Raw genomic sequence first — 139,239 nt, 5'->3', positions numbered from 1 at the left:
AGGTTGCCGATCCCTGGGCTAGTGGATGGGAGACTGGGTTCACTTTCTAGCTCAGACAGGCTTCCTGTGTGACCTTGGCCAAATTACTTAAAGCACCTTATGATTCCATTCCTCGTCTGTGCAATGGAGATTACATTGCTACCACTCAGGGGTGTTGAAGATGCAAATACATTGATTGAGGCACTCTGGTGTTGAAGGCCATCTAAGTACCTAGATGGAGCTGTAGGTGCCATATGACCCATTAACTCCTTGGAAGCTGCAGGCTCTGCTAACTCCTGATGCACTGAGTCACTAAATCTCACTTCTCCCAGGCACTACAAAAACTGGCAAGAAATCAGTGCTGGAGCTAGTCTTGGGAGCGTCCTCAGCTTCTGAGCTCGGGGCCATAAGGGACAGTTTCCGTCTCCTAGACTTGCTTGGAGCAGAAACTGTCCTCCTTGGGGGCGGTGGGGGAGGAAAAGATGCTGATGTAGTGTGTCAGGTAGTTTGGAGGAGAGAGAGAGAGAGGGGTGGAGAAGGGGTCTTCTCCAGCCAAACCACTAGCTATGCTGCAGCCCCACCCACTGTCCTAGTATAGTTGATTTGGGATGGGGCAACGTACAGCTCAAGGGCAAGATTTGGTTTCAATCTCTGCCTTTCCTCAATACTTACTATTGGCTGGGGAAGGTAATAATACTGGGCTCTAAGAATTCTGCCATTGCTCTTCTCCCCTCTTCAGGTGCTCTCTACAGAGGTTCCTTGTTTCTCTTCCTCTCTGCTTAAGCTTATCTCCCCCTGTCCCCTAGGCCTAGCATTAAGATCTTTCTCTCAGCTGAGGATGCCTGGATGGGGACCTTCTGCTTTGAGGTCCATCAAAGCTATTCATAGTTTAACCAGTGGGGCACTGGAGGAGTGATGCCCTCCCAGGGGCTCAGCATGCTGCCTCTGGCCTGGGCCATGGGGCTGTTTGGCAATCCCTGCTCTCATGCTGGTGCAGGAGGCTGGTCCTTAGAGGGGGAGGTTCTCTTAGGTGGCAGCCTTATTGTCCTCAAGTGACATTCAATTCCTTCATGTCAAAAGTGACAGCTGCAATCCCAATGTCTCAGGAGTGCCACAAATTTTGGCTGGATTAGTACTGGGTTCCTTCTGGTGGTCCAGGAGCAAACAGCCATGCTGTGTGTGCTGCAGTGATGGGAAGGCTTTCTTCCCATCCTGCAGGTAGAGTGACACAGCCAGCCACTTCCTGTCTGAGGCACTGCAGGGAGTAAGGTATTCTAGGTTGGAGATGGTAGTCCAGAACAGAGGGCAAGACATTGCTATGGATCCTGGCCTGAGCGGGACAGGCATAACAGGGAATATTTCAAAGTGAGAGTCTTCACTTGGGCAGCTAGCAGATCCCCCAAAGGCTCTGTTCAGACAGTGCAGGGTGCGGTACTGCCCAATGGGAAGAGTGGCTACTGTTCCGCTTGGCTTGGCTAGGATTAACAGACTTCACTCCTTAACCTCAGCAGTTGCAGCCTGGTAGCTCAACTGATACAAGAAGCAGCATCCTTTCCCTCTGTCAAGGATGTAATAGGATAATAAGCAGCTCTAGTCACAGTGTGAGCATGAGGTTGCTTATTATGGAAGATTTTGCTTCAAATCCCTGAAGGATTTTTGTCTGGTTCCTTGCCAGGCAACCACAATCAAGATCATTTTTCAGCAGAGGTTAAAGGTCAGAAGGAGAGGTCAGGAGGCATGGTCCACTCACAAAACACTGATTTGGGATGCTGCTATTGCATAGATAAGTGAAGTACTGAATTGTCGAATACTGGCAAAGGGGAAGCTCCTGCAGCAGTTAAAGGGTGAAGGGAGCAGGGTTATAGGAAATAAAACCCAGCCTTCCTTACGTGCATGGAAGCTGGGTCAGTTAGTGTTTTCAGAATGCCTCTTAACTTGCCTGCCTTCAAGTGGAAGTAGAAATGACACAAGGTCCACAGGAGCAGCTTGTCCCCAGAGATGTTCAGCCTCGACAAATCCAAGAAAGGTCAGTGATCTCCAGCGTGCTGGTTCTTGAGAGACTGCTAAGACCAAAGCATCTGCTAAGCTCTCACTAAATATCTGCCTCTTTTGATGCATAACCCAACTTTCTGGGATTCACATGGCACTAGTATTAATGCACTTAACCCTGGGGCACTGGGGACTGCAGGGCAGAAGACACTCCTGGGGATGCTGTGACTCCCAGACCTGCTTTTCCTAACTTTGTGTACTGATATTCCAGATGTGGAACTTGGCAGGGCTGTTGTGACATTGTAATATAAACATCTCCCAGTGCAGTCTGGTGCATGCAGCTGCTTAAAGGGCCAGGAGCATAAGCGATGAATTTCTCTACTAGAGACCTGATGTCTGAAGCTGGCAGCTGAGTTTCTGGGGTTCATGTTGTTGACAGGAGAGCGCCCCTGCCGACGACAAGCCGTTTACACTGACATTTGCCATGGCAAAACTTTAGTCATTCGCAGATGTTTAACTCCACACCCCCCTTGCCCTCCCAAAAAGAGGCAAAAGTTGTGCCATGGCAAGTGGCAGTGTAAATGGCTTGTTGTTGGCAGGAGTGCTCTCCTGTCAACAACACGAATCCCGCTCATATGGAGTGGAAGTATTTTGTTGGCAAAAGTGCCAACAAACAGCATTTACACTGTGACTTTTAGCGACACAGCTGTGTCGCTAAAAACTGTAGTGTAGACAAAACCTCAGCAAAGCAACTCTAGCTCAAGCCGGGAGGAGTCTCATGCGAGTTAGTCAGTGGCCCTTGTTTTCTGAAGGCAGGGGTTTGTCTGCTGCTTGAGGGAACGATGGAGATCTTGGATCCTACATCAAGAGGTTCAGATATGCAGGAGAAGCTGTTCCTCTCCTGTGTTAGCTATGACATTGAAAGAGGCCCAAGTTCATGCCCCAGCTTAGAAATCCTGTCTGGGTGTGAATTTGTGTTGCGAGCTGTGATGGGTTGGATCACAGAAACCCCCTGGGAGCTGCCAGTTGAGGTGCCAAGACTATGTCTGCCCCCTGCTTTCCCTGCCAGCTTGGGACCCCAGCACCCTGTCTTGCTGAGCCAGACACTCCCGTCTGCTCCGACAAAGACCCAGGGTCTGAATTACTTGCCTCAAAGCTGCAGGTTTACCTGAAAGCAGCTCACAGAAGTGTTCCTGTCTTTAACACTCAGCTGCCCAACTCCCAGTGGGGTCTAAACCCAAACAAATCAGTTTTACTCTGTATAAAGCTTATACAGGGTAAACTCATAAATTGTTCGCCCTCCATAACACTGATAGAGAGAGATGCACAGTTGTTTGCTCCCCTAGGTATTAATACATACTGAGTTAATTAAAAAGTAAAAAGTGATTTTATTAAATACAGAAAGTAGGATCTAAGTGGTTCCAAGTAGTAACAGACAGAACAAAGTAAGTCACCAAGCAAAATAAAATAAAATGCGCAAATCTATGTCTAATCTAATCTAATCAAACTGAATACAGATAAGATCCTCACCCATTCCAGAATGCTCCCTTATACGGACTAATCTCCTTTTACCTGGGTCCAGCAATCGCTCACACCCTCTGTAGTTACCGTCCTTTGTTCCAGTTTTTTTCAAGTATCCTGTGGGGGTGGAGAGGTTCCCTCTTTAGCCGGGTAAAGACAAAATGGAGGGGTCTCCCAGGGGTTTAAATAGACCCTCTCTTGTGGGTGGAGACCCCCTCACTCCTATGCAAAGTCCAGCTCCAAGTTGGAGTTCTGGAGTCACCTGGGCAAGTCACATGTCCATGCATGACAGTCTTTACAGGCAGAAGTCACTGTCTACACGGTATCTTGTATGTCTCCAGGAAGACTTCTTATGTGGACTGGAGCATTCCAAGATGCATTGTTCCCCAAGTGCTTCCTGATCGGGTATTTAACCTTGCGAATTCTTTCTAAAGAAGAACAGGAATACTTGTGGCACCTTAGAGACTAACAACATTATTTGAGCATAAGCTTTCGTGGGCTACAGCCCACTTCATTGGACACGTAGAATGGAACATATAGTGAGGATATATATATATATACATACAGAGAACATGAAAAGGTGGGAGTTGCCCAACCAACTCTAAGAGGCTAATTAATTAAGATGAACTGATGTCAGCAGGAGAAAAAAAACTTTTGTAGTGATAATCAAGACAGCCCATTTAAGACAGTTTGACAAGATGCTGTGAGGATACTTAACATGGGGGAAATAGATTCAATGTGTGTAATGGCTCAGCCATTCCCAGTCTCCACTTAAGCCCAAGTTGAAAGCATCTAGTTTGCATATCAATTCAAGTTCAGCAGTTTCTCTTTGGAGTCTCTTTTTGAAGCTTTTCTGTTGCAAAATTGCCACCTTTAAATCTGTTACTGAATCGCCAGAGAGGTTGAAGTGTTCTCCTACTGGTTTTTGAATGTTATGTTTCCTGATGTGAGATTTGTGTCCATTTATTCTTTTGTGTAGAGACTGTCTGGTTTGGCCAATGTACATGGCAGAGGGGCATTGCTGGCACATGATGGCATATATCACATTGGTAGATGTGCAGGTGAATGAGCCCCTGATGTTGTGGCTGATGTGATTAGGTCCTATGATGGTGTCACTTGAATAGATATGTTGACAGAGTTGGCATCGGGCTTTGTTGCAAGGATAGGTTCCTGGGTTAGTGTTTTTGTTCTGTGGTGAGTGGTTACTGGTGAGTATTTGCTTCAGGTTGCAGGACTGTCTGTAAGCGAGGACAAGTCTGTCTTCCAAGATCTGTGAGAGTGAGGGATCATCTTTCAGGATAGGTTGTCAATCTTTGATGATGTGCTGGAGAGGTTTTAATTGGCAGCTGAAGGTAATGGCTAGTGGCGTTCTGTTATTTTCATTGTTGGGCCTGTCTTGTAGTAGGTGACTTCTGGGTACTCTTCTGGCTCTGTCAATCTGTTTCTTCACTTCAGCAGGTGGGTATTGTAGTTTTAAGAATGCTTAATAGAGATCTTGTAGGTGTTTGTCTCTGTCTGAGGGATTGGAGCAAATGCGCTTGTATCTTAGAGCTCGGCTGTAGACAATGGATTGTGTGGTGTGTCCTGGATGGAAGCTGGAGGCATGTAGGTAAGTATAGCAGTCAGTAGGTTCCTAAAAAAGCTGACCAAATGCCTCACAAAGCTACTTAGAAATCAAGCAAGAATACAGCCAATATTCTTAACCTCAAGTACAAAATGATATATGTGTACAAATGGAGTGACTAGATATAGGAGATCATAACCTTTACAGAGATATGTTACGTGGCACAAGCAGCACAAAACATATTCCAGTTATGTCATATTCCCATAAAGCATTATGGGGGACAGCATCACACCGTAACACAAGCCATGTAGCCACCATTCAGCATTACCTTCGGCCAAGGAAGGCAGTGCTGGGCTGGTCTGACTGTATGGTGCTAGGATGTGGTCTAGCACCCCGTGCTGTTCCAGCTGTCTTATGGCTGTTAGAATGAAGGACTCACTCAAGATCCTCCGCTGAGCGGAAGTAAGCAGGGGCCAAAAATTGTGCTAGCCAAAGTGGATGCCATGGTGCTTGATTTGCCAGCCACTTCCCAAAAGCAGAAAAACAACTCTCCAAAGCCCCACACCCCAGCCAGGCACTCAGATATGCTGCTGGAAAAACAGTTGAGTGGGGTGATGCACTCTGTCTGTTTTGTGGTGGTATGAGGTCATCTTGGACTGAGATGTATATGGGAGGGGTTTCCATGGTGATAGGCAGACAGAGATTCACCCTGGTGGGGCAAGGCGGGTGTTTATTTTGTCCTTTCTTCTTGCATGGGCACCCCTCCAAAAAGCTGAAGGATCAACAGAAGAACCAGCCTCCGAAGGCAGAACACTTGGGGCATGCCTTGTCATGCCAACTTCATAAATCCCCTTAAACACCACCTGGATCCCATCACTACAGTACTATGGGTGGCTGTGCTTGCTGCTACGTACTCGTGTCTCATTTGGTGGGAGCAAGAGACACAGACTTCCCTGGGAAATTGAGGGGTTGGTTCCCTGCCACCTTTGCCCAGTACTGCAGCTGCTTTGATTGCATAATGACCATAAAAGCTTTATCTTGGGTTCTGGTGAGGGGTTATATAAGTTGCTGATATATGAAATGACTACTGCTGTAACGAAAACCAGCTGGATTAATGGGTGGGGATCCTGCTATTTCCCAATATCATGTGTTGATAGGCAAGTTAGTGATGTGAAAATGCAGGACTCTATTTATGGATGGAAAAGCAGCTTTGCTGCAAAGAAGCATGCACTATCGATGTGCCTTCTCTGTCCCATCTACAAAATGGCTGCAGCAAATCTCTGGCAGAGACCTCATTGTTCTACCATCAGAGCATCCTTCTTCTGGGTTTGATCTTTGAACAGTTTGCTAGTCGTCCTCTCCCTGGGACTTTTAAAAATACCCTCTTCCCTGAAGGTTCCTACTGGGTACGCTGCATTCTGGGGGTGTATGCTAACATTGGCTGTGGCCCTGCCCATCTCAGATCAAGTGCCCTATTGTTAAAATGTTGCACAATGGCTATCCTGTTCAGATCCATGTGAGTGCGTGCTCCTCATGCTCACCATTAAGCTACTTTCTAAAGTGCCTGTCATCATAGTCTCTGGTTAATGTATGTAAATTATGACTTGCAATGACATTAGTACCTGGGAGCTCTCAATTCTCTGTACTAACAGGTGCCTAGTGCTGAAGAACACATTCTAAGCTTTTGGGGTTAAACTAGAATCTACCTTTGTTAAAAATGGGGCTTTCCCCATAAACTGCAATGTGTCCTGAGGTGATTTTATTGGATTGCTGGATCCACAATGTGTATCATGAAATATGTTTGCAGGAGTAGCAGGTACATCATTGAGCAGTTACAATGTGATAACACTGAACTGTTCAACACAGCTCTGTAAATCAGTAACATAAGGGAGGGTGGGGGCGTGGCTGATCTTGGAATGAGATATATGGTACTTTTCACCCTAGTAGGCCAGTGCTAATCCAGCCCAAGCTGGTAGTGGTCCAGAGCCAGAACCATCTCATAGCAGTTTTGCTAGCCTGTGAGATAAGTTGGTGGTTTGGAGGCTTCCTCATCACAAAGCCAACACTGCTGGTAGTAACTGGCCATCACCTTGGCAGACTGTGCGGAAGTGCCTGACTTCGATGAGTTGTGGAGAGTGAATGCCCTTCCTGGTCCCCAGAGGTCAGGATTGTGACAATTGGAGAGTGGGGGCTAATAGTGGAGGTAGTGTCTATGGATGTTTAAGTGCGTGAATTGTGTGAATTTTTCATGTCACACAGATCTGTCAACTCTTCTGGAAAGCTGTTGCTGACTGGGGGTTTGTAGACTAGCAGGAGGCACCAGTGCCTCTGGTCTCTGGGTTTACAGAGTCTAGGTTACCCAGAATTCCCTAGGAGGCTAAACAAAAGAAGGCAGCTCGCCCCTCTAACACACGGCCTGCCATCAGCATGTGTGACGAAATCCTAGGTGCTGCATGCTAGTTACCAGTGAGGGCATGACCCATCCCACCTTGGGGCACCTAGCCGGAGAACTTCTGTAGGGGAGCAGACCTACCTTCATTTACCCCTTCCCCCTCTCTTCCTGTTTGTGTGGGAGTACAGGGCTGCTCTGGCTACTGGGCTCCAGGCTCTGCACCAGAAAGGTTGGAAGGGTTTGTTTGTAAATTATGACAAACTTTGTTATTTCAATCCCTCATCAAATGCTGTGAACATCCCCAAAGGGCAGGTGCTACAGAAATGAGGTCATGGGATTGCTCTCCTTCCCACCCCCTGGCATTCTGCTGCCAGAGGAGGCTGGCAATGGGCAGCCAGTGCCACCACCTCTGTAACTTGGCAAGTATGGAGTTAGTGCAGGAGCAGCAGAGGTGGCACTGGCTCCTTAAAGCTATAAATATGAATGGTAGTAACTGGCCTCCCGTTCCAACATGGGAATGCACCAGGCGTGTGTTCTGGCATCTGGAAAGCTGCCTGGTGCCATGGTCCTGGGGGAAAATACCCAGGTCCTGAATAAGATCATCATAAATCACAGTCGGAATCATTACTGCCCCAGCAAGCCAAGCAGCTAGTAAAGCACAGCCACTAGCAGCATGGGCCATGGCTCCAGATTCCCAGGCTCAGCACTCTGCTCTCCTTTCCTTCTCGGTGCAGAATGAATGGCTGCTGAGCCAGTTTAAACCTAGGAGGGCAGCTTCCCCCTTCATTCAATTCCATCCATTCATTAACACCTCTCCACCACTCCCTCACTTCCTTTCCTTGTTGCTGTGTTACTCTTCCCGCAAGATCCAGGGGGTGGAGCAGGAGTCCTGGAGCACCTTCCCCTCCCCCCATGCCTGCCAGCAGGGCTTAGAGCGAGCTCTGCTTGTTGCTTGTCTGTTCAAAGCACACCACCGCTCAGCACCTCGTGGTCCATGGCAGCTCCTAGTACTCTCCCTCCCCAGACCGGGCTGGAGAATGAATTGTGAAGCAGAACGGGGAACAGCTCTTTCCAGCCCTGTTCAGTGGGGCTCGGTGAGAGCTGCCTAGTGAGGAGCCCCTTTGCTTTCCCACCGGTGCCGGCTGCTTCTAAAGGCCACTTCAGTTTTTACCCAACAGCTCGGGTATTGGCAAAGGGCACAGTGTGATGCCCATGGGCCCTGCCTCAGAACTGCCCTAACTAGCGTTTCTCCACCCCCCTAAGTCATGCTCAAGCTCCCATGCTCTGGCGCTGTGGTGATTCCTTGGAGCTGTGAGCAGCGTGGGGGGCGGGGGGTGCTGCAGGGCTGTGTGGGCAGGCAGGAATCTTAAACCTAGCCAGAGCAGCCTTCAAGGCATGGGCGTGCAATTCTGCAATCTCACTCAGAGGATAACCAGATGGGCCAGGGCCCCGTGCGGCATCCTGGAGGTAGTGAGAGGCGGACGTTACTCTTTAGACTTAGCTTAGGCCATGAAAACTAAGCAAGGAGCTGACCTGCCGCTTGCAGCTTTCAAAGGCAGGGAAATCCAGATCTGGCACTGGAGTTAACCCAGATGCAGAGTCCTCTCCTCCCCCCTGCACACATGTTCAAAGAGATCCTCACAGCTCCACTGCCAAGCACTTAGACCATCAATCTCCTGGGCCAGATCCTCAGCACCAAGGGGAAGAGCTGCTCCTCCCCAGCTCCCATGGGCTGCCTGCTTTCTCAATCAACTATATTTGCTTGCTTTGTATTTCAGCCCCCTCTCCCTGCAACTGGTGGGTGTAAGACCTGCCTCCAGCACCCTGGGGCTGGGCTGAGCTCAGCTACTGGCTCAGCTGGGGGGAGACTTCCTTTTGGCTGGCTTGCTAGAGCTGTTGCCTGTGGCCCCCACAGAAAGCCTGGGGCAAGGTGGAACTGCAGCGATGCACACACGGTGAGTCATCTAAAGGGGTGTCTCGCTACATCTTGGTGCACACGCAAAAGGAAAGGCTTGAGTGTCTCAAGGCCATCCCATCCATCGGCAACCCGACCTCCCCATGCAGTGCTGAGCCAGACCCCGACACTCCTGTGTAACTGCTCTACCAGGTGACAGCAGCTCTGGCCACCTCCCTCCTCTGGGCTGCTCTGGAGCATGAGAGGTTGATGCCTCCCTGCGGCTCTGGGGATGGGGTAGGACCCAATGCACCAGCCCAGGCCTCACTGCAAAGTCCATTATTGACTCTCGAGGGCTTTCCTTACCCCGCCCTTCCCCCCATGGCCAACATTCTGGGATAAGCGCAGTCAACCCGAGAGGAAGGGCAAGCTGGCATCACCCCCTGTACTCCCAGGCTCCCGAGGGGGCCTTAACCCACTGCCTTCAGGCCTGAGCCCCACCTGAGCCTGTGTGACAGAAATGGATTCCTGGGACACTGACCCGGGCTGTCAGGTCCTGGTAGTGTGTATCTCCTTCGTGTGTGTGTGTTGATGGGAGCAATCTGGAACAGCTCTGGGATCCTTTGAGACATAAGCCACTAATGGAAGGTAAGGTGGTGGTTGTCACTTCCCTGCCAGGCCCTGCCTGAGATAGCCAGGAGGGAGTAGGCCTTCTTCTGGCTATTGACCTAAACAGCTGCCCTTATTCCTGCCTACAGCTGAGCCGTGGCCTGGGGAGGGGCCAGTGTGTCTCACCCACACCCACCATGCTCATTGCTCAGGGTCCTGCAGAGGTGCACCAGGTGGCCGTGTCCTGAGGTTTGCTATCAGTGGGCTGGGCTGGGTTGTACAGCGTGAGTGGTCATCAGGCTACACAGGGCTGGAAGGAACGCAGTTCTTGGGAAGGCATTGTCAGATCCAGCTCCCTGGCCCAGCTGCTGAATCGGACACCGGCCCCTGCCTCAGCCAGGAGGCATGTTGAGTCACGCTCTGCAGATACTAAGCTGCAGCCTACACAAGTCTGAATGAATGAGCACTTTGGTGCTTGTCTGCGGTCACATCTGGATTCATTCATGTTTTCCTGGCTTCAGGGGCCGCAGAGAACTCCTCTCCCTTTTGCTCCTCCAGCCTGTTTCCTTGCAGCCCCTCTGTGCTGTCCTTGGTGGGAGAGCTCTTGCGTGAGAGCCACACAGGTTGAGTCTTTGAACGAGATGACACACCAGATATGCAGTGCTGTTGCTGAGAGGCTAGTGGGTTAATCCTGAGCACAGCTGCCTCCAGATGAGATGGGTGCTTACAAGACATGTCCCATATGTAAAAGGCTCACCACAAAGGCCAGAAACCTCATTTCCAGTCTGCATTTCACCTTGTGTACAATGAGTTTGGCGGGTGGGGGCTCAGCCTAACCCTTGAGGCTGTTCGCATCCATAAAGCATGGCCCGATTGCAGAGTGTTGCAGGTCTGTGCACAAGGAGAGTTCTGGGAGTGGAACAGCAGCAGGACCGAGGGACATCAGCCGAGGTATGCGGGACCTAGAATGGTGGTGGTGCATCAGCCCAGGAGCAAGGGGCGCCAGCAGAGCCGTGTGCTGTGCCTGACTCCAGCTAGCACTGTCACACCCTCATTTTTATAAGCACTAACATTCGCCCAAGAACTTAATCTCCTTGCTGCCCCCTAAGTCCCTGAACAAACCCCACAGCAGTTCAGCTGACTTAATGGCCATGAGACCTGTCCCACCCTGCTCACCCCACTCACAGTCAGTTCCCAAGCTCTTGGTTTCCTGCAGTTCATTTCCCTGCATGGCAGCCAGTGAGATACAAGGACTAGCACAGAGCCGTTCAGCCTGCACTAGACATGCCTGTGCCATGGGACAGCAGCCAGCAACTTGGCACCCTCTGCTGCCTATAAAACAGGTCTGCAGAGCATGCTTGCCTCGAGAGACAGGGTTTGTCTGTTCAGCTTTAATTCAAGCAGTGCCAAAGTGCCCTCAAGGCTGCTAATTAAGCTGCCTTTTAGAGGCAAGAGTTTCCCTTTTATGGTCTGATAAGTATGGTTAGTCATATTATCTGGGCCAGCCGAGCCCGCTGCACCTTCCCTGCAGAGCTGCCGTGGGTCTGATCCACCTGGTGAGCCGCCCCTGTCTGGTACAGAACGTATCCCTCTCGCAGCACATCGGTAATTAGAGGCGGAGCTGTGCAGTTTCTAACCTGTGTCTCTCTGGACAGGGCCTGAGTGTGCGGATCCAGCAGCAACAGAGGCTAGTTAGGAACCTGCTGCTAAGCAAAGGGGATCAGTCGCTCTTCTGCCCAATGGCTTGTGAGGCAGGATTGCCAGTGGACGCTCGATAGCTGGGGCAGCTGTTCAAACAGCCTCTTGATGTACACTTACTCCCTCCACTTGCAGATGGGGGCATTAGCATTGCTGGTGCCGGCCTGGACGCCCCGGCGAAACACTGGCCCTTCCAGTCCTGGGGTATGGATCCCTCTCAGTGCACAGCAGCCCCCTACCGCTCCCTAGGGCGGACAGTCTTCTCTAGCCTGTCTTGGGGTAGCAACAGGAGGTGCTGTCTGACCTCATCATGGCCACTTTGCCTGGGTGCCTTGTTGAGGGAGCTGAATGGCTCAGAGGAATCCCCTCATGTTTCTGTTCCCCGTCTGCAGTGCCCCGCCAGTGAGGCTGTCTGGCAACTTGTGTGAAAGGGGTGGGTGGATCAGTCCAGAATGGGCATTGGGCAGGTGTCCATATCCCAGTGCTGGCACCAATGGGCCCCATTGTAGGCAGTCTCAGCTGAGCAACAAAGGATTGAAAGAGGCATGGAGATGACTGCTGCTTCCCCTGGGGCGGGGCCTCTCCAGGACAGGGCTGAGCCCATCTTGGCATGGTGCATCATGGAGTGGAGCCTGCCTTGCTGCCACCCATGCTGTATCTGTTCCGACGCCAGCTGCAGTGCTATCAGCCCCGCCTCTTTCGCAGCACTGCTGCCCTCCAGCCCCACTCAGAGAGTGCTGTGCTTTGGGGTCCTCAGCCTGATAGAAAGCAGACAAAGGCTGTGCTTGTTATGCTGTGAGTGTCCCTTCTCCTGCCACCAGCCTTCCTCTAGCTGCTTTGTTGAGCAAGACGCTTTCCACAGGAACACCTGCTGAAAACAAAACAGAGTGTGCACCGTGGTGCTTGTCCTGCTGAGGTGCCGCAGGGGCAGGGGAGCAGGCTGGGGGAGGAGAGTTTCCCTGAACGCTTTGTTGATACGGCAGATTCCTCTGGGATGAGCCTCCCGGTGCTCAGCTGCGTGGGTGGTCCCTCCCTGTCTAGTTGGAAGACGGACTGAGGGGAGGCCTGACACGACTGCAGCATGGCCCACTGTCCCCAGGGGAGTTACAGCCTGCACTGGCACTACCCATGTCCCTGACTCTTGGGCTGCCTTTCATCGCTGCCTGCTGCAGGAACCCACCGAACCTGCCTGTCCTCGCTGCCTGCATTCTCATACTGTGCTGGTCCCTCCTCTCAGGCCAGGGGAGCGAGGGAGCTGGTTGCCCAGGGAGCCTCTCCTCAGGAGCTGGTGTGTCGGGCAGTTCCTGGCAGGGAGCCTAGAGTATGAACCCAAACTGGTTACAACAGCACCAGTGACCTCTGCTTGTCCTGGCTCCTTGAATGAAAGCCCTGGCCTCTCCAGCTGGCTTCTGAGATGCCTGCACCTTGCTCTTCTGCCCTGAATCAGGGTCCATGCTATGCCTGAGCTCAGCAGAGGGTAGAAAGGCAGAGCTCTTCTCGGAGCGCGGGGAGTCCACCCTGAGCAGCAAACAGGCCCCTCCCAGCAGCCCCCCACAACAACCTGCCTCGTGCGCACAGTCACATACGTGCACACACACACACTGTTCAGTGCATGTGCACTGGGCACAGCCCCACATACTAACCCCCTGCCCCCCCGCGGGTGGGGGGGGGGGTTGTGCGCTAATCCATGCTCGCATCCACAAACAAACAAGCACGAGAACCAAAGACACGTGCATTTGCACGGAAGAGCACGGCCGCCCCACGTGTGCGCTCCAACCCATCTGTGCTCTGAATCCAGGTTGAGGAGGGGCCAGTCTGCAGACCCTGCTGTTGCAGTGGAAGGGCACAGCTTGCTTGGCAGAAACAGCGCGGTGCCAGGCCTGGATGTTTCCAGTAAAGATGGCTTGTTACCTAGGAGACCCAAACATCTGCCCAAACAGCCCCCAACTCCCTGTGCTGTGCTGGCTGCAGTCAGGCCAGGACGGAGGAAGGAGATTTCCAGGCTCAAGGGAAGGAGAAGGGAGGCTCCTGACAAGTGAGAGGGAGGTCTGGCAGCACCCAGCACAGGTATGTGAGTCCACCCTCCGTTCCCTCTCCCCACATGCTCTGAGGGGCTGGCAAGCTCTGACCACAGGACTGGATTGAGGTTCGCAGCCAGGGCAGGAGAGGATACTGGCTGCTGGAGCCTGCTAAATGGGAGGTGCCCAGAGTCAGGCACAAACCCTGCCTAGCACAGGCTGTTAGTGGGGTTCTCACTGCTGGATTCTTTGGAATGGAGATTTGGGAAGCACCTGCCCAAACAATCCCTGTTTCTATTCTTGCTCTGCCAGGCCTTTGCCAAGCGCTGGCTCCTCTCCCCCTTGCTGGCTGGCAGAGCTTCTGAGAGATCCGAACAACGGCGGAGAGCAACCCAGCTGTTCTGAGCTGGGACCCCAGCCTCAAGCACTTGCCAGGTCCTTGATGCAGACCCCCAACTGACTCACTCAAGCAGGGGTGGCTCTATAGATTTTGCCGCCCCAAGCACGGCAGTCAGGCAGCTTTCACCGGTGCTGCGCCTTTGGTGTCCCCGCTGCCAAATTGCCGCCGAAGCTGCGGGACCAGCAGACCTCCTGCAGGCACGCTGCTGAAAGCCGCCTGACTGCCGCCCTCACAGCGGCCCCAAGGCCGTTCCCCATGGCTTGCCGCCCCAGGCATGCGCTTGGGGCACTGGTGCCTGGAGCCGCCCCTGTACTCTAGATCTGTTACCTGGCACGGGGAGAATGTGTGCTCTGCTTGGGGGTAGGGGGGAACCCTCATTTACATGCCCCCTCCCTGTCTCCCATGATTCAGCAGCAGCGGTCAGTGATGGATTGTGTCTGCCCACCCAGCTGGCAAAGGGTCAGTATTTCCCAGGAACCCGCTGGCAGCACCTTGTGGCACCCCTGCGGTGCTGTCGCCTGAGTTCATTCCCCTGCATGCTGATTCCTGGCAGTGGATAGGGCTCGGAAGACTCTCTTATTATTGTTCCTTTCAAGTGCCCGCACAGTGTAAGCACTTGCAACGGGAATCTAGTAGCTAATGCTTAAATGGGCCTGTGCTCCTGGCAGCCCCAGGTTTGCTGACCTCCAACAGCAGCTGATGTGATCTGGGAAATGTCGACTCCCAAAGAGTTGGGTTTTCACTTTGCTTCTCCATCTGACCTGTAGCTACCCCACATCACTGTTAGTGCAGCCCAGAGGGTTGTAGGCCTGCTTAGCCCTGCCTGGCACCCGGTTTAGGCAGAGTGGGTGTAAAACATGCCCAGATCAGCACGGCAGCATCCAGCCCTCACTCAGCACAGGTGGGAAAGACTCCAGCAGCTGCACAGCAGTGGAACCAGGCCCACGATTCCTGGTCATGGCTCCCATTTCCATCATTACGGATGGAGGCCTGAAGCACCCTCCGACACACAGAAGCAGCCCCCTAACTATTGCCATCAGTACTGTCCCTCCTGCTAGTCTTTCCTCCCCAGAGAGCAGAGTGGGGGCCCTGTGTCTTTGGCCAATCCAGGCCAACACTGAACTTGAGCTGGTTGGGCTAGGCTCCTTGTTTTATAGCTCTCAGTGCTGAGCACAGTAAACATCTTCCGGGGGAGAGGAGGGCCTGGGCAGTGAGGCCTGGAGGAGGTTCTTTAGGTGTTCAGGGAGAAGCTGGCCTGGAGCCACAGGCCAATGTTTTGCCTATCTGGGATGTCAGTTTGGCTGCCTTTGGAACTCCAGACTCAACAGTTTATGACAGGAAAAGCTGCTTTGCAGCAGCTTCCAGCCCCCCTGGGAAGTGTGGGCTGGTGAGGGAATGGCCAAGGGCCCCATGGGGGCTGAGCCTGCCAGGAAATGCCCCAGTGGGCTTAATACTCCCCCAGCCCTGAATGGTGCACAGAGCCCTCTTACCCAGCATGGGCCCCAGGCACAGAAATGCATCAGCAGAGCGCTGGCCTTGATTCTCAGCGGGAGAAAGCAGCTCCTAGCATGTTGCATTGACTTGGTTAGTAGCTGAAATAGACCAGACAGGCTTCTTGGGAGAAGGTGAGAGGGAAAATGCCGGTTCAGACCCCCAGATTCTTGGCAACAGGCTACTGACAGTGCCAGGTGCATCACTTCCAAGGGGCGGTGTGTCATGCGCTAGAATGCACCCTCTGTGGCTGCTTCCTGGCAGTAGCCTCTATTACATTATGGGATGTCTCTTTCCTTGGCTTAGATCAGGGGTAGGCAAATTATGGCATGTGTGCTGAAGGCGGCACACAAGCAGATTTTCAGTGGCACTCACACTGTCCAGGTCCTGGCCACCGGTCCGGGGGGCTCTGCATTTTAATTTAATTTTAAATGAAGCTTTTTAAACATTTTGAAAACCTTATTTACTTTACATACAACGATAGTTTAGTTATATATTATAGACATAAAAAGAGACCTTCTGAAAACGTTAAAATGTATTACTGGCACGCGACACCTTAAATTACAGTGAATAAATGAAGACTCGGCACCCCACTTCTGAAAGGTTGCCGACCCCTGGCTTAGATCATGATGCACTCATGGCTGGAGAGGAGCGTGCCTGTGCTCCAGCTGGGCTGAGGCACACTGCTGGGGAGTGACACACAGCAGCCATGCAGTCTCCCCACCATGCTTCAGGGATAGGAGAGTGTTCTTCATGCGGGGCACTTGGCTTAGCTGGCAGTTCTTAGCGTGAGAGCTTTACCAATGGAGCAGGGAAGAGCTATGATCGTGAGGCTAATTGCAGGCCCTTTGCTTTGTCCTGCAGTGCAGTGCAAGGAGCGACCCTTACGGATGTCTAGGGGATTCTTCCCTTCCCACTGGGCGCAGCTCTGAGCCCTTGGGCCCACAGCCTGTGCCCTCACTGCCAGGCCCTGGGCACATGACTTGCATTCTCTCGCTCTCCCCCAGCGTACGGCAGGCTGCCTTGGGGAGCAGCCGGTTTGTGAATCTAGGGTCTTTTCTGGAGTGGCTCTCCCCCCATTCTAAGCTGGCTCCAGCTGGAGTGAATCCTTCATTCTGGGAGGGTGTGACTCTCCTGCGGGGCCTGCTTTCAGCAGAGCAAGCGGGTGAGGTAGCCCTGCTGGGGGAGCTCCAGGGGCTGGGAAGTGCTCTGGAGACATTCCTGGAGCATGTCCCAACGAGCCCCTGAGGCAAAGCAGAGATTCCGCAACTCCCTTCTCGGCCATCTCTGTCCTGGCCTTGTGGCTCTCCCCGCTTCCTCTGCTCACTGACCTATGACGAGGTCACTCTGGGTATGGCTACACTTGCAGCTGTACAGTGCTTCCACGACAGCGCTTTGAAGTGTGAGTGTGGTTGCGGCGCCAGTGCTGGGAGAGAGCTCTCCCAGCGCTGCAGGTGCTCCACTTCCCCATGGGGATTAGCTTACAGCTCTGGGAGCTGTGCTCCCAGCGCTGGGGCACTGTTTACATTGGCGCTTTACAGCGCTGTAACTTGCTGAGCTCAGGGGGGTGTTTTTTCACACCCGTGAGCGAGAAAGTTGCAGGGCTGTAAAGCCCTAGTGTAGCCAAGGCCTTTGTTTCCCCTCTGATAGACTCTGCTGCCAAGTGACATCTAAGCCCAGCTCGGAAGATGTGAGGTGCTGTATCAGAGCAGGTCACTGTCCCATCAGCCCGGTCTCCTGTCGGAGCCAATACCATCTGCTTCAGAGCATCGCAGAGAGCAGGGAATAGCCTCCCTATTGAATTTGCCCACCTGCCCCAGGGTCTTTAACATCCTGCTGGAGCACTGAGACACTTCCCCTTTCATTCACAGCCTCCCCATTGTGGTCACCATCCTTCTGGAACAGGCAGATGAGACCAGGTTCAGGGGCTGCCCACCCCCTGCTCTGGAGAAGCTGCATTGCTGGGAGGTTCTGCCGTGCCCTGCCCTGCCCTGCCCTGCCGTGCCCTGTACCAGGCAATGCTGGAGCTGCCCCACCTGGGAGCTCAAGGAGTCCAAGACCCTCCTGTGCTAGGGCTGGGGTTCCTGGATCGCTGACTCTGCCTCACTGCCCCCACACCTGCAAACCTGGCATGCAGGGTAGCTCCAGGCCTCTTTGTCTCAGGTGTGTGGCCTCACAGTGTGCTGGGGACTGCCTGAAGGATGGGCAGGCAGGGAGAGCACCAGGGGCTCCCTGCTTTGTTCTGTCCCATAGCATTACTGCCATCAGGGGCACCCTAGTGATGGGGGGGGGGAAGGAGGCACCGCCCCCTGCACTCCCACTCCCCACAGCCCTGACAGCTGGTCTCTATCCTCACTGCAGCTGGCCAGCAGGGGGACGGGATCTCAAGGTAATAGAGCATATGGCACTAGGAGCTGGGTAAGGGCTCTCTGGGTGTCATAACAGAGCTGCAGTATGGGGCTGGGCACTGGCTCAGAGCATCCAGGGGCTTGATTCCTGTTCAGCCTGTGCCAGTCAGGCCATAGTTTCCCAGGTGCTATGGAGCCCAGAACTATTTCTGTGGCTGCTTTTGGTTCCTCCCATGTGCAGTGTCAGCCATTGGCAAGGCTTGGAGCCCTGCTGGGGGTTAACGAGGCTGTTCCCCGCCTGGGGCTCAGCAGCTGTGTCTGCGTTTGCCCGACAATGGGGATCCCAAGCCGACGGCTGCCCTGACGCAGCATCCGTACATGATCCCTACTGCCTGGCGTGAGTCACTGTCTGCTCTGGGCCTTCCTCATACCAGCCTTGGTGAGTCTCTTGGAATCAGTGCAAGCCCTGGAGGGGGGGCAGCTGCCTGGCAAGGGGCTAGCTGCCTTCCCCACCCACCGCAGTCAGCTTTCAGCTGCTGGCTGTGCCAAGCTGCAGCTGGAGGGGGATGCTGGACTAAGGGCAGCAGGGGGCTGGGCCTGGGGAGAGCTCCATGGTGGTGAAGCAAAGAGGAGCCCAGGGGTCTGGACAGTAAGTGTGTTTGTAGTGCTAATGCCCAGGCCAGGGAAAGGGAAATGAAGAGCACAGGGGAACTCTGGGCTGCAGGTGAGAGCCCAGAGTGTTACCACCACCCACCAGCTCAGCTCACACCAAGCCAGTGTCTGGGGTTGTACCTGTTGCTGAGGTGACCCTGCCGCCCCTGCTGTGAACCAGCAGTAGGAGGGCAAGGACTCAGGATGCCATTGCATTCACTGGCAAGGATTCATCTCCACCAGCCTGGCTCTGGCCCCAACTCCCCCAGCTAGGCCTGGGCCGCCATTGCTCTGGGTGCTGTATACACAGGGCACCTTGCCTGGACAGCCTCTTGGTCGTGCAGCAGGGTGACCAGACAGCAAGTGTGAAAAATCGGCATGGGGGTGGGGGTAATAGAAGCCTATATAAGAAAAAGACCCCAAAATCGGGACATCTGGTCACCCTAGGTGGAGGTGGAAGGTGACCACTCTACCCACTGAGCTCCCTGATCCGGAGACAGATGTTCTCACCGTGAAGATCACAGCTCAGCTCAGGCATAGCTGAGGCGAGCAGGAGGCCGGGGCCCAGCATTGCTGCTGTCCCTTCCCTCTGACTGCACAGATGCCATTATTGCTGCTTCTTGCTGTAGGGCCAGCATCTTTGCATCCTGCCAGTCTGCACCCCCGAGTCCCAGCAGCCAGCCTCAAGAGTCTCCCCTGCTCCCCCACAGAGAGCTGGGCCTGAGGTGCAGAAACGTGTGATAGGCTCTCTCTCGCTCGCTCTCTGGTGCTCTGGGTGCAGAGGGAAAACTTCGATTGGTTTCAGTGAGGGCAGAGATCAGCCAGTGCTGTGCGCTTTAGAAAGTCTCCTCTCCTTGCAAGGGAGCCCTCTGGTACAGGCCATAAGGACTCTCTTTCATGGCCCCTCTTCCCTAGGCGGGCTGTTTAGCCCTCCTGAGAGAGGCAGGGCACTGTGTGACCTGTAGTGGGAATGTGGTCAGCTCTGTGCTTTGGGGGTGAGGGGATTGAGCTGACTGTTATCTGCCTGTCTTAAATAGGGGCAAAGTTTTGCTGCAGGCTGGATATGAGGAAGGAGCAAAGGACCCAGTATCTGAGGCCACACCAAACCCATGTCCTGCTATTGTCCCCACTATAGCTCTGAGCAAGCTCCCACTTCCCCGCTGGGAACCATTAACTGTAGGTCGCTAGCCACTTCCTGTAGAAAATTGGGCCTCTTGCCTGATTTTGCTCAATCCTGGGTGGGAGGGGGTGTCCTTTCTCTGGGGGGTGAATGGGTGGGACAGTTGGCTGCTGCTGCAGGAAGCATGTTCTGGAAAGCTTGGGCATGACTGCACATGACCTCTGGTGCTATTTGTAAAGGCCAGTGTTAGGGAAATTGCATGGAGTTAACCCCATAGGCTTTGTTCTGCAAGCACCCTAAGGGCAGTGTGGGGAGGTGTTTGTCCTGGAATTATCCTCCCTGGCATTTCAACCAGGAGTCCTCTACCCTTATAGAGAGATGGGGGAAAGAGGAGCTTTTCCCTCTGTCCTCTTCTGTGCTGTCCTCTCCAGTGTCCCCAGGGAGGGGAGCAGTCCCCCAAACTCCAAGAGCACTGGTGGCGAGACGAGCAGGAAGTGGGCCTGATTTGTCTTATCAGTGTGCATGTGCCTGATGTCACTGCACACACAATCTCAGAAATTGCAACTAGTTATGGCCATTTGTAGATGCAATTACGAGGGCTGTAGGCTCGATTTCCAAAACCACATGTGCAATAATGTGCCCAAATCAGGCAGCTGTGTACAAATGGGTCTAATTAACCAGCTGGAAGTGCAAGGGCATGATTTGCACGCGCAGTTACAGTGATTGCTCATGTACATGGGGTGCAGACATTTGATGATCTGGCCTGTTACCACCAGTTCTTTGGAGCAGATACACAGACCCTCATTGAGATGTTAACGCTGTGTTACAGACAGGTTGGAAGGCAGCAGACCTGCCCGGCAGAAAGTAACTTGTAGGTAGTTATTTTTTTAGTACCTGTCTGGTTGCTGCTGGATTTTCCTACCTAGCTGTGGCTCCTGCCCCACCGGGGAGGCTGTTAGCAGGGAAGGGGAATAGCTGAAATTGACACGCCCAGCCTGTTCACAGCTGTGGGTAAAGCTGGTAATGTGACTAACTCACAACAGGGTTGGCAGGACCCCCAGCCTTACTGGCCCTGTGGAGCCACCACTGCCTACCCTCTTCTCTGATGCAGGATGGAGAGATCCCATCAGCAGCCTAATTATGGTAGGGGTCCCCGCCTGTTGCTGTGCTGCAAACTGGGGCAGGTTGGGACCAGACGAGCTGGGGATGGTGGAGGGTGAGGCCTGTGGAGTCTAAACAGAGGTGCAATTAGGTGAGCAGCCCCTGCAGAAAGGGAGGTGGCATTTCTGCTGCGCCCTTTAATTTTCTCACCTTGCTCCTCGCTCTGCAGTAATTACCACTGCAGAAGCTTTCTGGCACCGGCCTGAGCTGAGCTGTGGGCCCCTTTCCACCCAGCACATTCTGTGCACCCTCCTCCTCCTCCTGTGTCCCACTCTGGCAGTGTAGCACCTTCCTGTCATTGCTTGTGTGAGAGAATTAGTGTCTCTCCTGCCCTGCCCAGAGCTGCTCCCGTGTAGTTCCCAGAGCAACTGCAGCCTGCACAGCCTTGGTTGGAGGGTGCAACGTGGCTCAGCTGAGCCCACCCCCAGCCAGGAAGCCTTAACCCTGGCCTAGAAAGGGCTGCCCGAAACCTCCCTTCCCCAAGGCTCTGGGCCCACAGGCACAGCATGGAAACCAGTCCACTTAGGATCCCCACCCAGCCCAGCCCTCACCCCACGCCCATTACTGCGGTACCTAAGGGTCTGAGTGTATGGCCTTAGGCCGAGCCCCACATTTGCAGTGCCCAGGGCTTGCCAGGTGCTGCCCCTCAATTTAGAGAAGTGACACAGATCCAGCCCCCTAGGCCTGGCATAGGCACCTGCATGGCTCGATTCTGTCTGCTAGCCCACTGGTGGTTGGGGACTCGAGGGACTGCAGTGGGGAGGATCTAACTGCAGGCATGGCAGGAAGAACAGCAGCTGCAGCCCTGCTGCCATGTGGTACCGCCTGGCCCCAGCCATTGGTGGTGGCCCTGCGGGCACAGTCCTGGGTTTGCTCTGTCCCCCTGGGCAGGGGAATGGACAGAAGAATTGCAAGGGGGAACCGCCTGGTGAACAGAAGGAAACAAGGTGTTGAAGGAAAGCTGCAGGGCCAGGCTGGGGTTGGTGAAGTGAGCAGGTGGACGCAGGCTGACGGAGAAGGGCCTTTTTCTGACTACACTGAGCATGCGAGTCATGTGCCTCTCCCCACCCACCCCCGAGCTCAGCCAGCCACATGGAATGCCTTAGCCCCCTGCTCCCTGTGTGAGGGTCCTGCAACCAAGGGTTACTCCTGGTTCTTCAGGTGGGCTATGGGCAGCCGCTGAGCCAGACAGGAGCCCCTGCTTTGTAATGGGGGTGGGGGATCTCTGGATAAGAGATGGTGCAGTGGGTGAGCTAGCTGTGCATCTCTGGGAGCTCTGCATGGCTGCTCTCTGGGAGGGCTGCTGCCCTGCCCGCCCCAAGGCCTTTCCCAGCTCAGATGTGGGGAACGTAGACTGGAGCCTGGGGGAAGTTGTTCCTTTGAGGTGAGGCCTGAGCAGGGGCCACATCAAGGGTTTTTCCTTCCACTTGACATTAGCAGGGGAAAGGGCATGATGAGACCACCCTCAGCCCCGTCTGGCTACACCTGTGCTGCAGGCAGTACCCCTGGGCTAGTGGGAGGCAGCCCGGGTGAGTTCCTTCCACAGACAGTGCAGAACAAATGGCCTCAGGTCCCTCACAGCTGAGACCTTCCATCTCAGCCAGTGCCCAGCTGGCTCATCTCCTTCCCTGCTCTGCTCAGTGACATGCCAAGGGGTGGGGGGAGCACGTGCCATGCTCAGCTCCTTGGGACACAGGCACAGCACCTGCAGTCCAGCTCGCCCTCCTGCCCCCCATCCAGTAGAACTTCGACCAGCATTCCCTGAGCATGCTCCAGTCCCCGTCCAGCCCCATGTGCATGGGCTAGGAGGGTCAGAACCAACAGAGCTGCATGGCAAGATCGGGGCTGGGATAGCCAGGGGGCATGCTGTGGGCACGGGCAGAGCTGTGTGGGGTCCCAGGATTAGACTAGCTGGCGGTGGGGGGGGGTGTGCTGTGGACGGAGGGACACTGGCAGACCTGAGTGGGGTTCCAGGGCTACAATAACTGGGGGTGGGGTTGGGTCTGGCAGAGCTGTGTGAGGTCCCAGGGCTAGAATAGTGAGGTGGGAGCTGACCTAACCCAAGGGAGCTCCAAGGGCTGATGAAGGGAGGGTCTGATGCCCGCGCCACCTGCCCAGTGGTCGCCCTGCTCCGATGGGCCCATTGCTGAGTGCCTGTGGAGCAGAGAGGAGTGCAAGCTGCCTGCAGGCGGATTCCTGGAGTTCCTCTCCCGGTGAGGTATCCGGGCCCCAGAGCAACTGTGCCTAGACTGACACGCCTGGCAGGAGGGGAGGATGTGAGGGAGTAAGGGGGAGAGAGACAGAGCAGGTTGATGATGACGCATACCCTTCCCGTCATGGCTTTGGCAGTTGGAGAAATGCTAGGTATGGGAGGGGGAAGGGGAAGGAGGGGCCTGGTGAGTCATTCACACCTGGTGCTCTCCCTCTGCAGAAGGGAGCCATTGGGCCTGGAGGCCACATGCAGGATTCCTTTCCTGGCACCGCAGGGGGGCATGAAGCATCTGAGATGGTGACTAGGAAAGCAGCATGGGCTGTCTGCTACAGCCCCCCCATCTCCTGTGGCCCTGATGGGGCTGGACAGGGTGGCACTCAGCTCTCTGAGGTTTGCCCTGCGATCCTCACAGCTCAGAGCTCTGCTATCCCCCTTCTGACTTTCTGTCGTCAGCCGCTGCTGCTAGCAGAGATGGTGCCCCAATCTGTCCTAGTGCTGCAGGACACTGGCCTAGAGGAGCTGCTGGGCTGCTCCTGCACTGAAACTGGGATGCCACGGGCACAGAGCGACTGCTGGGGCTGCTATGGCGATGTGTCCTGGGCTGGGGGCCTCTGTCCACTCTGCATGGGGTCTGAGTCAGTCATGATGCAGCACCCGTGCAGGCCCATGCCCCTTCTCTTTTAGGCTGTGTGGCTTGTGCTGCTGTCTGCACTGATGCCATCCAGATGCTGGGAGGCCTCTTCCCTCTCTGCAAAGCCCCTGTTGTTCGTGAGTGCCTGGCCATGCCTTGTCATGACAGCCAGTTTCTGGGTGCCCAGGGCAGCTGGCAGAGCCCAGGGTGACTCTCAGAGCAGCCAAGAGCAGCACTTTCACAGCAGCAGGCCCTCAGCCAGGGCTCCCTTCCACTGGGAGCTGGGATGCCCTTGGCTCTGGGCAGCTTCTGAGAAGAGCATGAGGCCCATCTCTTGGCACACACCTTCCGCCAGCCACGGCGCCACATTTCCCAGCAGTGCTTCTCCTGAGCCTGCAGGATCTGTGTCTCCAAGCGGGCCTGCGAGGACACGGGTAAATGCCATGCTGTGGAGATACGCACTGCTGCCAGGCACAGAACCTTTTACTGCGGCTGTCCCATGGATGCTGACGATGGGGGGGTGTCAAATTCTGAGCTGTTTCAGCCATCGCATCCAGGCAATCCTCCTCTCAAAGAATGTACCGCTCCTGCTCTGGGCCTGGGGGCAGCTACAGAGCTCTTGGCAGCCACCTCTGCTCCTTGTTTAATGAAGCCCCTCTTCTAATTGGGACAGACCGCCCTGCCTTCACGGGACAGGCTGCTGAGCAGGAGGCTGCTCCCATTTGGATGGCAAATGGGAGGAGGGCACAGGGGTCACCCTGATTAGAGCATGGTGCAGTGTATGTGCATGGGCAGTGCCACCTCAACACCCAAAGCCAGGTCCACCAAGAGCTTAGTCAACAAGGGAATTAAAGGCCACCAGCCCTGGAGCTAGTGACCGTCTAGGGGAGGGGACTGAACACAGGTCTACATGCAAAGAAGTGCTAATGAAGTGGCATGGGATGCTCTTGATGCTGTCTCTTTAAGAGGGAGCTGGGAGATGGGCAGCCTCTCCCCTGCCTTTGAAACTATGTGTCTGGAAAAGTGCTTCAGGAGCCCAGGACAGCCTGCTTCTCGGTGAGGGATCTATGTGGGCAAAAGGCCCCAAGTGGGTGGCACCGGTCAGTGGACACAGCTTTGAAGGTGCACTGGATGTGGGGTCTTTGGTGCTGCTCAGGGCAAGGGGCCTCCAGTCTCTGCTGGAAGATAAACTTGGACCTGCTTATTGCTCTTGAAGGAGTGGAAAGGGGAGCTCCTGAGCCTGCAGGATCTGTGTCTCCAAGCGAGGAGGCAAGGACACTGATATACCAAATACCTGGAGGAGGAGGAGGGAGGTGGCTCGGTACCAGCAGCTGGGATTGGGAAGGTGTGGCCCCAGTGCAGCTGTTTCTGAGGTGCAGCCTACCCTGAGCTGCTGCAGTGTGGGGAGAAGCCACTGGGTTCTTGCCGTGCTGGGGTGGGACCCACGATAGAGGAGATGAGCCGCTAAGACAGAGACAAGCCATGGGGAGTGGGAGGTATCTGGACTGGGAACATGACAAGGTATTTGGGGATGCCCTGAAACCCACTCTGAGGGGAGGGAGATTGACTAGAGGAGAATCCACAAAAGGAACTGGCATTTATCAGATGATGAGAATGTTCCCAGTTATGCTAGAGAAGAGATGCAAGCCCTCCTGCCCCAGGGCACAGCCAAGCCACTAACTGCCTGGTGCTGGGAAGAGACTTCCCTGTGGGCAGGGTATCCCAGAGCTGCCTGCTGCAGGGTTCTTGCACCTATTTCTGGAGAAGACAGTGCTGGCACTGTAGGAGGCAGGATACGTGCTCGCTGGATCACTAGTCCAGCCTATTAGGGAATTCCATAGCCCATCTCTCAATTTGGCTCCCTAAGAGACTAACACAAGCCCAGCAGCCAGAAAAACTGAGCATGCCCTCTGGGGTCCCAGGGTCAGTGATGTTCCCCATAACCGCTCCATGATGCCCCTCGTTATGGGCTAATCACGAGCATTGATCTCCTTCTGCACCTGGCCTTTCTGAAAGCTAAGATTCCTGGACTCGCATGTCTAGGGCTGGTTGCAGAGTAACCCAGCACCATTCTCCATAGGAGTCGCTATGTGGGAACCATCTAGTTTAGCTTTCTCCACCCTGCCATACAGAACCATGGGTAGCCTGTCTCTGATAGTGTTTAATCCTGTTTTGAAATGTACTCTGTGCTGTTCTGTAATATCCTGCAGCAGAGAGTTCCATGGGCTAACTGCAAGTTACATAAGAAGCTGTTCCTTTGATCAGGTGTGTGACCCTTTGTCTCAGTGTTGAGGGATGCGGGGAAGAGAGGGCCCTGCCTTCCCACACTGGTGGGAATTGAGCAGCTTGGGAGCCCCAGCACCTCCTGTTTGTTTTCTTTCTGGTGGTCATTCTGGATAATCTAATTAAATGCTGGAGCCGGTCCGTCGGCTGTTTGTTTGTTGAAGACCTTTCTCTAGTGACTCTCCAGTGGCTGAACCAATCCAAGCATGTGAGTGGGGCTGCAGCCGAGGCGCTCGGAACTCCCCAGACTCCCTTGACAGGATGGGAACAGCAAAGACACTTGGGCCAATGCCACTCAGCCCAGCATGGCTGTTGTCTCTAGCTCCTGCTGGACTTTGCTGGGCTTGCAGAGTCACAGCTAGGACCAGAGCAGGAGGTTGGGACTTACCCAGTCCAGCCCTTCTGTGGCTCCATTCCCTCTTGCAGCCTGGTTCAGCCCTGCTCAGACTTTCCTCTGGAGCATGCCAGGCTCGGGAGAGGGCTATTAGCCACGCAGTGCTCTCTGTACGCTGGTGCCTGCAGAATGGGAGCAGTCAGGGGTTAGTCAAATGGCCCAATGGAAGTTCAGTGGAGAATTAACCTTCAGTGCTGCTGGAGTGATTGAAGTAGCCTGTCCTGTCTGGTGGGCTCCTGAGCCCTTTAGCCGCCTTTGTGGAAACTCCCAAGGCAGAGGTGCTTGAAAAGGGACCCTGGGAATTGCTTTGAAACCAAGTGGAGTCTTTCTAGCCTTCTTATGAACTGGACACAGAGCCCCTATGGGAGCCCTGAGGGGCAGGGAATGGCCTCTTGGCCAGGTTCCTTGTAGCGTAATGGGCTCCTAGTCTTGGCCAGAGCCTCTAGGTGCTTCTACATAATGAATGCCAGCCCAGCAGTGCGGGCTTGGATCCGAGTGCTGATCTCCAGTTGTTAGGGGCTGGGGTGTCTGCTAATTCTCCGTGTTAGGTGGTGGCTGGTGGGTGGGGAGGCGGAGCGCTGACTGGGGGCCCAGAGGCAGGTGACTGGTAATTTTCTGCTTGTGAGGAGAGCAGGATGATTCTTGGTCATCTCTTGCTGCAGTGAGGTGTCATACACCCATGTCTGTGTGAGCCCTGCTGCTCTCTGCTGGTTAGCCTGCCTCAAACCTGCCTGTCTGTGGGTCATCCCCTCTCCCGCAGCTGAGCTTCCCTCTAGTTCACCAGGCAGAAGCTGGGAGCGCTGGAGTCAAAGGGCAACGTGCATGGAGTGTGCCTGCTGCCCTGGAGCACCCTGGGTGGGGGAGCTCACATTGGTTTATCACGGTCTGAGGTTGGGATGTCTCAGGTTGAATCATGCCTCACAGCAATAGTTTTGCAAGGTGCCTTATTCCTTATAGGACTGGTCACGTGGAACTGTGATGGACAGACAAACCACTGCAAAATCACCAGGGGTGCAAAGTGAACTGGATTTAAAAGCAGATAATGCACATTCCCCAGACTGCTCTGAGTCCCCTGGCTGGCTCAGAGCATTAGCTGACTACACTCTCCGGTCTCCCCGTAGGAAAGGATAGTACATATAGTGGCATTGTATGGATTCTTGCCCCTTTCTCTGAAGCATTTGGTACTGGCTTTTGCTGGAGATGGAAAACTGGCCTAGGTGGGCTAATCAGTCTGATCTAACATGACCAAGGTACAGTATACTTGATGCTCCTAGTTCTGAATACCTGAAGTGCTTAAGTACTGCAGGGGTGGGAGCACTGTGGAAGTACCAGTGAAGTAGACACTAGTCTGGACAGACTGTTCTGACCAGGTATGGGAGAGAGGGAGAGAGAGAGAGAGACAGGATTGTTCTGGTGGGGTAACTTTGATTACATTTTATTTTAGCATTAGCCCAAGAGGCCCCAGGCTGGGTTAGCTCATGAGAGCCAGGGATTTATACCAGAAGCAGAATGGATCCAGTCTCTCTTGTTGGGATCTGTCTTAGAAAAGTTGCTGGTTGTGTCTCACTGAGTGACTTCCCTGTGCGTGGATTGAAAATGCAGCTGGATAATGTTATGACCATACATAAGACTTGTAACTAAAATGAGAGAAGAATCAATCTTCATGCTCTAAGACATAAACTGCTGATAGCAGGGGTCAGGAAGACCTCTCTCCCCATGCACATCATCTACAGTATTACACAGTTAGCCAGCTGCATAATGGGCAGGTTACACATTCCTCAGGAACATCAGCTACTGGCTTCTTCCAGGCAAGGCACAGAGCTGATGGAGCCAGTGGCCTCTGGTTTCTCAGTCTCGTTTCAAATGGGGCCAGTGTCGATTCTGTCAGTTAACTCCATTTGTGTGGCCAAATGGGCTGGCTCCTCTGGACAGACAGAATTACCCTGTTATCCTTCATGAGGTTATATGGTGGGGGTGGGCCCATGAAGTGCCATGAAGTGCCCCTCTGCCCAACACTGGAACACTCTCCCCCCCAATTTCCTATGGCCAGAGCCCCCCCAGGCCTGCTGTGCCCAGGACCCCCCCAGGACCGTGCCACAAATGCACAGCACCCTGCTCTCCACCACACCTGCCCAGCCCCCCCTGCCCACAGCCCTCCCCCACAGAACCCCCACTCCCTAGTATTCCAACACACAGAGATCTTCCCCACCCCCTCACAGCCCGAAACACACACACACACCAGCCCTCCATAGATCCACTTCCCCATGCCCTGCCTCCCGGCTGCACTCACTGGCCCTGCTGGGAGGTGACTCTGTCTGCCAGGCTGAGCCAGCAGTGCAGGCAGGGCTGGTCCCAGGGTGGGGAATCACTCCAGCCCCTCGGGAGTGGCACAATCAGCCAGGCTCCCTCAGAACCCACTTGTCTGGAGGGGCTCAGCCAAGTCCCCCACACTGTCCCCCCACCCCAACTGGCTGAGACTGGCCAGGCTTCTGCTCCAGTCCCAGGTGGTTCAGCTCCAGGGAGACAGGTGGCGCCCCCCAGGTGGTGGGAAGCAGATACTGTCTGGAGCCGGAGGTGCACTGGGGTCTGGCCAGGAGGCAGAGAGAAGCTGACGAATGGGATCAGGAGCTAGAGACGTGCGTGTGCGTGTGCGAGAGAGAGAGAGAGCGAGCCAGCAGGTGGGGTGAGATCTTAGGGCACAGTGCAAGCAGAGCAGGTCTGGGCCTCTTCTGAGCATGGGCCCGGCTCTGTGGTACCACTGCTGCCATTGTAAACCTGGCACTGTGGTGGGGTGAAGTGGGATTTGAAAACCTGGAAAACTCTCCCAACTGACTATCCTAGGTCTTTGCTCTGGGATAGGGAGGAGAGGCCAGTAGTGCTTAAGCACTGGGATAAATTGCGTGGGAAGGGTGTGGAATCTCCATCACTGGAGATTTTTAAGAGCAGGTTAGACAAACACCTGTCAGGAATGACCTAGATAATACTTAGTCCTGCCATGAGTGCAGAGGACTGGACTAGATGACCTCTCGAGTACTATGATTCTCTGAATCTCACCCTATCCAGATTAAGGGAGAGGGGGAATGGACAGTGCACCTCTGCCCTGACCTGGGAACCCTCCAGATAAAGCTGGCCCCAAATGCCAATTTTTGGTGGGAAATTTGAACAAAAAAATCACTTTTCCCCCAGAATTTCTAGTGAATTTTTCAACAAAAACTGAGCCCAAATGCCTACATTTTTCAATTGTCAAAAACCTTTCTAGGAAGAGATGCTCAGCTGTGAAAAAAACAACCCCCTGCCCCCTGCCCCAGTGTTAGCAGAACCTGAATAGTTTGACTAAAAAAGTAGGATGCTGATTTTTCATTGAGAAATCGAAACATTTCGAGCCAAAGGAAAGTTCTCTGGAAAATGTTCATTTTGTCAACCAGCCTTTTTTTTAGGGCGGGGGAGGGAGCGCTCATTCTATGTGGACCAGCCCTGCCTGTTGGGGGCCCCATGTGGGTTCAGTCTCCGCAGCCCCCTGACGAACAAGGAGCCCAGCTGTGGGCTGGCTTTCCTGGGCTGGCCTAAGAAGGATCTGAGCTGAGACCCATCCTCACTTCCCACGGGGCTTGCCCCACGGCAGTGACCTTCGGTCTCCGCCAACGTGGGCCAGGACACCGCCTCTAGTGGCCACCATCTGCCCCATTCACCGCCCCCGGCTCAGTTGCTCTGCTGGATCGAAGGCCACTGCTGTCCCTCAAAGGCACCTCCCCGGGGATGTCACGTTTTCCTCGGCAGGGAAGGCCCCCCCGGTGTCCCGGCTGGAGCTGGAAGCTCCCGTCCCGGGTGTGGCTGGCTGAGCTCCACTCCCAGCGCCCTGACACGCGAGCAGGGGAGCAGCCCCTTGCACCTGGGAGGGCCGGGTGGCCATTGGCTGCCGCGGGAGCAGGGGCTGGGCCGGGGGTGCAGCCTGCAGCGCTTTGCCCAAAAGCTGGGGCCCCGGCTTAGTGGCGGAGGGGCTCTGGGGGCACGGAGGACAGAGGCGGCAGCCGGAAGGAGGCAGGGACCAGCCCCCCGCCCTCACGGCAGCAGCTTCTCCAGGACTCTCTCCAGCCTCCCTCTCCGCTGCTCCGGGAGTTTCCTCCCCAATGCGCGGCGGGGACGGAGCGCGGCGATCTCGCTGAGGGGCCGGAGCCGAGCGCCCGCCGGGTCCCAGCCTGACTTCCAGGGGCGCGAGAGCCGGGATTTGCGGAGTATGCTGGCGGGCAGCAGGTAACCCCGCGCCGCTCCCTGGGGCAGCTCAACCGGGCCCCGGGCGCACCGGGAGCTGGGCAGGGGCAGCAGCTGCAGGGCTGCGATGGGAACCAGATGGCTGGGGGCCCCCGGGGAATCCCAAGGCCTCTCTGTGCAGCCGGGCTGGGCTCTCTTGCGCCCCTGGAGCAGCCCCGGCAGGAGCCTGCCCAGTCCCGGAGCGCCCTGGACACCCGGTTCCCTCTTCACTGGCGCTGGGAACTTTCCAGGGGAAACTCCTGGTCTGGTCAGTTTCATCCGCTGCGGCTGCCCCTTAGCTCCAGCTCCAGCTCCCCTCCGACGAGCTGCTCCTGCGGTCTGCTGCCCCTCTCCCGCCCCCGCGCTCTGTGAGCTTTTTGGGTGCCCCCAGCAGAAGGGTGGTCTTGGGTCCGAACAGAGTCCCCGGCAGGAGGCCAGTTCCGAGGGGAGATGAGAGGAGGTGCCCTGAGTGGGAGGCTTAGCCAGTGTGCAAGGGGGCTGAGATCCCCATCCTGCTGGAGCTCCCTATATAAAGCTTGTCTCAGGGTATGTCAGGGGAACTGCTTATCTTGGACTAGTGAGGGTCCGGACAGGGGCCAAAAGATGGGGATGGGGAGATAGGAAGAGGCAATGCATCCTGGCACCACTGCGCTGACTCTGCACTCCAGCTGGCAGGGCTTTGGGGAAAGAGGACAGGCTACAGAGTTCTTTGGAGCATCTCTCTCAGGCTCTGGTTTTGCCTTAACTTTCATTGGAGCCCCAGTACATGCGAGGCGAGAGGGATGTCAGCCAGGCAACCATTACCAAACGGCTACAGGGAGCAAAGAGGAGAAGTAAAATCCGAAGGGATCCTGGCCAAGTATTCCCACTCCTAGCTCACTACTGCACGCTCACTCCACTGTGCATGCTTGCGCTCTCAGCTATGCACAATCACACACTTGCATTGCAACCACAACCATCCACTCATCTTCTGAGGGTCAGAACAGTACATGCTGTCACATGCTCACAACTGCACACTTACACTCTTGGGTGTATGCAGAATGGTTGGAGACAGTTGGGAGTTGCTGCTGGGAAGCAGGAAGGCCTAGGTTAGCAGGCCGGAGTGGGGCTATTAGACAGGTGGGGCTCTGTGAGTGTGTGCAGTGACACCTCTGCCAGGGGAACCTGCCCTGCCCGTTCCCCTCTCCCCGGCGCTGGGGCATCTGTGTCCTGCTGAAACTTGGCTTCTCTCCTTCCCAGGGGACAGAGTTGTGCCATGCTGGAGAGGTGACCCCTCCTCACTGGGGCTGGAATCAGGGATGCTGGCTTTGCTGATTAAAAGCTCCAAAAGGGGACTGTGCCTCTACCTTTGCCCCTCACTTTCTCTGCCCTCTTCTCCTGCATTCCTTGCCCCTTCCCCCTCCCCACCCTCAGCTCCTGTTGTTGTCAATGGGAATACCAGGGAGACAGATCTCAGGTCTGTAAGTGAGCCTGGACTCGCTCCTGTTTGGAATCATTGGGATTGTCTCAGCTCAGTGAGGAGGGGGCATCTGATCTCCTGCCCTGGCTGTGCTGGGCAGGGTTTGTAGGTGCCCCAGAAGCTCTTATTTCCAGGTGTCTCTAGTTTGATCTGCTCTACGAGTCAGTAGACCCTGCTTGGATCTGCTTGTTCTGTGGTGGCAAAGTCATGGGGGGGAGGCGCCTGCTTGGTGTTGCCTAGGAGGAGCAGGGGCGTGCGGCTCCTGTGCCACTGAAGTGACGAGTGGAAGGTGATGGCTAGCATGTGTGGGCCCTCAGCCCTGGCAGTGCCTCTGTCCCCACTGGAAAGCTGGACTCTGTGCTGCTGAGGGTGCAGTGAGCCTCCTTAGCTGTCTCAGGGATGCACTGCTCCAGCTGCATGTTAGAGGAAGGAGCAAGAGCCCCACTGGCATTGCTTGAGAGCCCTTGATTCATCGACCTTCTGCCAGTGCAGATTTGTGGAGAAGTTCCCATCACTCCTAGCCTACAGCACTGACAGCTCTTTTGCCCCAGCCATGGACCTTGGGCTAAGATCTGGTGTTCATCAGCTGTAGGGGTGAGAGGAGCAATGCCCCCCATGGTAAATGTGTGTGAGCCTGTGCCAGCTGCAGTGTTTTGATGGGCCTGGATTCCAGGCATATGTTCAGCCTATGTTGGAAGGGAGCACCTAGCAGGTCTGGCTGAGAGGAGTTTCCCCTCCTCTTTGGCTGGCTCTGCCAATACCTGTCCTCTCTGTTCTGGGTGGCACCATGTGTGCAGCACTCCAGGCTACTCACCAAACCACTACAATGTGCAATACACAGCCTGGATACATCTGACTCGTTCCTGCCAAGGCATCTCCAGGACAGCCCAGAGGGAAGGATCCCAGAGCCCAGGGCTGCGATGCAGAGAACAAACTCCCCTTTGTCCCCTCAGCGGATCCCTGCATGACATGGCTGAGGCTCACTGGTGCAGGGTCGGGGGGAGTGTTGGGTAAAGCTTGCACCACTGCTGGCTGCTCTGTGGGGAGGCAGCACAGTCCCATGGGTAGAGCACTGGGCAGTGAGAGACCTGGGTTCCATTCCCAGCACTGCCATTGACTTGCTGTGTGTCCTTCCCCTCTGTACAATAGAGCTAACAACGCTGCTGACTCTCCCCTTGAGAGCTAGCAGTGGGAAAGTGCGGTGTGAGGCCCAAGTATCAGCCAGGCTGCCAGTCAGGCCGTTCGCCAGCTCTGAACTCAAGGCGAATGAGAGAAACTAAGTGCCTGGGAGAGTTTCCTCGTCAGATGGGCTGGGCTCTTGCTGCCTTCCAGGGATTCGTCCTCAGGCTGAACTCCCACCCGTTTCACCAGCCATGGGACAATTTAAACTGGGGAAGCTTTGGATGTGGCTTTCAAGTTGTCTGAGCTAAATCTGGCTCCCATCAGTTAATAACAGGCTAATCCAATGGGAGTGTGTCCACACGGGGCTGCACTAGTTTATCTAAATCAGTGCAACATCCCACATTAGTCAAACCAGTGCAACACTGTGTGCAGAGCAAGCCTCAGTATCCCCTTTATGGGCATTAGTGGATGCCTGCACCCCGAGCTGGGGGTAGGGGAGAGGATTGGTACATGCCAGGGGTGGGGAGGGGTTAGCTTGCAGCTACTCTCTGCCTTTAATGATGATTACTGCAGCCTCTCTCTATTATCCATCTTGGGGTGAAGTGCTAGGGGAAATGGGAGCTCTTACAAGCTGCCACCAAAGTTCCAGGGAGCCCTTGGTGCCAGGTGTCATCCTCTCTTGCCCCTCTGTGAGTTCCCCCAGTCTGTGCGCTGCTGCCAGTCCCTCTGCTCTGTTGCTGAGTCGCTTGTGTGCAGGCTGTGACATGGAAGAGCTCAAACAGAGAGAAATAAGTGAAAGGGCCATAAAATAAGCCAATTCTCTGGTAGTCTAGCTCTTTCCTACGTTGCCTTAGGGGTGTGGAGAATGTTATACCAGACTGAGCCCAACAGCCCATCATGTCTGGTGTCTGACTGCAAGAGGGATGGAGGGTTCATCTAGACCAGGGGTCGGCAACCTTTCAGAAGTGCTATGCTGAGTCTTCATTTATTCACTCTGATTTAAGGTTTCATGTGCAAGTCATACATTTTAACGTTTTTAGAAGGTCTCTTTCTACAAGTCTATAATATATAACTAAGCTATTGTTGTATGTAAAGTAAATAAGGTTTGTAAAATGTTTAAGAAGCTTCATTTAAAATTTAAATTAAAATGCAGAGCCCCCCTGGACTGGTGGCCAGGACCTAGGCAGTGTGAGTGCCACTGAAAATGAGCTTGCGTGTCACTTTCGGTGTGCATGCCATAGGTTGCCTACCCCTGATCTAGACCATTGCCTGTTCTTCTCTAGAGGCCAATAGGGATGGTGCTTTTGTAAGAAAAGAAATTGTGCCTCACACACGCAGGCCCATGCATAAGTGCGCAGCATTATCCTGGGATATAGATTTCTTCACTCACCTACTCCAGCTGGTGATCACTCTTATTTCCTGAAGCATCAGGATCAATGGCCCTTGGGGTAGTCTTTGTCCCAGCTGGTGTCACTGCAGATGCTATTCTTATTCAGATAAATGTCTAACCCTTAGTGGAATCTTCCTAAGCTACTTTCCTCTGTAAACCCTGCATCACAAGTTCCACAGATTAACAGTGTATTTATTAGCAGTTAAATTTGTTCCTCTTCAACTTGAGTGAATTAATGCACATTGGAGGGAATTATTTGAATGAATCACACCTGTTGCTGGGTTCTAAATGAACTGTGATAGCTCAGGGGAAAACCATGTATGTCACTGTGGACAGCTCTGAGACGTTTATCAGAAAAAGCAAACCGAATGGTAAGATGCATAAGGAGTGGGCTAGGAGACAATGCTGAATAACAATAATGCTGCAAGGACTAGGATGTCCCTGTAAATGAGTACTAACACGTCAGCTGGAATGTGTTTTCAGTTCCGGTAACCTCAGAAAGGATCCAGCAATGGGGAAAGGCTGCCCACTGAGAGGTGATGTGACGGGGACATTGTAGTTCAGAAAACAGGGACGCTCTCCCTTGGTGTTTTTCAGCCTTCTGAGGCGGTGACCCCATACCTGAAGTAAAAACTGTTGGTGATTCCCCTTCCATCACTTACTCTACTCTGTAGCCAGTGTATCAAAGGTAGCAATGCTGAGCTGCCTCAGTGTGTGCATGTGGTCAGAGGCTGCCAGAGAAAACTTGACCATGAAGGGTCTGGATGCCCCCAGAATGGGGGAGCTGCAAACTGTAATGAAATTGGCAGCGCTGTGTGACACCCCTGCCCCCAAGGGGGTCATGACCCGTGGGTTGAAAAACACTGCTCTAGATATATGCAAAATAGTAACTGGTTTAGAGATGGCAGATGGGGTATACCTGCCTCCTGGCACAAGAACATAGGGCCGGCCAAAGGAAACTGAACGCCAGTTAATTTAGAATTGACCAAAGGAAACACTTTTCAACCCACTGAACCTGGAGAACTTGCTGCCACAAGGGGTTGTTGAGGCCCAGAACTCAGCACAATTCAAACCCAGATTAGATCTTTATATAGACCATAAGAGCATCCACAGTTACTCCGCCAGCATAAAAATGCCTGCTTCAGGCCCTGAACCAACCACCTGGGGTTAGGTAGGCACTTCCCTTGGGGTAGGTGTTCCATAAGTGTCCACTAAGGTGTTTCTTGCATCTGGCCACTGATCAGAGACAGGCCACTGGCATAATGTGACAACCCCTGCTGTGGGGTGAGGTGCCTGGAAGGGTCCGGTGGACTTTATCCATGAAACTCAGCTGTGTCTTTGCCCTCTCCCCTGACCCCATTGGTTTTCATGTTCTCTGGCTGGCATCAGCTCCTCCCTCTTGTTATGTCTTGCAGGCTTCCATGATGAGGGGGTGGATCCTGCTTCTCGCTGTGCTCCTAGCTCCAGCACCAGTTATGGCACAAAAAAGAAACCAAGGTTGGTGCTGTCTGAGTTCTCCAAGGGGCAGTATGTGAGGCAAGGGCTGTGGGCTGGGTGCACTCGTGGCACCATTGCTGGGTTTGCTGGAAACGCTGCGTGGCCCCAGAAAAGCTGGGGGAGTGAAGATGAGGGCATTTGGCCCACATAACTGGGTGGGTGCATTCAGGCTGGTCCCAGCTCCTCCCCTCAAGCCAACCTGTACCCTGTAGTCTGATACCTGGTGTCTCCTCCCAGCACAGACTTGCTGGTAGGCTGCCCAGGCAGTTCTGAGCCGTGACCACGCTGAATTGTACGGGGACTGGAGGGTGAGGTGTATGTGAGGGAGGGGATGGGACACAGACTTTGTTGAATGGTTGATGATTCCCCAAGACCCCACATGCCTGACTCAGGACTGGATGGGGCAGGGAAATGATCCAGGGTAAGGGATCTCTGCTCCCCTACTGCCTCGAGGCTGGCCTCTGTGTTTGTGGTTGGGATGTATGCCTGGAGCATGGCATGTTGCTGTGTAGAGTTAAGTGTCACAAATATGCTGCTCTCTGTAGTTCTCCGGCTCATGCCTCTCTGGTATCCCTATTGGCCCCTCCCCAGACCCCACCCCCACCCCCTCCCCCCCGGCCTGCTGATGTGCAAGGTGAAGTGGGGCTTGTCCAGTGTGGTCAGCTCCTGGCCCCACCTGTGAGCTGTCAGGCTCTTGCTTGCTCCCTCCAGCAGGTGAGGCTGGAATCCCTCTCTCAGCACCACCTGGGACGGGATAAGGGTTAGATCCCCAGACTGAGAGCCCCCATCCCTGAAACAAGGACTGCTAGGGTTGCCGACCCTCGATCTGTCAGAGGCTATTGGAGCCAATCCAGGAGATTTTAGGCTGCTAAAAGTCTGGCGGCACAGCGGGGCTAAGGCAGGCTCCCTGGCTGCCATGGCTCTGCGCGGCTCTCGGAGTGAATGGCGTGTCCAGCTCATAGGCACAGGGGCATCCAGGGGGTCTTTGCATGCTGCCCCCACCCTGAGCAGAGTGCTTTGGGTGGGGCAGCGCATGGAGTCGCCGGGCTGCCCCTGAGCCTAGGAACTGGACATGCTGTCCACTTCCCAGGAGCTGCCCAAGGCAAGCACCGCCTGGATGGAGCCTGGATGGAGCCTGCACCCCACACGCCCTCCTGCATGCATCCCAACCCCCTGCCCCAGCCATGGACCCTCTCCCGCACCCAAACTCCCTCCAAGAGCCCCCACCCCCTCCTGCATGCATGCCAGCCCCCTTCCCAGCCATGGACCCTCTCCCGCACCCAAACTCCCTCCAAGAGCCCTCAACCCTCTGCCCCAGGCTCAGCCTGGAGCCCCCTCCCACACGCGGAATCCCTTGGACCAACCCCCCAGCCCAGAACCTGCACCCCCTCCTGCACTCCAACCCCCTGCCACAGCCCGGTGAGAGCGAGCGACGGGGTGTGTGTGGAGTGAGTGGGGGAGGGGCCTCAGATAAGGGGTGGGTCAGCGGTGGGGCCTTGGGGAAGGGATGGGGCAGGGGCAGGACAAAGGTGTTTGGGTTTGTGTGATTATTAGACAATTGGCAACCCTCAGGACTGCGAGTGGGGGGAGTGCGGCAGCTCTCTTGCAGACTTGCTGCTGCCCCTATGCTCCTGGGATGGGCCAGAGGGCTCCGTGCAGGCTTGTTCTGCTCTAGGGTGTAGACTGTGCTTCCCTGAGGCTCAGCCTGGGAGTTGCTGTCTCTCCCTTCCCCCACTAGCTTGGTGATTGCCCCCTCCCCTGGGCTGGGGCATGAAGGAGCCCAGGGATTTTATCCTGGGGGAGGTTGGGATTTGCCCCGTGCTGACTCAGAGGAGGCTTGTGGCCAGGGACGCTGGAACAATTTGTACAGTGGGGGTGCTGAGAGGAGTGCTGAGAGCCATTGAACCAAACTGTAAACCCTGGATAGAATGGAAACCACTCTAAGCCAGGGGATGTGGCAGCACCCCTAGTTCCAGCACCTATGCTTGTGGCATGAGGGGAGGAGGAGGAAGGATCCATGGGCCTGCATGATGGAGCTGCCTCTCTCAGCCTACGTAGGACCTGGAGCCCAGCCGCCTCTTGGCAGGGACTTATCCCTGAAGGAACGTGGGATATGTGAGGGGCTGGAGTGATTCCCAGGGGAGGGGCAGCTGCTGCCTCGCTCGTGAGTCCCTGGCCCCTTTGCAAGGCCTGTGGTTGGCAGGGAGGAATGTGGTACTAGTCTGAGAAAATCCGTGTTCTTTGCTAAGAGGGCTCCTGGTCAATGGGCCCTGGGGGAGCTGTCAGCCCACAAGCACTAGCTGCTGGCAGTGCTGATCCCCTGCATATTCATGGGATATCTCCGCCCCTGCCTGGATAGCCCTGTCTGCTCCACATCCACTCAGCCCTGGAACTCCTTGTATTAGAGGGACAGGCTGTCATGGCCTCTGGCCTTGCTGGAGAATGTGGCCCTGAGGTCCTCGCTTCCTTGCCCTGACTCATGGACTCTGGCTATCTTGGAGCTCTCTGTGGGAGGAGTGCGGGCTCCTGAGGTAAGAGGTTGGAAGGGCTAAGCCAGCGGAGGGAGCCTGGCAGGGCTAGGACCATTCCCTCTGCCTCTCGCATGCTGGAGCAAAGGGAGTCAGCCCTGAGCTGCTGATGGTTGCTTTGCAGGGACGTGTATCAATGTCTATGTGGCAGACATTGTGTTCCTGGTGGATGGATCCTCCAGCATTGGGAGGGCCAACTTCCGTATGATCCGAGCCTTCATGGAGGACCTGGTCAGGCCCTTTGTCCATGTGGTTGGTGAGAGAGCGGTGCGATTCGGGGCAGTGCAGTACAGCGACGACCCCAGGTGAGTCCTGATGGTCCTGTCCCCCCAGCCAGACACATGGGGTCTAGAAGGCTCCTGCAGCCCTGTCCTCGGTGGGGGCACCTCTCTGTGTTCCTGGGGGTGGCTTTCAGGGTTCCAGTCGCCAAGGGAGCTCGGGGTGCTCGAAGTGGCCCCAGAGCTATCTGCTGGGGAGGGAGTGCTGCGGTTGCCTGACACCTGCTACTGACAGAGAAGACCCAGCCTCTGCTCATGACCACTGTTCTTAGCACCCCATGGTAGCTAGTGCATCTCCTTAATTGTCCCAGGCTGGGAAGGAGTAGGGTGAGAAAAAAATATCTAATTACCTTTATTGCCCCTGCACTCCCTAGCACACTTTCTATGGAGCCCCATTACAGAGAACCCACTGACCACTTCTGTAGTGTCATCGCGTCGCTTCTGTGGAGCTGCACCCTAGGGATCCGTGGGAAATGACCCATGCCCTATAGAAACCCTGTTGGTGCCCTGGTAGCTTCCCCTAAGGAAGCATGTGGGCCATGTGGTTACTGTGTAGGGATCCTGCTGAGGCTGGGAGCTGGCTATGTTGTGGTTTTCCCCGATCCCACTGGGATTGCGTTTGTCCTCAGGCTCGAGTTCACGTTCTCCCAGCATCCCAACGGGACGGAGGTGAAGAGGGCCATCCAGCAGCTGAGCTACAAGGGCGGGAACACACGCACAGGCGCCGGCCTCCGATACATTGCTGACAACTTCTTTAGGCCCACTCAGATCCGGACTGGGGTCCCAAAGGTACCTCTAGAGAGACCCTGCTTATGCCATGGCCAGAGAATGTGAGCAAAACAACGTCAGCTCTCCTGCAAAGGGGTCAGAGCATGCTGATGGCTAGGCCAGTCACTCGGATCCCTCCATGCTGGAGGGGGAGCAGAGCTGGGTGCTTGGCAGGAGCGGGTGGGTCGCTACATCCCCTTTCCTTCGAACCCCTGTGTAACATCTGTCCAGTTCCAACTCTTTCTCCATAACAGGGGAGACCGTGGGGAGGCAACACGCCCCAGCCCAGTGGTACTGTCTGACTTCTGCTCCCCTTCTTCCCACCGTGGGCCCCTTCAAACTCAGCATCTGGGGGTCCCTGTCTCACATCTGCTATGCTTTGGCTGAGCAAGCTGTGGGCACTAGCCTTAGGGCCCCTCCTGCCTGAGGTGGGCCCCACGGCTCGTGTTGAATCTGGTGGCTGACGTGGAGTTGGCCAGCCCCCTCTGACATGCCATTGCCCCTTCCTGGAAGGTCTGCATCCTCATCACAGATGGCAAGTCTCAAGATGACACTGAGCAGCCCTCCATGAAGCTGAAGGCTCAGGGCACTAAGGTCTTTTCTGTGGGTAAGTGACTCCAGCGCCTGACAAGAGCCCGGGGGTCTCTCTGCCTTCACCAGGCTGCTCAGGACTCCCACTGCTTGCCACGATGTCCCTTTGGTCCAGGGGAGCTCTAGGAGGAAGGCAGAGCCAGGTATCCATCCTCTGATCTTGGCCAGTGCAGCTGCTGGATGAGAGTGGAAGCACCTGGCCGGGCTTGGAATGAACCTGATCCTCTAGCATGAGTCGGGGGAAGTGGATGGTACAGGGGTGTGAGGCTAGGGAGCTCTGACTTGCAGTGCCCTGTAACATCTTGCAGTGGCCAGCAAGGGGTGGTGGGAGAAGCCGAGGGGACGGGCCAAGGGCCCTGGGAACCCAGCACGCCTGTAATGTGCTGCAGCTAGCCATGAACGTCTGATGCTATAGCAGCCGGCTAGGGCAAGTAAGAATGGGGGGTACCACTGTGCCGAATGGGGGATGCCACTGTGCCAACCGGTGAGTGGAGGGGGACATGGCTCAGGGCATAGCTGGGGATTATTCTCAGGAGAGAGACCTCAGTGCCCACTCACTGGCTCTCTAACCCCTACAGGGATCAAGAACGCAGACCGTGCGGAGCTCATGCGTGTGGCCTCCACTCCCACAGAGGACTACTTCTTCTATGTCAATGACTTTAAGATCCTGGGCACTCTGCTGCCGCTGGTGTCTCAGAGGGTGTGTGCCAGCACTGGAGGGTTCCTGCAGACGGGTAAGGGGTGTGTTGCAGCTAGCGCTCTCGGCCTCCCGCTGCGATGGTTCAGCCCTGAACGTGCTTTGAAATGCTGTGTTTGATCACATATCTCCAGTTTGCAGTGCCCGTCTAACCCATGAGACAATTACAGCTGAGGGATTTTAGCAATCTCCCCACTGGGACAGTTTGGGCCCTGTCTGCACTTGGCTCTGCCTGGCAAGATACCTCTCTTTCTGAGTCTCAGGCACTGGCTGCTGTAGCTGTTTCTGGTGCTGCAGTGGAAGGTTTAAATTCCACCTTCCCCTGTGTTCCTGGAGATGAGCCCCATCCTGGAAGTACACCTCGGTGTCTAGGGCTCAGTGCCAGTGTCACACTGAGGCACTGTTTGGTGGTGATGGGATGCTGACTGGGGCCCTGTGTCGGTTCGCTTTGGCTCCGCAGGTGCTGCCTTGCCCAGCTGATTCCCCTCCACCGAGGAAGTTTGAATGAGAACGTTTTCCTGATTCTCTTCTGATAACATTCTTCGGTGTGGCAGAGGCCATCCATCCCCAAGCAGACTGCCTGTGTTGGGCAGCTGGGAGTTAGAGTACGCGCCACGGCTCTGTACGTGTCAACCCTGGGGAAGGTGTGGTGGCAGCAGGGAGCCTGACTGCTGCTTCCCTTCCCCTAAGGTCCGCGGGTGTACAGTGGCCCATCCAACCTGGTCTTTGTGGAGCAGACGGTTGACATGCTGAGGATCCGCTGGACTGCGGCAGGCGGCCCGGTCACAGGCTATAAAGTCCAGTATGTGCCGCTCACGGGCTTGGGGCAGCAAGTGACAGCAGAGATGCAAGAGGTGAGAGCTTCCCTTTTCACCTACAGTCTGGAGATCTGCCTGCTGGGCAGGCTCAGGAGAGAGGCCAGTGGGACTGAGCTGCCCTTCTTGCTGGGAAAGGGGGGCTTCTCCAGCTGAGGCACACTGGGACGGGTGTACATGCAGCCTGCCCTGTGGGTGAATGGAGCCTGTTGGCTTCCCGTGGCGGCAGCTCTGATCCCTGATCCAGCACCAAACCCCTTAGGGAAGTGAATGTTGCAAAATCCCATCTGGAGCCCACCCGCTCCAGGGGGCCTGGCTCAGTGGGCCGTGCCATCTTGACAGCAGGAGGAGGCTGGCGAGCAGGCAGGATGTTCGATCTCTCTGGCTGAAGAAGGAAATGCCTTTGGGTGCCTTTGAACAGGTCAGCCTGAGCCCCAGGGAGACTAGCACCGCGCTGAGCCAGCTGAGAGGAGGGACGGATTATCTGGTCACTGTCATCGCCCAGTATGCCAACAGCATTGGCGAGTCGGTCTCTGGCAAAGGACGCACTGGTGAGTAATGTGCCCAGCTCCCCATCCATGCAGCGCATTTGCTGCTGCCCCCATGCCCTATCCGCCTGCCCAGACGCAGGAGCCAGCTTGCCCTCTCAGGCTTCCCGGTGCCCTCTGAGCCAGGGGGATTCCTGATGGAAGAGTCTGGTGAGCTTGGAGTCCAGCCTGGGGCTAGAAATCTTGGCTACCATGTCCATGCACCATTGTCTGAGGATGGGGCCCCATTACAGGGGTAGGACCTGGTGTCTCAGGGCAGTGGCTAGTGAATGGGCTGGCTGCGAGCCCACTCAAGGATGGGACAGGGCTGCTGAACCCCTTCCGGCTCAGTTTGGGGTGAGTGGGAGTCCTTATGCCTGTGACCGTGGCAGGCTTCTCATGGGAATGGGTGACTCCCTGTGGCCCCAGCATGTGCTCACTCCATCATTGCCACTATCTTGGATTCTGTGGCTGGTTGACTGTGCTGGGATCAATAAGGTGTGAGTACCGCTGCTGAGCCAGGCACTGGGCTCTCGTGCTGATGATTTTTGGTGGGTCCCACAATAGTGTTATCTCCGGGGCATTGGTGGGCTTGGCAGGGGAGAGATGAACAGTATATGGGGAGTCTTTGAGTCAATGTTTAGAATCCCCAGGACGTGTGACGGGCTTAGGGCTGCTCCGCCACATGCTGGGTCTTGGCCCCAGATTGGCTAATGACCACTCCTGCCCCCTCCTGCATTGCCCCAGGGCAGCTTGCTTTCCTCCTGGCACCAAGACACCTCTTGACCCCGCCCAAAGGGCTGGGTGCTCTCGGGGGCCGGAGTGTGTGAGGGTGATGGCCTTGGCCCCATTCTCTTTCAGGGGCCCTGTCTGGAGTGTCAAATTTCCGAGTGGTGGAGGCCGGGCCGTCCTTCCTCAGACTGGCCTGGGGAGCTGCTCTGGAGAACTTGCAGGGCTACCGGATCACCTACGTGGCCCGAGGTGAGGGCGGAGTTCAGGCGATTGGGCCAGGGAGGCCCCACCTCTCCTGTGGCTCTGCAGTCTGAGAACGTCCCCCTGGGCTGTGTTCTCTTCCACAGGAGAACTGCCAGCCAGCCTGGCTACAGACCCTCGTTCCTCACGTGTAGGGTGTGGCACCTGGCTCCATTCCGGGAGGGCAGGGGAATCCAAGCCTGGGCAGGCCTTTCTCCACTGCCCTAGGACTCAGCTGGGTGGGAGGGTTGGAGGAGAAGCAGCTAGCATGGGTCTTTGCTCCCTTCGCTCTTTGGCTGCATGACTTCCCCTCCCTGGTCTGTCCAGCTGCTTTATTAGCTACGAACCCCAAGAAGCAGACAGACGTGTGGACTCACTCCGAGGCAGGCAGACACAGAGCCAGTTGAATGGCCTCTTGTTCCCTTGGGAGGCTGTGCTGTGCTGGGGTCAGTGCAGGGCAGCTGCTGTGCCTGAAGGGGGTGGGCGGTGCCACCAGGATCTCTGTGATACAGTGTGTGGCGATCATGTGCCAGAGTGAAGCCCAGGCACCCCGTAGGTGAGAGCGGGTTCCTGCCCCACCTCTTGCTGCAGCTGTACATGCTGAGGGGGAATGTGTGGGCCGAGGTGCTTCTGTATATCCAGCGTGTATGTGTCGGGGGGCGGTTTGGAAGGAGGTTGGGTGTGTGTCTTGGGGTCAGTTGTGTGGGTGCTGGGGTGTGGGTGTACAGGACTGGTTTGTGTGTACGAGAGGCGGTCAGTACATGTGCTGGGGGTGTATGTGTGGAGTATGTACATAGCGGTGCAGTGTGTGCTCAGAAGAGGGTGTGTGTGTGTATGTGTGTGTGTGTACAGAGACTCTCTGTCCATGCTGGGGTTCGGACAGGAGTGTAGCTGGTTTCAAGACCCCTCCCCCCTGCCCGTGCTGTTTTCTGTAGGAAGCTGCACCTGGAGCTGCCCCTCCCCAGCCTGCAGCCATCCCAGTGCATGTGGCCCTGGCAGCACTCCTAGTGTGCCTCGCCCTGCATGCTGCCACGCCCGGCTGCCATGGCAGTGCATCTCCCCAGCAGAGAATGCTGGCCCTGAAGGCACAGAAACACCCGTGTGCCCTGCCCAGACCCAGTGCCCGGCTGAGGGGGCCAGCTTAGAACTGAGTGTGGAGCTTTCCTTGCCATCTTCCCCTCCTTTCATGGCATCTGCAAGGGGGTGCCAGGACTTGCCTACAGCTCCCTGCCAGTGCAAGCGGGGCCCTTGCTCCCTTTTCCCAGCCCTGCCTGGTTGGCTTGAGCCCCTGATCTTTGTTTAGCTTCTTGCACTGGCAGAGCCCTGCTGCTGGGAATGAATGTACTGAGCACACATAGCGTGTCTGCTCATGCTGCTAGCCATGTGCTTGCACATGTGGGAGGGCAAGTGTGTTCTGTGCTGCATGTACCTGGGGTTCCCCCTCGCCACCCCCGCTGGGCCCCAGAGTGCTACAGTCTTGACCTGCTGCATGAAGGAAAGGCCTGTCTGAAGCCCCACACAGACAGCTTGTGTTCTGCAGCCTACCCAAGGCCAGGGGTGGTGTCCTGTAGCGCCAGAGCCCCCTGCCTTCCAATGGATAGTCCTGTCCCCCCCCCCACAGGTGCTGGGCCCCACTCATGTGTTGCTGTCTGTGCCCATCACAGGTGAGGCTCAAGCAGAGGAGATGAGCCTGGGAGCCAACGCTGTGTCCGTCACGCTCAGCAACCTGCGCCCCAACACTGATTACGTGGTCACACTTCAGCCTATCTCCCAGCGCCAGACGGCAGCACCGTCCCAGCTAACCGGCCGAACCTGTAAGTACCATCTGCTCAGACAGCCAGAGCCTGGGGCTGCACAGAAGGCGTCTGAGTGGGTTTTCTTCCTGCCCAAAATGACCTTTTAGTTTCTTTTTAAAAAAAAAAACAAAAACTTTTTTTTGCAAAATAATTGTCAGATTATTGAAGTATTAGTTTTTCATAGGACTTTTTGCCATATTTTTATAAAAACTCTATCAACATAGTTCTCAAAATCAGCATCAACATTTTCTCTTTGCCAAAATCCTGGTTTCCAGGAAGGAAACATAGTTTTCAAAAGGTAAAACATTTCTAAAATGCTTTTGATAAAAATGTCAATCCAGCTGCGTGAAAAGCATCAGGCAAACTGGAAAATGGGCCCACTCTAAACCCTGTGAAATGAACACCACTCTCAAATGTTGTGAAATTGTTAGCTCATGTTTTTTCAGCCATGTCTAACTCATGTCAAGTACAAAAAGTGCATATCTCAGATGCAGCATAACAACCTTCACTTTGACCCAGAGATTTTTAAATGAAGTATCTATCTATCTATCTATCTTTTGGTAAAGTATCACTGATGTATTTTGAGACTAGTATTGGATATCTGGTTTATGTGACACAATCAACTCTTAAAATAATGTATGTGGACTTGCATTTGAAGCTGGCTGGTACATGTCCATGAAGTGCATGTCCATCATTCCTGGGTATACTTTTCTGAAGAGTTTTGTGGTGTATTTATATTTTGAGATTACTGGTGAAGGAACCGTGTTTATTTAGGGGCAGAGTTAAGGTTATTGTTCTAGTGTCTCTTATGTGAGCTGTCAATGCAGTAGGGCGGCTGGGCTGGGCTGGACTCTGCAGTATCCTTTGGCTGCCTTGTGGGTTGCATGAAGGCTGCTCCCTCTGGTCTCCCATTTGTGCCATGGTTGTGTTTTTTGTTTGATTCCCTCTCCCTCTAGTGCGTTTGGAAGGGGTGCAGCAGCTGTCAGTTCAGAATATCTCCCAGCAGAGCATGCTGGTGACCTGGCGGAGTGTGAGTGGAGCTACTGGATACCGGGTCTCATGGGGGCTCCCCTCAGGTAGGTCTGCCTGATTCACTAGAGCTCTCTCTCCTTTCCAAAAACCAGTGGCAGGGTGCTGTAGACTGAACAATGGACACGGGTCCCCAGATCTCCTGGCTGGATAGTGGGGGCCCCATCGTGCTGAGCTGTGGTGTAAGCTCTAAGGAGCGGGTGGGGGTGGGGGTGGGGGCGATGGCATGCCTTCCAGCAGAGCAGATTCACCCCTCCCATGGTACAGGACTCTTCTGTAGTCAGGTGCATTATGCGGCAGAGAGTCCCAAACTGTGTTCTCTGGAGCACCTGCTGCTGAAGTGTGGAGAGACTGGAGCTTCCAGAGTGGCTGGAGGATAGGCGAGTGAGGCAACATGCTGAGGGGAGAAGGGGACCAAGGGGCTGGGCAGGATGCCCAAGACAGAAGGGAACGAAGTGGCAGACAAGCACGTACAGGGGGAGAAGAGGAGGGCAGGTGGCAGAGCTGTTTGAGCAGTTGTGGGTGAGAGGAAGAAAGTTGTGCGGGGAGGAATGGAATGAGCAAAAGGGGCCAGGGCGATGAATTTCTATCAAGAGGATCTTTATGACATTGAAGGCAATTCAGATCCATACCTGCTCTCCTGCTGGGCCTTGTGCCAGTCCCAGGGGCGTAACAGCCTGGGACTGAGTGGGGAGAGGCCATGCGCCAGGCTCTCTGTCCGTTCTCTGGAAGACTAGGCAAGGCCCTGCTCTGGGGGTACTGGGGATCTCTCCTTCTGCCCCTGAGACACATGGAGAATCAGGCCCAGTCACACCAGACTAAAGGTGTCTGTGAGTTCCTGGAAATGACCTCTCCAAGCATTTTGGGGTTTGTGCAGCTTCTCGGCCGGGTTAGCCACCTTGTCTGTACAGAGCCCATTGCTGAATCCCTCCAAAAAGGCCCACACGTCTGGGTCACAGGTGCAGGACCCAGGCCTGCACACCTCTGGGCACAGAACTCTGGGAGTTCTGCTTGTCGAGGATGGGTAGGATCAGGCCCTGTTAGTCACTTGTGTCTGAGATGGGGTGGGGGGAACTTTCTTGTTCCATCATCCCCCAGCTTCTCTATTAACATGCAGAGTTTTTACTGACAAAGCCACGTGTAGCTGGGTGTGGGAGTGGTGTCAGGATGTTTGCTGGCCTTTGACAGCCCAGAATCCAAATCCTGATGAGATGGGCCTGGGGTGTGGCCTGGTGTATGGGGGGATGCCAGACTAGACTTGATTTACTGTGTCATGGAGGCAGGGATACTGAATTAGCAGCGTGGCTCTGGCCCCGTGCAATCAGGAGGTGGGACAGCAGACTGGAAGGGCTGTTGGTCTGGTCTGATGTGGAGACCCTGGGGTTGCATGGGGCTCTCATTTGAACAGACGGCCTGGAATTGTGCCTTAAGCCTTTTTGCTCTGGATTATCTCAGGTCAGGACATTCGGAAATTTGATGTGGATGCCAGCAAGAATTCCTACCTCCTGACAGGGCTGCAGCCAGACACAGATTACCTGCTGACAGTCACTTCACTCTACGGGCAAGTGGAGGGGCCCCCAGCCTCCATTAGGAGAAGAACAGGTGTGTGCATGGCCATGGGAGAAGATTTCCACCGCTGAGGGGTGGGGGGCAGGGTCTGTGCCAAGAAACTGGTCTCTTTGGGATAACTGTAGTATTTGTACTATGGTAGCACCCAGAGGCCCCAGTCAGGGCTCCATTGTGCCAAGCCCTGTATAGATTGTGACACTCCCCAGGAGCAAGGCACCTCACCACCACTACCAGTCCTTAGTGTGAGGAAGTGACTTCTGTGCCTGCTGTGGATCAGCTCCCAGCAGCCACTGGCAGCCCAAGCACTGCCTTCCAGATCCCCACAGGCCTTGCTCTCTGAACAGGTAGGAATCGGCTCACGCCAATCCCTGAGTCCTCAGAGCATGCAGTGCAATATCCAGCCACTGATCCACCAGCCACTCTTAGGATTATCAGGCCTGCTGTCCCCAAAGGAACCATATGCACCAGCTTGTCAGATTGAGCTCAGGACCAGCACTCTGCTTAACACACAGCGCTGAGATATATTGATAGTGAAAACTAGAATAGGTTTATCATCAAAGAACAGAGATTCCTGTGATAGTGAGTAAGGGTATCGGAAATAAATGGTTACATACAAAACAAAATCATCACCAGCTCTCTAGATAACTTCATTAACAACTTCTCCTCCTGTCTGAAGAAGCAGATCTCGCCCAGCGTGCTTACCAGTGTTGCCAAGCCTGGTGGAGACCCCTCTTTCATGAAGCAATCTCAGTCCATTTGCTTCCTAGGTGAAGGATGCCAGAGTGTCTTCTTTGCCCCCAAATATATTCCGGCAAATCTTTGATATGCACGTCAAGTATTGTTCTCCCTGCCCACTGTTTGCTCCCCCCTCCTATTACTTTTTCCAAACCTTTGTTAGCACTCAATTCAGCCTGCTGAGAGAAGACCCATTGTGAAGCAGACAATACTTCATTTCCATGTAAGCAGCCAGATAGAGAAACACTTCTTGACTGGCAGAAAACTTGTTTTTCACCTTTGCTTGACCTAGAAAACATAATTTTCAGTGTATGTACATAACTCCTTACGAAACCTCTGTACATGCGTTTCCCTATACTGACGATGAGTGTGACACTGGCTTTTGTTTGTGACTTTCCACGGCACTCTTTGGTGAACTAGAACATATATATACCAGATCCAGGAGATCCCAATCATCCCTGTGCACCCCCTCTGTTCTCCTCACCAGTTAGCAAGAAGAGATTCTTGTGTCACAGATGACCACCCATGCACATGTAATGAAGAGAGAGGTCAAGCCCCCAGGAGCTTACGCTCTGAGTATGTCCAGAGGGCCGATAAGACAAGCAGCACAAAGTACTTTCAATGCACATGGCCCCAGGCTTGGCTGGTATCCCTCTCATGGAGAGCAATGTACTGGGGACACACAGCTCTGCATCCTGGTCTGGTTGGGGGGTTTTTGATATGGTACTGAAGGGATCCTGGCTGAGAGAGCGCTTTGTAATGTCCAGGAAGCGGGATGAGATGACACCTACAGTCGAGTGGGGAGGAGGCTGGGGCTGCTCCTGCAAACAGTCCTGACAGTACCCCTGCTGGTTGCCCCCTGTAGTACCATCCCTGGTGCCCTTGGCCGGATCTCCAGGGGGTTAATGCCATTCTCCAGGCCAGGACACAGTAGCCTTTTCTTTCTCACAGGTCCCTGGGGAGGGAGGCCCCTATTGTAAGCGGGGGGGCTCAGCCCTGAGGGTGCCCCCATGGCACAGACATTTCTGGACATGTTCTAAAGCAGAGGGAGATGGGGAGTTAATTTTGCCGTGTCTTTTTTCTGGATGGGAGCGTCAGTTGTTCCAGGCCTGGCCCGGGGATGCTCTGTCTGGTGCCCCACTAAGGTGTAGGCAGGAGGAAGAAGGAGCCCTCTGTAGGAGGCTCACGGGAGCCCTGGTGGGGCTCCTGGGCCTTTCCAGGTCTTTCCAGGCTATTGGGCTTGTGAGCCAAAAACGGTACTACTGATATTGGATACAGGCCGTTTTTGTTTGATTCAAGCTCATGAAAGGCCCAGAGAGGTGGAGAACCCCAGGGTCAGAGATGTTTGGAATAGGGAGATCACAGCATGCGGGGAGGGAGGGGGAGCAGGAGGTGGCTAGCCCAGGGCAAAGGGTCACTACTCCCCACCCAGACAGGACACCAGCATGCGTGTGCTGATATCAGCCCCGGTGCAGCCTGCCGGAGGGAGTGGGGTGGCCGTCTCCCCAGCCCTGCTGTTGCTTCCTTCTCATCCCTTCTCTTGGCATAGTGGCTCTCTCGCCAGTGCAGCCCCCGGCTTGCCAGCCCCGCAGTCTGAATCCCTACCCAGAGCAGGCCCCGCCGAGGCAGTGCCAGAGCTGGCTTCCCCCACGTGCTGCCAGGGGAGGACCATCCATTGGGGAAGGGTATGCAGCCCAGCTGGGGGTAATTAGCAACAGCTGTGGTGGTGGGCACTGGACTGAGGCCCACCACCTCACTTTCTGGAGCACTACTCTGGCGGGAGCCCAGCTATCGGCTCAGCCTGGGTGATGGATTTAGAAGCCTAAGTGTTTTCCCTTCGGTGGGCTCCAAGCTCTGTCGAGAGTTTTCATGCTGCTGAGCTCAACCTGTCTGTCTGTCTGTCCATCCTTCCTCTAGAAACAGGCATAGTCCAGTCCTTGAGGACCGTCATTCTGGGCCCAACATCCATCCAGGTAGCTTGGAACATCATCCGCGATGCCCGTGGCTACCGACTGGAGTGGAGAAGAGCAACAGGTAGGTTGGCCAGGTCTCCTGGGCAGGGGGCAGGGAAGGCTACTGGAGAGGCTGAAATACCGTGTCTGAGTCGGGGTAGGCTGATAGATCCCCACCCTGGATCTCCTCAGGCTCAGCTGGGCTCCAGGTCTGGCTCACAGACCGGCCAAGCGGTTCAGGGGGATCCAGCTGCCAGTGCAGGGGTCTCTGGGAGGACTATGGGGAGGGGAGGTGCTGAGATTCAGGGCTGGGAAGCAGCAAGTGACTGCCTCATCCCTCCCCACCCCATTCTGGTTCTCAGGTGCTGAGCCCCCACAGACTGTGTCCTTGCCCACCAACATCAACAGCTACCAGCTCACTGGCCTGCAGCCAGCCACGGAATATCGCATCACCCTCTACACACTGTACGATGGGAGGGAGGTGGCCACACCCGTTACCATCTCCCAGACAGGTGAGTGAAAGCCCTTGGGGGCCACATGGGTGGAGTGGGCAGAGGAGAGGAATCCCAGAGCCTGGAGGTGCCCAGTGCACAATGCAAGTGGCTCTGTGACATCCTGCCAGCCTTTTTTGGGTGGGTGGCCCTCCAAGTGAGTGACATCCCCAGCACAGGGCTCCTGCTCTGCTCCCGCCTCACCTCGCTAGGCTTTGGCCTGGCAGCATGGGTGGGGTCATTGCTGAATGCTGGGCCCCCTGCCACAACCAGACTGCGTGGGGCTGACAAACCCACCCCCTTCCCTGGAGCTCCTTGACTGCAGATTTTCAAAAGAAGCAACTTGGGTGCTGGGCGAACTGTGATCAAACCTGCCCTTTCCCCTGTGCTGGAGCCTCCGTCGATGCAGCAGTGGGGGTACCAGGAACCCCATGGACTGGGTGAGGGCAGGATCTCCTGGCCCTGCCAGGCCTGTTCTGACTGTGCCATAGGTCTGTGGTGCCCCACCCTCTCCTTCCAGTTTGCATGGTGTCCCAGGCTCTGCCTGCCCAGCTCTGAGCCATGGCCCTAGCGCTGTCTTGTCTTGCAGGAGTGGAACCCCCAGTGGGCAGCATTTCTGACCTGCGGGTCGTTGATACCATGGGAAAGAGGATCCGGCTGGCCTGGACTGGGGTCCCGGGTGCCACCGAGTACAAGATTGTGCTGCGCAACTCCCAGGGTGAGTCTCCAGCGGGGATCCAGCGCTTGGGGGCTGCAGGAGAGTTGTGGCTGCAGGCTGGAGCTGCAGACCCACCCAGAGCTGACTCTCTGGAGTGCCACCTGCCCCCTGACGCATCTGAGGCCCAGTGTGGGGGGGACTGGGACAGGCCAAAGCCCTAGAGAACTCAACATGGTGTCTAGATACCCAATGGAGGCTAACTGCAGTCCTGGGAATGACCTCCCCACACAGTTAGAAATCCACCCCACATCAGTGCTTCTGCGAAGCAGCCCTTCAGTCCTCCATCTCCCGATCCTGCTGAGAGGAGGGGTGGGGGCTTGTTCACTGTTTAGTTGGCTGGTACTAGCCCTGTGCTGAGTGCTTGGGAGCAGCTGGCTGAGATTCTAGGTAGATGTTAAATATGAGACCGCAGGTTTTGATGGCATTAAGTCTGTGAGTGACTAAAGCCCACACTGCAGTGTCTCCTGGCTGCCCTGCTTTCTCCTTTGTGCTGTGATTTGGATATTCACTGCAGCGCACTCTGCACTGTCCCTCTCTGTGTGCTGCACAGTCTTGTGTTGAAGCTGTGATGTGGAAGCTGGGTAGGGGCTAGCTGGGGCTTTTGGCCTTTGGGGAACTGCAGGAGGCAGCTTGGATTAGTGGCATAAGCCTGTTAGCTGGACACTTGCCAAAATGGGCAGCACTGAAATAGTTCAGAGTTAGCATTTACATTGTGATCATTAGGTTCCAGAGTCAACAACCCATGCTCATGTGAATAGAGCAGTTCCCAAGTCTGAGATATTGTTTCAGGTTGCTGGCAGACTCAGGCAGGCATATTGCTGTGTCTGCTACACTGGGGACACATTTTGAAGGTATGCCTCGCACTTGTCAGGCCACAGCTGAATTGTGTGACACAGAGCTGATGCCACAAACAGGGAGCACGTGTTCACAAACTCATGTTCAGTAGTGGGGAGGTTACCAGTTCCCAGTCCACCAGCTCCAGGTGCTCTAGCCACCCCAGGCCTGGCATTCCTCCACAGCACCATTGGCTGGGCACCAGCTAGTGGGCCACCCTCTGCTGGGTGATATGGAATAGTATGTGTGCTTCCAGGCCCCTCCACCTCAGGCCATGCAAGTGGGCTCTGATGGAAGTGCACTCACCCTGCCCATCAGACCAGACATGTGCATGTAATGGGGAAGGAGTGGTACCTGCTCCCCCTCCGCTCTCCAGCCTAGTCAGCTCCCCAGCCAAGAGATCTGTGCCCAAAGGCCAAGGAGGCAGCTGGGGTCAGCGTGGCTTGGCCTGTGGGTGGGGGTGCAGTGCTTTATACCTGGGTCTGAGGGTAGCAGGGATATCACATCAGCTACGTCAGAGTCCCTCTGTGACATCAGAGCTGGAGGGAGCCCTGAGCCTCCTCATTCCTCTCATCCCTGCAGATGGCAGTGACAGGACCAGACTGATCCCAGGCACCCAGACCACGCTGGAGCTCGAGGACCTGAGAGAGGAGGTCACCTATGTAGTGCGTGTGTCAGCCCTGATTGGCAGGCGCGAGGGCAGTGTTGTCCCCATCAGTGTCCGCATTGGTGAGTTCCAGCTAGCCCCGGTGGATGGGTAGGTGGGAGCTGAGATCGGCCTGCGTCAGCCCCAGGGAGGATAGGCTGAACTGAGTGTTCTCCTCTCGTGGAGCTGGTCCCAGGCACAGTCAAATGGGATTTCTTCCCAGCAACCCTGGGAGCTCTGACTGGGGCATGGGTGGGAGATGGGTTCTTGTCAGTTCACACAGGGGTCAGTCCCTCTTTTCCTAGCTCCTTTCCCTCCTCCAGCAGCAGGCTTAGCTAGCATTCAGCACAGCTGGCAGTGTCTCTCTAGAACAGACACCCAGGGGTGCTCATGAGCCCTGCACGCTGCACCCAGCCCTGCTCTATGAGCCATGCATGCTATGTCCGGTATTAACCCCACTCCAGGGGCCTAATCACTGCACCTTTCCCCTGGGGCAATCATGTCTGCGCCCTCTTGGGCTCGCTCTGTCTGACTGGGGGGTTTCCTTGTGTTTCTATGGCAGAGCCGTCAGTGAGCAGCGTGTCCAACCTGCAAGTGGTGCCTGTGGGTGTGGGCCGTGTGCGACTTTTGTGGAGTGCCATACCCAGGGCCACTGAGTACAAGCTGGTGATCACCAACAGGCAGGGTAAGAGCTGGCCTGCAGAGCGTGGGCATGAGCATTGGATAGGCTGTGGTATGGGGGCCGTGCCTGTTGGTATCCACTTCTCTGCCTGGCAGAGCTCTGCCATGCAGGGGTGTCTGCTGAGGCACCTGGAGGGATGTCAGTGGAACATGGATAAAGGGTGGGCAGAATGGGAGGCTGCGAAGGGGCAGGGCTGGGTCCTGTGGGGGGAACAGGGTGGAGGACTTGGATCTTGTGGTGGGGAGGGGGACTGGGTCCCATGGGGGGCAGTGGGATGAAGGGGCTGGGTCCTGTGGGGCAGTGCAGGGTGGAGCTCATGCGCAGCTGTGACTGAACAGGGCAGAGGGGCAAGGGCCTGTGGGAGGCAGGACAGGGCCTGTAGGCAGCTGTGACTGGGCAGGGCGGAGGGGCAAGGGCCTGTGGGAGGCAGGGCAGAGCCTGTAGGCAGCTGTGACTGGGCAGGACGGAGGGGTTGGGAGTTACAGGGAGAGCAGGACATGGCTGCGGGTGGCTGTGACAGGGGCTCTTGTGTTGGGCGAGCCTGGCATGCACCAGTACATTAGGGCCTTCTCCCCTGGGAGCTTCAAAGTGTCTGAGAGCCCGTCCCCCAGCCGCCCCACGCTGCAGTAGCCGTGCTGTGGGAGCCACGCTCCCTGCTGGGGCACAGAGGCTGACTCCCCTGTGCTCTCCCTTGTTGCAGATGGCTCAGAGGAGACCAGGCGCATCCCCGGCAACCGGAATTTCTTTGAGCTGCAGGATTTGAAGGAGGGAGCCACATACCTGGTGCAGGTGACAACCCTGATGGGCAGCCAGGAAAGTGACCCTGCCACTATCACTGTCCAGCTGGGTACGTCTGTGTGGTGGGTAGCGCTTGGGGGGGCGGCAAGCTGGCACAGCACTCGGGCTAAACGGTCCAGCTCTCAGAGCAAGCCTGCGGGGCTGGGTGTCACCACTGCAGGGCGTCCGGTTCTCCCAGTGAAGGCTCTGGGTATGCAGCCGTTGGTTAGCACCAGCCTCTGTTCCTGCCCTCTGGCTGGGCTTATTGCGGGGACCGGGCTTGACAGACGAGTCTCTGGGGTCCGGGCTGACGCTGTCTCCGGCCCTGCAGATCGCCTGTCTGTGGACAGCATCACCAACCTGCGGGTGGCTGAGATCAGACCCAACCAGCTGAAGGTCGCATGGAGTGGGCTTCCTGGGGCGACTGGCTACAAGCTGACATGGCGAGCGAGTGATGGTAGGTGTACTGAATGCGTGTGCGCTCAGGTGGGCCATTGAGGTCAGACTATCCAGACTGGCTCCTTGCCTTGGGGGATGCCCCCGATACCCATCTACCTCTGCTAGGAGGCACCCAACTGCAGCATGGTCTAGTGGTTACAGCAGGGGACTGGTGTCTGTGCCTGCCTTCTTGCTTAGAGCCGGTGACAGGATCCCCTTTGCTCACTGGCAGCCCAGAGCTTGCAGTGCCTTTGGCCTGGGGTACATTGCTGCCCCCAACCTATTCTAGGGCCAGCTGGGCTGGCTGTGCCATAGCTGGGAATAAGCTGCAGCCTCACAGAGCAGATCCTGCTGCCGGAGGTTTGCAGGCCAGTGCCAGCTGCAGGCAGGGTGGGGCTTGGTTTGGCCATTCCATGCTCAGTGGACTGTGCTTGGCTAACCCATCATTCATTGTTTGAGGAGACCCTGGCCCGGTGCTACCTGGGGAGAGCACAGACTGGAATCCTGGCCCCTGCTGTTCCCAGTTTGGTGGGTCACATCCAAATGGCAGCTGCTGTTGCCATTGCCTCCCCGCTGAATGGGGTGCGGCCATGACATGCTGACTGTGGTCCTCCCTGGTTGTTGCAGCATCTTGTTCTGGGGTGTCCCTTCCGCAGCAGCTTAGCCTGGCCCCGCCCTTCCATATCTGCCCTGCCTATGAAATCCAACCCCTGCAGCTTGTGCTTCTCTCCCACAGGTCAGGAGATCTCCCGTGTCCTGCCAGCCGACAGGACCTCCTTCAGCATCGAGGAGCTGCAGGCTGGGGCTGTCTATGTTATTGGGGTTTCGGCCCTGGTTGGCAGCAGAGAAGGCAGCCCCGTCACCATCGCGGCTAGAACAGGTGAGGCCTCGCCTGGCCCCAGGGTGCAGCTCTTCCCTGCCCCTTGTGACTCTGTGCGATACTGATCTCTTAGTAACCAGGCGTCCTGTCTTCCCTGTGTCACAGCTCCAGAGCACGTGGGGACGGTCTCCAGCCTCAAGGTCCTCTCGTCCAGGAGCAACGTTGTCCGGGTCACCTGGGTTGGAGTGCCTGGGGCGACAGCCTACAAGGTGGTGTGGAGCCGGCGAGACGGTAAAGTACCCAGCCAGGTCAACACAATGTCTGTGGTGCCCACATCCCCAGACCTCTGCCCAGCTCTGTCCTGGCTGTGTCGGGAGCTCCGGGAGTCCCATGGTTGCCCTGGCCTGCACACCCCATCACTCCTCTTCCTCTTGAGCTCAAAGGACAGAGGGCCTTTGCCTCCAGCCTTGGCATAAACTTGGAGCTGGGCATTATGAGATGAATCTCTCCCTCCCCTGATCACCAGCTAGTGGAGCACCTGGCTGTGCGTCCTCCTCCTCCCCCTCTGGGCACCGGGAACGAGGCCGGCATCCCTGCCAGCTCTGCCCCTTCTGGGCGCCATGTTAACCCTCTGTTCCTTTGCAGGGGGTTCCGAGTCGAGTGAGGTGGTTTCTGGTGACACCAGCTCCTTTGACATTCTCAACCTGGAGGGTGGGGTCAGCTACACCGTGAAGGTCACAGCACTGATTGGCAACCGTGAGGGTGACCCTGTCTCCATCATCGTCACCACACGTAGGTGCTGATGCCTGGCCATGGGAGGCCTGGATCTCTGCTGGGCCTAGACTGGGCTGTGGGTGGAGTTGGTGACTGCCATTGTCCAGGGTGCCCTCAGCCTGGGCGGTGCCCTCCCAGTGGGTGTGGGCAGGAACTGGAACACCCATCTGCTCCTTGCTCTCAGATCTGTGGCCTGAGCTGGCGGGCAGTGCCTGTGTGGGAGCTGGAAGTGGTGATGCCTGTGCCAGGGAATTAGCAGCAAGTCTGCCCCGGTAAGAGTCGCCCACACAGCCCAGAGAACTCTTCCCAGGCCTCGTGGCGCAGCTCCGGCCCCACCAGGAACTCTCCGAACCCTGACAGGAAGCTGAGGAACCCAGCCCAGTGCTCCTCAGCCTACTCATATGAGCCAGGACGCCCAGGTCCCAGTGGGGAGCCTCTCTGTGCACCCAGCCTGGCAGCTGCAGCAAGGCCTCTACTCCCTTGACCCCATCCCTCTGTGTTGCTGCCCCCCAGCTGCAGAGGTGGCCCCCCAGCCTGTGGGGAACCTGCGGGTGACTGACTCCTCGGACCAGCGCATTCGCCTCACCTGGAGCCCAGCGTTGGGCAGCACTGGGTACCGCCTGAGCTGGAGGCCAGCAGATGGTGAGTTCCTTCCCCTCCTCCACCTCTCTCCTGGCACACCCTGCCCCGTTTAACCCCGTCTCTCCCCGGGTGCAGGGGGGCCGGAGAGGAGCCAGCTGCTCGCCCCCAACGTTAACTCCTACGACATTGAAGGCCTGAGGGCGGGAGAGCGCTACGAGATCCGGATCACCAGCCTGGTGGGCAGCCAGGAGAGTGAGACTGTGGACATCACTGCCAACACTGGTATGGGCAACCCTCCCGCAGGCCGGCTCTGTCCTTCCCAGCCCAGGGTCTGAGGACCTTGAAGGGAACCTCTAACCATGGCTGTTTGCTGGCATGTCATTGGGGAGCGGGATGGGACAGGCTTTGCCCTCTCTGGAGTCTGAGCCAACCTAGCAGGCTTTGAAGCTGGCTCTCTTAAGGGGAGCCCAGTTCTGCCCCCTAGAGACCCTGTCCGGCTGAGCCGTGTCTGGATCCAGGGGGCCATCCTGTGGTGAAATGCAGAACTGTGCTTCCCCGACCCCCCTCCCTTGCCTGGTGGGTTGGGTTTGCTCCTCACGCCCTCACCACCTGTCGGTGGAGGGTTGGGGTGGCACCAGTCCCTTGGGCTGGAGGGGGAGGCACACTCTACAGCCTATTCTTTCCTACCCTTCCAGCACCTCTGGGCCGAGTCACCAATTTCCGGGTAACGGAGACCCGAGACAATTCTGTGACCTTGGCCTGGACTCCAGCTCCCAGAGCCACCGGCTACCTCCTCACCTGGAAGCTGCCCCAAGGTAATGAACAGCTTTCCAGCACGGCTGCCTCTGGGGCTGCAGAACTACAGCAACGACCCCTAGAGCCTGCATGGAGCTGTGCCCCATGGGTGCCTGAAGAAAGGCACCCCGCTTCCATGCTGAGCCACAGCTAGCTCCCAGCTTTGGGACCCCCTCTTTTGCCCAGAGCCAGCTCTGCAGAAGTCCTGGCTAAGGCTGTGCAAAGCCCTAGAGGAAACTAAGGCTCCAGGCTAGCTCACTGAAGTGAGATTGGGGCTCAGCACCCCATTAATGGGCAGGAGCCCAACTCCCCAAGCTGGCAGTCTGCTCCAGACAGGCCTGGGGACCTGCCGGAGGGTCACTCTGGGGCAGGGTGGATGGGGTGGAGCTGAGCCCAGTCTGGGGTTCTGGAAAGAGGGTCTCTGTTTCCATTGCTGTGGGCTCCTTGACCATCCCCAGTTCAAATATCCCTGCAAAGGGAGACAGCACTGGGCAGAGAGGTGGGGAGGGGCGGAGAGAGGAGATGGGTAGCGGCCGTCTCCCTTGGACCCTGTCTATGCTGAAGTCCCTTGTCTCTGTTCGGGTTAGAGGGAGGCGAGACGCAGAGTACACTGCCCGGGTCAGCAACGTCCCACCAGGTGTCAGGGCTGCGGTTGGGGCAGAGATACCTCTTCACCATCCGGCCGCTGTTCGGGAGCGCCAGGGGCGTGGAGTCCACCCTCACTGACCGCACAGGTAAGGGACAGCCTGGATGGCTTCAGTTCAGATGTGGGAGAGGTGGGGACTGGGCTGTGGGGCCTTGCCCCATTGGAGCACTTAGAGGTTTGGGGCTCAGCCTAGTTGCTGCTGGGACAGGGGCTCTCGCTAGACAGCTGGCAGCTCAGCACAGCAGTGAAGCCTCACCTGGAGCCTGACCTCTCTGCTACCACTTGGGAGGGGCACCGTGTGGGGAAGTTCATCTGCCACTGCCCAGGCTGGATCTGTTTTGATGGCTGTGGAGCAGTGGTCCTCAACCTTTTCATCTGACGGATGCCAGACAAAGGACTATGGCAGCAGTGGAGCATCTGCCGAAACGCCGCCGAATTTCTGCGGCATTTTGGCGGTGATGCCTCTCGATGACGTCGCTTGTTGGCGGCAAGTGGCATCATTGAGAGGCGTCGCCGCCAAAATGCCACTGAAATTCGGCGGCATTTTGGTGGATACTCCACCACCGACTAGGATGTGGGCACATTTAGATGCCCCTGCAGGCGCCATGGCACCCACGGGCACTGTGTTGGTGATCCCTGCTGTGGAGGCTTCCCCAGCACCAGCTGCCCCTGATCCTGAGCTGCGGGGCAGTGGGCAGGAGCCTGGCCTGCACACAGGGGAGTGGCCCTCCAGAGCAGAGATGCTGGGAGCAGCTCCTTCGTCAGGCCCCCTGCCAGGAGCTATGCTGGGCTGGGCTTTTCTTCCTGTCCCACTACCCCTCAGGGGCTCCCTCATCACCTTCTCCTGTGCAGTTTGCAGGGACGCTCGCGGTGACATCATCTTCCTAGTGCATGGCACCCGGGACAGTGCCTACAGCGCCGAGACCGTCCGTGCCCTGCTCTCCAACACCGTCTCAGCACTGGGCCAGCTGGGCCCCGATGCCACCCAGGTACTGGGGGGCAGGGCTGGCCAGGGGGCTGGGCTCTGGTTCTCCCCACTGATGCAGGGGGGAAGCAATGTGCACCCTGCACACATACCCCTTGTTCCTCTACGTGTCCTGGGGGCTGCCTTGGGCCATTTTGTGTTTCCCCTTCCCCTGCGCTAGGGCTGGTCCCACCCTAGGGTGACCCAATCTCCCAATTTTATAGGGACAGTCTCGATTTTTTGGGTCTTTTTCTAATATAGGCTCCTATTACCCCTCCCCCCCCCCGGCCTGATTTTTCACATTTGTTGTCTGGTCACCCTATCCCACCCCGTCCTGGGACTGCATCATGGCTGTGATCTCAGTAGCCTGGCTGACGTCTTGCCTTCTTCCCAAGGTGGGCGTGGTGATCTACAGCTACCGCAGCATCCCGTGGGTCCTGCTGAATCGCTCCAGTGACCAGGGCGCTGTCCTGGAGCGGATCCGCACCATGCGCTATGAGGAGCCCAGCGGCAATGCCCTGGGTAAGGGGCACTGTGCCTGCAGCCTGGGCTCCCCCAGGGTGCCCCACCGTGCCTGCTGTGGGGTGGGGGTGATGCCAGCTTTGGATGTCGTGCTTCTTAGCTGCCTTGGTGCCAGGGGATGAGGACAGAACACTGTATGGGGGAGGGGCAGGAAGGGAAGTGGCCTATATTCTGAGAGTCCTGTGCAGTGGTGGGTTGGACTCTGCACCCCCAGACCATGGCAACACCTTCCCAGTTGGCTAAGGTCCCGCTCTGGAGTTAACCTGGGGTGGAGGTGAGTGGTGATGGGGGAAGGGACGGAGGTGGCGGGGCCCGATGGGGGTGACATCAAACCCGCTTTGTAGTGATAACCTTTCTCTCTTCAGGAGCTGCCATCAACTTTGCCAGGACCTACATGCTGAGCCCCAGTGCAGGGCACCGGCCTGGTGTGCCAGGGGTGCTGGTGGTGCTGGCAGACAGCCCCTCCGGTGACGATGCCATTGGGCCGGCCAGGGAGATCAAGGCAGCAGGTGAGAGCTGGATCCCTGGAGCTGGGACGTGGCGGAGAGGGTGGGATGGATATCGCAGACCCACATGATTGGTGCTACACCCCCAGCTTTGGAACCCCTTCAGCATGCCAGTCCCCCTCTGGGTCTTGTGCTTTCTCCAGGGTTGCCACTAGGCTTCACCGCCTCTTTAGACTGGTCCTCAGTACCTGCAGCTTTCCTGTTTAACATTGCTCAGCAAGTCCAGCTGAGACAGACCTCGAGGGAGACTTGCCCGCTCTTGGGGCGATCAATGCACCTCGCCGAGCGTTTGCAGTGACACTTCCACAGTCGGGTTAATTCGCTAACTGGAGCAGGGTGTAAGAAGGCCTTAGGGTAGTCTAGAGAACTGAAGGTTAAAGCACAGACCATTCTGGTTAGGAGAGCCCAGCCAAGCTACGTCTGCCTCCCTCTGTCTGATCTTCTCACCTGGAGTCTGATGGAGAGACTCCTTCCAGTAGCAAGCTCTGATCCCCCACCTCACCCCTTTCCAATCCTTTGTTCTCGCCCTGGGGAAATGCTGTTCAGCCTCCCTCTGGGTCACTGGGTGCTAAGTGCCAAGGTCTGAGCAATTGGATTTGCCATTGTCTTCTCCGATGCTCCATTAATATAGGGCATAAGTCCCAGACAGCTAGGCCTGTCCCGAGCCTGCCCTGAGAGCACAGTCCTTTTCCACCCACTAGGTAACAATTCAGCATATAGGGGAAACCGAGGCACCAACCAGACTCAGAAAAGTATTACAAAATGTTCCCACTTTCACATCAGGCAATAGTTGGGGGGCTGAGGAAGAGGGCAGGAGGGTAGGGAAGGAGTGAACAATGATCGGAAGAGAGGGTGTGTGGGGGGGAGGGGTGGGGAGTAGCAGGAAGGAAGGAGATTGTGAGGGCACCTTCTCCCTCTCCCCTTTACTGCTGGGTTGGTCAAAACCCCTGCTCAGGGCAGTAGTGCTGGAGCCTCAAACCCCTTTCCCTTCACTCCCCTGAGCAGTGGGTCCAGGGGGGTTAGTGCCAAACTGCCCCCCATGAGGCTCCTGTCTCCTCTGTGCAGGGATCCAGGTGCTGGCGGTGGGCATGGACGGGGCAGATCGTGAGCAGCTGCGCCGCATTGTCACCAATGAAGATGCACACCATGTTTTCTATGCCAAGGATTCAGGGGCCGGCCTGTCAGAACTGGAGGACAGGCTCGCCAGCACCCTCTGCAGGGTGACCGTCACAGACAGGGTAAGAGGGGAGGGTGGCCTGCCAGGGGGAAGCTGCTTCTGTCTTGGTAGGATTGCCAACCCTCCTGGTTTTGCCGGGAGTCTCCCAGAATCGGTCTCTATCTCCTGGAGGCTACTGAAACCAAACTGGGAGATTTTAGGCCACCAAAAGTCCAGTGGCACAGCAGGGATAAGGCGGGATCTCCACCTGCTTCCCCTGCCCCGACCATTGACGCCACAGCTCTCATTGGCTGGGAACTGCGTCCAATGGGAGCTGCAGGGGTGGTGCCTGCAGGCAGTGGCAGCATGCGGAGCCCCCTGCCCACCGCCCCCAGGGGCCGCAGGGACTTGCCAGCAGGGCAGGCAGAGATCCTGCCTTAGCCCCACTGCGCTGCTAACTGGGAGCTGCCTGAGGTAAGTGCCACCCAGCTGTAGCCTGCACCCCAACCCCCTGCCCTGAGCCCTCTCCTGCACCCAAACTCCCTCCCAGAGCCTGCACCCCTCCCCTCCCACACACTGCAACCCCCTGAGTCCACTCCGGAGCCCACAGCCCGCACCAGCTCCCGCACCCCAGCCCCCTGCTCCGGCCCAGTGAAAGTGAGTGAAGGTGGGGGAGAGCAAGTGATGGAGGGAGGGGGGATGGAATGAGTGAGACATGGCCTCAGAGAAGGGGCGGGGCCTTAGGGAAGGGGCGTGGCAAGGGGGTTTGGGTTTGCGTGATTAGACCAGGGGTCGGCAGCCTTTCAGAAGTGGGGTGCCGAGTCTTCATTTATTCACTCTAATTTAAAGTTTCCTGTGCCAGTAATACGTTTTAACATTTTTAGAAGGTCTCTTTCTATAAGTCTATATAATATATAACTAAACTATTGTTGTATGTAAAGTAAATAAGGATTTTAAAACGATTAAGAAGCTTAATTTAAAATTAAATTAAAATGCAGAGCCCCCCAGACCGGTGGCCAGGACCCGAGCAGTGTGAGTGCCACTGAAAATCACTTTGTGTGCCGCCTTCGGCACCCGTGCCATAGGTTGCCTACCCCTGGATTAGACAGTTGGCAACCTTGGCCCCAGGGCTGCCCCCAGCTGCAGGGCCGGGAGCGATCCCAGAGCAGGTTGGAGCTGCTGTTGGGTGGCGGGATAGGGAGCTGCAGGTGATGGAAGCCGTGGGGCTGGAGGCAGCTCTCTCCTCCCCCTGCCCATGCAGTATCTCTGTGGCCCATGTGTATAATGTCCCCCTGCAGGTGGGGGGTGCTGCTCCCTGACCCGGGGGCTTGGCACGGGGTCAAGCTGACTTGGCTGCCCAGGGCACTCTCTCTAATGCAGAACTTTTTCCCCTCAGCTGGAGCCCTGCACAGTTCAGTGTCCCAAGGTGAGTCCCACACCAGTCAGCACCTCTGCAGCTTTCTCCCATGAGGGAACCGGCACAAGACGGGGCTGCAGATAGGCGGACCCTCCTGGAGCTGGGGGGGATGGGCTGGCATGGAGTTATTGTGGGGAATCAGTGCAATGAGAGGGGAGACAGCGTGGAAGAGCTGGGCTGTGTGAAAGGCCTGGCTGGGTTGGGGCAGCTTACTGGAGAGGGGGTGGCCGAGAGGACTCCAGGCTCTAGTAAAGTGGGGAGTCAGGAGATATCGAGGTGCCCTTGGGAGGTGAGGGTGCTCCACTCCCAGGTGTATCTGCCATGGTGGTGGATGTGAGAGCGTGAGGCCCGTGGCCAGGAAGGTGGGCAGAGGCAGGTTGGGTGATGGCTTTTCCCTGCCAGCTCTGCACTGACTCCTTGTGCAGCCTGGCCAGCCTCATCGCTATCTGAGCTGCCCTGGGGACTGGCTGGCCCCAGGTGCAGGAAGTGGAGATGCTCACAGGTGGCTCTTCTACCTGTTGCTGCGCTGCCCCCTAACTGGCCTCTTTTTGCTGTTTTGCCACAGGGTGAGAAGGGGGAGCCCGGCCAGACTGTGAGTATTACGGGATTTGCTGGAGGGGTGCCCGGGTGCAGGGTGGGGGAGGGTCTGCTCCCCTCCCAGGGGCTGTGGGGCTGCTTTGGTTTAGTGGCTTAGCTGATGGACTTAGAAGCTCTGACTGTTGATCAGCCTGCGTCCTGGGAGCAGGAACGGCCGTTCATTCCCGTCTCTTTGTTTCTCTGTGCAGGGGCAGAAAGGACGTGGGGGGCAGCCTGGCCCCCCTGGAAACCCGGTAACACCCCCCTCTGTGTGTGGGCCCCTGGGTTGTGGGGACTGTGGTGCTGAGCTCTCCCTGCACTCAGTGTGGGTTGGGTGCAGACCCCGTGTTAGTGTCAGGGCCTCGCCAAGGCACAGGGCATGCCTGGAAATGGACTGGGACTGGGGAGCTCAGCTGAGGGGTGACAGTCCCAGAGCCTCTGTGCAGTGAGGGCTTGTGTGAGGAGTAGCGCGGGGGCTTTTAGGGGGCCTTATTACAAATCCCCAGTGTCACCCCAGTAAGCAGGCAGGGGGAGATCAAGGGACCCCTCCCTGGGCCTCCTGCCGCGCTGAGCTCCTTAGGGGCCCTCACTGGCCTGCCCTGGGAAAGCTTCTTGTGGCAGCTAATCATCCTGCCTCCTCTTTGGAGAGGCGAGAGAGTAGGAGAAGGAGTCGCTGCAGGGTGATGGGCACAGAGGAGCCTCTGTGACATTATTAATATAATCGGGGACCATATAGATCATTGTTGCAACTGAGGTCCTGTAGTGGCACTAAGTCTGGTATAAAGGAGGTCAAATAAGGTGTCTAAGACAAGATTTGATTTGCCTTGGTGTGCATAGAAACCCCAGCCTTGGGCTGTACCTGCCGTGCTTCAAGCAGTTTGTCCTAAATTAATATTCTCAGTTGGGTCCCACCAGAACCAGCATCGTTACAGCTTCCCAAGGCCCCGAGCCTGCCCTTACCACTGGGGGTGCATCCCCATGTAATAACCCCGTGTCATTGCTCCATGGCTGTTTCTCTCCTCTTCTTTGTAGGGGCTCAATGGGCTTCCAGGCCCCCCAGGACCAATGGGGCCACGGGGTGCCCCAGGCGAGATCATCGAGCGGCCAGGCCAAAAGGGGGAAAGAGTGAGTGAATGCCCTTCACATCCCGTGTCGTGAGGGAAGAGCCAGGCACTGGATGGCTGCATTGTAGGGGCAGAATATCCACTTTGTTCAACTCTGATCTCCTTCTGAGCCAGTGCCTGGGGTCCCTCTGGGTGCATCCCCCCGGCCCATGTCCACTATGGAGCCCCATGGTGTCCCTGTTGGTGGCGTGCATGCCCTTGAAACCCATTGGCAGTGCTGGGCATAAGGGGCATGGACAGCACTGAGTACAAGGCAGTAGTCCCATTGGCGGTGCTGGGTTCCAGTAGCACTGACAATGCACAAGGCACTGAGCACGAGGCCCTTTGGCTGTGCTGAGTATCAGGGGCACAGACAGATTGGGCCAGAGGTACCGGGGCCATTGGCGGTGCTGGGTACAAGGGCACAGACAATGCTGGGAAAGAGGTACCGGGGCCATTGGCGGTGCTGGGTACAAGGGCACAGACAATGCTGGGAAAGAGGTACCGGGGCCATTGGCGGTGCTGGGTACAAGGGCACAGACAATGCTGGGAAAGAGGTACTGGGGCCATTGGCGGTGCTGGGTACAAGGGCACAGACAATGCTGGGAAAGAGGTACCAGGGCCATTGGCGGTGCTGGGTACAAGGGCACAGACAATGCTGAGAAAGACGTACCGGGGCCATTGGTGCTGGGTACAAGGGCACAAACAATGCTGGGTAAGAGGTACTGGGGCCATTGGCGGTGCTGGGTGCCAGGGGCACAGACAATACTGGGTAAGAGGTACCGGGACCATTGGAGGTGCTGCGTACTGGGGCCTGGACAGGCTGGATAAGAGGTACCAGGGCTATTGGCAGTGCTGGATACCAGGGCACAGACAATGCTGGTTAAGAGATACCGAAGCCATTGGTGGTGCTGGGTGCCAGGGGCATGGACACGCTGGGTAAGAGAGGTCCTAGGGCCATTGGCAGTGCTGGGGATGCAGCTATCTTTCACAACCCCCTTTCTTGTGAAGTTTCTTTGGCACTGGGACCCAGGAGGGAGCCTATCCCCATGGAATCACTTAGGGAGCTAAAAGCAAGTCCAAATGAGGCTCTGCAGTAAGAATTTTTTTTGGCCAAATCCCAGCTGATCGGACCCTCTAAATTGACATGCCCTATCACAAATGCAGCCCTCGTGGCTGCCCTGGCACGGCTCAGCACTCTAGGATGGCTTTGAATGTAAATGGGTTTTCACTCTGGGGTGTGAACCTGCCTGGGAATGGTGGGGGCAGTGACCAGAGCAGAGCCAGGACCTGTTGGTTTATTCCCTTTTCCATTCCCAGGGATTACCAGGAGCGGATGGGATCCCAGGAAGCCCTGGTCGCCCTGGCAACTCTGGCTCCCCTGGCCAGCCAGTAAGTATTTCCTCTTAGTTCCTCCTCTTGGGCCATATTTACCATTGGTGATTTGCATCCCTCTTCCCATGATGCTTTGCAGCACTGGCTATTACTTGACTTCATCCCATGTAATGAGGACTGCAGAAGTCCAGATTAAATGGGTCTCTGAGACCCACATTGCCCCTGTCATTTCCCATGTCGTCCCCTTCCAGGCCCTGCCTCCTGCCTGTGGTGACTGTAACTTGAGTTCCATGGACTGTAACGGTTACCCTGCTCTATTGCGTCTGTGTCTGCATCTTGCCCCGTGCATGGTGTGCAGACCTGATCTCTCGGCTTCAGTCTCCTGCTCCCTTGGCCAGAGGACACTCCTCATCTTGTTTTGATTTTTTTTTTTCAGGGTAGACAAGGCATTCCTGGCCTCCGAGGGCTCCCGGTATGTATTGCTCCCGCTTTCCCGTTAGCCTGGCTCTCTGCTCTGGAGCACCCCTGCTTACTGTTGCCTTTGCCTTCCAGGGGGAGCAGGGCCCAGTGGGGCCTCCCGGGCAACGGGGAGAGAAAGGCGAACCGGTAGGTAGAAGTGCATCCCGTCCAGTGCCACCTAATGTGGCCACCATCTTGGATTTCCCACCAAGCAGGGCAATCCAAAGGCTCAGTGAGTTCTGTCTGCAGCAACCTCTGCTTGCACCTAGCCGTGGGGGGGGGGGGGGGGCACAGGCCCCTCCCACCTTATGTAACCCCTGATCCCTCCAAGCTCTGTGTCCTACAGCCCTACAAGGCAGTACTGCTGTGAGCAGGTTCTCGCATTGGCAAGAGGGAGGCCCTCCACCTTAGATCCAGTTAGATGCCTCCCTGTAAATTACACACACTTCATACTGGGGTCACAGCAGCACTCCCGAGCTGAGCAGGGTGGAACCAGCTCAACGCTTGGAGTGGAGACTCCACTGGCTCTGGAGTACTGTGAACAACTCAGCAGGGATTGCTCTCCTTTGATCTTGGTGCCGCATCTTGGTGCCGCCTCCTGGTGCCAGGGACACTGTGCTGCTGGAGAAGTCTTAAAACTGAGTTCCTGGCCACTTGTGATCTTGGGTCCCCTGGCCCATTGCCCAAGAGTCTGGTGTTCACCCCCACATCCTGGCCAGAGTCCAACTCTGGTAACTCTGTGCAGCCTTCCCCAATTCCTTCTTCACTGCCTGTCCTGAAGTGTGGTGCAATATTGCTGGTACAGCTGTCATGTCTTCTCCCAGAGAAGCTGAGGCACTTGTATATGGGGCTGGGCTGGTGCACTGAAGTTTGGCCTTCTGTTTTGTGTAGGGAGATCCAGGAGTGATTGTGAACGGAGGAGGGGGGCTGCCTGGCCGGAAAGGGGAGCCTGGGAGTCGGGTACGTAGTAGAAAGCAGGTTTGGATTGTGCGGTCATTGGAGTACAGGAACGAAAGGAGAGATCCTGTGGCCTAGGGCCCTGGCACTCGCAGTGGAACTGCGGGGGGTTTGTATCTCTCCACCCCATGGTGTGAGCCTCTGGGATCCGTTCGGTGGCACTGAGAGCATTCCAATGAATCTCAGATTGCACGAGGATTGGTGTCCCCATGGCACTTCTGCTCTGAATAGATCTGTGCTCAACTCTTATTTTATGGACCCTGCTCTCTCAGGCCTCCTCAACATGGGTATAGTTTGGGAGGGTGGTGGGGCATTGCCCCCCCCAAAGTGCAAGCCTCAGGCAGGCGTGGAATTTGCCCCCACACACGCAGCCCCATTAGCCTGGCTGAAGCTGCCCCCTCAGATATAGAAGTTATACTACGCCTGTGCTTCTCTGTGCTGTCCCTGCCCTGTGACTGGAGGTTTGAGGGACTCGCAGGCTTGCCCAGTGCCAGATGAGCAGGTATCCAGTCCTCTCAGCAACCTTGCTGGGTCTGTCACCCTCTAGGCCTCACACTGAGGTTCTTAGACTCCTTGCTGCTGGCCCACCAACTCTGGGGTTGCCAACACATGGAGTGAGGAGGCCTTCTGCCATAACCATGTGCCACAGAGACTGAGGGCCCTGCATCTAGAATGAAGCTGTGCCAGGCTACAGCCGAGTCTGCACACAGACATGCTGGGCAATATGGGCAGCATATGAGCACCCTGAGCATTGGCTGGACATGCACTTGGATTTGATGGCTGTGCTGCAGACCTGAATGGTTGGCTGCAGGGGCTCATCCCAAAATCCAGGGTCCTCTGTCCATGGTGCCCTCCCTCCCCAGCACAGAGCACTGATGGAGCCTCTCTGATTCTCTAGGGAAATCCTGGCCTCCCTGGGAACCCTGGGCCTAGAGGAGCAGTTGGTGATCCAGGACCTCCTGGGCCCATTGGACCTCCAGGGCCATCAGGACCTGCCGGAGAGTTTGTCAAGGTGCGTTTCCCCCTCCCGTTTGGGAGGAACTGTTCAGAGGCCCTGCCCCGAGCAGCTAGGTGAAGAGTCACATTGTGCCCCCTCCCCTGTCCATGCATGCAAACAGCCTCCTCCACAACACTGTGCACACGCACGGCAACCCCCGTGCAACCCCTCCACAGCTCCTTCCATGCCCATGGGCCCTGCCATGCCTTCCCTCCTCGGGCATGCAGCTCCCCCCCCACCCAATGCATACAGCAGCCTGCACCAGCACCTTCCACACAGCCAGGCCCTGCCTGTGAGAAGCTCGCCTGGCCTGGGGGGGCTGAGGCTTTGGTTTGGGGGTGCACCAAGGAGCCGGGGGTGCAGAAGAAGCTCAGGCAGTGCCTGAGGCTCGGGCAGCAGTGGGGCTAGGGAAAGGTGGTGGAGCAGGCCCTCACCTTGGTGTCGGAGGCACATGGCAGGCTGAGGAAGCAGTATGGTTAGGGCAGCTGCAGTGGCATGGAATCCCTGCTCCCCTGCCCCGGGCACCCAGAGCAGCCACCCGCCTGGCTCCTTCCTCCCCTTCCTGACTGCTGCTCTTATGCAGCTGCTGGAGGGTCCTGTCCTGGAAGGGAAACAGCCCTTCTCTGTCCCCTAAATGATCTGACTCTGCCCAGCTGTCCTTTCCCCTCCCAGCTTGGCTCCAGCCCCCGCCTCCAGGCGTTCCCTCTTCACAGGCTGCTCCATCACACACCCTCGCTGGCTATAGGGGTGGAAACAAATCAGCCCCACAATGGAAATTAGTCCCCATTGCCCCCCTGATTCTGCTGCCTCCTTCTGTATGTGAATCATTTCTCCCACCCCCTCCGTATGTGCACACTGTGTGTTCCCATGGATCTCTCACCTAGGCACACGTAGCCCCACCATGGCCCCTGGCCAGGTGTGCACACATGAGCCACAGACTCACGTGGCTGCTTCTGGCGGGTGGGCATCATGCTAAGCTGTATCTTTGCTTCTGGTTTCCCCACCAGGTGCCTTGGGTTGTGAGTGCACCAAACCCACTGAGCATTGTGTGCCCAGGGCTGCCCAGAGGATGCTAGGATGCCAGGTGCAGGGAGCCCTCCCTTTAACCCTGTGTATTTCCTCTTGCAGGGGGCGAAAGGCGAGCGAGGGGAGCGGGTAAGTGACCTGGCTCTTCCCTTGAGTGCTGCGCTGTGGCCTGGGAGAGGCTGACAGGCTGTGATGCTCAGCAGCGCTTGCCCCTTCATGTCAGTGGGTGGGGTCCCACAGTGCTGTGACAGGACAGGAGTGGCCTCTGCTCCCTGCATTGTGGAGCTGGCCTGTGGGAGCTGCAGCCAATTAGCCACAGGGCTGAGCCAAGATGCGCTCCCCTGGGTGAGTGGGCTGTGTGTGGGTGCAGAGCGAGTTCATGGGGCCGTCAGGTCATAGCCAGTTGAGAGGGGTAGGAAGAGTGTGATGTGATATCTAAGCTCCCTGTGATTGTCTCCCTAGGGCCCCCCCGGGCTGATTGATGGGGTACCTCCCAGAGGAGAGCCAGGCATCCCGGTGAGTACCTCCCCCTGCCATGCCAGGGCCAGGAGTGGAGATGCATGGCAGGTGGGGATGGGGTGAGGGTGACTCTGTTGGGAGGGTGCGGTGGGAGGGGAAGTTGAATGGTGGGGTATGAGTTAGGGAAGGGGCAGAATAAGGCTCCATAGAAAGGGAAATCCCCCTTGCTAGGTATGGGTAGTGTTAACCTTATGCTGAGGCTGGCTTCCCATCAACACCGTGCCTGGGCTGAGGAGGCTGCTGCCCTCGTGTCACTCAGGGCTGGTCTCTGTGCTGCTCAGGTTGGTCTCAGCTCTTTCTTTCTCCCTTGTTCCTCAGGGCTTGCCTGGTGATCCTGGTTCCCCTGGGCCCCGGGGACCTGCTGGGCCCCCAGGACAGAAAGGAGACAAGGTAAGAGGAGGGGCTGTGGTGTGAGGCAGGGGCCACAAGAGAGCCCAGGCTGCGCTAGTGCAGTATCTGCTGCCGTCCCTCGCCCCCCAATCCACTGTGGGATTGTGCTCTAGTCTCCCTACTGCACAAAGGCACTTGATGCCATGACCGGGATAATGCATGCATGATAGGAGGCTTTGCTGTGGCTTGGAGTGGCCTCGTTTCCCTGAATCCCACCCCACTAACCTGGAGAAGCAGGGGCTCAAAGAGCCGTCCTCACTGGCTCCTGTCCCCTCAAGTTCCCTGAGCTATGATGCCTTTGTCTTTTCTGGGCGTTTCCTTTGCTCTTTGTCCCCAGGGTGATGGAGAAGAAGGTTTTCCAGGGCCGCCGGGTCGCCCAGGGGACCCAGGAGATCGGGTGAGTCCCATAAGAGGAGGTAAGCCATGCCCTGGCAGAATGAACCCCGCTGGCATGGAGCACCCTGCAGGCCTGTGGAGCCTCGAACAGCAGGCCCCCTGAGTGGGGAAGAGCAAACACCACTGGGGCTCTGTGGTCAGAGCTGGGAAAGGCCTATTAGACCCGAGAGTCCATGCCCCAAGAAGGGCAGGACAGAGCCTCTGGATCAGAGGCTGCATGAGACCCACTGGGCCAGTGCTCTGCTGGCTGTCTCCCTAGGGCCAGCCCTGCCTCTCCCCAGCTGGATGGCAGCTTGGCAAGCCCTGCCCCAGGGGTGGAGGAGCTCATGTACTTGGCTGGCTGCTCTTAGGGCAGCTGGATGGCAGTCCTAAAAGCCATCTCAGCCAGGAGCCTTCCCACTCCCAGCTCTAGTAAAGCAGTCTTCCAACTGGGGTGTGCACAGAGCAGGCACAGTGCTGGGGGAGCTGCTCACGCCTTGGCTCAGACCGCGGGCAGTGGGGCCTGAGCAAGGGCAAGAAATAGCCCTCTGTTCACAGGTATCCTGAGGAAGTCGGAGGCTGAGCCTGCAGGAGTGGGTTCCAACCTCCTCAGCCACTGACCTGCCGGGCTTCCCCCTGGACAACCCAGCTCACACCTCGCTCTGATCAAGTGGGGAGATAGGTCCAGGATTCCCTGAAAACACACCTCAGCAGGTTTTGCCAGGGACTCCCTGGTGGAGAGATGTAACATTCTTGCTTTGCTTTCCTAGGGCCCGAGAGGACCTCCAGGTGAACAAGGAAGCAAGGTGGGTCTTGGGAGACCTCCCAGCTGGCAGGCTGTTCCAGGTGGAGACGGAGTTGGGCTTCATGGGTGGTATACCCAGTTCTGCCAGTCCTGTGCTCTGCGACCTTGGGACGAACCCTTCTCCTCCCTTCTGCACCTGTTTCCTCATCTGTAAATGGGGGGAGGCTTTCCTGTGTCCCTGGGGCCATGGGGATAACATGCCTTGACATCCCCAGAAGGAGGTGCTCGGTGTGAATTGTTGTTACGCAGGTGGTCTGCCTGCTGTAATGGGTCTCTGCCCTGTAACAGGGATGCCTGTCTGAGCCTTTCCCCACTGGACTCCTGGGGAAGCTGGGTGTGATGGGGCACCGACCCCAGACCCTGCTGTTTGGTGCATGGGCTCCTGGCCAGAAACCTTCTGCCTGTGATGGCCAATGGACAGTCTGAGACAGAGCACTGCAGCCTCAAGTGGGGAAAGTCAGCGGGAGCCACGAGCCTGTTCTGTGTTCCTGTGCCGGGGTGCGAAGGCAGGGCCATGCAGATAGGGTGTTGCTACAGTCAACTCTGCTCATGGGATTCCCCCAGGAGGCATCTGCTGGCCACTCGCCCAGTGGTACCTGCCTCTTGGAAACTGCAGGATGAAATGGGCCGAAGGCCTCCTCTGCTGCCCCAGGGTCTCCTCCCAGCTAGGTCCTATCCACGGGCGTGGTCCCTGTGCCCTCCAGCACTGATGCACTTCTCTTTTGTGACAGGGAGACCGCGGGCAGCCGGGAGAACTCGGAGAAGCAGGGGAGAAGGTGAGAGTTTGCTGGAGCACAGGGTTATGCTGTGGGGACCAGGGGTATCGGGCACTGGCTCACCTCTGCCCTTGGGACAGTGCTGTGAGTCGCGACATCCTGTCCAACCAGGATGAGAGTTTGGGACCAAGCAGGTGACTTGTCACTACTGGGGCAGACACCACACTCAGGGCTCCTGATCTGAGGCCGAGTGTTGTTGGCTGCTGCTCCCACCACCCGAGGGTGCTCCCTTTGCACATGGAACAGGGGTCTGCAGTTTACACCCCTGGGACTTTTCGCCCCCTGCCTGTTATTGCTGCTCCAAACCAAAGTTCTGCCCCAGAAGTGATGGAGAAAACAGGAGCCTTGAAGAGGGGAGAGGCTGGGATTTCCCTGTGACCATCCCTGTCTGACGGTAGTCTCCCCAGTGACAGACTGGCTCACAGTCTGCAGGTGTGCTAGAGACGTGGACAAACTGGATGTGGATTTCTGGGCCCCCGGATGGGCAGGCCCATGCTCCGTGCTATGGCCGTGTATCTCGGAACCCCTGCAGGAGACTCTGTCTAGAAGTTGGATGCTCTGCCCTAGTCTGTTTCGACTGGGTCTCCAAAGAGGATGCCTGCTGGCTGCTAGGGAGCTGCTGCAGGGGGCAGGGCTATCCGAGGGGCACTGGTGAGTATGAGCCCAGCTGAAATTCCCTTTCTCTTTCCATTTCCTCTGCAGGGTGATCGTGGACCCCCTGGGCCGGAAGGGAAGAAGGTAGGTTCGCTCTGGGTTAACCTTTCACAGCCAAGGGCCTGTGATCGCTGGGGGTGGGTAGTAGGCAGGACGGCTCTTGCCAGGGAAGCTGGGTCAGCCCCGTCCCTGATCCTGGCTCATTCTGTTCAGCCTTGTGGTCCTGATCAGCACATGAGGGACAGCAGGTGGTTGGGGAGAGTGGCGCTTCTATTGTGCCAATGCAGCAGGTCAGTGCGCCTGCTCTCTGTGCTTCCCTCCATGTCTTCGGGAGCTTCTGCACAACCAAAAGGATCCCCTTCCCCAAACCCCACCCACGTCCTGCAGCTTAGGAGAGCAGGAGCACTGGCCGGAGGCTTAGATCAAGCAGTGCTGTGTGATCCCAGCTGGGGAATGGTTGGGGGAGGAGCAGAGAACTGAGTGAGGTGGGGAGGTTGAGCAAGGGGGGTGCTCTGGGTGCAGGTTGGCTCCTGCTGGCTGTGACGGTCTTTCCTCACTTCTAAATGCCAAGTGTGCACAAAACCTGTCCTGCTTCCACTCATGCCTTCTCTCCTGTTTCAGGGGGAGCTGGGAGCTCCAGGCCGCCTGGGCCCAGCAGGCAGAGAGGTGAGTGTGGGAGACCCCTGCCAGCCCAGGTGGAACGTGGCAGTGCCAGCCCCACAGTGTTGCACAGCCTGGGCAGGAATGCTCCTGTGCTGAGATGTCTGCTGCGGTGCCCCCTGCTGATCTGACACCATGTTTTTTTTTTTCCTCCCCTACCCCTCCACTGAGCTTGACAGGCCCAGGGGATGCATGGAAGGGACAGAGGAGGAGCAGAAATGTCTATTGGAACCTCCTGTAACTGCCCTGCCTAGGCTTTGGCTTAGTACGCTGAGTCAGTGGGAGAGTTTGGCAGGCGGGAATCCTCCCTCCAGCTTCTAAGCAATGGGCCCTAGCACAAATTGGGCTGGAGTCTCTATCCATGGTTCTTGGGCAGTCTGGTTCTGGCCTGGGGTGTGAGTCTCTGGGGTGGCTGGTATTCCCTGCATGGACAAACGAATGTACCGCCAATTCGCTCATGGGCTTCTCTTGTCTCTCTAATCTTTGGAACAGGGATTGCCAGGACCGTCCGGCCCCCGAGGGGAAAAGGTAGGGACCCTTCGGAATGGCTTGTGTCCATTCTGCTTGCTGGGCCCCTCAGCTAGCTCTTGGGGTGAGCAGAGCATTTGTGGGGCATCCATGAAGTGAGAGATGACAGCGCCCGTCCCTGAGCTGCGCTGATTTTCCACCCATGTCCCCGACATTGCTTCTAACATGGAGAGTTCTCTTCCTCCGCGTGTCTTCTCTGAGCCTGCCCCCCCCTAGTGTTGCCTTCGTCAATGTCCCTTCCACAGGTCTGGGCCTCAAGGGCCAGGAACCCTGGCCCTAAGTGCAGAAAATACTCAGACTGTCCTTAATGCAACAGACAAGGGCTCAGCTGCTACATTGCTGCCCCTTTGCATTCATCACTGACATTTGGTGGGTGAGGAGTGGAGGAGGAGTCCAGGTAGGATGGACAGGGCTCTAGGTCTCTAGGAAGAAAAGTGCTGAGAATTCCCATTGATAGGCAAGACTTGCGGGCAGGACTGTTGGATCTTGGAGAAGCTCTTAGAAGAAATAAAATTCCCCAGGTGGCTCTTTCTAGAGAGGAGGTATCTCCCCTGTGTTGGGATTGCCCTGCAGAAGGAAGTGGCATTGTGTGCAGTCTGCTTGGTTTGTCACATCAATGCCAGCCTGTCATCTCCAGCTGGGGTGATGATAGGGCAGAAAGCAGGTGTCCTCCCTGTGTGACTTATGCCATCTGTGCTCACTGGGCACAGAGAATGGGACCACTGATGGTCTGTCACTCAGCTGGGGCAATAACACTCTGCTGGCCGGAGTCGCTGTCTGGGTCTCTGGCACTAGCCCCAGTGCCCTTGGGCTTGGGTTCCCAGCGCTGCAGGGGAAGGGGAATCATTGTGCTCTTTGGATCTGTGTGTTTGAAGTCTGTGGTGTGGGGGAATAGTAAGTTCAATAACGCAATCCTCCAGTCTAGCACCAAGCCCCGTGGGAATCTCCTTGTTGATAAGTAATGCCCAAGGAAGGGCAGCTGGGTACCTTGCTGTCTGATGGGGACCTTGGCCTGCAGCGCTCAGCCAGGTGCAGAGAGAGTGAGCCACGCTGGCAGATAAGCTGAAGGGCCGTGGCTCTCAAAGGAAATTGAACTGGTCCTGAGACTCTCGGCACATGATGCTCTCTGATGGCTTCCTCGCACTCCCAGGGCAGGGTGGGCTGCTGCCCCTCGGGAAGGCTTTGCCCTCTGGGTGGGGTGCTGACCCCTGGCCTCTGTCATTCTCTCCCTTAGGGGGATCAAGGTGCTCCTGGGGAACCCGGAAAGCCGGTAAGTGGCCTCCTCTCTGCCAGGCAGGAACTGCATTCTCGAGGGCTGGGAAGGGTGTTACCGGGCTCCCAGCACCCAGGGTGGGAACTGACCCTCAAAGGGGCAGGAGGGGCACCACAGGACCGCGTTCTGCTGGGACAGTGGCCCCCAGCGTTGGTGCTGGTAGGAAGGTTGGTGCGGAGATAACTCACTGCAGGGAGTGGGGCGTTGTCTATGGGGTCTTACTGCACCCCCATCACTCTTTTCTCCTGAGTGCTGACCTGTTAGGGGAAGGGAAGAAGGCTGCTTCTGTGGATACCTGGCCAAGGAGAAGTGCTCCCTCTGGTGGCTGTGAGAGGTAGCAATTATCATGAAGGGCAGGCAGGGCTCTCTCCAGGTGTCCTTGCCAGCAGGGAGCAGTGCACGGATTTCAGCAGTTTCTCTTCTTGTGTTTCTCCTCCAGGCTTCCAGTGTCTCTGGGATCAAAGGAGAGAAGGTAACTGAAAATGATCCTGTCCCCAGAAGTGGGGCTTTCTCAGTTCTTTTGCAAATGTACAGTTTGTAAGATGCACTCCCAGCTGGCACTGTGTTTTAGGGCAGGGCAGAGTGCAGCCATGGGGCTTGGGCCTGTGGTGTAGTGATGGCTGATGTGACCCAGGAAAGGGGCAGTTACCCAGCAGGGCTAATGAGCTCAACTACATGTTGATTCTGCTCCATGGGCCAGGGTTTCTGGTTAGGATGGCAAACTCCCACAGTGCCCAGGAGATGCCCCCAGAGGTTGAGGGGAGAGGCCAGTCTCTGTGTAGTAGCTTAGGGTTGGTCCGTTATCTGCTCAGTGCCTCATTGCTGCAGTCAGCCCTGGGTGAGAGAACCTACCTCCTTTAGGCCACCATATTCCTGCCCTGTGTTCCCCTCCTTCAGCCACTCTGTTCTGTGTCTCTCTTCTTCCCACTGCCTTGCCTTTCCTGCAGCAACTCTCAGGACCCGAGGGTGTCACTTCTACTCCCATCCCCTTCTGTCTGTTCAAATCATCAGCGGTGGAAGAGTTAAAGTTGACACTCATGTGAAGTCATTGGGTTTGAGAGTTGATGCTCCAGTCAGATTGGCAGGGGCACTCACCCCACTGGGTCGTTGCATCAGGCTCTCTGCAGACACAGGCAGCCATCACTGCAGTGGCTATGCTAAGTTCCTGACTGGAAGACTCTCTGCAGCTGGGAGGGCTGGAAACATATTTCTTGTAATGAAAGCTGAGGCCAAGCAGGCTGGAGTCCCCATGCTTGGGGGCAGGGGGGCTTTGGCTTCGCTGGGGGCAGCGTGGAAACGTCACCTGCACAGAGGCAGCTTTGGCGCTGCTTGCTCCAGCATTCCTTGCACATTCCTTCCACCCCCTGCCACTCCTGGCTCCATGTCACCTGTGGTCAGTCCAGCTAGCTCCTTTCAGTGTCATCTTATCCTGAGCCCAGCCTGCCCCCGTTGCCTTGGGAAGCAAGTGAGCGGCCTGTCTCACCTGTGGCCCGGGTGGAAGGGCCCGTGTTGGGGTCCAGAGGGGATCAGCTCAGTGTGGCTGATGCTGCTGTTTCCTCCGTTCCAGGGTGACAGAGGCCCTGCAGGAGCAGAGGGGGCCCCAGGTCCCCGGGGAGACGCAGGAGATAAAGGAGATCGCGTGAGTATCATTTGGGCCGTCAGAGGCATCACTCCAGTGCCCAGCACAGCCAGGAGCTCTGGCAGAGGCAGGCAGCTCAGTGGGGGCCCAGGGGATAAAGCCATCTCTCCTGTCCCTCTGAAACCTGGGCCTAGGGCCAGCTCACTGAAGTGAGTTTGGGGCTCAGCTCCCCACTTAGTGGGCAGGATCCCAAGTCCCGCAGCCAGCAGCCTGCTCAGGAGGGGCAGGGATGCTGCTGGGAGTGGAGACCCGGAGCAGCTCTTGGTGCTGGAGAGGGTGATCGCTCTGGGACAGGAGCATACAGCTCTCGTAGCTGGGTAGGAAAGAGGGTCTTTGCCTCTGGTGCTGCATCCTGCAAGGTGGCTCCTCAGTGCACCGTGGCTTAGGGGTTCTTCAGGAGTGAGTCTGAAATCTAGGCCTGTGCTGTGCTCCCCGACACGCCTGTGTAGCTCCCTGCTCTGGGAGTTGGAATCCATCCCTCCCTGAGGGCAGGCCAGGATCCACCATCTTGTTCGGGTGTAACATCGCGGGGGAGAGGCAGTGAGAACCACAGCCTGGCCAGGTGAGGAGCCTGGAAAGGGCTTGTCCTTCCTGCCTTGCTCTGACCTGCTTTTCTTTTTGTTGCAGGGGCTCCCTGGATTCAGTGTCACTGGCCCACCTGGCCCCAAAGGAGAGCAGGGCGATAGGGTGAGTCTTGCCTGCCTGCTTGCCTTGTGGCTGGCATCCCCCAGCTGGCTGTGCCCTGCATCCCGGGCCAAGTGCCATCAGGGCCATGGGGCTGTGCTCCCACTCGTGTCCATCCCTGGGATTATGTCTGACTCCGCACTGTCTCTGAGGAGGGAGTTGCTCAGTCTCTGCCCATTGGGTGGCATCAGTCAGCCTGGGGCTGTGCCCCTCTCTCCCTCATAGTGGTGGGTAAAGGGCCAGAGAGCCAAACGTGGCTGATGTGAGCACAAGTGGGAGCCCATCTCTGCACAGGTGAGGGGCCCTGGCACCCCTGCACTTGGGGTGGGGGAGGGATTTGGGGACTAGCACCCCCACCACCTGTGTGCAAGAAGGACTCTGGCCTGTGGGAAGGCCCAGGAGCAGTCCCCAAGGCCCCGTGAGTGCTGCTCCATGTCCCGCAGCCTCCCTTGAGACCACATCCAGTGGGGATGGCACAGGCTCTGCAGGGAGCAAGGTCACCAATAACAGCCTCTCTCTTTCCGGAAAACCAGGGGATTGTCGGCCTCACTGGCAAGAGTGGCCCAAAGGTAACGGCTCCCTGGGGTGAGGGGTGTGTGGGGAGGGCTCCTCTGCCTGGCTGCCCTGGGGGCTGGGTTGTGTGTGTGCACTGGTTCTATCCTGTGGCGGAAGGGGCTCCTTTCTGATGCTCGGGTGGGGTGGGTTGGAGTGGGGAGCTCTCCCTACTGTGCACATGTGGGTGCTGTGTTATGTGCGGGGGAGGGACAGTACCTCTGGGCATTCACTGTTTATGTTTGGGGGGAGGGGGCTAAATGGCTGCTGTGGGCTGTGTTGGGGGGGGTGCTCCTTGTTCTACGCTGTTCACATGGGTGCTGTGGGCTGGGGCACTCTTAGCTGGGTGCTGGGTTGTAACCAACTGGCTTCTCCTCTCTGCTGTGATTTTTCTCTTGTCTAGGGTGACCCCGGGGAACCTGGGGAGAAGGGGGAGCTGGGGAGACCAGGAGCTCCAGGGCAGATGGGCCTGCGAGGGAAAGAGGTAATGTAGAGGTGCTCTGGATAAGGAGGGCATGACCTGGTGCATACCAGGGTGTCATGAGCAGGCAGATGGGGCTCTTGGGCCTACAGTTCTGACTGTTGCCTCACAGTCCCTGCTGGTGGAAAGCCTGTTTCTGGCCACAGTGATTATACAACATCCTGGAGTTTCCATGGAGACCCTGTGCCAGATTGTTATGACAACATCAACAGGCTATTTTTAACAGGGGATCCAGGAGGTATTTGAGAGGGTTGTGTGGAGTGGAGGTGTATCTGGTGGAGGTTCGTTTGAGGGGCTGGTGAGGGTGGGGTCATCTTCAGGCATATGCCTGGGGAGGAGGCTGTGTGAAGTGGAGATGTGTTCCTGGGGGTGTGTTGAGTGGAGCTGTGTTCAGGGTGATGGTGGGGGCTGCATAGAATGGAGGCATGTTCCTGGGGGTGTACCGAGGGGAGGTGTGTTCTGGGTGATGGTGGAGACTGTGTGGAGTGGAAATATGTTCCAAGGAGATGGGGGACTTGTGGATATGGAAGTATTTAGGGTGCTGAGTTTGCACACAGCATGCACTGAGTGGGTGGCTCTGTGTTTTGTTGGTCAGGCAAGATTACTGGTGACTCTCTTTTTTTCCTCTCGTGTGTGCTGCAGGGTGAACGTGGTGAGAAGGGTGACGAGGGGACCCCAGTAAGTGATCAGTCTGTCTCTTTGTGGCAATGCCCCTCCCTCCCTTGACCACACTTGGCTTTTCTCACTATTGTCTTACTTCCCTCTCTTTCCCTCTCAGGGAGAGCCGGGTCAGCCTGGCAAATCTGGCGACCGGGGCCCCCGGGTAAGTGAGGGCGATGTGAGGGGTGTATGCCGTGCGGTGGCAGGGGGGTAGGAGATCATGAGAGAGCTGCATGTGGGATGCACAGGGGGCTAGAGTTTCTGGGACCAAGTGGGGACATGGGGATAGACAAAGCGATGCCCCTCCATGAGACTCCATGCTGTCACGCTCCCTGAGCTCATGTGAGTGGGGAGCTGCAGAACGGGCCCAGCTGTGCCCTGTGTGGGGGGTAAGACAGCAGCTGAGATACTGACTGAGGTGAGCTCCAGAAGGCAGAGCCTGGCAGAATGATGTTACAGTGGGGTTTGGAAAGGTGACTGTCCCTTTTCCCCACCCCGGCAGCTGGGTACCCTTAACTCCTGGAGAGCCTGGTGAATTCCAGCCTCTGTAGGGGCAGCAGCAGCATGGCCTCTTGGAGGGGCCTCTGCCTGGCCCCTGCTCCTCCCCAGCCCCATTCCTTGGGTCTGGGCTCCCCAGCCTCTCACTCCAGCGTGGGGGTCACCATGGTGCTGTGGACCCGCTGCTTCACCTGCTGTCTCTCAACCAGGGCCTACCAGGAAACCGTGGCCTCCCTGGGGAGAAGGGTGACCAGGGTGACTCCGGCGATGATGGCAAAAATGTAAGTTTCTGACTTGCAGCCCACCCCCTCCTTCTCCAGCAGCCAGCTGCCTGACTCTCCCCTCCCCTCACTGTGCCCCATCTCTCCTTGCAGGGCAGTCCTGGAGTACCAGGGGCCAAGGGTGACCGCGGGGAACCGGTGAGTAGCTGCACACCCTTCGGCCACGCTTGGAATGAAGCGTTTAGTGCCCAGCCTGGGGGTTCTCCACCCCCACACAGACCTTTCTCCTTGGTGCACTGCAGTAGAGTGAGGCTGGGACCCCCAGTGTCACGCCTAGACGGCTGCAGACAGGGCACAGGGGCACCACCATGACCCACACGTGTTGGAAATCCAGGCATGTAGGGGGATCGCCATCCTCTGAGAGGAGCTGCTGCAGGCTCAGGGTGTCCATTGCATGCTCTGTGCACACACCCTTGCTCCTGTTGCACTCTCACCCCACATAGACACAGGCTTACTTGTACACTTGCTGATTTGCCCTGGTCCATGTGTTGCGCCCAGGCCTGTACGTATCCTCCTTCATGCTCTCCCAGGCCCTGCACAAGTAAACTCAGCTGCCATTGCCTGAGCTTGAGATGATCTTTCCCTTCCAGGTCTCTGGTTTTGAGCCAGCCCAGGCTAGCAGTGCTGACAGCTAAGCCCATGTGCTAAGCCTGATGTTTTGCTCAGGCTGTAGTTGGCAATCTCAGCAGAGTACCCAAAGGCTAACTGGTCCCTGGAGATGGGCCAGGTCAGGGCAAGGGGGCAGCATGGAGAAGTTTGCACCAGTGGCCATCCCTGAGCAGCTTCCCTGGCCATGGGAACCCCCCAGTGCAGCTTCTTGACTCAGGGCAAGGTGTGGAGCTCCGGCTCCATTTGGGCTCTGTGCCGGGTGGGAGCCCCCAAAGCTCTTAGAATCATAGACTATTAGGGTTGGAAGGGACCTCAGGAGGTCATCTAGTCCAACCCCCTGCTCCAAGCAGGACCAAATCCCCAGATTTTTACCCCAGTTCCCTTAATGGCCCCCTCAGGGATTGAACTTACAACCCTGGGTTTAGTAGGCCAATGCTCAAACCCCTGAGCTATCCCTCTTGTTCTGCTCTGATATGTCTAAGGTGGTTTGGAACCCTTCAGAGCTTTCCCCCTGCCCCCATGGTGCTGCTGTGTCTTGGGCTGTGTCTGTGCAGATCTCCTGGAGGCCTCCATTAATGCTGGGCTCTCTCTCCTTCTCTGCAGGGGCCACCTGGACCCCCAGGACGAATTGTAAGCTCAACAGTTCTTTGCCCCTGCCCTAGCTGTGATGGGTTTTTGTCCTGGGCCCCATAGCATGTGACCCCTCTCTCTGCCCCACAGGTTGATCCGGGACCTGGAGGAGGAACTGGAGAGAAAGGCGAGAAGGTAAGGCTGCTACTACCTCCTGGGGGCTGACGTAGGATGGGAGCTGTGGAGCTGCCCTCTCTCTGCAGGAGTAGGGCAGCCTAGCTGAGGGCCCCAGGCTGTAGGCTAGAGCTCTGCGTGTTCTGGTACCACTCAGGACTCTGCAGTATGGACCACACCTGCCCTGCAGAAAGACTGTCCTGGACTGTCCCTGCCTGCCTGCCTGGCAGGCGCATGGCTCACCTGGGCTTGGCTTTGGGGAGTGTACCTGGAGGAGGATACAGCACAGTCTGGTTCCAGGGAAGCGACAGAGCTGGTCCACCTGCTTGAAAACACTGAACATCTGTGGTCCCGTGTCTAATCTGTTCTGATTGTCTGTCTGTTTCCATTTCAGGGGGAGCCAGGGGACCCTGGAGAGGATGGGATGAAGGGTGCGAAGGGCGAGGTCGGAGTACTTGGCCTGCCTGGAGAAAGGGTAGGTGCCAGTGCCTGGGGGTATCTGTCTCAGGAGGTGCCACTTGGAACTAAAATGCCCTTGGATTGAAAGCCTCTGCAAACTGAGCTCTAAGGGAGGGACGGCGGGGCAGGGCAGAGGGAGCGGAGCACTGGGTGTAGCTCCTGGGAGCACATAATAAAGGTGCTGTCTCAGAGGGAAGGGATGCGCATATTGAAGGGGGAGGGATGTGCCTGCCAGGGGAGCAGTGAGTGTGGGGAGGCTGCATTGGGGGGGGGCATGTATTGCAGGGTTTGGGGAGTCTGTATGTAGCACTGGGTTTGGGGCATAGGTGCACGTAAGAATGGAGCATGCTGGGGGCTGGTACCTCTGGGGAGCATGCACATGTGGGGAGAGCCTGCACAGGGAACTGGTTCATCTCTCAGGTATTCATGTGGTGAGGGGCAGGGTGATGAGTATATGGGGGAAAGTGGGCCCCAGCCATCTCCTCCTGACACTCCTGGAGCAGAACCATCTCCTTCCTCTTGCAGGGGATCGAAGGCCCCAGAGGTCCCCCTGGAGCTCGGGTGAGTCCCTGTTGCCTGTCCTCTCTGCTGCTCTGGAGGGATGCAGCACTTCCTGCTCCCCACCCAGGTATTGGGGAATGTTGGCTGGCTCTGCCCCTCACCTTGTGACCAGCTGTGTTCTCTTGTGTTTCCTACCCTACAGGGTGACCCTGGAGACCGAGGCCAATCAGGAGACAAGGTAAGAGCCTCCCTTTCATGTAACATGCCAGGTCTGCCTGGGCCCAGCATGGGGTGAGTGGGAGGGTGTAGCTGGGGTGTGTTGGAGGGGCCCCATTGGGCCATACCATGTCTATAAGTGGAGCTCTCAGCAGAACGCGCAGCTGGCAGGGCCTCTTTGCCTTGTTCGTGGGAGAGGGGGGATGCATCCCTGCTGCTTGGCCTGTGCTCTCGGGGGAGGTCGGAATAGGGGAGCCTTGGTGTGAAGCCGTCACTGCCTGGCTCTCTTTCAGGGAGACCGAGGCCCTCCGGGGCTGGATGGCCGGAACGGGTTGGATGGCAAACCTGGGCAAATGGGCCCCGCGGGGCAAAGGGTAAGTGTGGCCTGGCTGGGGGAATCCCATCCTCCTTGAGTGAGGCTGCCCCTCGGAGGGGCCTAGGAGAGGGTCTGCTCCCTGCAAGGAGAGCCACTAACCGGAGTCTCGGCATATTGCCAGGTCCTACTAGCCATGTAACATACGCCCAGCAGCGTGACCTGCCCCTGATAGCACCACCACCCGACAGCGGGGTGTACAGGTACCCGGGAGATCCCTTCTCTAGGCCCCCAGCTGTAGCTGAAGGAGCTGCCTCAATATTGAGGGTTACAGTAGGAAGGCAGGTGAAGGCGTTGCCTAGCAGGGCCGTGTGGGGCTCTCCGCATACAGGCCGACAGCTGCCTCAGCTGTGCCAGTGCACCCTGGAGTAATACCCCAGGGTGGGAGGGATGTGCAGTCTCTAAGATGACCCACCCAATCCTTGGCCTCTATGCTGAGATGCCAACAAGGGCACCAGATAGTGCCAGCTGTAATGGTGACTTAGTAGTGCAGGCACCTGTCCTTGAGGATGGATGGAGACCATCAGCTCGTTCACTTCAGCCACAGAGCCCATGGAGCCTGAGCTGGATTTGAGTCGGTGCCTAGAGGGAGGCTCTGTGTCCCTGAGCCGTGCAGTGCCCTTCGCTTATTTGAGTCCATGCCCCCTGAGTGCCTGCTGCCAGGATAGCTCAGGGGTGCTGCTGGCTTTCCCTGGGTGGCGGCTGCTCCCTTCCAGTGAGTCTAGGGGCCCTGTTAGCAGAAGTGCCTTTGTGGTGGTGACCTCTCCTGCTTTCATGCTGTGATGTGAGCCAGGCATCTCTGGAGCCCCCAGCAGCACCCTGACATGGGGTGGCTAGGCCCTAGAGTCAGGCCTGAGCCCAGCCCCAATGATCACAGCTATGTTCTCTTGTTTTTCTAGGGTGATCCAGGCAAGCAGGGTGACCCCGGCCGAGATGTAAGTACAGAGCTCCTGATTCTGAAGGGTGGCGGGTCACACGAGGCAGGGGGCTTACCCACTCCCCCCCTTTCCCTGAGGCACCCTGAAGTCTCATGCCCAAGGCCTGTATCTGAATAACACTGCAGCAATGGGCCCAGGCATCACCAGAGCAGAGCATTGGTTCAGCTTAGTCTGTGCCCCCACCTCCCTGTCACAGGGATCCATCCATTCCAGTATCCTTCCTCTGATCAGCAACTGATGCTTTACCCTGAGAGCCCAAGGACTGGAGCTGTGTTGAAATCCTGAGCATGGTGGAGCTGTTCTGGGGGCCATCTGACCCTGCAGAGTCCCTGGCCCGAGGGCACTACTTACCCCTGCAGTCACCAGTCTTCCTCTCCCTTTGGTGCTGAGCTGCTGCCCCTCGTGTCTGCCTGTGACCCAGCTGGGATCTGCCTCTCACCTGATCTTCTGTTGTTGCAGGGGCTGCCAGGCCAGCGAGGGGAGCAAGGTCCCCCAGGAGCCATCGGCCCCCCAGGACCACCAGGCTTAGCTGTAAGTAGTTTGGTTGGCTGTTGTGGGCCATCCCTGCTGGTTGTTCCCTGCACCTCCTCTGGCATTGCCCTGCACTGGCAGGGCCCCAGATAACTCACCCCCTGCCTTGCCTCCCTACCAGGGGTTTCCTTAGACTCATAGAATATCAGGGTTGGAAGGGACCTCAGGAGGTCATCTAGTCCAACCCCCTGCTCAAAGCAGGACCAGCCCCCAACTAAATCATCCCAGCCAGGGGTTTGTCAAGCCTGACCTTAAAAACCTCTAAGGAAGGAAATTCCATCACCCCTCCAGGTAACCCATTCCAGTGCTTCACCACTTTCTTAGTGAAAAAGTTTTTCCTAATATCCAACCTAGACCTCCCCCACTGCAACTTGAGACCATTACTCCTTGTTCTGTCATCTGCTACCACTGAGAACAGTCTAGGTCCATCCTCTTTGGAACCCCCTTATGGGGTCACTCCTGCTCTCCGGCAGCCTCTCATCCATGGTCTCCACTCACCCTTATGTGCTTGCCCTGTGGGGTGTGACCCTGCCTCACACCATGTCCCAAATGCTCTGGGAGGCCTGTTCCCAGAACTCATGCTGCCCCCTTGGGCCATCCTTTTGCCCCGAGCAGCCTAACCCAATTCTGATGTGAGGCCTGCTCGGGCCTGGGGCTGCTTGCCCAGAATTTCCTGATCTGTCAGGCAGGTTTGGGGCAGCCCTTAGCTCCCAGCAGCTCCGTTTGGCTGGTTGCTCTGCCAGCTCAGCCCATGCTGTTACCCTGGGTCTGTCTCTCTCCAGTCAGCTGCCTGCTGTCATGCCCCCGCTAATCACTCTGGGCAGGGCTCACAGCCTGACCCAGCCTCCCCTAGGAGCTGCTGCCCTGTGGTATGACAGTATTGAACTCCAGCCACCCTGCCGGTTGGGGTGCGCCCAGAGGGGCCTGTGGAGGGCCCTGCTGCTGTCTCAAGCATGTGGAAGGCCCCTCACTCTAACAGCCTGCGCTTCCTTCCAGGGCAAACCCGGAGACGACGGCAAACCTGGCCTGAATGGGAAGAACGTGAGTAAGGGAGCCAGCCTCTGCTGGAGAAGGGCAGCTCCTGGCTGTGGCAGACAGGGTCTCTAGGCCTGATGTGCAAGGACCTGCCTGGGCGAGAGGGAGCTGCCCTGGCAATGGGGTGGGGACAGAGGAAGAGACAGCTGCCTATAAAGCTACAGGGTCCCTGAGACTCTACTGAATACAGGCAGAGGGCTCCTTGAGCATGGGGCAGGGAAGGGGGGGTTTCCCTTACCAGACTGGTGCCTGCCCCCACCTGACAGACCAAATATTGGCAACCCCTGTAACAGGCCCTCAGCTTGCCAGGACCTTCCACTGATGGGTTGTCAAAGGGGCATAGGAAAGGGCTTCTCAAGCCAAGAGTGTGGGCTCCCCCATGTGGGGCACCCAGTGTGCCATGGGTAACCACTAGGGCCAGTGCCATTCCTCAGCTCCACTAGCCCTGAGGGAGCCTGGCTCATCTAAGGGCTGTGTGGCAGATGTCAGGAGGCCTGGGGGACCCAAGGGGATGTATTGTGCTCAGGGCCGGCTCTAGCCATTTCGCCGCCCCAAGCACGGCGGCATGCCACGGGAGGCGCTCTGCCGCTCGCCTGTCCCGTGGCTCCGGTGGACCTCCCGCAGGCGTCCCTGCGGATGCTCCACCGGAGCCGCGGGACCAGAGGACCCTCCACAGGGACGCCTGTGGGAGGTCCACTGGAGCCGCCTGCCACCCTTCCAGCAACTGGCAGAGCGCCCCCCGCAGCATGCCGCCCCAAGCACGCGCTTGGCGCGTTGGGGCCTGGAGCCGCCCCTGATTGTGTTCCCCAGTGTGGAGGTGACAGTTTGATCTGGGACCTTTCCCCACACCCGTCCAGGGCCCAGCCCCATAGCGTGCAGGGCCTATGTGGAACAGGGCTTTGACTAGTGGTTTCTATCCTCCTAGGGAGAAGATGGGACTCCAGGAGAAGATGGGAGGAAGGTAATGAGCTAAAGGGCCCCTCTCCCCTGGACTAGCAGCCCCCTTTGATAGCCAGGCCTGTGAGCAGCCTAGCAGGTGGGACAGACTCCCCTGCTGCTCCATTGTCTCTGCTAGGCACCTCTCACCATATACTTCCTATGGGAGCAGCAGCTGTCTCCTAGTGCCAACATGCAGCTCTGATCTGCTCCAGCTTTGTTTACCCAGCAGGAGGGGTGGGTGAGGTCAGGCCTGATGTTACTTTCTCCCCACTAAGTAGCAGTCCTAGACCTTGCTGGCTACAGGAGAGGGGCCACTGGGAAGACAGACTCAGGCTCTGGGTGAGGGTTCCTGTCCCAGTGACTGGGCCCTGCCTGAGTCCCCTTGGCTGTCTCATTTGAAAATGGAATGAGGCTGTAAGGTAGCCATTTTCTCTTGGCTTTTCCCAATTAGGGGGACAAAGGAGAAGCTGGAGCCCCTGGCAGAGACGTAAGTACCTGTGATTCCCCCCTACTCCCCCTTTCCTCCACCTGCCCTGGATTTACCTCAGTCACAAATTGCCCCCCAGCCTAGGGGCTCGATGCAGAGTCTCTCTGTTTGGTGGCTCCACATGTGACTCTCCCATGTGCTGCCTACACAGTCACTAAGGCCCCCGCTCTCTGCTCCAATAATCCAACACACTGGGGGCTGCACCGTCTGGGTGGTGCCAGTGGCAGAGACCACACTTACCAAACCTGGGGGTGAGTCTGATGGGTCTCCCCAGCTTGCTGCCCATAGGCAGGCAGGGGTGGTCGGCACAGATCCAGTGCATCATTGCTCTCCAGTGCATCGGGACCTTTACCCTCCGACAGGGGAGGGGAGTACAGGCGGCGTCCTGAGGCCTCCCCCCACCACACACTGTATGCGGGGACCTGCGCCCTCTGGTCTGTGCTCCCTGGCTAATAGAGGCTTGGGTTTAGGTGGCAGGCTCTGCTTAACTGGAAAGGGCAGAGGAGGGCCCGGCTCTGGCTAATGAGATGCTGATGGATGGGAGTGAATTGGGGTGGGACTGGGGCCTCAGTGACTTCATTGCTTACAGGCCCTAGTTGTTTCTTGGGCTCCCTTTTTGGCACCTCCATTAAAGCGTCACTAAAAGATGCTGGTCCCACCCACAGCAAGTGGTGATAGTGCCAGGGGGAGGTACGTGCCTTCTGCTGGCACCCCAGGGTGCTAGCACTCTTTGACAGTGACAGGCCTTTCAGCAGTCATCTGGCAGTAGTACCTGTCTGTAGGCCCTCTCAGCTGGTAAGAGGTGAGGGTAAGAGGGTTTTGGGGGGTGATGCCAAGGGGGAACAGCACCAGATGCCGATGCATCTGTTCTTCTTTGGCAGGGTCAAGAAGGCCCCAAGGGCGAGCGAGGAGATCGTGGGGTGCCAGGCCCCTTGGGATCTCCTGGTGTCCCCGGTGTACCTGGGCAGGTTGGACCCCCAGGCCAGGTGCGTAACCTCCAGAACAATAATAGCCTGCATGAGAGCTGGGGACAGGAAGAGCACTAGTGCTGTTTACAGCTGGGAGAGATAGAGAGAGAAGAGGAGACTGGCCCAAGATCACACTGAGCTCAGAGCCTGGGACTCCAGTCTCCCAGACCCTGCTCTAGCCACTAGATGACATGCCCATGGCTGAGGTGGAAGTACAGACCTGGCCAAGTCCAGAGCCACCAGCCACCAGGGTCTGGACAGCAGAGTAATGGCTCATTGTGCCATGGCATGGATACCCCGGGTCCTTCTCTGAGTCCCTGGGGAAATCCTGTTCCTCTGCAGCTACAAACTCCTTCCAGCCCTGCAGGACTACTTGGACCATACAGCCTGCTCCTTGCCTCAGGGGGCAGACCTTGGGACAGGAGAAGTACCCCAGCTTGAGTGGGCTCCTCCCCCCAGTCTCAGTGGTCACAGACACCCCAAGCTGCATGGTCTCCTCTCCCCAGCCCTGAGAGTGCCTGCGGACCCCACCCATTGGCAGTGAAGCTGCTCTCTCCCCTTGCTCGCAGGTCCGGGGTCTGCTCACATTCCTTCTATACCTTCCAGGGTGCTCCAGGCCTCGCTGGGGCTGCTGGACAAAAGGTGAGTGTTTTTCCCAGCCCCCATCAGGCCACTGGAAAATGAACAGAGCAGAACAGCCTCTCCTGTCAGACCCCACTCAGAGAGCGGCTGGCTTGCTGTGCCAGAGCACAGACCTCTGGGCCCTTGGGGGTTAATCCTGTGAGTTCCCTGAGCCCTGCTCTCCACTGTGCCCAGCTGGTGGGTATGGCTTAGTGTCCTCCTGTGTCTTCTTTGGAGGAGCTGGGGGCTAGGAGGGACTAAGGTGCTTCCTGGGGAGCCTTCGTGGAGAGCAGTGGGGACCAGATGAGCTCTGCCCACATTCTCTGGGGTGTCATAGGCTTTGCAATAGGCCAGTGGGCGTTCCCAGAGGGTCTGGCCCAGACTTGGTTCCAGGTAGAAGTTCTCAGAGGCTGCAGAGCCCATGTGCCGGGTTAGCTAGGGGTGGAGCACTGGTTCATGTGTTCACCTGCCTGTCTGGGGAGGGAACTTGAGTATCTGCCCTTCCCTCAGCACCTTGGCACTGTTCCTCCCCAGGGCTCTCCCCAAGCTGTATCACTTCAGCCTCGCCTCCTCTGGAGGAGTCCCTGCTTACGCCTAGGCTGAACTCTTCCTCCGGGGCTTTACTCTCCAGTCGCTGGGCTGGAGGGGATCCTGACTCCTCTTGCTCTGTTTCAGGGTGACCGAGGAGAGGCTGGACCCAAAGGAGAACAGGTGAGTACCCAGCACCACCTGGGGCAATCCGCCAGCTCTGAGTCCTCCCCTCCCCCCAGTGCAGTGCCCTTTGGGGTGGGGGTGGGGAAACCCAGAGCTTGGTCAGCCCCACTGTATCCCCTCTGAATGCAGCTCCTGGGGCTCTGGAGCAGCTCCATCAGCTGAGCTAAACAGACCCTTGCCAGTCACTGCCACTTGGGAGCAGGAAGAACAGGGTGATTCTAGGCCTGCTGAGTCCACCCCTGCAGCAGAACAGTGCCCTGCAATGTTCGTTCTCATTGGCAAGGGAGCCTCCTCCTAGCCCTGGTGACTGTGAAGAAATGCTTGAGAGTGTGACCCAAGCATAGCTGATGCAGCAATACCAGCCTGAAAGAACTATGTCCCACTCATCTCAATCCCTTGTTAACTCTGGAACCTAATGAGGCAAATTTAATAGCAACATAGTAACTCTTTCCCTGCTGATCATTTTAGCAGCAAAACCCGTCTGAAGCTCTTGCTATTTCACAATTCCAGACCACCTCCTATGGTGCTAACCGCCCCAGCTGTCCCAACCTCCAACTTCCCCGACGTCTTCGCTTAGGTGGTTCTGCATTAATTAAAATGCCTGCAGCCCAGTGAAAATGGGGACAGTGTAAAATGGACTTTGATATCCAAATAGCTAACCCAACGTGCCGTGGGCTCCCATGTGTCCCTGGGGTAGAAGTCACTACTGCACCTTTCCTCTGCCTGATGGGCTAATCCAGTCCCCTGGGTAGTTCAGGCAAGTGCTCGCTTTCTGAGTGTAAGTAACACTGCTGCAGAATTAGCAGACTCCGGCTGCAGCAGGTAGGTCCTGCTTACTGCAAGATATGAAGAGTTAATGCAAGTGACTGGCTACGACCGGGGCCTATGTGAGACCTGCAGTCCCAGGGAGACCGCAGTGGTGACTTGTGAGCAGCGTCATTGCACTAACTGGTGGGTGAGGTCTCAGCCCTGTCCTCCCAGATGGGGAGGATTCTCTTTCCCCCATATTCACCAGGTCAGCCTCCCTCCCCTCCCCCCAACCCAAAGATCCTGCTGCGTCCTTCCCAGGGGTTTCCATGTGACATGGCCAGGTGGGCAGTGAGCAGAACTATTCTAATCTGGTGTCGTTTTGCTTCTTCTCATGGTGACTAGGGCAGACCTGGGGATCCTGGACAACGTGGTGAGCCTGGGATGGTCTCGGTAAGTCACTGTGTGTGGGGCCAGTCCCGTCCATCTCAGAGTGGGCAACCTACTTACACCCTCAAAAAAACCTGGGCATCTGCTGGTGCAATCAGTTCAGCCCTGGCAGATGTGGGGAGGGCTAAGGCCCTGGGGTCTCAAAGCTGACAGTGATAGAGGTTGGGGTTATGCCTCGGCAACCCTGGTTGGGGGCTGCCCCTGTTTTTGATCTCATTGTCTTTCCCTTGCTGTTCGTAGAATGTTGAACGTGCCCTGGAAGCCTATGGGATTAAGGTACGAAGCAAAGCAACAGCCAGCTCTGCTCATGGGGCATCTGAAAAGAGGGAGGCGAAACGTGGGACTTGGGGTGGGGATACTGTCCCTGGCCATTGGGAAACCAGCAGGAGGGAGGCCTGACCCTGGTAATGGTGGGTGAGGATCAAGGGGACTGTTGCAGACTAGGGACCAAATGACTAGGAAGCAGTTCTGCAGAAAAGGATCTGGGGATTACCGTGGACGAGAAGCTGGATATGAGTCAACAGTGTGCCCCTGTTGCCAAGAAGCCTAATGGCATTTTGGGCTGTATAAGTAGGGGCATTGCCAGCAGATCGAGGGATGTGATCATTCCCCTCTATTCGACATTGGTGAGGCCTCATCTGGAATACTGTGTCCAGTTTTGGGCCCCACACTACAAGAAGGATGTGGAAAAATTGGAAAGAGTCCAGTGGAGGGCAACAAAAATTATTAGGGGGCTGGAGCACATGACTTATCAGGATAGGGTGAGGGAACTGGGATTGTTTAGTCTGCAGAAGAGAAGGATGAGGGGGGATTTGATAGCTGCTTTCAACTACCTGAAAGGGGGTTCCAAAGAGGATGGATCTAGACTGTTCTCAGTGGTACCCGATGACAGAAGAAGGAGTAATGGTCTCAAGTTACAGTGGGGGAGGTTTAGGTTGGATATTAGGAAAAACTTTTTCACTCAGAGAGTGGTGAAGCACTGGAATGGGTTACCTAGGGAGATGGTGGAATCTCCTTCCTTAGAGGTTTGTAAGGTCAGGCTTGACATAGCCCTGGCTGGGATGATTTAGTTGGGAATTGGTCCTGCTTTGAGCAGGGGGTTGGACTAGATGACCTCCTGAGGTCCCTTCCAACCCTGATATTCTATGATTCCAAGGGGAGACTGAGATGTAGGGAGGATGCCAGAGCCCTGTTTAATAGGCTCTTGGGTGGAGAAGACCAGGACCCGGTGAGTGCACAACCGAGAGGGAAGCCAGAGCCATTGAGCATGTGGTATGGAGAAGGTTGGGATACTGGCTGGTGCGCCTGGTAAGGGAGTGAAGGCCTGGAGTCCTTAGCCACTGGGCCATGGGTAATGGTGGGGGAAGACAGGGGATCTAGCCGGCATCTGCCTGGTATCCCAGCAGCTCTGTTGCTGGCAAGCTTTTGGCAGTGGTAGGCCATGGCTGCAGGGTGTTATGATGGGTTCGTTCCCATGTGTGCCAGAGGGAAGAAGTCATCTGAGTATGAGGGTCAGACCTACCATTCTCTATCTCTGCCACTGACCTTCCCCCAGCAAATCATGGGATCCCAGCGTGTCTGCCTGCAGTCATCAAGAGACTCTGTTCTTGTGCAGTGGTGGGATTGAGAAGCATTTGCTCAGGGATGTATGGACTCTCCCGGTTGTGCGTCTGTCAGGGGGCTCAGGGCCTGGATAGATGATCTTTTCCCCCAATCCAGGATCTAGGACTTCCCTCCTTTCCCCGCTGTTGTGATGACCACGCTCTGTCTCTCTCAGATTGCCTCGCTCAGAGAGATCACTGGAGCCTATGACGGCAGCACTGATCCATTCCTGCCCTATCCTGACCGCCGGAGAGGCCCAAAGGGTGATAGGGGAGACTCAGGGGAGAGGGGACCTCCAGGAAAAGAGGTGAGGTGAAGCCATCAACAGGGTTGGGGCAGGTACAGACGGGAGGGGTGAGTTCCTCTGGGGCCTCTCTGCTGCCCCTTGTGGGTGAGGGGTCCTTCAGCCAGCACCCAGTGGAATAAAACACTTCCTGTCTTAGGGGTTGCTCTGAACCTGGTCCCAATGGGCCCCACTTCAGGCCTGGGTTAAATCAAGCCTCTCCCAGTCCCTCGGTGCTCACGGCCAAGCAAACAGCTCCCCAGGTTCCTCCTTTCCTCAGAAGAGGAGGCGTGTTGAGCCCCCAGCCCCTTCTCCTCAGGACTCTCACACACACGGCTTTGGAGTCCCCTGTCTCCAGGGGAAGATGAGCAGGGGAAATCCCAATGGCTCGCTGGTTCTCTCTGCCTCACGCCTCAGAGATGCAATGAATCTCAGCAGCATCTCCTCTGGGGAGCTGCCTCCCTCACTGTCCAGCTCCTGCCAATTCATAGATCTGCTCCATGCTTCTTTCCTGGGAAGGCAGTGGACTCCAGCTGCTTCTGGGCCCTGCTGGTTAACCCTTCTCTCCCCATGCACAGTCCTGCCATCACACTCTGTTAGCAAATGAAGCCCTACCCTGTTGGTGCTGCCCAAGGCCGAGTGAGACTTACCTGCCTCCTGTGCCCAGTGCTCCACTGGCAGCCAGCCCTGACTTGGTCTCTCACTGGCTAGAGACTGAACTCCCCACTGACCCCAAAGGGCTCCCTCCAAGCCAGGGCTGAAACCCGTTCACAGGGGCAACACATGAAGGAAGCCTGCCCATCCACTAGCAGCGCTCTGTCTCCAGTGCTGTCCATCCAGCCCCAAAGCATGAGCTTCCCCATCATGTCACCTCACCTGCTGGTGCCAGCGGTGGGACTAGCTGAGTTGTGGTGTGTTTCTTGCAGGGTGCGACAGGCTTTCCTGGAGAGAGAGGGCCCAAGGGCGACAAAGGTGACCAAGGTCCTGCTGGCCCCCAAGGCCCCATGGGACGTGCTATCGGAGAGCGAGGTCCAGAGGGGCCGCCTGGCCAGGCAGGGGAACCTGGCAAGCCTGGAATCCCAGGGGTGCCAGGCCGGGCCGGGGAGCTCGGAGAGGCTGGCAGGCCTGGCGAGAAGGTGAGTGAGACCTGGGGAAGAGGAAACAAGGATTGGAAGGTCAGTGGTGGCCAGTTGTGCAGCTGGCCCAGTGCGTGAAGCTGCTAGGGGATGAGACAGGGATGAAGGGGGCTTACCTCCTCCCCACCCCCTGACCCTAGGATGTGGTGACACCTGTCTGCCATGGCTGTTCTCTCAGACGCAACGGGTGCCTGTGTGGGTGGGAGCAGCCCATGTATTTAGGGGCCTTTTTGAGGAGGTTGTGCAGGGGGGAAACAATCCTTTCGGGAGGACTCTGTGCTACACAGTGACCAGACTCTTGGTTCCCAGGCAAGGACCTCAGCTGCTTGAAGGCCCCAAGTCCTGTCTCAGGCACCCAGTGAGACTGCTCCGAAAGCTGTTAGCTGGGGCTCTCCTGGTATTTACTGACCCTTGCTTGGGAGGGGAGGAGGGAGCAGAACCAAACCCCTGAGACAACTCTGCTGACCTGGCCCCCCCTTTGCTTTGCAGGGCGATCGGGGCGAGAAGGGCGATCGGGGAGAGCCGGTGAGTGAGGCCTGGACCCACCAGGCAGGCAGCCTACTGCACCTTTCCATATCATGCACTCTCCATAACTGGCAAACGTGCCATGATCTGTATCTCCGTGGGATCAAAGGCAGCTATTACTGCCCGTGTCTGCACATGCATCCGAGATTGCCAGTAGGAGAAACTGACCCTCTGAGTTAGGGGGCTCAGGATTATTCCATGGGGGTGATGAGGCCATCGGTTGCCTGTGGCCATGGGGCTAGATTCCAAATACCAGGGGCAGGGGTAGTGTCTTATGTGCTCCCCAGGCATGTCACTGATTATTCAAAGTCCAGTGACTCCTCATGTAGCCCTACCCTAAATCCAGCAGGAATCCCAGGGCGCACGGAGAAGTCCCCAGCTGGCTGGCACATGCACCAGCAGGGGAAGGTTTTTGACAGTGCTGCAGTATCATCAGCCACCTGTGTTGTGCTCTGGGCTAGCAGGTGGAGCCTTGAAGGGCTGGGATCAGAGACAGTGCCCACAGCCCTGAAGGGAGCACTGACTGTGGGGCACAGAATGGAAGGTCCCTGGGATCTGGGGCCCAAACTAGGGTGGGGAGAACGGGCCAGGAAGTGCATAAAGGACAGTCCTTCACCTTCTCTCACCCTGCCCCCTTGAGATGTTGCTGCAGGGTCAGTGTACGGGGCTGTGGGTGTGGGGCTGTCTTCTCCTGGGGACGGCTTCTGCTCTGTCCTCTGAGGGATCATCTGGGTCTTTGATCCATATCCTGTTTGTCTTGTCTCAGGGCAGAGACGGCATGCAGGGTCCTCCAGGGCCCCCAGGACCTAAGGTGAGTGAGTCCCCACCTGGCAATGTTGTCCAGGTCTGCCTACTGGGACCAGAGGGTGTTTGCAAAGGACCTGACTTCCCTGCACCTTGGGATGACAGGGACGGGATGGCGGTGAAGGCCATATGCTGAGCTGTTGGGGAAGGGCATGCCCCATGCTTCCCCACAGCCTCCCACCTCTGGGAGTTGCTTGGATCTAGACAGCCTTGTCTATCGCTCTTTGGCCAGGACTAAAAGAGCCAGCATGACACAGGGCAGATCCTATACACCCCCACCTTCCCCAGGCCTTGAGCCTTTGAGTCCCTATCGTCCAGTGTTATCATGGGGTCCTGCTCTTCAGGCAGCTCAGACACAGGTGTTGGGAAGCCACTGCAGGCAGCAGCCAGGTGACTAACATCACTCTGTTTAGCAGGGGCCTCACCATTGTGCAGCCCCAGTTGAACTAGGAGACAGCAGCTGGGCCAAGTTGCTCCAGGACCTGCCCTTTTAACCAGCAGGTGGCATGGGAAGTCCCCTGAGGCCCGGCAGGGTTAGTCCCCCTCAGCCTGTCTAGCAGGATCAGCACAGCTCTGCTTGGGTCCCAGGGGAGACCACCAGTGACACTCAGCTCTGAACTCTGGGTGGGGCCCTGAAAGGGACGTTCCAGACCCAGTGGGCCCAAGGGACACCCAGCTTCATTCGATCTAGTACAGAACATAGAGGAGGTACGAGCCCTGCTGCTTCACAGCATCAGCCAGCCACTCTATGCCCAGGGCTGGAAGAGGCTGGGTAGGTTCTTCCAGAGATGCCAATTATGGGGTTTCTTGTACCTTCCTCTGAAGCAGCTGGGTCTGGCCATTGGCCCATGGGCAAGATGGACCTATCAGTCAGATCTGGTCTGGCAGTTTCTATGGCTCCAGGGGACAAACAGGAATCTTACCCAGAGCATGTGGGCAGAGGGGTTGGCAGGTGCCCTGTAGAAGACCAGATTCCCATGGAGGGTTCTCAGTGCTGTTGGCAGCAGAGTTGCTGGCCCTGGGCTGCTGCCTCTCACTGTGCTTTTGTATCTCCAGGCAGATGTGATGGAAGGGAGCCTCTCGGGTCTTCCAGGGGAGCGTGGACCCACAGGACCCAAGGGAGCCAAGGTTAGTGCGGAGGAGGAGAGAGAAGCCCTGTCTTTACCCCATGTCTCAGTCAGAGTTTAAGGCCCAAAGGGACCATGAGAGCATAGTCTGACCTCTTGTCTGTCACCACCACCAACTCCACCCAGCACTGCACATTAAACCCATCTCACCAGATCTCCCAGAGTGCTGCAGGAAATGGAGCGGGTAACTTTCCTCTCCCTGAGTTTGGCCCAATACCCCAGCATGGTGCTAAGAGGTGCTGTGCTGCTGCAGTTGCTGCGTTTCAGATGGGATGTTTGAGGTCCTTTGTGGTCATCAGAGAGCTAGGGGCACTTACCATATAAGCCTGGGTTTTAATCGTTGTGTCCTGGTCTGATTTCTATGTGGAGCAGGACGTCCCTAGATTCCTTCTGTACTTCCAGTTGGCTAAGAGAGTCTCCTTCATAGACTCTTGTTAATGTGCTGTGTGATCTTCAGCAGCCCCCCAGCCCGGAGGTGGCTGCATTTCAGTGGTGGGTAAAATGATTCCTGCTTGTAATGTTATAGGAATCACCCTGTAAGCTCCTGATTTCCTAAACCAGGGTCTTCCTTCAGCCCAGTCTGGAAACTGACACTGTGGTACTGTGAGCTCAGCCCACTCTGGTGACATCACTGTTGCCACAACAATCAATGTACTTTCAAGGGGACAAAGCAGCAGGAGACTGAATGAACACAAAGTGGGAACAATGGTGGGGCTTGGAGCAGAGGCAGCAATGCTGTCTACTCCTGGATTGGGGAAGGTGGTGGTGACAACTGCCACTCAGGAGAGATGTAGGGGGAGAGTGGTCTGGAGGTTGTTATAGCCAGGACTCCTGGACTATTCCCTGCTCTATGGGGGTGTGTCCCTGATGGTTGGAGCAGGGTGACTACCTGGCTGTGGTTTGAGCCAGGGCTTTCTGACACTACCATTTTCTTCTTCCTCCTGTGCAGGGAGAGCCCGCTGTGGATGGCGAGAGAGGACCCAAAGGAGATAAGGTCTGAGTGTAGTAAGTCTTCTGGCACCTGCGCTTCACCAGCTTCCTCTCTGACTTTGTCTCGCTCACATCGGGGGATCTCCTCTGCCTGGGGCACTTTGACTCTGTCTTTGATCCCTCAGCCTCTCTCTCGCTATCCTTCTGTCTGGCTGCACCGCTGCTCAGCAGGCCTAGGTCTCTGGGTCTGGCCCTCCTGTGTTGGAATCCAGGCTCGGGTGCCCTGCCAAGGCACTACCAAGGCACATTGGAATGGCTCTTTCCTGGCAATGGCAGCTCCTCAGGCTAAGTCTGAGTGGTCCATGGAGAGAGAACTTGCATCCCCCAAGGGGAGCCCTCCAAGGCAAATGTAAAGCATGTCAGCAGGTGATGGTGTGCGGGGGAAGCCAGCCTGGCCACTGCCTGTTCGGCTTATAAACAGGAGACCTCAGCCCCAGGGCTGTCAAGCCAGCAGCTTCCACACACAATCACTCTGGATTGGTTCTTTAAAAAAGAAGGAAAAGTCCACATTATACTGTAGGCCCTACATATAAACAAAGCAACACAAGCACACCTGCTCCCTGCACTTTACTATGGCATAAGCCCTGCTCCCCATGCAGCCATGGGAGCCAATTCTCCTGCCAATTTCCAATAAACGCCCAAAGCTGGGCTGTGCTGAGACCTTATGTGATGTCTCTCTCCCCAAAGAGCTGGGCAGCACTAGGGAGAAGAGGGGAACTCTGGCCTCCCCTCAGGGAGCAAACAGATCAATATCCCAGTGGGTGAGCCTCTCTCTGGCCTGACAGGAGAGGGTCTCAGATTGGGATGGGTTATGGTGATTTCCTGCTGGTCTTTGTGACTTGCTGCATGTCCCAATTGCAGGGTGAACCTGGACAGAAGGGGGAGAGAGGTGAAGCTGGCGAGAAAGGCAGGGATGGCAGCCCGGTGAGTACTGCTAGCGGGACCAGAACTGCTGGAACAGCAGCAGGGTGTGGGTTGGGACTGAGGTTCACTGGCAGAGCTGGGGGACGAAGCTGCACTGACGGGGGCTGGGGTGCGTTGGCAGAGCTGGGGGACGAGGCTGCACTGACGGGGGCTGGGGTGCGTTGGCAGAGCTGGGGGACGAGGCTGCACTGACGGGGGCTGGGGTGCGTTGGCAGAGCTGGGGGACGAGGCTGCACTGACGGGGGCTGGGGTGCGTTGGCAGAGCTGGGGGACGAGGCTGCACTGACGGGGGCTGGGGTGCGTTGGCAGAGCTGGGGGACGAGGCTGCACTGACGGGGGCTGGGGTGCGTTGGCAGAGCTGGGGGACGAGGCTGCACTGACGGGGGCTGGGGTGCGTTGGCAGAGCTGGGGGACGAGGCTGCACTGACGGGGGCTGGGGTGCGTTGGCAGAGCTGGGGGACGAGGCTGCACTGACGGGGGCTGGGGTGCGTTGGCAGAGCTGGGGGACGAGGCTGCACTGACGGGGGCTGGGGTGCGTTGGCAGAGCTGGGGGACGAGGCTGCACTGACGGGGGCTGGGGTGCGTTGGCAGAGCTGGGGGACGAGGCTGCACTGACGGGGGCTGGGGTGCGTTGGCAGAGCTGGGGGACGAGGCTGCACTGACGGGGGCTGGGGTGCGTTGGCAGAGCTGGGGGACGAGGCTGCACTGACGGGGGCTGGGGTGCGTTGGCAGAGCTGGGGGACGAGGCTGCACTGACGGGGGCTGGGGTGCGTTGGCAGAGCTGGGGACGAGGCTGCACTGACGGGGGCTGGGGTGTGTTGGCAGAGCTGGGGGACGAGGCTGCACTGACGGGGGCTGGGGTGGGTTGGCAGAGCTGAGGGAGTGAGGATGCACTGATGGGGGCTGGGATGGGTTCGTAGAGGTCGGGGGCGAGGATGCACTGACGGGGGCTGGGGTGGGTTGGCAGAGCTGGGGGAGCAAGGATGCACTGACGGCAGAGGGAGGGTGTTGGCAGAGCTTGGGGGGGAGGGCCGAGGCTGGGCTAGCCCTGGGAAGTGTTAATGTGTATTGGCAGGGCTGGGGTGGGGGTCAAGGCTGGACCAGCAAGAGCTAGAGTGAGGTGCTTCAGCAGAGCTGGGGCCTCGGTGCTTCAAAGAGTTGTTAACCCCTTGGTGTCTGTTTTTTACTGTCTGTTCCTTGCCTTGTTTGCTTTAGGGCCTCCCAGGAGAAAGAGGCCTTGCTGGGCCGGAAGGGAAACCGGTGAGTAAAGATGGGAAGCATCAGCCTGGGAGTGCAGGGTGTGGGAGGGGGCACATGGAAGTAGGGTGGCCGAAGGAGAGTGTGACAGGCTGGCTTGGAGGCTGCTCGAAGAGGAATGAGTTGGTCACTTGGGGTTTTCTCAGGAGCCAGAGTCTCTGTGTCAGGGGGTTTAGCTGAGGTTATCATTCCCAGCTGCAGAGACAGGGCAACTCCCGGGAGACATTCCAGCACCCCAGTACACTGCCTGTTCCCCAATACCGCCGCTGGTCTCTCTGGAATGTTTGTGGAACAATTCCCTGGGCTGGTAGGGATTCAGGACACTGAGTGGGCATGGCTGAGACCATCTCTGGCCCACATGCAGGTGGGTGAGGTGCCCCCAGCACAGGGGGACAGAGTGTGGTTCAGGCAGGGAGGAAGGACTAGGGCCCCCAAACCAGCTGCCTTTGTTCTGTTTATCGTACTGTATCTTTGTGCTCTCAGTGCCGGGAGGGTTTGGAATAGGTACCCAGTGCTGACTGTGATCGAGCTGGTGGGGGATCCCCCAATTTGTTCTTGGGAACACGTCCATCTGCATTAACCAGCGAGAGACACTAGCTGTGCTCCCGCACAAGGTGCCAGCATCGCTGTTCCAGCCCCTTCACACCCCCGTGAGCAGCATTCCCCACTGCAACGTTGTGCTGCCAGCTCACATGTTGACATTTTGTGTCCTTCCCTTCCATCCAGGGCCCGCAGGGCTTTAGAGGGCCTCCCGGCCCAGCTGTAAGTAACCCTTTGTGGTAGGCCTTGGTTCTGGGCCCTGGCTGAGGTTGGCTTCCCCAGCTCTTTATCTATCCTGTGCAGCAGCTCTGTCTTGGCATCATATTGTACAGGAGGCCAGGCCTGAACTGGGGCTGCTTCAGGGGCTGCTGTGGTTTCGCTAATTCTGCAGCTTTGAATTGCCTCCTTGCAGGGTATGCCAGGCTTTCCCGGAGTTCTAGGCCGACCGGTAGGTGATTGCCTTCCACTCCTGTCTTGCGCCCCTCCTGCATGTAGCAAGTACATCCTTCTCCTGCAGAGTCTGGGGCGTTTCTGCTTTCAGGAGCAGTCTGCATTGTAAACTTTTCACAGGGAGGCAGAGATCATGCATCCGGAGGTTAGAGCAGGGACTCGGATTCCAGAGATATGTGTCCTGGTTCTGACTCACAATTTTGGGCAAGTCACTTACTCTCTCCTGGCCCTCAGTTTCCCCATCTGTAAAATGGGGCTAGTGACTCTGTGGCTCCTCACAGATGTAAAGAGCTTGGAGATCCTTGGATAACAGTGCTAGAGCAAGGCCCACAATGACTGACTGCAGGGCACAGCTGGTTAAGAAGTGCTGACAGCACATAAAGTGAGAGGATTAAAATCCTGTCTGTCTGTGCCTGGCCCCTGTTGTAAATCCTGTAAAGCAGGCTGGGTTTGCACTGCTGCCCCTATTGTCCCAGACACAATGTGACATGCACAACAGCATGTGGAGAGTATGGGTGCAACCCTGTCGCCCATCGAGTGCGACTTCCCTCCCTCTGCAGGGCCATGAGACGGGGTTATGGTATGGTGGCAGGGACACTTCACGTGAGGATAACTTGGAGTCCAGAGCTCAACCCTTTTTCAAGAATATTGGTCCAACCAAAACTCAGTTAAACCCAAAAGCCAGTCGGCCCATCTGACTTCTGCAGTGGCAAGAGGTGATCAGTCTCCGAGAGCTCCCATCCAGTACTGACAATTTCTATCCTGTCCTGCAGGGCAACCAGGGAGATCCAGGGCCACCAGGCTCAGCTGTAAGTAACACCAGCCTCCTGTACTTTCTGTTGACCATGGCTGTACGTGTATCAGAGCCACATCTCTGGTGGCATGGGGGAATCTGCTACTGCCTGAACCCCAACATTCACAGTAGTGTCCAGATGGTTCCTGGAGGCTGAACCCTGCTGGCATGAGATATCAGCCCAGCACAGAGCTTATACTGGGAAAGGGGAACAGAAAATGACATCCATTGTCGCTGCCAGAGGCACACAAAGCATTTCCGTTCAGCAGTCACCTCCCTGCCAGCCCTCCCCATGGGGCCTGCAAGAGATGATGTGCTGCAGAGCTGGAGGCACAGCCCTCTGTGTTATTAGCAGGGCCAGGGCGACGTGAAGCTTTTGTGTGTGTGGCAGATTCCAAGGCAGCGAACCAAACAGGAAGCACATCAGTGCTGTCCATGCTGTGCTCCAGAACCGGCTCCGTTGCACTGCTGGGCTCTAGCTGTAGCTGGGGATAACTGTCTCCTCTTTCCTTGCAGGGGCTTGTTGGACCACCAGGTGCTCAGGGCCCACCCGGAATAAAGGTGCGTCCCAGACAGCAGCTTCTTTCAACGTGCTGGAGGCTGGAACCTCTGGCCAGAGGAAGCTGGAGTCCTACTGGCTTTGCTGGGCTTAGGGACTCCAGGAGGCTGCGTTAGCTGGAGGAAGCACTGCAGATCAATGAATCGATATGGAACCCACAGGCATGGCTCATGCATCCACTGGGGAAGGCCTCCAGCTCCCGGGAGTGCCAGGCTCCATGCAGAGCCGCATGTGGGCTGAGAGGGCCATGCATGAGGCTTGGGTGATAGGCACATCCCTGAGCAAGCCAGAGGGTGTTGGGCTGCAGAGCATGCAGAACCCTGTGCTAGCTGGAGGGCTTTGCTGCCCCGTTTAGACCCGGGATTGCAAGGGTCCAATTCCAAGTCAAGTACTGCACACCTATGGTTACACTGTCCCCTGGCCACTGTAGTCACAGTGTGTGTGAGATGCAGACTATGCCCTTAAAAGGGTGCCACCTGTTTAGAAGGTCCACATGGCATTGTCCTATACTATGGAAAGAGTGATAGGGGGGCTTACTTGGAGACCGGCTGGAGCCTTTGGGCACCCCATAGCACGGGGGACACGGGGAAGGGGTGACAGCAGAGGAGGCTCCACTTCTCCAGCCAAGTAGGTGAGGGGAGTGTGAGTCACAGTAATGGACCAAATTCACCCTGGGACACATCAGCGCAGTGAGCCCAGGGCTGACTGTAGGAAAGGAATGGCGAGGACAATGTCCATGGAGGGGAAAGAGCAGCAACCCAGGGCTGGGAGATACTGAGTGTGTCTTTGCAGAGAGCACCCTGGAGGGTACCTGTCCCCATCAGTGACTGGACATCTACCCTGCTCTGCCTCACTTAACCACATGCCAGTGCACACGCAGGACCCAGGCTGGCCCTCCTCTGCCAAGCATCCTCCAGCTGCGTTAGCTGTAGGAGGCCTGATGAGCTTTGGTTAGTTTCCTGGAAATGTTGTTCCAGTGAGCGAGCTGATGAGTAGGGGAGCACTCGCTGCAGTAACAGATCCTGTGTGGAGCTGGCGGTGTCAGAGCCCTGAGAGTGAAGCTCTGGCATCTCCTGGGAACTTGGGTCAGCTCAGTTCCCAGTTGCAGCTGGAATCTCCCTTGTGTGGCTGCTGGATCCTTCCTGCAGGTCTGAACAGCTGGAGCTCCCAGGGCTGAAACAGGAATTGAGGAAGAGAGAACCACACAAATACCATGTTGAACTCTCTCATGCACAGCTCCCAAATCCACCCTTCCTTCCTCCATAGCCAGGCAGCCATAACTATAGGTGAGAACACCAAGCTGCAAAGGGTTAGCTGAACAGGCCTGAGCCAGATCTGGTTGGCATTCCTTGGTCTGTCACCAGACCTGTGCCCTGGCAGCTGTCTGGCAGGAACAATCCTCGGCACACAATCTCGAGAGGCCCGTGAGTATTTGCTGTGGTCAGTCGCTGTAGAAGGGCTGTCTCTGCTGAAGTCCTTTGTAGGCTCCTGAGCTGCCAAGGGCTGGCGTGGTCATCTGAGTGGGGGGTCTGGTTCCTGATAATGTCTGGAGAGGCTGGCTTGAGGCCTCATGGACACCAGCAGCTGGATCTGGGATTGTTGTACCTGCCCGATGGTGGGGTGTAACAGACTTTCTTATTGCAGGGAGATTCAGGTGAGCCTGGCGCCAGCATTCGGGTGAGTAGCTCTGCTATGCCCTGCCATCTCTGCCTCGTCCCTGCTCAGGCTGGCTTTGGCCTGAACTTAGGCCCCTGCGGGACCTTACCCAGTGGGTACACACGTGCCCTAAAGGGGGTGCTGGGCCCTTTCCTTCGGGGACAGCTGGTGTGTCCTGATTAGGGGAAGGCCTGGGAGCCTGCAGAGTGACTTTGCCTGGGGGGAGATGCTGTCAGTGTGGGACCCACTATCCTAGGGAGAAGCTTCCCCCTGCTCTCTAACACATGCCTGTTTGTTCCATTGCAGGGCTTGCCTGGGCCCCAGGGAAGTGTCGGCCTCCCAGGCCCCTCAGGCCCCCCCGGCCTTGTGGTAGGTAGTTGGTGTAATTTTTCTCTCATTTGGGTGCCATCAGGAAGCGGCATTTGAATGGTCTCTGTGCTGCTGCCCAGGGTGGGAGATGACTGGTTCCTCCTTTCTTGCCTTTGATTCCTGACTGTGTTTGTTTTCTATCAGGGACCACAGGGTGCCCCAGGATTGCCAGGACCAGTGGTAAGCATTGCTGGTGCATAGTTCCCGATAGCCCCCTTGCTGCTATGGGGGGTATGAATTACCAAATTCCCAACTGGCCTGGCTTTGCTGATGGCCCTTCCAATGTCCTGCCACTGGCATTTCTTCTCTTGGCAACCTTTGCCTTTGTGTACATGTCCATCTGGCAAAGCTGGGTCTTCCTTGGCTGAGAGAGCAGGATCCAGGTGGCCCATTGTGCGGCTGATGCTCGTTTCCCTTCTCCAAGGCCTGGAAGTGGCCGGAGGCATCCAATGGAGATGCTAGCTGTGGAGTGGATTGTCAGCAGTACTGTCTACTTCTCCCTCCCCCTGATAATTCCAGCTGTTCCATTCCCATTTTCTAGGGTGAGACTGGAAAGCCTGGCGTGCCGGGGAGAGATGGAGTTCCGGGGAAGGAGGGAGAACCAGGGCTGCCTGGGAAAATGGTATGTCCCACACAGGTGCTGGCAGGGCATGTGCCTCTGCTACAGTGAGCTCCCACAGGAAGGGTAATGGCAGCATTCTCCAGATACTTGGGTGATGGAGGAGTTAAAAATGCCTCAGTCCTGCTGCACTCAGGGCCAGCTCCAGGCCCCAGCACGCCAAGCGCGTGCTTGGGGCGGCATGCCGCGGGGGGCTCTCTGCCAGTCGCCGGGAGGGCGGCAGGCGGCTCCGGTGGAACTCCCGCAGGCGTGCCTGTGGAGGGTCCACTGGTCCCGTGGCTCCGGTGGAGCATCCGCAGGCATGCCTGCGGGAGGTCCACCGGAGCCGCGGGACCAGCGGACCCTCTGCAGCCACATCTGTGGGAGATCCACCAGAGCCGCGGGACCAGCGAGCGGCAGAGCACCACCCGCGGCATGCCACCGTGCTTGGGGCGGCGAAATGGCTAGAGCCGGCCCTGGCTGCACTGAGCCTCTCCGGCCTTCCCTCCCATTGTGTGTCTGGTACTGGAGACCATGTGGATCAGGAGTTGTTCTACGTCTGTCTGTGCAGATGGCTGCCCCTGTGACTCTTGCCCAGTTTGGATGACCCAGGAGGTCTCATCAAACCACAAATTCCAGGGAATGTGGCACCTCTAATCGGCACTGAAAGCTTGGCTTTGAATTAAGTGTGGTTTAGATTTTCCATGGCAGCATGGTGTGTCGAAGAGTACATTGAATTCAACCACTGGGATTGGTCAGGTTACCTCCAGGGTGGCCTCACCTCCTGAGAGGGAGCTGATGGTGGCAGAGCAGCCAAGGGTGCCTGGATGGGAGCATGGAATTGGGGCACAGCTACACCCATCATGTCCATCTCAGGCCAAGACTAACAGTTGTGTTGATTGCTTGACAGGGTGTGCCAGGACCCGCAGGCCCTGCTGGACCTAAAGGAGCACCAGGGGACGCCGGGCTCCCAGGACAGGTGTGTATGACGTTCTCCTATCTCCCTTGGCTCATTTTCTGAGCCAGCTGTGGTAGGTTACTAGCTCCCTTCAGTGGATTTTCCTTCTGAAGGTGGGAGTAACTCATCCAAAGCCCAGGCCTGCTGGGTGGGATGGGCTGAGTTGGCCCCTCTCCTGGGCTGTGGAGTGAGTGTCTCCCTCATGGTCCCTGCCTCTGGGTAATAACTCTCTCTCCCTGCCACCCAGGCCGAGCTCTGATGGAGGTGGGACCCTTCAGCCTGCACTGTAAGATTGCTCTCCTCCCATCTAAGGATGTGTGCGGTGACCTAGGATTCACCTGTGTGGGTTGAAGGGGTGTCATTCCATCCTCTCCCCACCACCAGCCCAACATTCCCTGCAGCAGGAATTCTGAATGCAGGTCCCATACGGGGATGGTGGGGAAATGGTGACAGTAGCGGGGGTTCAGCTGGGCTGGACAGCCCTTCCACACAGGGGTAGGGAGTTAGTACCCCACTGCCTAAGCCATGGACCAAGCAGTGGTGCTTAGCATTGTGCTCTCTTGCTGTCCTCCTTCGTGTAATTCAATCACTTCCTACCCTGGCCCTTGAAGTGAGAAACCTCCCCCCGTCCCTTGTGTCACTCATCTGTTAAATGTCCATATTTCCCCCTGCCTGTCTCTAGGCGATTGTCGGTCCTCCTGGGATGAAAGGCGAGAAGGTAAGAGGCTTGAGGATTAGCTCAGAAATCTGCACAGAAAGTTTCAGAGGGGGAGTGTGGGGACTGGGTGCCAGGACTCCTGGGTTCTTTTTCCAACTCTGGCCTAGAAATTGTATTAATAATAATGCTGTCAGAGCCCAGTAAAAGCCAGAGAGGGAGAGGGTGGTGCTGGAACAGCCTGGAGTGAGTGACCAGCACTTTGGAGCAGGGCTTTCTCAGTGCCACGCTGCCCATGCACCTGTGTCTGCTCTGGTGCCACGAGCTGTATCTGCTCTGGCTTGCCCAGTGCCAGCTTCCCCAGTGTCTCTTCAGCCACTTCAGCATCTGAGCAGGAGCACAGGCGTCCCAGGCTGCACCAAGAGTGATGGTTTGTGGTGACCAGAATCAGTGGAAGAAGGGAGCCCAGATGTCAGCTCAGGGTGGGAAGGCCTGGTGCTCGCTTTGTGGGGATGCAGGGGGCACAGGAGGGATGCCTGACGTGCTGAGCCTTTGTGTGTTGCTGTCTAGGGCGAACCCGGAGGGATTGAAGGGCACCTGCTGGGTGAACCGGTAAGTTGGCCTTTCACGTCCCTTCCCACTGTTATATCTCAGACTCTGTGCCCAAAGCCAAGCACTAACTGCTCTCTACCTGCAGGGTGCCAAGGGCGAGCGAGGCTTACCAGGCCCCAGGGGAGAGAAGGTGAGGAACTTCCCCACACTCCATTGCAGGGAGGGGCTTCCACTCTCTGCTCTTAGTCACCTCCCTGTGATGGCTCATGGTGTCTTTGTGACCTGACCCATTTCACTCCCCATTGGTGAGTCTCACTCTCTTTCTTCCTGCCAGGGGGATCCTGGAAGACAGGGGGAGCCTGGAGACCCTGGGGAAGATGTAAGTACCATGTAGATGGGGTGCTGGGAATGGCTTGGATCCCCACTGTAGGAATGCTGAGTCCAGACCCAGTGTTAGAGGCTGGGGGAGGCTCTCCCCTGCTCAACCCCCTCCCATTCAGGTTCTTGTCCTGGGCCCAGCGCTGGAGTATGTGAGCAGTTTTGGTTTGTTTCATTGCCCCACCTGAATGGGAAGCCCTGGCCTTTGTCATAGTAAACATCTGAGCACGGGCAGCTCCAGCATGTCTGAGATCTGGCTCCAGGGGGAAGGCTACTTTGGTGCATAGTAATCTAGTTCTGTAAAACGGTATACAGCTCATGTTCATGCCCTCAAATGTGTATGTGTGCAGTGAGTGTGCACAGCATGGTTTTTCCTCATTGTTTCCTGTGCTTGTATTTTGACAGGGAGCCAAAGGATCCCCTGGAGTCAAAGGGGAAAAGGTATGTAGTAACCCCGGTACTTGGGCTCCAGTGTACTGAACTTAGAACCTCACTGACACGCCCTGTCAATCACAGAACAGGATGCGTTTAGCAGCACTTGGTGGCTCAAACACCCACCTGTCATCTTCCATCTTGCGCTCAGGCTCATGTCCCTGAGGTATCTCGCTTGCAGTTTGATTGTCATGTGCTGGTGGCTGAGGAGCAGGGAGGATTGTGGCAGCAGTGAGAAGGGAAGGTCTCTGAGTCAGCACGAGACAGAGAGAGTCCTTGGGAGCAGGAGCAGCCGTCGGCTGTGTGTTCAGGGTTACTGGCCTGCTCTGATTGGTGTTTGGCTGGTGAAAGGCTGATGTGACTGGGCTAATCAGGGCCCTTCTTGCATTGTTAAACAGTGACTGTGATGTTCATGGCTGTGGAAATGGCTGTCACAGTGTCTGTGCCTCATTCCTGCCCTGGCGGGACCCCCCCCCCCCCCCGAGGCTGAGAGGGGAGTTTATTCTGCAGGGTCCACAAGCAGGGCCAGCTGAATGCACCCCATTCTGTGACTGACAGGGCGTGCTGGTGAGGTTCTTGTGATGCAGCGGTTTTCGCACTAGGGACTGACTGAGGCCAGCCATAGATTGCAACTGCTTTCAGTCACCAGCTGGGGCATAGCTTACTGGAGGATAAGTCTGTCCCATTCCCATCCATTCCTGACCCTTGTATGTCCCTATGTATCCAGGCCTCTGCTCCTCCGTATGACATGACTTACCATTTCTATTCCATCTGCACCATTCAGGGTTTGGTTGGCATTGGCCTGCAGGGACCCCCTGGACAAGATGGGCCTCAAGGTTTGAAGGTAACATCTCCTAAGACTTTGTTAGCACAGAGAACCTCTCCTTAGGCATATGGGGAGTCTGGGAATCAGAACTCCTTGGTTCTCTTCCTGCCTCTGCCTCTGGCTTGCTGAGTGACTTGGGCCAAGCCTCTTCCCTGGTTCTGTGCCTGTCTCCCTATTCGTATAATGGGGTTAATGACACTTGCCCTCTTGTTAAACACCTGCTTGGAAGGTGCATGTTGTTGTTATCAATTTAAAACATGGAGTGAAATGCCAAGTACTGGCCTTAGCATCGCTCCCTCCTGCATTGCTGTCTCCTGCTGTACGTGACCTGTCCAGCCCACAGGCTTTCTGCCAAGCCAGGAAATACTGTGAATTTTTACAACACAAGCAAGATGCCTATAATCTTCCCCCTTCATGGGAAAGTGGTTATTTGGTAGATTCCTGAGGTCCTTTGAGTGAGTCACAGGACAGTCCTAGATGGGGAGGTGGCAGGAGCCACTCTAGAAGCAGGACAGGAAGGGCTGGATGTCCCCCCTCCACACCCTGCCCCTCACAGCTTTGAGGCTGAGAGAGACTTGTGCTTACAGAGCTCATGTGGAATCAGCACCACTGTTGCTGGACAGCTCCTGCTGGAGGCCCTGAAGAGAGGGGACACTCTACTCCTGGTTCCAAACCAATCCTGCGGCAGAGATCTTCAGTGCCCAGTTACCAATGAAAATTACCCCCCTCTCCCTCCACCATGCATACCCAGGGAAAGCTACCTGCCCCAGTGTTACCGCAGAGCGGGCAAGTGCTGGGATCAGGATACCTCCACTCCAATGCCAGCCATCCTCGATATACAGGCCTGACCCCCTCTCTTCTTGGCTGCCTACTTGTACAGGCCTGAGATCCTTTTCCTTGCTTCTGCCCACCCTCAGCGTGTGGGTGTTTGGCTGAGCTCACCTCCATTTCACTCCTCCCCCCGGGGCTGAGTGCTCTGCCCTGCTGGAGTACAGCATTTCCCTCCAGACTGAAATTGAAGTCCCTTGAGGAGTGTGCAGCCCCACCCCACTGCGCCTCTCTCAGCAGTCTGGCATCAGGAGAGTCCTTCCCCAGAAGCAGGCTCAGCAGCACTGGCTCCTTCTGTCTCTCCTCCAGGGTGACACTGGCTTACCTGGCCCACCAGGATCCCCGGGCTTGCCAGGCATCGCAGGGACCCCCGGCCAGCCAGGTCTGAGGGCAGAAAATGGACAGCCAGGCCCACCAGGACCTCCAGGAGAGAGGGTAAGAGGTGCAGTTACCATCTGGCCCTGAGCTGTGGCCCATCTCACCCCTACTAAAGCACAGCCACTTGGACCGCACACCCCAACCGCATGTACTGCTCAACACCAAGGGCCAGTTCTCCAGCACGACTGCCCAGCTTCCCCAGCTTCTGCCCTGGGCCTGGCCCTGGAGGTGCATGCAGGGGAGCCAGATTACAAAGGGAGGCCACAGGGTGAGGCCATGAGACGTTCCAGAGCCCTGAGGCTTCCTGTCTATGGACTCCTTGGTGCCGGCAGGCAGGGCCTCCTACTGCGGGAGGTAAGGGGTCAATGAAAGAAGCAAGGGAAAAGACCATGTAGGACCTTCCTGGCCGCCCCTAGACCAGACTTCCCTGCAGCGCTTTGTCCAACCCAATGTGAAGTATGCTCCAGCAAAGCAGCTTCTGTCAGCTCCCTCCTGTGACGTGCAGAGAGTCTGCAGCACCTCCTTGAAGGGTTAAATGTCCTTTCTCCACTCACTCCTCCTCCCTGGTCACATGTGGTGGTGCCTGCCCGCACAAACAGGGCTCTCCTTCCTGGCAGGACCCAGGAGTTCACCCCGAGCTGCACAGTCCCCGTCCCATGAGAACACTTGCGCTTGCCTCTGCCTGGTGCCCTGAGTGTGAGCTCTGCCATGGAGGAGCTCGGTGAAGAGAGATGCCCCAGGGCTGTGGGACTTGGCCTCTGCCCTGGAGAGGCCTTAACTGTGCTCCCTTTACAGCTAAGGCCACTCCGGGGCCTTCGCTAGCTGTGAAGTGGAGCCTCACCGTGGCCAAGGCCTCTCTTGATTGATGTATTTTTCCTGCTAGGGTTTGATTGGCTTCCCTGGAAGAGATGGCACCTCTGGATCACCAGGGCCGCCGGGGCCCCCAGGGCCAGCAGTGAGTGTTGGGCATCTGAGGCCAAGAGTGCTGGGTTTGTGGCTAGGAGGAGGAAGATGGTTTTAAGGGGGTGCAGCTATTGCTCCCCCTAACTCAGCATCTCCCTGTGTCTCTCAGTGGGTGCCCTGCACAGGGTCGGGGAGGGAGAACTGGGCAGGGTGCTGGAAAGAGCCTGATGCCCTGACAAGAGAAGTCAAATGGCCAAGCTCTCTGGGGAGCAAACAAACAATGCAGGGGGTGACAGGCAGCTGCCCTGAGCCAGGAAAGAGGCCATTAAAACCCAAGCCAGTGCCACTTTGCACAGCTCCAAAGGGAGGGATTTAAAAGGTCAAGTGCCCAAAAGCAGGTGGGCTGGGTATCTAATGCACTTGGGCCATTGCCACAGCAGAGGCATGCTGTCTGCTTGCACACACAGCTGTGACTCTTGCTCATCACTTGCATACACAGTCCCAAGGATTGTGTGAGATCTTCTAGCCCTCAACCCCAAGCCTGGGGTTCACCTTTGGGTGACAGAAAAATCCCTTGCTTATCCCAGTGCAGGCACCCGTAGGGGTCTCCCTGTGGACTGGAGCCAGAGCAGCTTTGCATCCAGATTCAGAGCTGGGCGACAGGCTTACATGAGTATCATTGAACTATTCCCTTGAGTGGGTTGGGGTCAGAGAGGGATGGCTGGATAGATGAATATCTGCATTTCTCCAACTAAAACTCCCTCCGCCTGTTTGTTCGCTTGTGTTAACCCCTTGTTGCCACTAGTGCTGGCCAGGGCCAGATAAATGAAAGGGAAGTGAGGTGAGTAGTACGAATGACATGGCTGAGGTCTGACCCCTCTCCCTAGTGTAATTGTAGTTGGCACCTGGACCAGGGCAGCACTGATCTCTGTATCCTGTGATATAGTAAACCCCCAGGGATCACTTCAGAGGTCCCCAGGCTGGGCCTGGTACACTGATCTGTCTCTCTTGTTTCAGGGGGCACAAGGCGTCCCAGGACTGAAGGGTGACAAGGTAGGCTCTGGTTTTACCCTTATTGCACCAGCCCAGGGCTGGTGCAAGGATGTTTCACGCCCTAGGCGAAACTTCCACCTTGCTCCCGTCCCCGAGCCCCTGCCCTAAGGCGCCCCCCTGCGGCAGCTCCCCACCTCCGCCATGAGGCACCCCCCCGCCCCAGCTCACCCCTGCTCCGCCTCCAACCTGAGCACACCGTCACCACTTCACTTCTCCCGCCTCCCAGGCTTGCAGCGCCAATCAGCTTAGGCGCCGCAAGCCTGGGAGGTGGGAGAAGTGAAGCGTCCACAGCATGCTTGAGGAGGAGGCGGGGCAGGGGTGAGCTGGGGCGGGGAGTTCCCCTGCGTGCCCCCTCCCTTACTTTCTGCAGGCGGCCCTCCCCACGCTCCCCTACCCCAGCTCCCTCCGCCTAAATGCCGGCGGGAACGGGGCAGCCAAAGAGCCAGCCACCACGGTCACTGCCGAAGAAAACGCTGCCCCTCCAAATCCTAGTGCCCGAGGTGACCACCTAGGTCACCTAAATGGTTGCACCGGCCCTGCACCAGCCTCCTGCGGCTCCTTGAGTGGGGGGAGGGCATGTATTCTCCAAGGGCCCCAGCTAGAAGGTTTTTTTTCTTGCTTGGTGGATGTTCCCTGTTGTCTTTGAATAACACCTCTCCCCTTTGGGGGATGGGTCACTGGAGGAACCCAGACTTTTCTCCCCTAGTGTAGCTTTGGGGCTAGTAATGTTGATAGACAGAGATGCAGGGACATCTCAGAGCTACCTACAGGTGAAGCCCTTGGGGTGAAGTGCATCTCTGACCCATTTGCAAAGGCCGCTCCTCTCCCTTCCTCTTGCCTCTGGTGCAGTCGCTAGTCTCTGAAGAAGCCTGTTGTGGGGAGTGATGGTGGAGCCAGGCCCCACAGGTTGATTCTGGGGCTGGCAATGCTGTTACCATGTAGATACCGAGGAGCAAATGAGCTCCTGCCTTGTTGCATGACCCAACTTCCCAGTTTGAGGGCATGTGCAAGCAAAGCCAGGCAGCCAACAGACAGCAGCATCCCTGGGGGTGCAGGTGGCACGAGGATCCTGCCCCCTACATGAAAACCTTTGAGCAGCAAGGAGAGGCCATGGCTTTCTGGCTTTGCCACATGTGTGGTTGTCAAGCCATGCAATCTCTTGTATGTGCAGGGTAGGGTTGCCAATTTTGGTTGGATGTATTCCTGGAGGTTTTATCACATGACATAATCTTTCATTAAAGATTAATCTTTAATTCCTGGAGACTCCAGGCCAATTCCGGAGGGTTGGCAACCCTAGTGCAAGGCCGTGTTCCATGCAGCATGATGCTAGAGATTTCCGGAGCTGGGACAAAGTGAGCAGGCAGAGGGCATGGAATGGGGCAGCCAGTGGCTGGATCCAGCAGGGCCCGGGTAGTGCCCGACTCAGGCAGCTTGGGCAAGATGTGCAGGATTGCCACTTACCTCGGCTCATTCAGAGAATGCTGCCATTAGCTACAGGGTCACTAACACTCTGTCTCTCTGCCCTGTAGGGGAACGTGGGAGTTGGACAGCCGGGCCTTAGAGGCGAGCGAGGAGACCCAGGCCCACGGGTACGTATCTGTCCTATTGCCTCTCCCAGCTGTGAGTGCAGACCGTGCTAACCCACCCTTCTCCCCAGCAAAGCACAAAACATTGATCCCGCAGGTCCAGAAAGGCTTTCTAGCCTGCAGTTCAGCATTGGGAAGCATGGCATGTGCCCCCTTGCGGCACTGGGGACTCCACCAGGCCTTGTGGCTTTGGGATACTGGCATGGCTCTGCATGGTTCGGGGGTATGAGGAGCAGTCTTGGAGATTAGAGATGAAGAAGACACATTTGGACCTTTCGAGCTCATCTCCCTGAGGAGAGCCTCTTCTTGGCACACACCCTGGCTGGGGCTGAGGAAAGCCCCCAAGTGGGTACCCTGGAGGCATCCCGTGCTCAGGACCCTCCCCAAGGCTGACATCACTGCCCTGGGGCTTTGCCTCTCGCCCCCTTCACCATCGATCAGAATGGCAGGATATGGAATTGACCCCCTGTGCCCTCGGGGCCCAGCTCTCCTGGTCCTGGCCCTGTGCTCTATCTCACTGTCCTTTTCCTCCTTGGCAGGGTGAAGATGGACGCCCGGGGCTGGAGGGAGATCGTGGGCCTGCGGTAAATACCTTCCTCCTCCCCTTGTCTTGCCCTTTAACCAGGGGCTGGGATTGGCTCCCGCTCCCCAGTGACTCTCCATCTCTTTTCCTTTCAGGGGCCTCCCGGAAACCGAGGGGAGCGTGGCGACAAAGTAAGCAACCTACTGGTGGGGGGCAGTGGAGCTGGGGGAGAGGAGTCTTCTCCCACCCACCCCTCCATCAGGCCGCTATTGAAGTACAAGCACCTGCCCATGGGGGTACAATCCCACTCTGATGGGGTTGGGTCAGGGTATTGCTCAGCCTGCTTGGGCTGCTGCCTGACCAGGGCTGTCTCCTCTCTAGGGGAGCTCATGGCTTGTTCTCCCTCTTGCTTTCATTGCTCCCAGTTCTAATAAAGTCATGTGGGAACCTGTTTCCCTCTGATCCTGAGCCCCCCACTCATGCCTCTCAGGACCCCATGAACTTCCCTAGGTTTGGGGTTCCCTAGGCTCTTGGGGCTCCTTCCAACCACGCTCCTCCCCTCTGAGTGTCATGGTTCTGGCTGGTCTCTTTGCTGCTCTGAGGGAGGCCCTCAGATTTGGTAGTGGCCTGACAGTTGTGAGACCCACGTGCCCCTGGGCGAGACGTGTTTCTCACTCACGCTCTCTTCCCTTCTAGGGAGACATTGGAGCTATGGGGCCCAAAGGAGACAAGGTCAGTTCCCCATTTACCTGCTGCTAAGGGCTCATCGGCTGATCACTAGACCCAACTGCCACACCAGAATGGCCCATTTGCCTTCAGACCTGGGAGTGTCTGGGTCACAGTCCCCCAAAAAAGGTGGGAAAGTAATTCTGCACTGGCACAAAGCGTTTCCATCTGCCACCTGCACACCAGGCGCTTGTGCCCAATTGCAACTTCACCAAATGCTGCCACAGCATGTCCACCCCATGTGAACCTTTCCAGTGCTAGTGGCCAGCTTTGGCTATTCCCCGACGAGATACTCCTTAGCCCTGGGGCTTTTCCAGTAACCTCTGCCTGTGTCCCTGGGTGGCAGCCCCCAGGGTTCTTGCCACTGGGCTGTATAGTCCTTGGACCTGCCCTTGCTGCGGTGAGGCCCCTGGCGGTGTGGGAAGCTGGACTCTTGACTGGCTTGATGGCCAGCAGATGGTCCTTGGGCACATGACCCTGTTTAAACCCATAGGATTGCAAACTGCAGCATGGGTCAGTGGTTTATTCTGAGCTCTCATTGGCTGCTGTGTGGTTTTTTTCCCCCTGTGTGCAGGGTGATACTGTCATTGTGGAGGGGCCGGCTGGAGTCCGGGGGAGCAAGGGGGAGCCGGTAAGAGCCCTACCCCATAGAGCAGAGGTTTTCAAACTGGGGGGTGCACTCCCTAGGGGGGTGTGGAGGAACTTTGAAAGGGTGAGCATCGACACCAGGTCTCTTGGGCCAGCCCTGCACAGTGACCGCCCCGCACCATCTCCACCCCGTGACTTACCTCAGTGGTTCACCCAGCCTGCAGGTCAGTGTCAACATCCACCGTGGCTGCGCTGATTTCCGTTCCCAGCAGCCTCTGTGCCCAGTGATGGCTCTGCCTCCAGAGACCGTCACACACACCTTCCCCCACCCTGAAAACCCTAGTGGGGAGGGGCATGTATTGTGTCTATTTTTGTCTGGGTTGGCAGGGTGCAACCAAATATTATAACTCAAAATGGGGCGGGGTGGGGCCTGGCTCAGAAAGTTTGAAAACCACTGCAAGGGCCTGTTGCCCTGGGCTGCTCCCAGGATGCCTTGAGATTTATCAGCCTGGAGGTGTTTCCTGCTGTTGATCCTGTAGCTGCTAGGTCCACCCTGCCCCGCCCACGACCCCCTCTTGCCTTGGGGTTTACACCCTAGATGTCATCAGACACTTCTCCTGTGTATCCCCTTATGCCAGTTCCCACGTCCCTTTAGCCAGACAGACCAGACTCCACCCCAGGAATCTCCCCTCCAGTCCCAATTCGTGCCTTATTCTTTTCTGAATCCCAGCCCCTGGGTCATCCTCCTTGCGCTGTCAGGGGACTGACACCCTGCACCCTCTGCTCTTTCCCCTGCCCAGGGAGACCGCGGCCTGAAGGGGATGGAAGGGGAGAAAGGCGACAAGGGTGACCCGGGCCTCCCAGGAGAGAAGGTACGTGAGTGAGCAGCTGGAGGACAGGCAGGTGGGTATGGGAGTACGTCTGACTGAAAGCTGTCCCAGAGGCTTGGAAGAAGCCACAGAGCACTGGAGGCTTGGCAGGACTGAGAGCAGGTGCTGTGATGACTGGGCACTGTGGAGCACAGCCAGCCCAAGGACCTGGGAGCTGGACGCTTTGTGCCCTTTACTTGCTGTGAGTGCAGCCATCGAGAGACGAGGGGCTTTAGGCTGGTGTCAATGGGAGCTGCAGGGCCTGGTTATGGAACAGAGACCGGCAAGGAGGAAGACAAAAGAGAGGCGGGTCACTGGAGACTGCAGGAGAACAGGCTCAGATGTGATGGAACAAGCTCAGTTCCAGCCTGCGTCATACTCTGCTGATGGCTCCGGGGCACCCTGTCATGGTGAGCGCCAGCCTTGCCATGCCACTGGCAGTGATGGGGGTGCTCAGCAGAGAGTGGCCCCTGGACACCTCCTTTCACAGAGGTGCATCAGTCTGATGTGGAGGGGAGTTGGCTAGTGAGTCACTGCCGTGGGAAGCTAATCAGGGACATTTTGTTTCTCTCATTTGGGGACCTTTTGTTAGAACCTAATATAATTTCAGAGGCTGGTTCTCTCCCTCCAGCTGCCTGGTGGGAGCAGGGGGCACTTTCCTCAGGCTGTGCACTGATGTGTGCTTTCACCCGCAGGGAGGAAGGGGCGAGCAAGGGGAAAAGGGCTCCACAGGCTTTCCAGGAGCACGCGGCCCCGGGGGGCAGAAGGTAAGAATAGCCACAGGTGCGCCCAGCCCTGCATGTGCCACTTGTGCTCAGATGTAGGTGTGCCCGCACGTGCGTGTGCACACAGGCCTGCTAGACCATCTGCTGTCCCGATCCTGGCACGTACCTGCAGGCGTCACTCCAGCACCCAGCCCCTCCGGCCCTGACCCAATGTCTTTTCCTTTCCAGGGAGAAGTTGGCAAATCGGGAGACCCCGGAGAGTCGGTGAGGAACTTTCCTGTGCTGCTGTTTCTCGCCCATTGCCCAGGAGCAAAGCCCGAGAGTCACTCTACATTTCCTCTTCCTCCAGGGCCTGCCAGGAAAGGATGGAATCCCAGGAGCAAGAGGGGAGAAAGGGGACATAGGGCCATTGGGAATGCGAGGCCCGAAGGTGGGCATTTCCTTTGTCTGTCTGTCTGTCTGTCTGTCTCCTCCTGTGAGCCTGAGAGAGCCTGCCTGCCTGTCTGGGCCAGACGTAGCCTTAGGGCAGACCAGAGGGAAGCTGAGCCCACTCACGCCAGTGTCTTGGGGCCAAGCACCTTGGGGAGAGAGGAACCCCCCGTGTGCATTCAGGATCAGTGTCAGGGAACCCCCAGACCACCAATTGGCCCCTGGAAATGGGCTTGGACACAGTGCACCCTCGTAAGAATGTGTTCGGTGGCATCAGCTGCAAGACATTGGTGGCCTTGATAGCCCGAATTTCTCTCTCTTGATAACTGATAGCCAGCATAGACCCTGCCTGCAAAGCCAGCCCCCTGCCCCAAGGATGAGTGGCAAAGCGGGTCACAGAGCTGTGTTGTGACTTCTCTCTTCACTGCAGGGGGATAGGGGAACGAAAGGTGCCTGTGGCCAGGATGGAGATAAGGGGGAGAAGGTGAGTGTTCGTGGGTGTGCATAGTTGACCCCCCCCTTCTCCACCCAGTCAGCAGAGGTGGGGACACTTGGATCCAGAGGCGGCAGAGCCACCACGCTAAAGGAAGGTGGGACTGCAGTGCGTTGGGATGTGCCAGTGAAGCTGCCCAAGAGCCCTGTGCTCCTCGAAGAGCTGAATGGATCCCTGGGGAAATGACTGATGCTTAAGGGCTTCTAAGGGAATGAAGGCTGCCCTGGGGGCCAAGAGGCTTATGGGAGGTGGAGACAGTTCAATCCCCATCTGGTAGAACCCAGTGGAGCTAACTCTGGGCCCAGTCTCGTCCCCAGGGCAGCCTGGTCATGTCACTTGGCTGGGGTGCTATGGAACTCAGCTCCGCTAGACCAGCACTGGCCCTCTGAGCCACCAGTGAGGTCTGTGTGGTGGACGAGGGAGGGGCCTTTGAGAAGCCCCAAGTATCAGCCCTGCAGCACTGGAGGGCCCCAGGGATGCTGTGGAGGCTACTGAGGAGATTGAGGAAGGCGGGGGGGACCCTCAACCCCACCCCTTTGGAGCCCTAGTGTTGTATGGTGCAGCAACCCCCAACCCAGGAGGGGTAAGTCCATGGGCACTGCTCAGTGTACTGGCTTCCCTTGGAGTGGAGGAGGAAGCCACGGGCTGGATATAACTCCATCGGTGAAGTAGTCTGTGCTCTAGGTATGAGCCCAGCATGGAGGGGCCAGGGCACTGCCTGGGCTGGTTCCCCATTACCCTGCTGTCTCCCCTGACCTGTGTCTCCTTCTGCCTGCTCTAGGGTGAGCCGGGGATTCCAGGCCGAATGGGACTTCCAGGAAGGAAGGGTGAGCTGGTAAGTGCACCCAGTTAGCTCCAAGAGCAATGTGACATGAGCACACCTGGACTGGCCAGAATGAACATCTGGTTTGTTTTCCTAGGGAGAGCTGGGCATGCCTGGAACCCCAGGAATCCCAGGGAAAGAAGGTCTCATGGGACCCAAGGTAGGGATTAAGGAGCAATAATGTTTGGGGGGTGGAGCAAGGTCTGTGGATGAGGGGCTGCTGAGGGGCTTGGTGATCGCCCTCTTCAGATCCTGGCCTTCACTGGCCGGAGCTGCCTCTCTGACTGTTGGTTAATAGCGCTTGCCACGGCACGTGCCCACGTTATGTGCAGACAGTGGGATTTCTCCAGTGCTGCTAATAGAGGCACCAAAGCTGCCAGAGCCTCCTCATTAAGATGATGCTACAGACCTTTCCAGTGCACTCAGACCTGAGCGTGGGGAAGTCATTAGATGCTGGGACATGATGTTTCTGATCTAACTGCTGTTAGACTCTGTACAAACCTGAAATTTGGGCCCAAGCTCGCCTGACAATGGCACCTCTACCCCGTTGCAGATTAGCTGCTGGGCCAACGGGCCTGTTCCCTGGGTCCCTGGCCAATTGGGGGGCCCAGGAAAATGGGCAACCCCATGCTCTGACCCACTCCTCCCGCCCGGCACTCCTGCGGAGTGGGGCAAGCCCTTGCACCCCGACAGCACGCCCTGGCTGGGGCGTCAGGCTGGTGGAGTGGGGCAAGTCCCTGAGCCCTGATCCACTCCCTGGCTGGAGCATCGGGCTGGCAGAGTGGGGAAAGCCCCTGTGCCCCAACCCTGTTCCCCGGCAAGGGCGCCGGGGCGGGCCAGAGACTGCAGGAAGAAGAGGCAGCCTGCTCTGGCTCCACAAAACTGTAATCCGCCAGTGTCCCTACCCCAAATCTCCCTAGAAAAACCATCTTGTTCTTTGCCTTCCCAGGGTGACAGGGGATTTGATGGTCAGCAGGGAGCCAAAGGAGACCAGGGAGAGAAAGGAGACCGGGTGAGTTCTGCTTCACTAAGGGCCAGACTCCAGTGCCCTTGAAGCTCATGTTAGTGGGATCAGAGCTTATCCCTAAGTGCTTAGGAGTTTGGTAACTTCCCCACAGGAGCCTTCTGCTGCTGCTATGCCAAACGCCAGCATGATGGCAGAGCTCTGGTGCCCCGACTTGCTAATTGCTGGACAGTTTTCAGACAATGACCATCAGTAGCTTGTTGCCTGTTAACCAGAACCGGACACTGATGTGTCCTGTTGGGTGTAAGGATCTGCCCGGCCAACTGGAAAACTGTGATTTTCTAACCAAGACAAGGGTCCCAGCACTGACTTGAAACGCCTCAGTATCCTCCCTTCCAGAGGATTCTGGCACGGCAGAGCCAGTGCGTCAGGCTGTGGCAAAAGTGGGACTGGAGCAGAGTCAGTTCACTGTTAGAACTCCCAGCTGGTGAGAGCACTCACAGCCCTGCAGGCCTGATGGAGAATATCTGTGATTCTTCCACTGACAACTGGTACCGTCTGGCATCTCCCCACAGATCCACTGCTGTCCTGCAGCTTGGGGGTGGAGGTAATGGGAGGGTAGAGCATCTATGCCATATTGCCAACCCCAAGTATTAAAAAATCAGGAGTCGAGCCCTAAAAAAATCCCAGGATTGGCTGGCTGAAAATTTGACTCTTTTTTTTTAAAGGACTAAATGTTGGGTTCTTTACCTTCTGGTTTGGGGGCCTTAAGGATGCACTCGGGATACATTTTTCCACTTCTCTCTGCGACCAGGAGGGTGATACACTCGCTCTTTTAAAAATGCAAGTTGAAATTCTCACGTAATCACAGAATTTGAGGAGCTGGGGTTCTAAGAAAACCCTCAGATATGCTGGGTCCTGTGATGAAACTGTGAGAGCTGGCCACATGTGTCAATAGACAATGTCTATCTCAAATGGTACAGAGCAGGTCAGTGCTGCAGGAGATTGACTTGGTGTGCGCCAAGGTGCCAGTCTGTCACACTCTGTTTGTACTGCCCTGTGTGGGTCGTGCCCCTCCTAACCCCTGCCTCTTTTCTCAGGGTACTCCAGGCATTATTGGCTCCCCAGGCCCTAGGGGCAATGATGGAGCACCTGGCCCACCTGGCCCACCAGGTGGCGTTGGCCCTAAGGGCCCTGAGGGGATTCAAGGGCAGAAGGTAAGAACCTCTTCCCTGTGCATGGCCATTTCCCTACAGTTTCTACCTACCCCTCCCGACCAGGGCAGTGTTGCCCTCTGAATGGCCAGCAGGTGGCGAGCTCCTGTCTTCTGCTGCCTCTGGAACTCCACAAGTAAACAAAAACTGGACCCCAAACCCCAGTGCTCTCCCAGCCCTGGCAACAAAGGGACCAGTGTCTGAGGGGGAGCAGCAGCCTTTTCTGTGCAGCATTCAGGAGCAAGAGACCACCTGAAGGGAGAGAGAGAGCTTGCAGGGGTTCCTTGGCAGGCGCAGGGTAGAGAAAGCAGTTCCCTTCCCCTCCCGTCTGTTTCAGTTCTGCCTGGTCATATCCCCATCCCAGGGCAGTGAGGAGGGCCCCAGACCTGGCTGCAGTTAGCAGGCAGGGAGGAGGTGGTAGTTAGACTCTGTTTAAGCAGGATCGGCTCCATCCACCTTCTGAATCTATGAACGGTGCCATGCAAGTGATGTGCAGAGGCTGTTGGAGTGACAGGCAGTGTGGCTCACGGGTTAGAGCAGGGAGCTGGACGTCAGACTCCTGAGGTCTATTCTCAGCTCTGTCGCTGGCTCACGCTTTGACTTGGGTCAGTCTCGTAACCTCTGTCTGTATCTCTGGGATGATTTCCTCGCCCTAAAGGGATGGTGGGCTTCGTTAATGAATGCTGCAGCATGCCTCCGACCCTGTGCTGGAAGGCACCCCGCAGGGGTGCAGTGTGTTCATTCTGGTTGTGTTCTGGAGCACTGCTATTTCATGACATCCCATTCACCCACAAGATCAGCTTCAGGATTGCACTGAACCCAGGCCGAGGACACCGTGCGTGGTGTCTTCCCCCCAGTGCTGCATTTTTGGTCAGATCGGATTGCTCCTCTAGGGGACAGTTCTCACCTGCAAGGGGCAGGGGACCTGCCTTTGAGGACTTCTCACTGGGGATAGGGAGATGAAAGCAGAAGAGTCTAATGTTTTGGAAGCGGCTGAGAAATCTCTCTCAAAATAAGTGAGACTGTTAGGCGTACCAGCTCATTTAGAGATGCGTCTAGGGAACAGCCCCATTCCCTACAAGAGGGAGTTCTGGGGCATGGGGAGAATGGTAGATCCGGTTCTGGGATACTGCCCTTCTCTGGGTGGCCCAATCCTAGAACTCCCCTTGCCAGCCAGTGTCTCAGTGTGTATGTTCCTGCTGCAGGGTGAAAGAGGCCCTCCAGGGGAGTCGACTGTAGGGACCCGAGGCGTCCCTGGGATTCCAGGAGAGAGAGGAGATCAGGTTTGTAAGCATGTTTCTGACCCATTGGATGTGCATTGCCTGGTCGAATGCTTGGCTCTGCTTGGACGTATTCGCTGTACCTAGAAACCCACCCCCGTCAGGCAAAGAGAAGAGCTTCCTCGGGGTCTGCCAGTGTTCTGCAGAGGGTGAGTGTCTCCTGGCTCAGGGGGTTGCATGTCTCTTGACTTCCTATTTGGCTTTTTTTCAGGGGAATCCGGGACTCGAAGGCTCGAGAGGAGAGAAGGGGGACCCTGGCATGACGGTGAGAAGAGAGCTCCCTGAGGTCTTGGAGCAAAGCCCTGACCCGCAATGACAACACATCAGTGCTAGTGTGCAGTCAGAGCAGTGGGATACTTCCCTCTCCCAGTGGCTGAGACTGGCTCTTATCCTGCCTTCCTGCATGGCAGGCTCGAGGCCTTTTCCCCTTTACAGTTTCCCTCCAGGTCTGGCTGGAGTAGGGGGAGACTGCTCTTTTCCCAGTGATCCCCAGAGCAGCTGAGGCAGGCTCATGGTGGGCTGAGGAGGCCGGAAGGCATCTCTTCCCTCTGTCTCCATTCCCTTGGTTTTCTCTGCAGGAACAAGAGATCCGCGCATTTGTCAGGCAGGAAATGAGTCAGCACTGCGGTAAGTGAGGCTGCACCTTCCACTTGGGGCTGATTGACTTCTCAGCAGCACCACGGCTCCGATCGCTTATCGCTACAGAATCGTCCCCTTCGCTGTCTCCTCCTCCGCCCTCTGTCTCTTTGCCCCTTCCTCTCCCCTTCTTTTGGTGACGTTGCATGTGGCATGACTCCCACATCTGGAGTGTTCAGAGTACCATGTGCCAGCCCCATGCGAGCATTAGGGGCCTATCAGCCTAGTCTGGCACTCTGTCCCTTTCCTGGTACCTGGTGGCGAGGCAGGTCTGTGCCAAGTGGCAGGATTCTGGAGAAGGCTTTCCCCATGGATTAACCTCCTCTTTTCTCTCTTTCTCTCCACACAGCTTGCGGAGGGCAGCTCTCCTCTTCTGAACCACGTGAGCACTGATTTCTTGAAACCCCCTTGTGCACCCTGTAATCCCAGTTTGGAATGCTGAGCAGCAGCCCTGTCATTGATGAGCAGGTCCATTCTCCCAGATATGTAGCAGGTTTCATGAAAGGGGCATGGCCCCTGCTGGAAGGTCACATGCAGCTAGCTTAGCCCTGTAGCGCTGATTGCCAACAGAAGAGGCAGCCCTGTGGAGATGCTGGCTTGGCAATGAGCCCTTGGAGACTTGGCAAGAGTGACTGGGTTGGTAGGGGAGCTGTCACTGAGGGTGACTGGCTAAGCCAGGAGCAGGAGATAATAATGGAAGCTGGAGTAGCAAGGGCAGAAGAGGTGGTGAGTGACATGGTGCAGTTTGAAACATTCCTCAGTAAGGTCTCAAGTCTGGCAGCACTCAGGGTGTCAGTGAGTGCAGTGGGGATTCTGAGGGGGTAGCACCAGGGAGAGAATCCCTATAGGCAAGGAGCACTCAGTAGACGCCAAGCCTAGAACTGCCAATAGGGCAGTCTCAAAGCAGAGCTCCAGAGGCCGGACAGGAATGCATAGCCAGGCATCTGACAGCAAAAGGAGAGTGCTGCACTGGGCGTCCCCAACCTGAGACAGCATCTGACATGCTACACCAAGATTAGCGAACAGAGCATCACAGCAGCCATCCCTTCTCTGACCCAGGGTCCAATGCGGCTCTCTCCCACTCACTTTGGACAGACTGCCAGTGGGCAGAGTAACTTATGGGTAGTCATGCCTGGAGAAGCCAATACTTGTGATACCAAGGCACCAAATGCATGGTAACAAGCTTGTAAAAGAACAATTATTTCAAAAGCCAGGACTGAGAAATCACTGTATCCAATACATTAGAGTAAGGAGAATAAGATGGCACAAGGACATTGAGAGACTCATCTGGGGTAAGATCCGTTCCTGCACAAGGGCTAAGCCTGGTATGGATCAGGGGAGGAAGAAAGAGGTGAGTGAGGGAAGGGAAGGAAAGAGAGGGCTGGTGAGGAAAGCAAAGAAGAAAGAAGGAGGGTTTCTTAGCAGGTTCCCCGAAACGGTAAAAGAACAGCTGAAGAGTAGGGGAGAGGAGGCCAGCGGAGCAGCCAGCAGCGTAAGTGTGGCAAGGAGGAGCTATGTCGCAGAGGTAGGTAATGTTTGGGCAAACATGAAATGAATTATTTGCCTGATTGTTCTCAAAGGAGGATGGGGGACACATGCAAGGAACAGACAAAAATCTTCCAGGAGAGGGAGAAGAAATACCAGAGGAAATCAGGATCACGGCAGAACAGGTGATCGAGAAAGCAGAGCATCTTTCTAAACCACCCGTGCCAAACCCACCCAGAGCAGAGCCAAGCCGACTCCATCCTTGAATGGCTAGAGAGAGTGAGAGAGATTATCTTCTAGTAGATAATTCCACACTGTTTCCAGCCAGACCCAGCAGGCTGTACCAAGCTGGGAAAAGGCTGAGTTTAGAATCAGAAGCGTCATTCGTACAGGGCACAGTGTTCAGAGGCTTCTCAGCATTCCTGTAGTACTTTCCTATTTGTGTGTAGAATCTGTGACCACATGCCTCATCCAGAGCCGTGAATGAGCCTGCCTCATATCTGGGAAGACCCGTACTGTGCTCGTCTGTGTCTTGTCTTGTCATCCATTGGTGTTTGACTAGCTGCTGCCTCGTTGTTTTTGTATATCATTCAAACTCTAACCCACCAAGGACTGTGTTCAAGAGCATGTTTGCCGGCTTCAGGAAGCCCAGTTCTACTGAGGGGATGGGGTGGATGAAGGGAATCTGAAGAGAATATATCTCCTTGTGCAAGCACCCTGCCTGCGGGTCTCTCTCTGCTGGTATTTCCAGCATCTATATTGCCATCACCTTGCAGTGGAGTAGGTAGGGTGAATTTTTCTGTATAGCCCATGTGCCAGAGGTCCTGTCCCATCGGAGGCAGGATACAACTACAATGATTATGCCACAAGCCAGGGCTGATGCAGACAAAGTGCTGTTGTTCAGTGTCCAATGGAAGCCGCAGGAGGTGATCCAGACCTGTAAATTCCAGTAAACTATGGTGCTTCTCTCTGTAATGGCTATTTCCTCCCATCCGTCTCCAACGCAATGCTAGTTTTGCACCATGTCTGGCTGTCTGTTAGCAGCCCTGGAAGTGGACAGCGTTGATGCTGCTCTTGAGCATTGGCCCATGGTTTGTCGGGGGGAGGAGAGCCATGTCAGTCTTTTTCATGTCCTGTTTGATGTCTGTGCTGTGTCCTTGCCTCTCTTAGGTCTTCTCCCCAACTATCCATCCACCCAACCACGCCCATCTGTTAATGCTCATCTAGTCCCTGTGCTTAAGTTGTCACACGCTGAAGAAGAGGAGGGTGAGTCTTGTCTCTTTGTGCCCTGTCATAATACTCATTCTCCGGTGCTGTCTTTGTGAGTCCTGCATGGAAGCTTTGCCATTACAGTGTCCTTCACTTGCAGGTACCAAGTCCATTGCAATACCTGCCTTCTGTAACAGTAACTCAGAGAACCTAAGGCAGCTGCAGGCCATTTAAAAGTAGAGTTCTAGCTATTTGTTACTACTTTAATGCTAAGATGCACGTAGGTATGGGCCATTGTATTATGACTTAATGAAAGGCATATGCGTTCTCGCAGTGACACAGAACATAGAGGGATGTCTTTGCTATGTTGTCAAACCCCAACCATCTTTGGATCAACTGATCAGAGGGACAGGCGAGTGAGAGTGATGTGCAGAATGAAAGGAGTGTTGTTTATCGAACTGGAGTGCACGAGGTGCTCAGGATGAGTGGGTAGGTTCATGGAAAGATAAACAGTGACCGAGTAGAGGAGTAAGTGTATCACTTGGATAGATACTGCAGGATGGTCACATGGTTTATTGAGGGGTATGTAATGTAATGGATGTGTGAATGTCCGGGATGACCGGGGTGTGGATGAGTGACTATGAATGGAGAGTAGATGAATGGATGGGTTCATAGGTTGAGGGGGTGAAAGGTATGGGAATGTGAAGGCAAATGTGTAGAATGACTAGAAAAATTGATTGGCTGGATGCTACAGCACAGCTGGTTGAAAGTGAACTGTAAAGCAGCATAGGTTGGTGGGTAAACATCTAAACCTGAATTGCATCCAGTAGTAAGTGAAGGTGGCACAAATCCTCCCTCTAGCTTAGGGGTGGCCAACCTGTGACTCTGGAGTGACATTAACTTCTGAAGAGCCGCATATGTGGCTCCCTGTATAGACACTGACTCCGGGGCTGGAGCTACAGGCACCAGCTTTCCAATGTGCCAGGGGGTGCTCACTGCTCAACCCCTGGCTCTGCCACAGGCCCTGCCCCCACTCCACCCCTTCCCATCCCCTTACCTCCCCCCCCACCGAGCCTCCTGCACGCCATGAAACAGCTGTTCGGGACGTGCAGGGAGGGAGGGGAGGCACCAATCGGCAGGGCTGCCAGTGGGTAGGAGGCACTGGGAGCGTACGGGGGAGCTGACAGGAGGGGCTGCTGATGTATTACTGTGGCTCTTTGGCAACAAACATTGATAAATTCTGGCTCCTTCTCAGGCTCAGGTTGGCCACCCCTGCTCTAGCTCCTTTTCCAGCTTCTCTGTTGTCCCACTGAGGTAGGGCACAGAGAGATTTGCAGAGATAAGGCTCCAGGGAGCGTGTACATTCCCCATTTATTTAATTGTTAGCATTTTCGATGACAACCTTTGCTTCTCCTGTGCCCTGCCCCCACACACCCTTGTCTGCTCTAGAACGTTTTGTATCCATTTTCCTGCCATAGTGACCCTTCCAGAAAAATGAGCACAATATTTTCTAGTGTAGCTGTAGCCACACAGTTCCCTGTGCTGCACCTTCAGGCAAGTGACCCCTGTGGTACGGTTAGTCACTGGACAGTGCAGCCAACTCATCTCCCCCTGGCTACCTTTGTGTAAACAAGCCAGTGCACCAGCTGGGCAACTCCGTGGCATGTTGACCAGGTCTGTTACTGAATCTGCCATTTTCATTAGCTGCTCCCAGAATCAAAGCTGAAGGCTAATTGTCATCATCCTAGGAATGATGGGGGATGAATTCCCACATGCCTCGTCCAACAAGCCCAGCGAACCCATCCACCTACCCTTCTGACCCTGCACTTCGCTGTCCCATGGCCCTTCTCATATGGCCGCTGTTATTTTCCAGGGCACGAGGTGCATGTTGTGAACACAAATGACCCTGAGTATGAGCATGTCTATGCAATGGAGTACTACGAAGAGGGCCTGGAAGCTGATGGGACAGAGAGCACCATGCTGAGTGATGGTGAGTTTCCTTAAACTTCCGACAGCTCTGAGGAAAATGAGACCTGCCATGAGACTCTCGAGGGGGGAGCAGAGAAAAAGAAGCAGCCTTGGTTTTATGAGGTCCTCTGCCTTTCTAACCTAGTCATTAGGAGTTGGTAAAGTCAATGTGCTTGACTGCTTCCTGCAGTGAGGCTGCCTAGCATGTGGGATGGGAACAGGATACAGAGCCTTTCATCTCTCAGTCACTGTACCCAGCCTGGCCCAGTGGAAGTTACCACCATCTGAAGGCTGGTTGGTGGCCTATGTGAAACAAGTGGGTGGGTCTCCAGTTCTTAGTGGACAGGCACCCAAAAAACAAAATCACAGCACAGCTAGCAAACATTTCCCTACTTGATCTCACTTGTGACAGAGAAGCCAAGGACTCGTTGGGCCATGGAGACTGAACTCCTTCTCAGGCACAACAAGAGTGGTCTCCAGGAAAAAAAGCGGGATCCTCCTGTTAAATATGCTCAGTGGTAGTATTTTATGTGAAACCTCAGCTTATGTAGCCTGTATTTAAAATTCAAAAACCATGTGCATTGTAACTGCTATTTAGTAAAATCAACTCTTGTAATGCAGCAGCAAGGTGGACACCTCCAGTATCAATGGGCCAGAAAATAAGTCCTTGTAACCTTAAAGAGGTAGAAGAGAAGCTTTTATGCTCTGCTTTGAGACATGATTTAAGAGCAAGTTGCCTAGATCCTTGTAGATGAGCCCAGGACTTAGCCATAATGTTGGCACGGACAGTAGATGTCACATCCAATGGGAAGCATGATGACTTTGAAATTGCCATTTATGGAGACCTCATTGAATGGTGTTGGATAATCAGGAGAGAAAAGACTTCTCTCTAAGGTCTGAAGCTGCTGATTTTCTATTAAGCTATTTGGGTGTGGAAATTTGGAACCAGTGGTCCCTGGAGGTATTTCACAAGGGTTCCAGGACATTGCTGGCCTTTCCTGTCTCATAAAAAGTAGATCCCAACAGAAAGCTCCAGCAAAAAGGAGGACCACAAGGTTGCCACCAGGAGAGGAGATAGCATAGCAATGATGTACAATAGTTTAAGTTCTGAAGGATTTTCAAGTGATTCTGCTACTTTTGTGTTGCTATTTCTCCCCATGCAAGTTGGGATGCCATTTTTGTGACTTCTGATCTTGAGTTGAAAGGGCAAGTGACCTGTGCATGGTATGGCCAGGGAGAGGGCTTTGATACAGGTCAGGGAAGCCAGCATCTTCCACCTTTCAATCCTGATACTTGTGGGCAAGCTAGCTCTGGAATATGACCCACTCATCCTCCTGTCTTGCACTGCCTCTGTGAAATAAACCCAGAGGTTTTCCTGAACCCATAGTCCATCCATTAGCCTTTCCATTTCTTCCCCACATATGGGAAGTCAGCTTTAGGAGGCTTCTCCTCTGGCAAACAGTTACTTCCTAAACAGGTATTTTACTCCCTGTTTGTAAAAGTGATCACCTCCAGGGCAGCTCTTGAGCAGGGCCAGCTGAGGAGAGAGACCTCTGAGGAAGATAAGAAGCAGACCTGCCTGATAACTCTCCTGTCAAAGGTGGAGCCACCAGTCTCCTCGTCCACCCTCTTTTGAAACTGTTAGACCCAATTTCTTCTCCCAGCTCCCAGTAAAGGGACTGATAAGCTCAGTGGTTTGTGCTAACAGTGACCCCTGAGTAGTCTGGTAGAGATCTGGCATTTGCTTGCAGGGAGGAGGTGGTGCCGGTCTCCCAACTGTTAAGTGTCCACATCATGGCTGAGTAAATAAAAACTCTTTTGTACTGTGCAGAAGGAAGGAAGAGGAAACCTTTGGGTGGAAAACAAAGATCCTCCTCTTGTAGTCTCTGTGCCCTGCCATGTTATAGAGGATTCTTACCCCTCCAAGAAACAGCAATGCCCTGAATACTGAGCATCCAGTACAGCAGAGATAATATCGGCACTTTGCTAAGAGCAAATGTTTCTTGCTAATTTGCATGAAACGGAGCAGATAGCAGCCACTCAGGGAGAGACTACAGGTCCCAAACAGCAATGCTTCAAGTATCCAGATCACAGCACTGCATTGTGGCATCTGTTAGAGCAGGCATGGGCAAACTACGTCCTGGAGGCCACATCCAGCCCTTCAGACGTTTTAATCTGGCCCTTGAGCTCCTTAGCCGGTAAGTGGGGTCCAGGGCTTGCTCCACTCCACATGTGCCGTGGCTTCGCGCAGCTCCCAGAAGCAGCGGCATGTCCCGCCTTTGGCTCATACGCAACCATGGCCAGTGGGAGCTGCAGGGGCAGCACCTGTGGATGGGGCAGCGTACAGAACCGCCTGGCCGTGCTGCCGCGTAGGAGCCAGAGAGGAGACATGCCACTGGTTCTGGGAGCTGCTTGAGGTAAGCGCCGCCCGGAGCCTGCATCCCGGACCCCTCCAGCACTCCAGCCTTCACCCCCTCACCCCACTCCAGCCCTGTGCCCCAGCCAGAGCCCCCTCCTGCACCCTGAACTCCTCATTTCTGGCCCCACCCCAGAGCCCGCACCTCCAGCCAGAGCCTTCACCCCCTCCCACACCACAGCCCCCAATTTCTTGAGCATTCATGGCCTGCCATACAAATTCCATATCCAGATATGGCCCTTGGGCCAAAGAGTTTGCCCACCCTTGTGTTGGAGCCACAGTAAAGGTGAGGATGATCACCGGTTGCATTTGGTTCTCTGACAATGCTTCAGCCACCAATCCAGTGCAAGGTTTGAAACACATGGATGGAGCACATAGGCTTTCAAGAGCTGATGGTTTACCCAGCAGATGTAAATCTTAGTATCAGGGTTCAGGACTGACAGCGTTATCTAAAGTGCTGACCTAGTACCAGCATAGGATCCAGGTACTGACCTTCAGGGTTGGGTGAGACGGTACTGTGACATACAGGGATACAATTCAGACCAGTGGGGGCCTATGTCACCCTTGCCCTGCAACCTCACGTGCCCTACAATGGCTTGCTGAAGTAGCTCCCACCTGGGCTGCTCACAAACAGCCAAACGGCATGCAAGCCACACCTTGCCAGTTACATCCTGGCTCTCACCAGTTTTGGTTCTACTGAAGAGTGACCCCAATTTGCCCTCAGTCCTGGATTTCCCCCCATAAATGTATGTCCTGTACTGCCCAGCCCTCTCCTGGACTGTGCAAATATTTTAAGTCCATTATTATTATTAGGGAATAATATATCAGCTTATTATCTTAAACAGAGTTACCCAGACACTTCAATTTAAACACACTGGATTAGATAAAACAGTAAATCAAGATTATAAACTACAAAGGGATAGATTTTAAGTGAGTACAAGTAATGAGTCATAAAAGTCAGAAATGGTTACCAGAGAAATAAAGATAAAACGTCTACTAGTGCCTAACTTAACAAACTATATTAAATTCAAGCAAAATTTCTCACCACATGCTTCCAGCAATGCTAACATGCCTCACCCCCAGAGTCCAGTAGCTGTTTTTCTTTGTCATCTTAGGTGCAATGCTTAAGACAGAGGGAGAGAGAGAGAGCGAGGGAGGTGTCCTGGGGTGTTTTCTCCTTCTTTTTGTAGTTTGTTCCTCTCTTGAAAAACACTTTCTAGCTGAGAAGTAGGAGACAGAATCTGTGTGGCAGTATGTTCCCTGCTGTTTTTCCTACATGTTTGAGCTTCCTTTGTTTTCCCTTCCTGCTTGATGACTCTGTTTACTGCTTAAATGCAAATTAAGGCAAACATACACTTCTTTGTTCCAAACAGACCTGTTTGACCAGTGTGGTGCTACATGGGTCTTGAACATGCACTCTTAACATGATACAGGGGGACCTTATTGTGATGGGTTCCCACCGGAGTGCCACCTGGAACTAGGGTACCACTGAGCCCTCTGACTGACCAGCCTGGGCTCCCAGTCACACTGTGACAAACTTTAGACCACTCCCGGTCTTACACTTCCACCAGCATTTACACAGGCTGGGACACGCCCAGCTGCAGTTACATGCAGGCTTTGACCAGCCATTGCATGAACCAACAATAGAAAGGCTACAGCCGAAATTACTCCCAGCCTAGAACCAAGGAGCTGTACCATCCTGCCCAGATCAAAATCCCGACCAGTATGAATTTATTACTCAGTTCACCTCTCCCTAATATGGAGAGAAATATGTACACTTTGTGGTAACTAAGCTGAGATTTTTCCCCAGACACCTGAAGGCACCCTGGTTTAAGTTAAAATATAAAACAAGATTATTAACTACAAAAAGATAGATTACAAGTGATAGCAAACAGAGCAAAGCAGATTATCTAGTAAATTAACAAAAACACGAACTAAGTTTAACATACTAGAAGGATAGGGTTTGAATTAACGATTTCTCACCCTGGCTAATGATACAAGCAGGCCTGCAGATTCTCAAGGCACAGGCTGCATTTGCTTTGCAGCTTGGGATCCCCACCCCCGTTCCAAGTCCTTTTCTTTCAGCGCTTTTCTCAGGTGTTGAGTTGTGTGGGAATGAAGAACAACAGATGATGTCACTCCCTGCCTTATATAGCTTTTCCATGTGCCAAAAACAGTTCCCAGCCCAGTTTGTGGAAGAATATAGGAACCCAAAATGGAGTCCAGAGAAATGTGGTCTGGTCACATGCCCTTGCAGAGTCATAGAAGCCATTATTTACAGGCTGGCTTAAACATTCACAGGAAGGCTTAGCTATTCCACAGCCTATTGTCTTTGATGGTGAACCATTAACTGTCAGGTTTCTTCATTGTTGTACCTGAAAGGCTGGCTGTGGGCGTTTTCCAGAGGAAGCCCATTTGAAATACAGATCCATAATCAATATTCATCACTTCAGATATAAAAATGATACATGCATACAAATAGGATAGTTATATCCAGTAAATTATAACTCTTCCAGTGACACCTTACATAACCCATGTACAAAATGCATCATAATTATGCCATAATCATATCATAATAATATTACTATGACAAATATGGGGTGTAGTGCCACATTTAGAACTTCAGATAAAATGTGTGTCAACACTGTATGTGGACAGTGCTGACTAGCAAATTGAGTTTTGAAATGATACCTTACAAGGCAAACTTTATACAAAGATTATTACAGTAGTGCATAGGGTGTGAATACAGGGGTGTATTCCATCAGACCTCCATCCTTACAAAGCTGCAGTAGGGTTAGCCACTGGCTGACCTGGAGGTAGCAGGTCAGGGCCCTCTTGCCCGGACAGGGAATCTGCCACCATGTTTTCTTCTCCTTTGGTATGCACAATCTCCATATCAAGTTCTTGTAGTATAAATCTCCAGTGCAGAAGTTTGGAATTTGAGCCTTAATTTTGTTTAACCAGATCAATGGATAATGATTGTTTAAAAGTCTGAACTTCCTGTTAAAAAGATAGAGCCTAAACTGCTTGACTGTCACACAACTGCATAACATTCTTTATGACAGAATAATTTTGTTCAATGTGCATCAATTTCTTGCTTAATAAAGCAATGGGGTGTGTGGTGGTGTTTTCTCCTGACTGCATCAGGATAGCTCTTAACCCAGGGTCTGATGCATCTGTGCACAGTTCAAACATTTTATCAAAATCTGGACCGGCTAGAAGAGGCTTTTTCAGACAAGACTTTCTTTAGCTTTTCAAAACTCTCTTATTATGCCTTTGTCCATAAAACTTAGTTAGGCTATGTCTTTTTACATAGACCTGTGACTGCAGATACACAAACCTTCTGTAATAGTTTACCAGACCTATGAAAGATTGAACCTATTTTTTGGTTTGGGATATAGACCAATTTACTGTGCTTTCAACTTTCAAGGGTTATGGGGATATTTGACCTCTCCCTACCCAGCGTCCCAAAAGAGGAACTCTGGCTGCTCCAATTTGACACTTAAAGAGCTTTTATGGGTAGGCCTCCCTTTCTGAGCTTTGACAGCACTGTTTGTAAGAGTTTTTTGTGAGCAGCACAAATGTTGCCAAACATTGCAATGTCATTGACATTAAGCCCTTGCAAACCTCTGTGAACCATTCAACACTTGGCTGACCAGCCTCTGAAAGGTGGCCCCTGCATTAATTAACCCAAATGGTAACATTGTGAACTCAGAGCCATGTCGGTGATAAAAGCGGCTTCCATCTGTGCAGCCTCATCTAAGAGAATCTTTCAATAACCTCTACCAAATCAAAAAAGCTGAGATATTTAGCTTTGCTTACGATATCTAGCATATCCTCTATTTTAGACATAGGATAAGCATCAGGTACTGTAATCACACTGAGTTATCTGTAATCAACAAAAAACCTTAGTGATATCTTTCTTAGGGATCAAGACCAAGGTGGTGCCCAAAAGCTGTCAGACTCTTTAATTACTCTCAGGTCTAACATGCTTTGTATTTCTGAACAAATTGGTTCCTGCACCTTGCCAGCAGGCCTGTAGATCTGCTGGGAGGTGGCTGTGGTCTTTCTTTAATGATTTTGAGTCAGTCAAGTGTGTCTGCGTTGGCTTGTTAGAAAATTATGATGTGGTTTTGCAGCATAGACAACAAATCTTCCCTTTCAGCTGGTGTGAACGCACTGCAGAGATCAGTGCTTTCCAGAGTTGAATCAGTTTGGCATTCAGCCTTTAAATCAATGAGGTGGCATGCCTCAGTTTTCCTTTCCACAGAAGTATGACCAATGCAAAATGTTTAAGTGCCTTCCATTCACATATAAACTGCCAACCCCCTCTGGCTCCTCTCCATTTCTCTCTAGCTGTACCTTACTGGGGGGTTGCCTTGGGTTCTGAAGGGCAAGAGGCATACTAATGTCTTCTGATGATGGTTTGCTAGGTATGATGTCAGAGCAGATTTTTAAGCATCAATTTCTTTTCTCTCTCAGACCCAGGGAACCTAACCAGCAACTCTGTTCACTTTTTTTTCCTCCCAGCTGACCTCTGCAGCTTGCCCCTGGACGAGGGAGACTGCAGCAGATTCACACTCAGGTGGTATTATAACCAAAAAGTGGCAGAGTGCCGGCCTTTCGTCTACAGCGGCTGCAGGGGGAACCTTAACCGTTTCTACACCAAGGAGGACTGTGATCTCCAGTGCAGGCACCAGGCAGATTCAGGTAGGTGACCAGCAGTGCCACTTCTCTCCATTGCCAATGGATCTAGGACAGTAAATGTCCCTTTGTGCTGATTCAGCCCAGAATGTAGGTGAAAATGAGGAGGCTGTAACACCAGTCTGTTTAGGTGCTGGGGTGTAGGGGTCTTAAATCCTAGTCGTCTGCTTTTACTGCTCTTTCCTCTTTCTCTGCAGATGCCCAAATTGCTGCTGACAACACATCAGATGGGAAGAGGAATGTGTAAACTGCCCTATTTTAGTGGGGTTTCCCTGTCCAAGGAGGAATTGACCAAAGGGGGAGAAGACCCCACCTGCTCTCTGAGTGAAAGACTCTTACAGGCTCCTACAGAGGAACCTACTCTGGGCCTCCCCCAGGTCCCGGCCACACATGGTGTGTTTGGTCTGAGACTCTCCTTGTTGCCATCTCTGCTCCCTGCAGCGCTGCCCCACATGTCAGATTGCTGGAGCAGAGACTTGGTGCTATTTTGTAATGTGTTTGTGCTGCTCTTGGTTTTACTTTTTTATTATTATTTTTAAATTAAGGTGAAATTTTTATCAAATGGAAAAAAAAGATCTGTAACCTCTTTAAAAAGCCAACAGTTTTGAATTAGAGCTTTTTTAACTTATGTGATGCAGATTAAGAACACACACAAGGCGTTAGCTGGTCCAAACCTGTTCATATGGCCACCTGCTTTATTTCTGGTTCAAAGGCCTGCGGGCCCCTGCTTGTGAAATGGACTAGCCAGCTTGAATGTCTCCTAGCCAAACTGCTCCTGTGGAATTGGTGAACCACTCGCTCAATGAGCAGAGCTGTGAATGGCAGCATAAATGCACAAAGCCCCTGGATTCAATGCCAAAGTTTGCATGATGTTAATTCTCCAAAGGGTAAAATCTTCTTGGTTTCTGCGTGGAAGCTGCGCCACTCCATCCCCCAGGCACTGGAAATGCCCCTTCGTGGCTTGTAACTCTGTGCTTTCTTTTCTCTTGCTGTTTGTCTTTTGGGGGGACTCGTTGGGCTGTTGGCAATTCCACCCAAAAGGCATACAGGCTGCCTTCCTCTCCTGGCATATCCCAGGCATTTGGACTGTATCGGAGAGGAGGAAACACAACCCAGTTGGGCAGCCCTTGAATCTTAGAGAGGTGATCTCATGGCTTGGAAGAGACTGACTAGGTGTCAGTTCTCCTCAGGCCCTCAGCAAGAGCCAGAGCCAGGGACCTTCTCTATAGGCAATTCCACCATTCTCAGCCCAACTCTTCTCTTAGCTCCATGCTCAGAAGCCCTCGCAGACAAGCATGTTGCAAATAGCAAAATATGGTTTACTGTTTGGCAGCGGAGATCAGCCTCTCTCTCTCATGGTCTGTGCATTTTCCTCTGGATCCCCAAGAAATTTGTTCTGCTCCAAAACAGCATTTCCCTCTGGATCCCCAAGAAATCTATTCTGCTCCAGGACAGGATTTGCCAAAGGAAAGGACCTGGTTGGTGTCTCAAATCTCCAGGCTCCGGTAGGACCAGACTGTTTGCACACTCCATTCGCCATCATCTCTGCCTTTTTTTTCAAACCATTTTATAGTAACTAAGGGTGGTGAGTGGGGCTTGTTAAAGGCACTTTCCTGCTGGCCTCCACCAAATCCTGGATGTTAGCTACATCTCCCGTGTGCTGCTCCCCTGCACTGTGTGCTGCTTGATGTCTGCAAACATTCAGCTGGGATAAAACAGCTGCTGGGAAATTCAGTTCACACCTGGCTGGACCTCCAGTGCAATTTTGTGCCCAGGCAAAGGTGATTTTACAGAGGTCACTGGGAATATCCAAGACTTCTGATTAAAGAAAAGAAATCAGGATGTTGTAAAAATTAATTCTGGATTTCAGATAAACTCTAGTCAGGACCATTTGCAAATTTCACACTATGTAGAGACTTGGGATTTGGAAAATCATGATTTTTATTTAATTACTAATTGAATTAACCTCTCAGGTTCCAGGCCGGGGCTTCACAGGGGTTAAGGCTGTAACATCTGTCCTTGTTATGCCACTGGGTGAGGCATAGACAGCTGTGAAAGAGCAACAAATCTATCAAAGGAAACATTCCCCACCTTCTCTAAAATGAATTTCATTTGAAGAAGTTTCACCTTAATCCTGAACAGTAACCAACTTTCTCAAGCAAGAGTGACAGTATTGGAAGAAACCCAAACAAAGGCCAGAGCGTGTTTGTGTACGTGTGTGGATTTGTCTGTATGATGCACATTGATCCACAGCCATTTTAACAATGCTTTTCTTTATCTTAGTGGTGCTGAACCATGTTATGAGAATGATCAGGGAAACACTGAGGATGGTGCTATGCTATTGTAAGTTCCTGCCATCGTACGACATTCTAAAAAGCTTTGTAAAGACTGTTTGCAATCCTGGTTTTATACCATCACCCTTTTTCCCCACCCAAAACGCTGTGCCCCCAGTTGGACAGTCTCGCACTCTTTCAGTTATGTAAAGTGTCAATACAAACCTCCCATCTTTACACAGCTGTTCTGAAAAGGGAAACAAGGGTAACGGTCAGATCTGAAACCATTCCAGTGGGTGGGTGTGTATATGATATCTATATATTGCTGCACTGTGTGTGTATATATGTATACAACGTGTCTGTGTGTCTGAATGCAAGAGAGGTGTCATTTAAAGCTGCAGTAATTGGAATCTGATGCAGTTATTGTAATGATCACTAATGAGGGAACACCCTGGGCTGAAACACAGGCACAGACAGATTTCACTGGGGAACCACAATGTGACTCTTTAAAAGATTGTTTCTGTAGTCATAGGCTCATGTTCATGTGGAGTGGCTTGAAACAGGTGTAGTTGAGGGAAATGTGACTGGTGTTTCAAGTCTAGGTACAAAGTGCCTGGCTTCGTGTGGTGCGGCAGTCTTGCTATTGAAAGACTGCCTGGCTCAACAGTACAGGGTAAGTACTATGCCTGGGAAGACATGCGTATGCAGCACTGTTGTGATCCCAGTGCATTTACTTGGATCTCCATTTTGATTACAGTTCAGATCCTTACTAAAGACTACTACTACTGTGTTTTCTGGTAATGGCCCAATTCTGAGGTCTTGGCTCCTGACACAGTCCTAAGTAACCAACAATATCTTAGAGTTGCTGATGTATCATGTCACCTGCCCAGCTGGCTGGAATTGTGCTGCGATGCTTTCAGCAACCTCCTCTGAATTTGTGCTTAGATCTTTGAAGAATGGGTGTGAGTGAGAAGCCCCCTGTTACAGTAATGGGCACTAAAACATCTGACTCAGTTGAGGACAGACATTCTCTCAGCCTGCATGGATTGGCCACTCCCATGGGATGCCTGGGTCAGTGCCCAGTGCTTTCACAGGGATCCAGCACTGTGTGATGTGCAAGAATGACAATGGAAACAATCTTTCAGCTTTTTCCGTAAAGGTCCCCTGGAAATTGAGAACCATCATCCTCCTTACATCTGGGCCCATGTGACCTTGCTGTAGATCATCAATAAACTTATCAGCATATTCCCTGCATCTTTTTGGGGGAAGTGTTTGTCAGCATCCAGAGATGAGTTTCACTACAGTGTCACCTGGCAACAGCTGTGAAAGAGGCAAAATACCACCTTGCCTGGCAATGACTTTAGGAAGATTTGTCTGGATAGATTCAGAGAAGGGTAACTATGATCCCAGCCTCCCACCCTCTGTTGCTTTTTGTAGCTGCTCGATCTGCTTACCATGGAAGCAAAGCAGGCAGCTCGCAGCACCATCCAGAGTGTGTTACTTTGTGTCACTCCAGTTGCTCAGGTACACACTGTACAAGGCTTGTTACTGCTCCTGGTCTTGAACTGCTCCTACAGAATCTAGAGGCAAGTCATGCTGGGTTGTTTGTTTTTTTCTGTCAAGTGCCTTTCATGACATATAGTGCAAAAACTCAAAATCTGGCAAATAAAAGTTTGTGATACCTCATTTCTGTTGGGCTTACCAGTCTGTCTGTTAATGCTGTGCCTCTCCCTACCCACCACAGAACCTCTTGCTCATCGCTGCCTCAGTGTTTCTACACTCTTCACTTGCTGGAATTTGGGGGCCTTTAGAAATCTCTCTCTCTCTCTCTCTCTCTCTCTCCATCACTTTATCCAGCCCTTTTGCTTTTTGGCCTGTAATAGAGAGGAGCAAGTTGGTGCCAAGACTCACAGCTGCCATTAACGAGCTCCATAGAGAGTGTATGAGGGTTGTTCCCAATTTCATACACAAGTCTGAACTTGCTACTGCGACTGGCTGAAAAGTAACAAGCCACCTGTCTGGGTCAGGAATATACACGTGTCATCAGTCAGCTGCTGTGAAATGACCGACTTAGCCTGTCATCCCTCAGAGTTCAATGGAGTATACCCAGGCCAGGGACTGGGCATTACAGCACCAGAATCAAGTGCCAATTGTCCCTTTTGCTGGTGAGATCCCCATTTTAAGTTAACTAAATGGGAGAGGATCTGCTTTCTTTCAGTGCCTTTCACTAAACCTGAAATAATTATTTTTGAAAGGGTAACTATTGAAGTTCTGTTGGCCCAAAATACGCCTAATCTTTGTTCTTAAGTCAGTTTACAAAGCCCATCTAAATCTTTGTGCTCTGTTTTTATTTCTTTGAAAAACACAAACTTGCATTTGTTTTTTCCTTGTCATATGAAAAGCCATGACTCACGGGTGACCTGAGGATAGCAAACCAACATGAGTGCCTGGTGCTCACATGCAGCTATACTAGGATGATCCAGCTCTTGGCAATTTGCCCTTCAATAACTAACCAGTACATGCAGTCTAGCATCTGGGAGCAACCCTACAATAACAACCCCCTCTCATTTTCTGGTGGTGTCCAGGGTGCAGTCAGTATTGCGACTTGTGCAGTCTTATCTTCTGAGCAAAAGCGGGGTTTTTCCCTCCCACTCCAAGAAGGCTGCACTTGGTAACCACCTCCTTGGTAACCACCTGCCTACACTTTGGCCCCAAGGCTGTAAGGACATGACCCTTGTCCTCTGGGGTTTATTGCTGAGGAATCCAGAGCGAGTGCCCTGCCAACTGAAATTCACCCAGCAAACTGTCAAGTGGATGTGGTCATTTTTGCCCATTTGTTGTGTCTTTACAGTTGCAGCCAGCTAATTACAGAACCTAGCCCACTAAGGTTAATATTCTGCTCTGGCTCCACTCACAGTGCTGCACACCTCACTCACATGACCAAGCGTGTGACTTCTTGGGTGACACTCTGCCCACGTCAGCACCTTAGTCATCAGCAAGGGCTAGGGCATGAGAGCTCCAATGCTTATGTGTTCGGCACCCGCTGTGTCACTGCGACCGTGGCTCTGTATAACATTTCCAATGCTTAATATGAAT

At 55.6% G+C, this 139,239-nt stretch overlaps 1 protein-coding gene across 1 annotated transcript; it reads left to right on the top strand.

The window, feature by feature from the left end:
- The first annotated feature begins 30,557 nt into the window (after positions 1-30,557).
- On the top strand, positions 30,558-137,800 carry COL7A1 (collagen type VII alpha 1 chain). Its single transcript, XM_050959081.1, is given in 122 exon segments — positions 30,558-30,606; positions 35,990-36,071; positions 38,724-38,904; positions 39,507-39,666; positions 40,159-40,252; positions 40,815-40,970; positions 41,624-41,787; positions 42,170-42,299; positions 43,137-43,256; positions 44,912-45,061; positions 46,000-46,119; positions 47,528-47,674; positions 50,294-50,410; positions 50,691-50,840; positions 51,409-51,537; positions 52,954-53,100; positions 53,580-53,702; positions 54,400-54,546; positions 54,808-54,933; positions 55,651-55,794; positions 55,900-56,025; positions 56,380-56,526; positions 57,022-57,150; positions 57,226-57,372; positions 57,786-57,905; positions 58,473-58,619; positions 59,384-59,520; positions 59,891-60,017; positions 60,383-60,526; positions 61,589-61,761; positions 63,662-63,688; positions 63,882-63,926; positions 64,705-64,797; positions 66,096-66,167; positions 66,547-66,582; positions 66,663-66,716; positions 67,461-67,529; positions 68,425-68,538; positions 69,652-69,678; positions 70,012-70,065; positions 70,387-70,458; positions 70,796-70,855; positions 71,604-71,639; positions 72,370-72,414; positions 73,117-73,152; positions 73,690-73,734; positions 74,221-74,256; positions 75,491-75,526; positions 75,969-76,001; positions 77,097-77,168; positions 77,796-77,855; positions 78,386-78,421; positions 78,808-78,888; positions 79,528-79,563; positions 79,664-79,708; positions 80,253-80,324; positions 80,418-80,462; positions 81,537-81,563; positions 81,654-81,698; positions 82,072-82,152; positions 82,662-82,697; positions 82,840-82,875; positions 83,147-83,227; positions 84,126-84,161; positions 84,624-84,695; positions 85,692-85,736; positions 86,656-86,691; positions 87,121-87,156; positions 88,038-88,142; positions 88,731-88,766; positions 89,421-89,456; positions 90,612-90,659; positions 90,897-90,932; positions 92,434-92,565; positions 93,468-93,677; positions 94,167-94,202; positions 94,969-95,013; positions 96,063-96,134; positions 97,083-97,127; positions 97,985-98,047; positions 99,263-99,307; positions 100,257-100,292; positions 101,068-101,103; positions 101,604-101,648; positions 103,291-103,323; positions 103,609-103,671; positions 103,816-103,851; positions 104,213-104,293; positions 105,180-105,248; positions 105,910-105,945; positions 106,453-106,494; positions 106,580-106,624; positions 106,769-106,813; positions 107,218-107,253; positions 108,029-108,088; positions 109,208-109,333; positions 110,160-110,231; positions 111,197-111,232; positions 112,762-112,821; positions 113,358-113,402; positions 113,497-113,532; positions 114,038-114,073; positions 114,642-114,698; positions 115,386-115,460; positions 115,462-115,527; positions 116,220-116,291; positions 116,478-116,513; positions 116,599-116,679; positions 117,109-117,162; positions 117,953-118,006; positions 118,092-118,154; positions 118,944-119,006; positions 120,059-120,175; positions 121,378-121,455; positions 121,664-121,717; positions 122,031-122,079; positions 122,438-122,470; positions 123,669-123,758; positions 124,744-124,839; positions 126,656-126,772; positions 133,697-133,876; positions 134,068-137,800. Coding segments are annotated over 121 exon segments (9,414 nt in total). The 5' UTR covers positions 30,558-30,606; positions 35,990-35,995; the 3' UTR covers positions 134,118-137,800.
- The last annotated feature ends 1,439 nt before the right edge of the window (positions 137,801-139,239 follow it).

The sequence above is a fragment of the Gopherus flavomarginatus genome, chromosome 6, assembly GCF_025201925.1.
Source record: "Gopherus flavomarginatus isolate rGopFla2 chromosome 6, rGopFla2.mat.asm, whole genome shotgun sequence".
Classification (NCBI taxonomy): Eukaryota; Metazoa; Chordata; order Testudines; family Testudinidae; genus Gopherus; species Gopherus flavomarginatus.
Note: the sequence above shows the minus strand (reverse complement) of the source record. Positions and strands in the feature narration are given on the sequence as shown.